This window comes from Rhea pennata, chromosome 12 (assembly GCF_028389875.1).
Source record: "Rhea pennata isolate bPtePen1 chromosome 12, bPtePen1.pri, whole genome shotgun sequence".
NCBI lineage: Eukaryota > Metazoa > Chordata > Aves > Rheiformes > Rheidae > Rhea > Rhea pennata.
Window position 1 is genome coordinate 17,823,215 of NC_084674.1, and position 121,896 is coordinate 17,945,110.

Genomic DNA, 121,896 nt, shown 5'->3' on the forward strand with positions numbered 1-121,896 from the left:
CTCAGCCGCAGGACACTTGAAATCGCGTCATCGGGAGGCAGGGGTGTCCTCAGCCGCCCCGGAGCGAGTCCGCGAGCTGAGCTGCAACGTCCCAGCACTTGAGGTCTGTTTGAAGGTTGGGGAGCTGCAGCCATCTGCTATTCCAGTCAGTCAGATGCAGAAATCGCTTTGTGTTTGTCAGCCCTGTATCTTCAGTTTACACTATTTATCGAAACTCCAAGAATGGCAACGTTTCACTGCAATGCTCCAGGTTTAAGACTATCGGTTCTTTTTCCGCACAGAAAGTACTCCACATACTGTCTTTTCTCCGGTCACTGATGTTAGGGAGACTCTGTCCCCTTCTAAAAGTGAGCTACGGCACATCTGGCTGCAGTGAGAAGTTCTGTAATCACATCGAGTCAGTGTCTTCTGTGGGATGTAGCCTACTACAATCTTAATGTTACCATAAGGCCTACTCATCTACCCAGAGAAAGGCAACTCTACTTCTCCTTTCTCTCAAAGCACTTATTTTTCCTAATTTAAATGGAGCCAATTATTTTGCTAACATGTTTTATAATTACTTTCTAAAAATGGTGGCACAAAGAAGAGTTTTGCACTCTATGCTTTGCCAGTATTCCAAAATGAAATTAGGTTTTAGTTTTTCCCCCTTTTCTTCCCCTAAAGACAACATTCACCTCCTGCTCTTTGGAACGATCTGTTGAAATCTGATCCTTCCAAATGGTCCTTCCCATAACCACTATTTCACTTCTGAAACATGGTGTTTCTCTGCAAGATTTGATTTAATGCTTCATTAGGAAACTTGTTTCTAGCAATAGTCTACATTAGTCCTGGGCAGGATTCATTTCCATCTGCCATCTCATACATCATGTATTGACTTAACGACTTAACTAATCTCTGTATCATTTTTAGTATTTTCATGTTCAAAGTAGTGGTATCGCACCCCAGCCAATTCCTTACCTGGGGTGAGACCTGATTACTTTCCTGTTGGGCTGGCCTCAGGCTATTTGGCCGAACTGTCCTTTTCCTGCAGCACTGGCCCTTCCCTTCCAGCCCACCTTCGTCACTACACCAGTCCTAGCTCCAGTTGGTTAAAGTGTCCTGCTGGGGATTCCTACAGCAGGCACAGTTCTCTGCCACCATGCAGAAGGCTGATGGATGTGCAGAGCACCTTCTCTCATCCTTCCCATTGCAGTGTGCAGGGTCCCACAGGGGCATCCTGCCCCTCTCCAGCCCCAGCTACAAAGAGATTAGTGACAGATGCAGAAACCTTTTTTTAAACCCAGCTGTAATGGGTGCTTCAGTCCATGGGAAGCAAATGTCACCACCTGCACCAAAGCACTTCTTGGGACTAGGTAGGTTCATGCATCAGGGACAGACCCTGCTTTGGGCACCAGCAGAGGAGATGGGAACAGCTCACAGAGCCTTACACAAGGAGCAGCGGCAAGGTGGCCTTGTGCTGCCAGACAGCTCCTCCAGCCGCATGCACCAGGCACGCAAGGCTGGAGCCCTTGGAGGGTGAAGCTCATCAAGTGCTCCCAAGAGCTGAAGTAGCCCCACACAGCTGATGCTATTTGTAGGGCAATGCAAGAGAAACTTGTTTCAGAATACAACAGGCTCAAACATGTTACTTCAGTTTTGCGTCACTGAAACTGGATCTAATTAAACTATGATATTCAACAGCCACTTCAATGTGAACATCTCCAATTCACAGAATGCTGAAAAAAGAAAGAGATTTCTACTTAGTCTCAAAAATTTATTTTTACTCCAGAATTCTAATTCTCCCCAGCTGGGACTTTCTCTTCCTCATGCCACAGGCAGAAGCAATGGAGAAAGGAAAAAAAAAAAAAGAAAAGAAAAAGACAAGGCCTCTCACTCACCTCTACTAGAGAAAAGAAGGAGAGAGATAAAGAACCTGCAATAGGTTACCTGGATATTACATCCTGCAAACATGATGAAAGCAACTGCAACCCTGCAAAGTTCTGAGAAGACACACACTATATTTTTGCCCTTACAGGACACCAGTTTTAATCATGTGCTCAAACCTGCACCCAACACCACACAGAAGCCCAAATTCAGCACTACAACTTTTGCTCATCATACCAGGGAACAGCAAGCCCTCGCTTCACTTTTTTGTGCTCATTACCTTTGCTTTCCCATTGCAGGCACCGGTTTTAGCATTCTCTTGCTTCTAGCTGGACAGAGATGGTTGGAGAAGAGCCACATTTGTGGAGCACAGCAGCCCCCAGAGCAAGCAAGCAGGGTGCAAGCACCAGCACTGAACCGGCAGCAGGGAAAAACAGCCCCAGCAGGACCCAGCTCCGCCCCCAAGCTGCCAGGTGCCCAGCATCACCAGCACCTGCCAGCTGGGAGCTGTGGAGGCAATTTATTAGCTTCACAGTTACCGCTGCTGGCCACAGCTGAGCTGTGTAGACCGAGGCAGAGCCAGTGGTGTCAGAGTTTGCAGCTGACTCTGGAGTGACGAGGAAGAGCAAGGCGCTGGCTGCTCGTGCGCCTCCTCTCTGCACCCAGCTCCCAGAGGAATACCAGCACTGCGTAGTCGGTATCTGTGCTAATTCACACGCGTGGTTTTTTACATACAAGGAAATTGGAAAATACTTCTGTCCTGGTGCAGAAAGAAAACCATCCAGCAAATTAGGTAAAAACATCTTTCTCACCATCTACTGCTATTTATAACATTTCAACTATTTGTTATTTACATTCCAGTCAAAAGAAAAACTCGTGTTTAACCCTATAATTGATCCACTCAAATTTCCATCAAACATGCAGATACTCATTTCTTCTTCCCTGCAGTGACACATTTGAATTTCCTCAGTCTCTGCGCTCACTGGATCTGCCAAGAATCACAATAGCCAAGTACACAGGTCGGGTTACACAGATGCAAGAGTACATAACCTGCAAAATTAAGCAGAATATACTTTGTTCAGACAGGCCACATAAAACTTATCCAATTTTGGGAACATACTAATATTCTGAGGTTTTGCATGCATATAATCTTACGCCCTAAGTCTGCTATGTTTTTTTTTATTATTATTATTAGGATTGCAACCTTTGTCTTCCTCATAATTTTATCGTATTGCATAGTCCTTGGGTAGCTGTTCTTAACTCACCTCAACCAGGGAGGGGGAAAGAAGCCAAGGAGGGGAACTACTTACCTCACTCGCTAGGAAGGTATGACAGGCCATAAAGGCTCAGTCTAAGTCTGATCTCTTTTCCACTAAGCCCTCTTTCATACAGGTCAATGTATACACTCATTTTCTGTCTGTTTTACCTTGCCGATAGAGTGAAAGGGACATTACTGCAGATGGGAATTGGGCCTCCAATGAGCTAGATCAGTAGAAGGAGAATAAAATTCCAGTCCAAAGCCTTTCCAACCCAGGGGAAGTATGTCCTCGTCTGCAGTGGGTTTTTGGTAGACACATCTATTCAAGTTGAATCTTTGGTGCTGTCCTAAGAAAAAGCGAGTGTGCAGTACTAATGCTCCCCACACTGCAGCTACTACTAAAACTAACAGCAAATATGCTTTAAGTTGGCCAAGAGGCAAACCATTCCTCTAGTTATTTGGGGAAAAGATGAATATCAAGTTATCTACCATAAGCCTCCCCTTCCCTTTGACCAGTAGCACAGAGCAACCATTCCTCTCCTCTTTGAATGCCTGCAGGATACAGTGCTGATGAAGGTATGTTTTTTCAGAACATAGCATTTTTCTTGTAACAGTATGCAAAGCCTCTTCTAAAACTTTCTTCATCAGTCACCTGTCCAGAAAATGAAAAGTCAGTGTTACAAACTGCCAGATCCTTAACATGATTGACTATGGTTGTTCTTAGTCAGCAGAAGGTCTCCAAGTAACAAATGGCTTGTCCATTTGTTCTCTGACAAGAAAGACTGTCGAAGCTTGAATATCATTTACGCTCAATCAAATGCTAACGCTGATGGAAAACTCTGGGTTTCAGCGACTCCTGACGTGCCGCGCTGGGGCACGGAGAAGCGTATCCCTGCTGAGCACGTACGCCGCGTATCGAACCTGCGAGGCTCCTCCCCGGCTCACGGCTGCGGTTGCCTCCTCATCTTGCCATGCCTGTAGCTATAAGATAGGCATTTACCGAAATGACAGATTGCATAAACATGTGTTTTTCAGTCAGCACGTCTCTGCTAAATGCTCATGAAACTGCTAACTACGGAAAGCAAAAAAGATGGATGGAAGAGGGTCACTTTTACCAAACGGTTTTTTATAGGAAAACAAAGAAAAGCTTGATGTATGCAAACTTGCAGATATCTCATATTTTACAGCTGGGAAATAGCAATAACTTTTCTCCAGGAATGGGTCTTTATATTGTCAGATTTGTATTTTATTATCAGTAAGAGAGTCCCAATTTTAGAAAGGACTTATTTGAAGTGGTAGAAATTGGCCTTGGGATATAATGAATACAATACATCTCTTCTCTCACCCTATAGGTGGTGTTTACAAGATTTTAAGCTGCAGTACAAATATTTTACAATATAATAAAATTGTTGATTATGGCATGAAAAGCCATAAGATTTGACTTCTCTGTAATTTTATGTACAGTATACACTGGTCAAAATAAGATCTACTATAGAAAAGAACAGATTATTAAAGTGTAGTAAACATCAATATAGTGTAGCTATGTATTTCACTTAAAACATTTTGCAGAATAATTATAGCTGGAACGAAGGAAGCTCAGAAAATATTAATGCTGGAGCTTTTTTTGCTTTTCTTTCTTTCTTTCTTTTTTTTTTTTTTTTTTTTTTTTGTATCAGCTGTAAAGAGGGTCTGATATTCACTTCTAAATTCCAACAAATGCTTCGATTATACTATACATTGTCACAGCCTTGAACTTTGGACCTCATCCAGCTTCTTGTGGAACAGGAGGAAATCCAGTTCAAAACTTAGGTTGTGCTGTTCCTAAATGGCGTAATACAAACTGCCAATTTAATTAGCATTTTCCTCTGCGTCATTTGGTAGCATAGATGAAGTAATCTTCCTGAAGAATAAAAGCAACCTCCCCCCTTTTTTGAATTTAAAATCACAAATGCACACCCTAGGGTCAAAATATGAAATGGTAATTGATTATATCACTATTTCCATGTTTCCTCTTTGACATTCCTTTAAGAACTACAATACAGCTGATCTGCATCTATAGGTACCTAAATAGAATGGGTTTGTATAAGAGGAATTCAAGCACCTACAAAGATGACTACTAAAAATGGCAACGTAATCTTTTACCCTAAAGCACAATATTCTTTTAAAGCCTTAGTCTTGCAAATATTTAATATTAAGCATATGAGTAGTCCTACCAAAGCAAGACTCAATCATAGGCTTCTTCACTGGTGGAGTTTTCTTTTATTTATATATATATATTTATATATATATATGTATATTTTAGGTGACAGATTATAAAAGTTGGAAGGAGGAAAATAAACCTTTAATGTGAAGTGAGCTAACCGTCAGTGTACACACGCAGCCTTCAACACAGCATCTGAACGCAGCAAAACCTCCATGATGTCAGTGGCTGTGCCAAACCATGAGTTTGTGTAATAAAGAGAAATTGCTCAAGCCTTTTTCTCTTAGTCAGTGGCAAAAACCAATGCTCCCAAGTGAACAACTTTCCTTTCTAGTGCAGTACCCTGCAGATGTGACTAAGTCAAAAAATATTTTCTAAGTAAAGGTTCCAGCATATAACACCACACAGGTACTGCCTTTCAAAACCTTCCTTCGCTCATTGTCAAACGATGATGTAAAGAATTATGTAAGAAAACAAACAACCAAAAAAAGATAAAAATTAACTTAATTTACACGACCAATAAAAAAAGTTTGAAGCAATGTTAGAAAAATAATATAAAGGCTAGATACATTAAATGCCAGTTCAATAGTATTAAGCTTTGGTAGAACAGGTAAAGAGCATAGCACCAATAAATTCCAATGTCAATACATGCTTCAGTATGCATGAGCTGTGATGAATATGTAAATTTTGGCAAGAAAAGTAGTGTATGTTCCCTGACGCCACAGTTTCATTTCAACATCTAACAAAAAGTCTTTAGGCTCTTTCACTTGTCGCTGGAGATAGACGATGCCCGTGTAGGAGTTCAGCCTCCGGGTGCTGAAGTAGTTCTCTTCATTTCCCTTGTTGATAGTAAGGATTATGTTGTCTCCAGCGTAGGCAGGTGATGGTCCAATACGGAAAATATGAGCTGGGACCACGATATTGGTTTGGAAGTTCAGCTGATAATAGGTAATGCGCACTGGGGTATTCTGGCAGTCCAGATAATTAAAGCAACTGATGCGTTCACACCTCCTAGGAGAAGAGAAACAAATCGGGTTCAGCGTCCACGCAATACGTATTTCAGCGAATCGCAAAGTCAAGAAAATCTTCAGCATGTGTTAGATAGATAAACAGCAAACTGTCCAGCTTCAGCTGGGTGATTTACAGCTGCTTGTTCTGCTTTTCCAGTGCCCATAAAACACTTGTAAATGGTACAAATGTCAGAGTACAACAGTGTAAGGAAAACAGCGTGGACACGGAGAGCAGCGTTTGGAAGCGCCGCAGGGAGCGTGGGGAAACGGAGAGCCGGAGCCTTGCTGCAAGCAGCAGCTGGGAGCCGGCGCGAGGCCGGGAGGGTGCTCCATGAAAACCAAAACCATCGCACTAAGAGGGAGCTGAAACACGGGAGAGGAAAACCAGCTCCTGAACTCGCAAAACTGCTCGTTTGAGAGGCAGGACAAGGATATTTTAAGTCATAAGCGACTAAGATTTCCTCCTGTGACTAGAGTTTCTTTCCTGAAGAAAGCAGCCCCTCGGCGCTCCTCCACGTCTCCATCTCTCTCGCAGCTGCTCCCAAGCTTCCCGCAGGCTCCCCCGGGGCTGGGCGGACCACGGCCCAGCGAGGGGAACCCCTGTCTGCTCCCGGCACCAAGCACCCCGGGGCCGCTCCGAGCACGGGCGTACGCCCGCAGCCTACCGCCCCGCAAAGCGCCCCAGAGCCCGGGCCCGGCCGCGCTCGCCACCGCAGCGGGACACTCACATGTCAGACACTTTCCGGTAGTTGGCCGGGCACTCAAAGGACAGGCAGCGGAAGCTGCCCTGGATGTTGTAGCAGGACTCCGCGGCGGAGCAGTTGTGGGTCCCTATTGCACACTCGTCGATATCTGGTGAGCAGAAACGCAAGGAAGGAGACACAGTAAGATCAAAAACAAGTAACCACAATTTTATGGGCCATAGCGTGCTTAAAAGATGGAGTCCGTATGAGAAGAAGAGGGGCCTGTGGCTTGGATCTGCAAACAAGGGCTGGTGTTTTGGCGGCTGGGTTGCAGTGTGTTACCCCTTCAGCAGCCGTGCCTGATGCCGGCAGACGGCGCAGGAAGCCGAATAGCAGCGTACGGGACGTGAAACGCACGTGCAGCTGAGCTATGCCAGGCTCGTCTCTGTGCACAAGACCCCCGGGTTTTGGAGCGATGGAGTAAAGCATGTTGATTCCAGTTGTCTTAAAACTCAAATGTCTTCCGAGGAAAAAGCTGATTTTCCTCCTTGGCATTATCTGCCATTGCTAACGGGTATTGCCAATGCCCTTTCATGCAGTGAGCGAGGGAGCCCCGTCTCTCTGCAAGGAGCTCGCAGCCCTTCTCGTGCTTCCTCCCGCCTGGCAGAGGGCCTGGCCGGTCCCAGCCATCCGTGCGTGGCCAGCGCTGGCTTGCTCCCACAGGAGACGTTCGTCTGTTTACCCACACTTTACAAATATTCGCACGCTTTCGTGAGCCTAACCATTCTCATTCCAGGGTTGTTTTAACCGCAGGGAAGAACAAACACTGAGGAGAAAAGTTCTGAAAACCCAGGAGCCCCCTCGCGTTACTTCCCCTTGTGGAAAACATTCGAGGTTGAAATCAAACACAAACATCTAGGCAGGACTGTGATGTGATGTTGTTTTCTCTTTTTTCCTGAGGTGTCAGAGCTGGTGGTGTAAGCAATGTTGTAAACTAGGCTGAAGGGCAACAGAATAAAATAACCGAATAGCCGTTGTCCCGGGCAGTGCAGTCCTGAGCATTTCAGACCCAGCAATGACTGCCGCCCCTGCAGCCATTGCCCCAGGGCCATTCTGCCGCAGGAGAGTTTGTAAATAGTTTCCTAAACAGTGATGGGCCAATTTTTACAGCTTCGCAGATCCCAGGTAGTCCCTGAACCACAACTTCATGCCTAGCACTAGCCTATGTTAGGCAAGGTTTTTCCAAGCAAGCAACAGCGCCTATGTGATAAGCTCAACTCTCCGGGGAGCCTCTAACTTGCTGCAAACAGCAGAGCACACGCGGGGACTCCTGCACGGTGCAGACCACGCGGCGGTGCTGAGGACAGCAGGAGCACACCAGACAGTCCTGGCTGACAGGACAGTGCCCTCACACACTGCAGGACTTGTGTGCGACAGCAACGGCTCATTCTTCATGGAGAAGGTTACAAATCAGCCATATATCCCAGGCAAACAGCATCCTTCTGGGTCACCCAGGCTGAAAAGGGGTGTGTGTGTGTGTGTGTCCCATCTGGAGACCCCCCACCCCCAGAAAACACACACAATCAATAGAGGAAAGCCCTAAGTTCATCTATGTGTTAGTCATTCACAGCCTAGTGTGACAAAAATTACCCTTCAAGAATAAACAAATCTCATCAGAATACAATTAAGTGGGGTTTAGAGCAAGCAGGACCTTCTCACTGGCTTTCTGAGAGCTGAAAAACCTGAACTAAATCAGGAAAAGGATTTATCTAGACATGAAGGTGGCTCTGGATCAGAGCAGGGTGTGCATGCAAAGCCAAGTCACCACCTCTGTACAGCTGCATGATTCAGGAGTCCTACGCTCCACAAGGCTATTATGAATATGGCAACTTAAGAACAACAGTTTAAACAAGACACAGATTGAAAAACTTAAGTTAAACATAAATATCTCCCAATAACAAGAAGTAATGTTGCAGAAGACAACAAAGAACAGTTAAAGCTCAAAGACACTTATTGGCCTAGAGCATGAATGTGGTTACCTAAATAATACATATGCACAAGCCCAAGCCATGGACCTTAAAATGTTGAAAACCAGATGCAATAACAGGGATCCAACTTGAGCAGAAATATTGGCAAAGATCTCACAGTCACATTGTGTACTCCCAAACGTCTAGACAATGCACGGAGGTTTTAAAATGAAATAAATGCTAACAGACAAACCACATGGACTGTGCAGGGCTCTGCAGCTCTGCCAGTTGTCGCAGAGGGGAGAGACTCTTGGAGGAAAACTCTAGCCTCTCTCTCCCTTCATTCTCCTGGGATGAGAACCAGTCTTGCACACTGCACTGAGTGGTTTGAAGTCCAGCAAAGAAAAGTATACATAGGAAGTGAGAGAGAATCAAATTAAATTAAACCCCTTGCTGATTCTCAAAAGTGCCCTCAGGTGAAGAGAAAATTTCTTCCATATTGAGTTCATTGTCATGAAAACACTCAGTTCACCAGTCTGGCTATGCTGCAAAATACCATTCACAGTTTCTCCAAAAAGATCCATATGTTGACACACTATCACAAGAAGTTTAACTCATATGTCTGCAATGAAAAAAAGAAAGGTCCAAAGAATGTACCACTAGTAACTTTTAATTTAAGAACTGGCTGGATGACGAGCCATTGGGGCCAGACCTTGGGCTGGTGAAACCTGATATAATTGCCTTGAATTTAGTCCAACTGACATCAATTCAGGCTGTCTCTCTGACCATGTTTTCAAACAGGCCTCAACACGTGAGCCTGCCCATTACACACACTTGCATAGCTCAGAAGGCTGCACTGCGTGCTCCTCTGTGCAAAAAAACGGGAGGCACCCAGGGTTGCTTCCAGTGCCCAACCAAATGCCGGCTTACTTACCCCTACACAGAGTTGCCTCACACGTGCTAAGCTTTGCAAGTCGACCACCTTCCCCGAGTAAGGAGGCGCTTGTACCAGGTCGCGTAAGTCCTTTGAAAACATGCTCCAAGCGCACCGGTGTAGCGCCCTTAGCAGGACCAGCCTACGGGACGGGGGTCCCCTTCGCAGAGGCTAGCGAGGGCTGTGAAAGTCCCACCCCGGAGACCCCGCTGCCCCAGGGGGTGCACCTTCCCCTCCGCCAGCCCCGGGAGCACGCCGGGCGCCTCCGGCTCTGGAGGGCTACGCTGGCAGCCCAAGCGCAGTGACGCTCGCTGTTAACCCTGGGAAACGTCCCCAGCTCAAATCACAGCGCTGGCAGAGAGGGCAGCCAGTGCACCAGCACTTGGAAAGTCAGCATGCAGCAAAAACACCAGCGGAGAGCTACGGCTACGAGTTTTCTAAAGGTGGCTTTTACACAAGAATTTAAGTTAAAGTCCGTGTAACTGAGAGACTGATTCTAAGGTCCTATATAAAATCACATGCAAAAAGAAAGCTCCCTCCCAAACCTCCACCCGTGGGAAGATTCTTGCTGTCATTGAGTCCACTTCTCTGCTGCAAGTGAAGGATCAGCTATGCTCATGCCATTCGTGATTTATGCAGTGTAAATTCACTGCGGTTACCGCTGAGAAGAGAATTTAAGCATAGAAGATATACAACCAAAAGTTACGTGAAGGGTTCCTGAAACACTAACAGCAGGAAATGCCTGGTAGTTAGTGTAACTGGCTGCAGGAATGTGTGTGGAGGACATAAAGGTAATCAGATCTTCATTCATCATTACACCGTCAGTGCATCCTTTGGAAATGGGAGATTTTTACTTCAAAAACAGACAGCTGCACACCAGATGAAAAACTCCAGACACCCAGCATACATTTCTATGATCCCAGAGAGAATGGGTGGGGGTGAGAGAGTACATGTCATTTCTATTAGCATTTACTATAGCCAACATATTTAAGCTTAGATGGCAAACCTCAGGACATCCAAGTCCCCATTACAGCTCCTAGATTCATTCTCCCAGCTTTCTAGGGCAGGAAACTCATAAGGAAGCTGTGGCTTTATACATCTGGCACCTCTAAAAAATCAGATGACTTACTGATGTGCCAGGGTGCAGATATATAGCCCTTGCAAGCAATCAAATGCCCCAGCTTGCCAGATGAAGTGGTTTCCCCTAGAAACTCATTTAAACAATTAGCTTACATAGCTGAGTTGCTACAGTTACTGCTCTTTTCTAATCCAGGGAAAAGCTCACACTGCAAATATCAATATATGGCAATTTTGTCAAATACTAGCTTTTTAACAATAATAACCAAAATGGAAACTTGGCTGAATTCCTGTAACGTCTTTGATCATTCCAAAGATTAAAGCTTCGTGATATAATCCTTCCAATTCCTTAAGGTCATCATTACCTCGACAGGTTCGTCCGTTTGCTGCCATGGTATATCCCTGCTCGGGACAGGCACACTGATAACTACCAGGAACGTTCACGCAGCGGAAAGTACAAAGGATGCCTGCACTTTGTGTGCACTCATCGATATCTGGGGAAAAAATCACAAACATATGACAAAAAAGAAAATTACCAACTTGGAAAGGGAGGCTGAGGAGCACAAGGAAATTCTCCTATGACACATTCGTAATACATTCTTCTTAAGCAAGAATGCAGCCCTAAAAGTTTGGTGTTGTTCTAGGACAGTTGACGGTGCTTTCTGAAATGCTGAACATAGGGCTTTGCTCCCCAAGATACTGGCTGCAAGATGTATAAGGACTCATGGAAAGTCTAAAACATGTCTGAATTTGAAAAACTCTCTCCTGTACTCTGTAATTCACCCTCTAGAATTGCTTTGGGAGCTTCCTTGAGCTTGGAAGAATGGGGATTTCTTCACCATTTCTTAAAAAAAAAGACTCTTTGGAGTTAGTTTGTAAGGGAAGTTATGTGTCCGTATTGGCAACTTAATGAGAACAGATAAAACCCTTCCCATCTCTCCAGTCTGATTGCTTTGCTTCTCTTTCACCCACTATCAGCAGAAGTTAGAAGCAGCTCAGCCCTGGCTGAGCGGAAGACTTAGTCAATGCAGTCTAACTAAACTGCTCTTCCTCCTCTTTTTTCCAGTGAAAAGTTTTAGTTCCATTAAGAAGTAACCTCACTGGCTCTGTGTCGCCCAGGTGGGCTGCCAGCCCCAAGCAGGAGGCATGACACAGCAAACTGCATTTCCAACAGCTGGAGTTACCTTGTGCAGCTTCTGCAGCAGGGTATGGTTAGAGTCACCCTTAGGCACCACCTGCAGCACTAGGTGCTGCTCAGATTTAGAAAGCACTTACTGTTAAAGAGCGTACACACACTGAATTTGATTTGACAAGGCAGCAGCCTTACCTTTACACGAATGCCCATCTTCTGCTAGCTGGAAACCTTGCCTGCAGTAACACTGATAGGAACCGTAAACATTGGCACACTCCTGGCTGCAGGGACTAGTATCACATTCATTCACATCTGCATCCAAAACAAACCCACAAACATTGCCACGACAGTTCGGAACAGTATTTCCCCCCACCACCTGCCTCTGGGAATGGCTGTTATCAGATCCTTCTGGACAGAGTGGATAAAGATGGACTATTTCATCCCAAGATGTTTGTGCCGTGTAGGCAGCATGCCATGAAGTATGAGGATGTGTTGCACCTAACCTTCATTTCTACGTATGCCCATGTAAACACATGCAAACATGTTATGTCTCTGGTTTCATTTTTAGTAAAGTTTGAGTGAAAAATCCCTGATTTTATTATGTTCTCCTTTCCCTCACCTGGAAGGAAAAGAAAAAGTATGTGAAGGAAAGGAAAAAAGAAAAGAAACAAAAATAAAATAACTTTGTTCTAGTTGAAATATTTCAAATGAAATCCAAGAACTTTTGGAGAAGCTTGAGTTGTCTTTTAAAGTAATGCCACACTGAAGAAAACTCTCCCTGTATCTCCCTGTAACATTTTAAGTGCTATACACCATGTATGTTGTAACTACAACAGTTTACATCAGCTTTAATGTCTCGATAAAATAAAATAAATAGTGATAGATTCAGTGGAAAGAGGTGAATTTGTAAAATAGTGATAGATTCAGTGGAAAGAGGTGAATTTGTAACTGTAACCACTGCAACACATCCCAACCACCTGTATTGCAAGGTTCCTCCACTGGTTCTGCCCTCTAACTCTCGGAGTAGTATATCTGGGTGCATACTAAAACCACACTGCTCCCACTCTCCAGTCTGCAGTCCTTTCCGAGAGTGCAATTACCTAAACTGGTGAAATAGCTCAAGAACATGGATTGTGCTGTGGGAGGCAAAGCTGCCAAACGCCCAGGCAGACCAATAGCAGACGACCACTTTGCTTTTTCTTGGGAAAATATGAAAGACAATATAGCTTTACAACAAGTTGACAGTAAAAAGAGGACAGAGAAAGAGGGAAAAGGCACCCAGAATGAGCCTCGTGTCTTAACAGTTTAGTGCTATCCTGACCCTGAGCCAGTGCAGCGGAACTGGCAGCTTTGCCTGCTGGTCAGGGCACCAGCGTGTGCGTGGAAAGCTGCCCCGTAGCACATTGCTGATTTGGTAAGTACAAGGGACTAGGGTTTGTCAGCTCTCCTCTGACAACGTGGAGCTTTAACTCAGTATCTGCAAATTTGAGCATGCATAAATTATGGGGTCACTGTATTTGCATTTCATCTCAACTCCTTCTCTAACATCTCTCAACTCACACTGTTAGTTCTACTTCATGGAAAACCATCTGGTACCTTCACAGTGTTTCCCATCGTAGGACAAGCGGAAACCAGAAGAACAAGTGCAATGGTAGGAGCCGGGAGTATTCTCACACGTGTGCTGACACAAGCGTCCAGGGTAATTCCAGCACTCGTTTATATCTGCCAGCATAACAAGCAAATATACAGTCAGCTTAAAAACAAAAACATCAAAGGAGATGCAGGAGGAGGATATTTTAAAAGATGTCAGAGACAGATTTGTAGAACACGAAATGCTGCAACCTCGGGTTTTATGCTGTCTACCTTTGTGCTCTGAATGGTGTATAGCAGCAATAAAATCCAAAATGCTGTATCATGGTCTCTTATGGAGAAGGCTGTGAAGATTTCAGGAAGATAAATTTCCACAGCGGGAGAAGCACAACCTATAGAAAAGTGCTTTGCAAATGACTTTAATCGATAACTGCAGCCAAACTAAACCAAGGGCACCTGAGCCATAGCCAGTGCCCTGAGCAGCAGAGCGCTAACTGGCTGGTGGCACTCGGCGGTGGCAGCTCCTGGAGCAATGCCGTTCGTTATCCCTCGAGACACTGCACTGCAGAACTAATTACAGCGTGCTCTACAATAGCACTAAATATTGCCTCGAGGTCCGAGGCTCAATCAATCCATCACGTCCTCTCTTCTTGCGCCTTACATACCAATGCAGGTTCTGCTGAATGCATCGTACTGATAGCCCATCTTGCAGTCACAACGGTAAGCCCCGGGAACATTATGACAAATCTGCCCTTCACCGCAACGGTGTACACCGGTTTGACATTCATCCACATCTATAGAATCAGAGAGCAATTAGTTTAAATATAGTTTGCTGAATGTCACAGTTTATAAAGAGAAAAAAAAAAAAAAGAAAGAAAACAGGAACTCTTAGGGTTGTCCCCTTGACACAGGAGGTAGAATATCAGCTTCTCCCACTCTGCTTTTCTCTGTCAGGTCTACCTATCTCTAAGTTAAACTTTTGAAAAGCAATACATTATTTTAAAAGTGAAAATGCAATGGAGTTTTTCCAGCAAGTTCTGCATTTCAATGTAAATACATTTTCAATCTGATCGAATCATGACATTTAAATACCCTATTCTGATGTTCTGCCATTACATGAGTCATGACAAGCCATTTAAAGCAAAACAAGAACTAGCCAGAAATTCTGCTCATCCCTTGATCTAAATCAATTGCTATTTTCATCTCCTCTTGCCCTTTCAATCTTGCTTCTGCTGACCACCTTTTGCTCTTTTCCAAAGTTGATCTTTTTTATTCTCTCAATCAACACAAATCTTGAAACTCCTCATGGCCTCTCATCCAAAATCCAATACCAACAAGTCACTTGCTTCTCCACTCACGTGTGCCTCTTCTAATCTCAGTTTAAAAAATCTTTAGGGGAAGATGAGAGTTTACAAGACTTAGAACATGACTAAATAGCTCATCAGTATTTAACAAATCCCTGCTACCATCTGTGAAAAGAAGCATCAAAAATCTGATCAACCCTCAGACATTTGTATTTATTACAGTATTCTGAGTTCTGCCACTTTCTAAGCCATCAGATCCTTCTTCTTTCCTGTCATCTCCTCCCACCTCCTTAACTACTTCAACCATCCAAGCCACTGTTCATGCAGTATTACTTAGGATAGCAGCCTAAGTACGGCTGGGAGTTCTCTGTACAGTGGCCCTTTCGGCGACTGCTCTACCCAAACTCATAAATTCTAGCTCCATTTCATTTCAGAGGGTTTCTGGGCAGTTTCTTAACAAACACCAGCCTTTAAGGTTGCTCTGGAAAGCAGTCACCTGCTCAGAAAATGATAGGGAAATGGGAGCAAGTTTCCAAATATATACTTAAATTTGGAAAAGTGGAGATTATATTAACCCTCGTGAGAAGTGCAAGCAAATACTGTTCTTCTGAATTCTGACTTCTTCAGCACATATTCAGTCCCTGCCAGCACTGGTTTAGTGGCAGCAGGGAATTTGCCAAGCAAAGAAGGCTGACAGCTCATAGATTTCTGCTGAAATGCTGCCTTCTTTCTTTCTTTCAGATCAGAGGAAGCATCAAAAAAGGAAGTTTTAAATGCAGATACAAATTTTTGTATTAGCAGTTCTATTTGCAATGAATTCATGCATGCAACCGTTTCATTAGTTTGTGCAAAATTATATATTCTTTTGTATTCAGCCTTTAACTACTACTAGGGAATTATCCCATCAGAAGTGTGCTACTTTTCATGGTAGTTACAGTATTTTTCAATTAAATATATGAGAGAGCTTTTACAAATTGATTTACTGAATGAAAAAGAATGAACTTTTCCAAAGAAAATGAATCTTCTAAACAGAGATGACAGCAGAAGTTTAGCTCTACGCCAGAAACACATCCAGATGATGTATTTTATTTTACTTTAAGTAACTCTGAATCAGGAGTCCAACTAACCATTGTAGTACCTTGAAGAAACTAGTCTTTACCATAGAAATGGGAAATTAGGATGATATGCTTTTCCTTTTTCTTCTCCATATTCTCTTCCTACTTAAAGAAACTCCTACCAAAAAATATCAAAATTCAGGCTGCAAACTGAGACATAGCACCCAGCGACAGAGAGAGCCCCAATCAACACTGAGTATTTGTTTTCCTAGAATCAAACAGAAATGATGCCAAATACCCTGAACAGTTTCCCTACTTCTGCTCTTTAAAAGCAGTCAATCATGTAAATTAGAAACATTAGTAATTACTTTACATCACGTTATCTCATCTGCCTTAAACATATAACTGCTATATGACCCTAAAACCAGTCTCAGGGTCCCCTCACTTCAGGAGGTGTAAACTGCTCTAGCCTCGTTGGCTTTGCTGAAACAGGACTGATGGAAACCAGCTGAAGAGCTGCCCCTACACAACAGCCGTAGCTGCTCTGCAATGAGACAGCAAATGAGACTGCACCTCTTTGCCCTGAGTTTAGGAAACACAACCCACTGGAGCTGTTTTAGGAAGCTTTCTCAATCTCCTCAGCTAATTACGTTCAGTATTGCACTCTTCTGCCTGATGCCAGATCTCACCCATCTTCTCACTGGCCAAGTGTAGTCTGGACAGTCCCATGGGTAAAAGCATGACAGGAGAGAGAGGGTAGTAAAGAGCAAAGAGGAGGAAGTGGAAATTTATTTGACTGGGGCCCTCTAAGCCATACCGCTATTTTTCACTACGGTTCTGTCTCCAATTTCTCACAAGAGGGGTTTTATAAGTTATGAATGCGAGTGGGGACCAGATCAATACACAGCTGTGAGCAAGGCTTCTGCCCACCCGGCCAGTCGCAAAAGCTTTCCCGTCCCTCCTTTTGTTCAAAGGTAACATAAATAGAAATCTTTAGGATACCATCACTAACCGAAATGCTGATTTGTCATTTATTTTTTTGCCCCCTCAGCTGCTGTCTTACCATTTCCTACTGCGTGTAGCACAGAACACATGAAATTCAAAAATACAAACCCAGCCTTTCCCTGGGCACTAAGGCCCAGGCCTCAACTCCTTTGTGCCCCGTGTGCTCACCTACAGAGCAAAGGCAGAAAGGGCAGGAAATCCGAGCCAGGAACACTCTGCGCACACTGGAATAAGTAAGTGCCCACACAAGTCAGCAGTGGGAGGTATCCGAGCCTACATAGGTATTTCCACATTCTTTTCACAAAGAAAAGAATTTATCCTAAGCAATTGTACAACCGAATTTAAATGGAAACACCTTTTATAATGCTGCTTATATGGCTTCAGATTTTATCATTTACAGGGAGATACTGTACAAATTAGCAAAGGATCATGGTTTCGGTTGGCAGCATGCGATGAAGAAGTCGCTAGATCTCATACACTCCAGAACAGAAGTCAGCCACTCGCACGTGCAGTCAACATCACCATCAGGCAGGGTCACCGCAGGAACCCAGCACCGCACTCAGACCTCGCTGCAGCGTCCGACAGTGCACACAAACCACCGGGCTGTTTGGACAGCAAATGTCCACAGCAAATTCCCATCCCTCAGATAAATCTGTGAAACTGGAGGTAACTCAAAAACTCTTTTGGAAGTGAAATGCACTTTTGCCTGTGAGAGGGTGCCTGAGCAGAGACCGGAGTTTGACCTTACCGATGCAGCGGGTCCCATCCTCGCTGGCGTGGTAGCCTCTGCTGCAGGTCAGCATGTTCCTCTGGCAGGTGTAAGAGCCAACAGTGTTGATACAGTTGAATCCTGGTTTACATGGCTCAGGGAGAGATGTGCATTCATTAATATCTGGTGAAGAAAATGAGTTAGAATACTGATAGCAACCCTTTTCTTCCAGCTCTCGCTTCTTTTCATTAATTTTGATTTATTGTACTACAAAGATAAGGCTGATGAGGGTTTGTTATTTTAATCCTTTCAAATTCAGTATGCTCCTACACGTATCTTCAAAAGATCAGCAATGTTTACACTTAATTCACAGCAAGATTTAAGGAAAATTGCACATGGTCAATAAGCACCCAATGGACAGACTAAAAGGAAGAGGAGTTAGCCAGTGCTGCTGCACATATTACAAACATATTGCTGCTGACACTTACCAACACAGTTACCCTCAGGGTCTTGCAGAAATCCATCCATGCACCGTTGCTTTGATTCACAGTAGAATGACCCTTCCGTATTCTGACAAACGAAGTTTACTTTACAACTATGAGTTCCTCTCTTGCATTCATCAATATCTGTTAATCAGATCAAAACACCAGTTTGTGACTAGTTGAGCTGCAGTTTTCAATAGCCTTCACAACTATTTAGAACCTTTTCTCAGGAAGGAAGTTAGGAAGCATCATGTAAACCAGCCACCCAAAAGGGCTTGTGGAGGCTCGGAGCTGCGGGTACGTCTGCCCGCGGACACCCCGGCTCCCGAGCGGGGCAGCTCTGCAACGAGCGCCGTGCCGGCCCCCACTGCAGCATTCACTGCACCGCTTTTAAACCACAAGCAGGAAACACTGGCCATTTTAACATCCCAAAGGCCCAGAATAAAACTAGAAATAAGGGCACACAAAATGCATATCACACTATTTCAAAAGTGGAATGATTCTCTTACTCCTCAGACTTCAGGAATTCTAAAAAATACCTGGCTAGGCTGAACTTGATGCTAAAAGAGCCCCTGACTTAAACAGGCTAGGATTTCATGTTGTGCACAGACCAAGGGTACACACATACGTACGTAAGTACACAAACCGAACACCCAGCACCTCTGAAGAATGTAAGAAGTAATAACATTAGAAGTAATAACATCAGTGACCAATTTTGCTTTTTTCTCTTGCTCTGCAGCCAGAGCAGAACACAGTTTTCTCCTTTTTATTGTCTACATGAAATTACCTCCTAAATGGTCTTCACCAATTTAACGCCTGCTTTCTAGGTACACTTCCCGCAAGTCTCGAGCTCAGAAATTCACAGCCGGCTGCTCTGCGCCGAGCGGCTGCGGAGCTCAGCTGGTTCTGCGGTACTGCTCAGTTGCAGGACAGAGATGCCAGTAAAAATACATTCAAAGCTCAGTTTCTGGGAACCCTTTCTAATACTACATTTTACTAATACTACTCATAATGAGTGCATTTACTAGAAGATGAAGACAAATAGAGCAAACCATGTGGCTCAGGAGTTCTCCACATCTCCAGGCAGACAACTGAAGACCCTTCGGCACTTACCTTTCTACTCTAACACCTCAGTGCCGTGTAAAAGTCACGAAATAACACTACCAGTCTTCCAGAAGGTGCTATATTAATAAATCTTCCAACCACAGATATAGAAGGAGATGCAGAACAATGTGGAATTCAGTATTTCATAAAATGCTACAAAATCAATAGTTATATGTAGACAATTTTACACTGAGTAGTTTTGGAATAACAGCCCTTCTTAAAGTTCATTAATTTAAAAGCTACTTAAAAACAATTTATAAGTTCGATAATCTATTATAGCTACAATCTAACTTCAAGATTAGAAAGTAATATAGATTGCTAATAAATGTTAGAAACGCTATAGAATTGGACACTAGAAGAGGGGCTCAAAATCAGACCCTTCAAGTGATGCCAGGTTTAGTTATGATAGCTGTATATAAAGCGAAAATTCTGATTATTTTCATTTTATAACATTTGTTACACGTCAAGCACTAAGTTCTTTCCTTAGGCATCTCCTACTTCAGCTGTCAGGAAACTCCATAAAAATTTAGGAGTAAATAACTCTGACTTCTGACCTGAGAAGGGATCTCCTGCACACTCACATGCGGCAGCATAGCGTCGGCTGTGCTACCTGTACTGTGCCTGGCCTCTGGAAGACTCTCCCTAAGCAGACCAAGAAGGGGGAGGCGAGGATAACCTCTTCACCCCATGTAAATAAATGCAGGTGTAAACAAACGCAGCGGGTCACCTGAGCACGGGAAGGACTGGACTGCGTCGCCCTGACCCGTGCAGGCTGGGATTCAGCCCGCAGCCGGGAGCAGCATCGGCTCCACCGGAGTAAAGCCGAGCTCCCCGAGGAGGTAACAGCAGCTCCTCCGGCAGCGACATCTCACCCCAGCCCCTTACGGCAGGACAAGTCCTAAATCATAAGGTTTCACGTACTTCCCAAATTATTTATCGTTACTGTCGGAAACTATTTCAAAGAAAGGAACATACAGAAGGGGCTTGTGAAGCCAAACGTTTCCATGATGACCAGTTGTGCCTAGCTCAATTCTGATATCATGGGCTAGCAATAATAATGTGCCTCACAGTCCCCTTCCTTTCCTTCTCAGAAACACCATTTGCATCAACTGAGAAATGCTCGCCTTACCAACACATTCTCCATCCTTCAGCTCATATCCCAGCTGACAGCTCAGTTCCTGGAGACATTTAAACGATCCCACGGTGTTGACACAGTGCTCCCGCCGCTGGCAGGTGTGTGTATCCGTTACGCATTCGTTTATGTCTACAAGAAGCAATCAGACAATTCAGTGCCTCATATTTATCAATAAATCTGCCTCTTCCTGCTCTCTTTTGGAAGGAGCCAAAAGCTCATGTGAAACCATTTCTTCCAAAAGAAGGTCAATATAGACAGTGGTCTGATATAAGGATGTGCTATTTCAGCATCTTTTGTTACTCTAAAGTAGCTTGAGAGACCCAAACCTCATGGAGATACCCTCTGCCTCCCGCTCCAAACAGCAAATGCTGTGTTCACCGAGGACGGGGGATGGACAGAACTGATTAAAGGCAGAGTCAGGAGAGGGCTGATAACCAGCTTCCCATTTACTGCGTAGAAACCTCCTGGCTAAGTGAGGGAGAAAGTGATTCACGCTTATTGCTCATTAACAGTTTTTCACAGCTCCAGCTATATATCAGTGCTGCTGCTTTATGCCAGATAGACAGGAGCTACTGGTGTGGGATTGCTGCAAGAGATGGGTATGGAAATGTCTTGCCTTGCCGCAGCTGGAGTCACATAAGATATTTATTTCCTGAGGAATATAACATTAGATTAGGTTAGATTCACAAGAAAATGTGGAGAGAGGCTTCCTGAAGGCTCAAAGAAATGTGTAAAATTTTATTTCAATCTTTAAAGCGATTTGATTTCAGCAGGTGGAGTTATAAAAATTTTTTTTCACTTAAATACCAGTTCACAGAATAGAAGACACAATTTGGGAAGAAATATGCCCCACTTTTAAAATTACCCATTTGATAGGCTAGGGATGAAAGCATTTCAAAATCACGTTTTGCTCATTTCAGTAATGAAAGCTAGAAACAGCATGATGAACAAATATTTCTAAGCCATGACGGGTGGAGATAGGAAGGAGCAGGGTTTTTTTTTTTTTTTTTGTTTTTTTAATCATTCTCCCCAAAATCTTACAAAAATCTCTGCACACAAAGCTGGTTTCATACTATGCAATAGAATAAATATGATTTAAGTAAGGTTTTCATTTTGGCTGTGGAATGTCATTCCCAGGTAGGTACAATATCAGACAAATTATTTCCCCTTGCAGAGCACAAAACCAAGAAAAGTCATTTTAAAATCTTTTGTCTTATAAAACGCATCGGCTTGTTTTCTGCTGAACAGATGAGGAGGAGTATTGAGAAAGTTCAGCAGCTGCTGAATTCAGCTGACTAGAGACGTGCACTGAGTTCTGGAGGACCAGCCTGCTAGATGGGGACCATTTCACTTTCCATTTACTTATGTTTTATTTTCCTTTGCTATTGCTTTTCTTCATCCTCTGTGCATTTGTTTTCCAGAGCCAGCAGGTCCCTCCCCAGCCAGGTCACCGCTCCGGGCTGGATCCTTCTGCCAGTCCCACATGGTCATGGGGTACCTCCTCTGAGGGGCTGCTACCTGCCTACCCCAAAGCTTTTACAGGGTTATGTCCTAATGCCTGTACAGCCAGTTTTGCAATTGCAGCACATTAGCACAAAGTGTAGGCAGCAACGTTTTCATAAGCTGTCTTGGAAAAGAAGAGAAAAGAAAAGCCTTCACATGGTGGGAGAAGAATATGAGCTGCTTTGCTAGATTTCTCCCACCTAATTAGACTTATTTCTTAAATAAATACGAGATTTAAAAAAAAATTTATAGGAAACTGGCTATGAATAGGCACTTAACAGCATTCAAACTACTGCAAGTCTTTCTACTGATTGAAACAGGCTCTACAGCAGATCTGAGAAAAAGAGGGTTAAGATTTCATAGAGGAAAATAAATTAACATGATTTCATGTTTTGTCTATATTCTTGTTTCAACTTTCAGCTTTCCAAAGTCTTGGGAAAACAAGAAGAGCTGGCCAGAACACATCTGAAGAAATTAAAACTATGTCATCCAGAAAATTAGCTGCAGAATTTTGGGTTCAGTGAAAATCTTGTGCACAAGAGAATCTCTCAAACCTCATGGTTATGACCTGGGCTGAGATGCAAGATTTGAACTGTGAGCCAGTGCTCCTCGGTACGAGCGTGAGGGTGGGAAAAGCATCTTTAGAGACCCCGGTTCAGCGACGAGCTTGTCCAGGGGCAGCACGTAGGCTCGTGTGGGAGCTCTGCTCAGGCTGCGTTGCACCTACCACCCTTGCTTTGCTCTGCCATAAGGCACAAGGCAGGGAGGGTTGAATATTTGGCTCAAAAGAGTTTTATAAAACCAGACAACCTCTCTTTCTCTCCTTTCCCCCTGCTATTGATTATCCACAAAATCAAGAGTGCCAATACCCTGCCTCACTTGAGGACTGCAAACCAGCTCAACAAGCCAGTGACATTCTTGACAGAGCAGCGCTAGAACAAACGGAGTTAGGGTTTCAGCACGAAACGGAGCTAATGCCCAGCGCCGCAGCACCTTTTGTCTTCACCCGACACAGTCAAGACGACTGTGGGGTAGGGAAGAGGATATTTACAAAAATGGAATTAAGAGGAAAAACTAATTCAGTAATATACTGAAATGACAGTCATAGTCAATTTTTGACAAATTGACTAGGCCTCTGTGTGTGGTGGCAACATTCCTCACTCTATGTCAGTAAAAAGAGAGTGAAATATAGCCCCATAACACTTTTTTTCCTGGAACTATTGCTGAAAACAGGAACATTTACATGATCTATGAGTATATCTGTTGCATCTAAGAAGCTGACATTTTTGCAAAGGAATACTGTCGTTTACCTACTACTATTTTTTCAGTATACACTTCTTCTACATTAAATTCAGATTTTTGAACATTCTTCAAAAACATGAAATGCAGACTTTTTTGTCCTGCATCTGTACTCATGAATTCTTTTCTCTTCAAATTGCTTCAGCTCAATTTGCCGTATGGAATACATCCGTTTTTTTAGAACCGCTGTTCGTTTGAGACCACCCATCCCCTTCTTTAGTGGCTGTGCTCACGTACAGTCCCTATGGTTTAGCAATAAAGTGGCCACTTACTGGACTCTCTAACAGGAGGGAAAAGTTTAGATGGGTGTAGGAAAGAAAATAAAACAGTGGTCTTCTGTCAGCACATACGTGGGAGGTTGTAATGACTTTGCCTGAAAGTTACCAACAAAAGCGATCCACATTAAAAACATCCAGCCTGGCTCTTATCTCTGGAGAACACGGAGCTTTCAGGCCTAAAGACATTTTAATATCTACTCAAAAAGTTACACAAAGGTGGTGTGTGCATGCTATTTAAACAGCTGGTGGCTCTTCACTGTTGCCTTTCAGGAATTGTGCATATCTGCTCTTAAAGGTACCTGGAATTATAATCTCCCACAGTCTGACCAAAGGAAATTCAAGATATAAAAGGTTATCAGCTGTTTGCTGCTCTGCAAGGATTGTTCCTCCCCTCCCTGAAATATGCACGTAGTGACGTCATTAAAACAACAACAATTTGCAAACAAATTACCAAAGCTTTCCACATGGGGTTTGAGAGAGCTCAAGACGGAGCATACAAGCAGTTAAGCTAGGCAAGAATATCTTAGGCAAACACGGCTGCAGCAAGGCAGTTCAACAAATCAGAAACCACAGTCCGCTTGTGGCTTTTCCCTTTGACTAGAAAAGTAGCAAAAACATTAAATACAGCAAACGCTCTGCAAGCACCAGGCGCACAGCAGAGCTGCATACAAGCAGGGAGAACACCAGCGGTATCTGTTCGAAGGGAAGAGAAACGCCGTTTTCCAGATTGTTTAACAAGGATATCTGCAAAATGTGAACTGCCTCAGAGAAATACCAAGTGTGTTATTTAGTGAAGGATAAGAGGATCTTTTAGCTTTACAAGCAAGTGTTGCGTATTTCATTCTCGCTAGCAAGGTCTGAGATGTGTCTTCTATCAGTCACAGTAAAACTTTGCCATAATGTCAGAGGGAAGAGACCAGGAGAGGAAGAAAGTGAATAACAGGATCATCTTGGCATCTTCTACAGCACCTTCTGCCAAAGCTGCTGACAAGCATGCATTAATTTAGCCTCAAAGCACTGCTGGGAGATGTAGAAAAGGGAACAGGACAGATATATCCTCACCACACAGTCCAAGAAAAAAAAAATCAAGGGATTAAAGGGCAAGATTTTCAGGAGCAGAAAACACAGTGAGGCAGCTCCTTCAGCTGCTCACTTAACAGACCTTATTTTCAGAAGTGTGGTGTATGCACCAGGCTCCATTAAAGCTATGAAATGCACCATGCAGAATGTGGCCAACTGCACATGCTTCCACCTTCCAGTCTGATATCTTAACTGTAAAGGCATTTTCCTTTCCAGCAGTGTTCTGATACAAATTTAATGTAACGATATAGTTTAAATTAAATGTCTATGCTTAGCAGTATCTGATTTTTTTTAAAAAAATCTAGTTTTGGCAATTTAAAGAAAATCCACAAGATATTAAATCACATTCCTGCTCGAAACTACAACACTGTGTAAACTTTCCTGCTCTTGCCCTCATGCCATATGATGCTCATTAATCAAATGAGATCATAGAGCTTTCAAACTCAGGAACAAAAACAAATGCTGTGACACTGCAAGGTTGGGATGGTGAGAAATGCAATGCTCTAGGCATAGAAGAAGGACCATAGGAGAAGGACATAGGAGAAGGACAGGAGTAGGAGAAGACTACGTGTTCACACATGACATTATAGTCATAGGCAGCCCTGATTTCTGTCGCGAGCAGAGCCGTCCGTGGACATGGAGAGCAGAGCAGAGCCGTGCTCCGCTTTTCACAGCGTTACCACACAACACTCCCTCAACCCAGGTGCCTGACTGGCTTCTGGACAAGCATCTCGCACAGAAGCTCTTTCGTAAGTGCAGGACATTGTTGTCTGAAGCAAATGAAATCCTTATAAATATACCAAATGCTGGTAAAAGTAGATTGGTTTCTTAAATTAAATAGCAGCGGTGATATTGCAACACTATGATGCATCTTTGACTTTTATATTGAGATATCTGTTCCAGAATCATCAAAGAGATGATCTGAATTTTAAAACTTCACCATTTGGGGATGGATCTTTTCTGCCTGGAGCTGTGCAGATTTCTGGAGTAATACTTACGAAGTTTTGCTGCTGCTTTATGCCTGGGGATTTGGCAGCACTGACGCTGAGCAGAGAGATCAACTGTTATGTTGTCTTAGTCCAGTTTAACAGTCATCAGTACTGCTGTGGTCATCATACCTATGAACTTTTATGACTTTCGAGCAAAATTATATGTAGCCTGAGAATGTATTGCTAGTGAAAAAGCCAAATAGCATACAAATCATGATGTTAAATGGCTGAGCAAATGGTGCACATGTGTTTTTACTAACTCATACTGAAATGTCATATGCGAAGATGGCCAGAGAGCCTTTTAGCACAAATGGTTTAAATGCATTGCATAGCATGAAGAATTATGATGCTGTGGTGAACGGCTTATACCTATCATCTTACCAACACATTCTCTATGCCTGTTGAGTATAAAGCCCTCTGCACAGATCACTCTGTGGTTGACACAGGAGAATGATCCCAATGTGTTCACACATAATTGTCTTCTGGAACAAGCGTGAGCACCTGTGAGGCACTCATCCAAATCTATATCAACATATTGCAACCAAAAGGGAAAAACAGAATTCTATTAGAATGATTTCTGAAATGAGACAACATTTCTTTCACACTGGAGCTCTCTAAATGAAGTGTGTTGGAGCTGCTACAACAGCACCACGCCACAATATTTACAGTGTTACACTGAAAACAGGGCTGGAGCAAACCTTCAGCGACCGTCCAGTCCTCGCTCTTGTCCCTACACCTTTGTCACTGCAGAAGGAGTTGTTCTTAAAAACCAGGCAGCAGCGCAGATTCCCCGCAAGGCCTTCCTAGGGAACCGACTGCGGTGCATCACCGCTCATACCTTCACAAAGACGTCTAATAGAGAATACAAACATCCTCTTCCTGAAATTTAAACTCACTGCTTCTAGTGACATTTCTGAATTTCTTCATCTCCTGTAGGAAGGAGACTGCCTTGAAATGCCCATTTTGATTCTGACAATAATTAATCAAATTAGCTCCCACCACACTTGAGTAAGCAGTGCAGAGTGAACATTTATCTTGTGATATTAAATTCCCATTTTCTTCACAGACTATCTGGAATTTCATCAAAATGATTTGTTATTCAATAAGACGTGAGATTAAGAGTGATGTGAATCACTTGTGAACAGTTCTGAGCATCAAAAGCTTCTATTTGCTGGCTGCTATTGGTCCCATACTTACAGGTTTAAAATTACGGTAAGTCATAGGGCACTGCTCCTGACCTCCAAATCCTTGCTGTGCAAAGATCTCCTTTGTGACTGTCCAAATATGCTCATTTAAAATTATATAATGTGAATGATCGTGATGCAACTTTGAAATTCACTGTTCATCACCGCACAGGTCTGGACTTCTGAGCCATGGGAAAACCATAGAGCTACACCGGCTCGTAAGGGCGGGCTCCTCACCCCAGCGAAACCTCATCGATTCAGGTTTTCCAGGCAAGCAGAAATACAACCAAACAAAACCATCAGCAAGGCAGAGCTCTGGCTCTGAGGGGGCTCCCGGGGACACCGACGTGCCAGCTGCTCCCGTTGTCAGGGAAAGCTGCCTGCGCACAGCTGGACGGACGGGAGCTGGGCAAGGCCTGCGGAGACCAAAGGAGACCATGCTGGGCAGAGGCACCAAGAGGGTGGGAGGTCAGAGGAGAAGAGCAAAGGGTGACTGGACAGCAAATAATCCAGCTTGCCTTCAGTTGAAATTCCCCTGTGAAAGACATACTGGCTAGATGTGCTTCAGGAGTTATCTGCGAAGCAGATCTGCTATTCCTTCTGCCAAACCATTTCAGAGGCAGGAAGGTTTCCTCTGTGCTGCCACTGGCACTTCACAATACTGAAAATCAAGAACCCTTCGGGAAACACCTATGGATCTAAGAGCAGTGGGATCAATACTAAAGTCTTTTAGCCCTGTCTCCAAAGTGTATCTTAACCACTTACTCACCTTCACAAGAAATCCCATCAGCCATTATAGTATATCCAGACAAACAAGAGCAAACAACATTTCCTTCCACAATGTTGCAGATGTGCTTGCAGGGGCCATTATCTATACAAAATAAAATTGCAAAATATATTAAAATTCACAACACAGACCAGCTGAAGTTCCAAAACTCTGGGTCACCCAAATATAATCTCAGCTTTGGAAATGGGAAATAGTTTGTAAACATCTGTTCCGGGAGCGTTGATCACTACTTTCAACCCTCCTATCACATGGAAACACACCTGTGCCCCTCCTACCTGAATTGCTCACATTACACTGCACAGCTGCATTGCTTGCCCCAAACTAAATAGCAAGTGTGTAATAACCCTGAAATCAGAGCATAGCCTCGAATTACTGCCTCGTGGTTCCCCTGACAATTCTTCAGCCTTATGCCAGAGGTAACAAATTAAGGATGTGTGCTGAATTCAGACTGGGGAAGGGAGGATTGAAACTTTATTCCACCCTTCTAGACATTCCTCACGCGTCTGTGTCTGCAGTTTATCCGTCTGACATACCTTTACACTTATCCTGCTCTTCTTGTAAGGACACAATGAGCAGAGGCTGAGCCAGAGAGGCAGCTGGAGGGACAGTGGCTTCTGCTTCCAGCCTCGTCGCTTGTCTTCTGTCAGGATCTGTAAGGCAGAGGTGGATCCTGGATGGACCATCACATCCATCAAACATCCCAAGCCAAGAGCCCCCATCAAACCTTCCATCCCAGTCCACTGTGGTTTGTCACAGAAGGAAACATTTTAGTGACCTTGATAACTGTCTGTGTAAAATGCATGGAGGTGAATAACCAGTTCTTCAAGCTCACTTGTACTTGTTGCAAACAACCATCTGGTAGCACACGCATGGAGAGCTAATGGAGACACTCACAAACACCAGGGGCATAGACGAGGAAGCCAGGCTGGAAATAACTTCTGTAGAATAAAATGTGTCAACATCTAATTAATCAAGCAGCAAGTGTTAAGTTTTAAAATGCTGCTGTATACTGTAAAGACAGTGCCTGTCTTTCATCTGATACTCAAGAAATGAAGCAAAACTCAATAAAAATAGGCTCAAAAAAACTCAAAAAATAGGCTGCCCACCCCATTTCAACATAGGATGAAAAACAGAGGCCCATCTTTACAAGCACAGGATACCCCAGAATGACTTTTTCCACGGCCAAGTAGGAAAAGAAACTGGTATCTGTCATTAAGATTTTCATCAAACATCAAAGATGTCAGAATAGTTACAAAAATCTCTGTTACATCAATATGAATAATCCAATTTCTAAATATCATCAGAATGGAAGCCTGAATCCATAAGGCTAAATTCTTCCTTAAGAGGGATGTGCCCTGTTCCCGTTCGTTTTAGCTCAAGTGACACATGGAGCAAAGCGTGAGCCACCAAGTAATGACAACAGTAAGAGATGCAGTGTAACCGCTATACAGGTCTGGGGGGTGGGAAGAGTGAATTCATTTTAAAATGCAGTCACAGGTGTACAACGGGCCACGACACACCAGAGGAGAAAGCGAGACACCTGCCTGTGGCATATCCCAAATGATTTCCTCAGACAGAGATAAAAGAAGGGAGAAGTAGCTGAAGAGATTCCAATGTAAAGTTTCTTCTTGCCTCACAGAGCCTCTGCAAGAACATCACTTCCTCCAAGTCTCACGAAAATAGTGACACCTTTTAAAAAGCAAATTTGAATATAGAAGCATTCAGAGTCCAGCAAAGAGGAAATGCACTGGGAGATGAATGGAAAGACAGGTACTTATGTAAAAGCACTGCATCTAACCACAGGAGTAAAAATTACTCGAGCTGTGATACTAAAAGCTGCCTGGCGTGGGTCTTGACGCAGAGGCCACGTGGCAGACACACGCATGTGCACAGACAGCACCGTGAGGAGCAGAAGGCCCCCGTGCTGCCCCGGCAGGCAGAGCAGGCACCGTTTCGCCCTGCCAGCAGTGAAGTGCCACTTCCTTCTCCCAGCCTTTAACCTGACCCAGCACTCCACCCCGGGGCACCGAAATTGCCCTCCGTCGCTTTGGCAGCCTCCTGAGATCCTCACTTACTGCATGTCTCCTCTTTCCCTCTCTAAGGAGCCTAACTCTCACCCTGCAGCTATGTCAAGACTCGTGCTCAATACACACCACCACTTCAGGCTATGAACAGCTGGTGGGGAACGCCGGCAGCAGCCCTGCTTCGCCCCACTCCTTCCACACGTCTTGGGTGTCTCCTTCCCAGACCCTGCCCTCACCCGGATCCTGTACCTGAGCTGCGCTTTGCAAACCCGCTGCACCCCAGACAGCTGTCAGCACCGCAGCCTTGCAGAGCTGCCCAGAGTGCTGACCACCCAGACACAAAACGTATTAACCTAAACCCACAGTTTTAACAGAGTTAGCCACGCGAGAAACAAAGCAAAGCAAAACAAAAATATACATACGCTCCAGGTGAGCGAACAAGCCAAATTTTGCAAAACTAAAATAAGAACCATTTTCTTTACTTTTTTTGGATTAGGCTCTTTCCCTAGAATTTCAATATAAACACCAGAGCGGAGACAGCTGCCACAGAAATACTGTCAAATGCGTTATTGATGCAAGTGCTGTAACAGCATGTTGAGAGGAATGACATAATGAATGCTCATTATTTGGCTTGGGCAAAAAGTATTTGAAGTCTAAGGAATTTTGTCATTGGATGGCAACACTTCTTTTGCTTGTTAAATAATTGAAAGCACTTGTAACTAATCTAAGATTTTGACTTTTCAGATTATCTGATTTGAAATCTTGCCATTGGAGAACTCTAGACATCAAAACAGTTACAGTACAATAGATGTTCTTTCGGAGACTTCTACCACTTAGATATTTTTAGATACTATGTCATTGAAAGATGTTAATCATAGAATCATAGAATCAGTAAGGTTGGAAAGGACCTCTGGAGACCATCTAGTCCAACCCCCCTGCTCAGCAGGGTCACCTAGAGCATGGTAGACAGGGTTGCATCCAGGTGGCCTTGAAGATCTCCAGAGAAGGAGACTCCACAACCTCTCTGGGCAACCTGTGCCAGTGCTCCGTCACTCTCACAGGGAAGAAATCCTCCCTCACGTTCAGGCAGAACTTCCTGTGCTTCAGTTTCTGCCCATTGCCTCTTGTCCTGGCACACGGGAGTCGAAATTAAATATATAATAAGAAGGCAAGCAAACAAGGAATAATACACAGAGAAAATCCTGAAATCATAACCAGCAATCAGATTTGAAGAAGAAATTTGTCAGATGCTCAGACTAGGCCTTCCTATGAAGATAGGATTTGGTTCAAACTACTACTTCCCCTAATTTTCCAAAATCTGTGCTTTTCTATCCTGTAATTATCTTGAAGGTTTCTGAGGAGAAAAAGGAATAAGTCCATAAATTCTCGCATGAAAAGTGGACCTTTCTTCTTCTCAGTTCTTAATGGAAGATGCCAATCTAACCCTCATTAAGTTGTTAGAGATCATTGATTAAGGTGAGATTCCTGATTATAAACTTGATATGTCTGAGCAGTTGTCAGAGGAAATTTATAGAGCCTTGCTGTTCTGTATAGAGGAAAGCTTGGTATCTCAGTGAAGGTAGAAAGCCAAAGACATCATCATTCATGGTTTCTTGCCCATTTTCCTCACCTGGAGAACAGCTGGTCCCATCGTCTTGCAAAGTGAATTCTGGGAAACACGAACACTTGTAGGACCCCACAGTGTTTATACACAAATGCTGACAGAGTTCTCCACCGTAGATAAGACATTCATCCAGGTCATCTCCAGGCAAGTTATTTGACAGTTCAGCTTCATTACTGATGGACAAGGCTTCGTTGTGATCATCAGTCTCTGAAACTAACAACACAGCAAAACACAGAGCTTCTCTAACAACTACTTCTGGCATTAGCACCATATAGCATGAAACATCCGGCCATACAAACTCCAGATACAGTGAAATCTACCCGAAACAGTTACTCCAAGGACAAGAGAAAATGTATCCATCCTGAAGAACCGACTATTTTGCTGAAGGTCCACTACCTTCACTCTGTAAGGCTGGAGGCAGGCTGGTGCTTTACAGGAGGCACTGTGAAAAACGGGGACCTTGGCAAGTCACAAGCTCACCTTTCACATTGACTACTAATATCATTGCTATTTCTTGTACCAGGGTATCACATCAAGGCCCCATCTTAAATTGGCCTCACAGTAGACCCACACTGAATTTCTAATTTCAGAAGGAAAAGTTATCCAGTTAGTTGGTAAACTCCTTTCAAAACCATTAACTCCATTGATTTATAGCTACTTTTGTAGCTAGTGTGAGCTGTTTCATCAGATTGTCTGGGACTCACTTAACAACGACATGGTTATCCTGTCTTCCTGTCTACTGCATTTAAACATTGGCAAAAGCACTATCCCACTTTTCATCTACTGACCAAGTTTCTTAAGACCTTCTGTGACACTTCACTGTTCAGTGAGTTCCTCAGTCAGCTTCTTAAACACATACTTGCAAACTTGTGCTCTCCACTGATGCCACGCCAAAGTGCGTTGACAGGGCAATTTGGGGCTGCAATTGCTGCACATCAATTGTACATGAGCAGAAGATGCCAGTCTCTAAGAACTCTTTCACTCTTACCAGCAAGAGTTTTACAAAATAGTCAAAACCCTTGAGAGTGAACAGTTCCTGTAAAGAGGCTCTTGTGTTCTTTTCTGCAGAGATTTCAGAGACCAGAAAGATTTCCATATGAAAACACTGCTAACATTAGGTTGGACTTAAAAAGAAAAAGGAAAAAAAAAAAAAAAGAAAAATCCTCTGAGCATTAGAAAAAAAAAATCAAAGTTGCACTTAGGAGTTTCACAAGCTATGGTTTTCAGGAAAAAAAAGGAAACCAAGAATGCATTAGCTGTTCTTCATCTTTCAACTTTGTCAGTAATCTTTTGCAAACTTTCACATTTTTGCTTAGAAAATTGTTTAAAGTCTTCCTATTTTAAAAAGACTGTCCAAAAAAGAATTTTTGAAAGAATCCCCTGAGATTTCTAAATCTGATCCTTATCAAAGTTTCATAGTCTCTGAACTCTAGAAACGAACTCAGTGAGGTCTGAGCTAGGTCGAAATAAACCCTTGCGTTTGTTAGAGAGATGAGTTCATGCAAAGAGCATGGACAAAATTTTAACCCCAGGATATCTCTGAGGTTATCCATAAAGACTAAAAAAATCTTGCAATTCATAACAGATGCCTAAAGGGTGATGCTCAAAGGAACGTGAGCTCAGGCTGACAGAAGAAGTTTCGCTGCCTAAGCTCCAGATTTGCCACACTCCCTTAGTCGTGCCTCTTTGGCTGCAGGGATTTGACTTCACTCTTCAGGATCACTATCTGCATATGTTGAAAGAGTAAAAAAAAAAAAAAAAAAAAACTCGCAGAACTTGCAATGCTCTGCTGCTCCTCCAGTGCATACAGTGGGAGAGGTGCTATGATGTTCAGTGCTACAGTTGTATTTTTAGCTAAGTGGGTTATGAAATCTGTTCCCAGAAGGTTTCTTCGGTATCATAATCCCTGGCCTACTTTGGAAAAAAAAATCACAATTTGTTTCACGCAGAATCTTTCAGTTTTGCTGCTGCTAAAAGACAATGATCAGCTTCACCTTTGCTTCTTACATGGGTCCGGTGGCTTCCTGCCCACCAGTGCTCTAAAAATGTCTTTAACAAAAAAAGGAAAGAAATAAAAGGAAGGAAGCTGCCAGGCAGGTCTGACCTAGCTGGCCTTCACCCCATGTTCTGCACTGCATGGCTTTCATAAACACTTCTCACCCAGAGAACATTTCTTACCTCTCTTCGATGTGTGACAGGTCTCTGTACTCTGTAACTCTAGGGGAAAAAATCACTAAAAGGCAGGTTATGTTCTGAGAATCAGTAGCACCTACATATTTTTTCTTTTTCAAAACTGTTTTAAGAACAAGCGAGTCTCTACACTTGATCTGAGAGTGCAGCTGGTGCTGTTGCAGCATGACTCCTCCCAACACCTCCCATTACGATCGCCCAAGAGAGAGACCCTGTCTGCAACTTCTTCTCATTAAAAGTGAAGCACTTACCCTTCTCAGGTGTCACCGTCGGCAAAGGCTCAGGATGCTTTTTTATTTCCGGATGAATAAAGTGATCCCCCCCTTTGCAGCAGGACAGCATCACATGACTGCAGGGGTAGCCCAGATTTATGTTGGACTCGCAGGTTTTCCCCTCGCTCTGCAATCGCAGGCCCAGGTTACAGCAATCACAGCATTGCTGCAACAGAAAAAGACCGTCAGTAACAGCCTCTCTCAGCTGTCCTTCCGAGGGGAGCGCACGCACACGCCTGAAGCCAGTCTGCACTTTTATAAAGGAGCATCTGCAAAAGCAGTTAAGGTTTACAGAGCTGCAAACTAGCTGCACTCGTTTGGCCATGCCTACACAAGCGGGTCGATCACAGTCAGGATAAATGCACAGTCTAGCTGTGACATGCATTTCTGCAACAGGGCAAGCAACAGGGGTGCTGCAGGTCACCTCTGCCCAGCTCTTACTCACAGCCATGACTACGCATACAGCGTAAGTAAAATAATATAGATACACACTCGCTTGCTCTATAGTCTAGTTAGCTCTCTGAGGTGACGTAAAAGGAATTTAAAATACCTCGTGTAGACGTTAGGACCATTGGCAGCCTCTGAGCCCCATCAGTGTAACAGTAAAAAGTATTTTCTCCATGCATTACTGCTCTGCAAACCTATTGTAGCCTTTAAATACCTGATTGTCTTGGCCACCATCCCACTGAGACTGTGGCTGCAGAAAGGCTAGGGTGTACTCTAGGGATGATCTGCTTTTTTACTCCTTTCATGAATGCAGCTAAAGCAGCAGCACAAACGGAGCGCAGCAACAGCTTGGTGCACTGGGTTATCCCTGAAACGCACTCTCTCCTGGGGACTCCTCGGGTGCAGGTGGCAGGCAAAAGCAGTCCGTGCTTTACTGAGCCACAAATGAACTCACTGCACAGTTAGGCCAAAAAAGTACATCAGATAAATTATAACAGATCCCAAATAAGATTCAAAAAAGTCCTTATGCAGAGTGGATCCCTAATCAAGCAAGGAAGCAGAGGACCTGCAAGTCTCTGCTACAGAGGCGTACAGAGATCGTATGTGAAGGAAGACGCTTTCCTCGATTTGTACATGATGTCCCTGCAACCCCAATACAGAAACTTCGATGCCTGAGCTCTGGTGGAATAGTTACAAAATGCGGAGAAACGGAGTCTTTTTCCCTCCGTAAATCCTTCGATAGTCAAGATACCGAGGAGGGCAGCACGCGTTTACAATTCGCAGCCACACTGGAACAGCCTCTCTGAACCAGAAGTGATTTCAGACTATTCCAATATTCAATCTGTGACCAGGCGTCAGACACATAAACCAGTCATAATTCCGCCTGGCACCGGTTAGTTATGTCAACACAAAGTCCAAGAACGGAACAGAAGAAAACCAAACTGAGCTCCTGCCTCCCAGGAGAGAAATCTCCAACCTGGGGCGAGCCAACAGCAGAAGCAGCGTTGTGAGAGCAGGACACAGCACGGAAATGGAAAGGATCATGTTTCACGAGTAGCAACCCCAGACTGGCATTAGCATCGGCACCCGCTCTGCCTCCCCCAGGGAGACGTGGGAACCTGTGCGCTGACAGCCCAAACCGCAGGAGCGCCTCTGCTGAGCCACCTTGCTCCAGCTTCAGACCCCGCGGCTTTAGGGATCCTTCATGTTTCATGCACAACTCATAAGCATCCCTTGCATACTCAACCTAGGACCTTTGGATGCAGCTCATATTTATACCCCTTCTTGCTAATCTGAAATGTCCCAAAATGTCATAAGCAATAAAAGTGATTCACGTTTATAAATATGCAAGCCATAAAGAGCTGTCACTTTCTCCAAAGCAGAGACCCATATCGGCTCCCAAATACGTGTTTGTGACAAGTTTCTAGTACAGGTCCCTAAGGTATTGAATTATCTTTAGTACTAGTGGGATTGAAGTCATGTTCACAAAAGAATTCTTAAAAAAAAAAATATCTAGCTATAATGGATTACCATTTTGCTAGAAATGAAAAAAAAAATTTTTTTTCTCATCCTCCCCAAACCCAGAATCCTCAAATTCAAAATTCAGTTTTATAAACTAAAAATTTTTATTTTTTGTAAATATTTTTAGTTTTGGTACAATTTTTCAACTTCAGTATTCAAAACGAAAGAAGTTAAGAGTAATGCATGCTTTTACTGAAGTGCTGTTTAATATTGAAATTGTTGTCATGAAAAATACAGCCTTTTACAGTCATAATTTTGATTCACAATTTATCCCATGTGCAAGCATCACAGTGGGTATTAAATCAGTCACACACTTTTGTGTTCAGATATTTTCCAGATGAGAGCAAGTGCTCATTTTCCAGTGGAAAATGTGTTTACTGAAAAGTTCCTTCTAAAATGCAAAAACTTAAATGGTTTTAACAGTCTGTTTACCATTTTTAGAACTTTACCAGAATTCTATAACTGAATTAATAGCAAATATTACTATTTTTACTTTGACCTTGAGACTACTGTTTGTACACCAACATGGAGAAACATAGCTTGAGAACCGCTGCTCGATTCCCCACTTTTTGTGTTCCTCCCCAAAAGCATTCCTGCAACCCAGCACAACGGGGCTTCCGGCTGTGGCATGTCCAGTAGTGAGAAGTCCCTAAAACCACGTGCTTTTGCCTTAGAGGAAACAACATGGAAAACTGACCTAGCGTGCAACCGTACTGAACATGAGCCCACTAACTAGAAAAAAACCAAGAGAGAGGGAGCAGGAGCAGGAGAGGGAGAAGGGGAGGGGGAAGGGGTGCGGGAGAGAGCCTGCGCCTGCTCCCGGATGCACAAGTTCGGTGCCTTTCGCTCTATATTCTAATGCTAGACTCCAGACCCACGTAAGTAATAGTTTTGAGAGTGAAAAATTGTCACAGTTAATTAAACTTTAGCTCGGCAGTACATGTCCACGTATTTCCCTTACCAGTGAACAGTTATTCACGAGGGTCGCTGATGTATAGGAACAGACAGAACTAATAAGTTCCCTGCTGAGACAACGGAAGCTCCGCTTAAGCCTAGATACAGCTATGTAAATTATTATCAGAGTTAAATGAATTCTGAAATGCACCCTTCTGGCAAAAACAAGAGAGGCAGGCAGGCAAGATGCTGAATCTTCAGATTGGTTTAAATTGGTTTGGATCCATTGACTCTTCTAAAGCAAATCTCATTTATACCAGCTGAGGCAGTGGCTCATGCTTTGTAATTTGAACCATTGGTTAATGGTCTGCCTTTATTTATGAACAAAAGCCTCCATCATCATCTGAAATGCTTGCTCTTCTAGTCCACTGTTTTGTTTAACTGAGAAATGAGACTGCTATTCAAAAATGTAGACAAGCAAACGGTTCAGTAATGGGTTTCCCATTAAATCTTTGATTAAGTTTTGGACTATCATTTTCTGAACTCTGCTATACCATAGAGAGAAAAATTAAAATGTTATTTTCTAAAGTTATTTTCTAAAGTTATTCTAAGTTATTCTATTATTTCTAAAGTGAGGAAGCAAAAGTAATACAGCAGGTTAAATTTTAAAAATGAAGATGGAAATTACTCAAATCACAATTGCTGTGAAGTTCTAAAAGGGGGTGTATCCACCAGACAACCGAAACCTAAATGCAAACAACCCCAAATCCATAACTTTGTGTAATTTTCCTGCCTCATTCCTACAACTTTAAAATTTACTAAGCTGCATAATAATGTATGGAGAACTTCGTGCTAGCTGCCTGAAATGAAGATACCTCTTACTTAGAACAAAATCAGTAGAAGCGTCACAGCAACTTACCTTATACAAGGATCCTGCACAGGTCTCGCTTTCCTCCGGCCCGCACACGTCCCCCTCCTTCGCAGCGATCATGCCAGCCAGGCAGCTGTTCTCCCTTATGGTGGAGATGCAACACTGCTTCTGAGCAATTCTGCAAGGGATCGGGGAGGCCAAGGGTTAAGTGACATTCAGAAGACGTCACGGCGGGACACAAGGAACAACACGCAACGAATACCAGGGCTACCGGATTCACAGTACCTCCGAGTATTTGATCTCTATGACACACGTGTCTTTACTAATAAAATACAGATTGTACCACAGACCTTTGCAGGATATAGCTCTAACTCTCATTTCTAATAAAAACACGCACAGATAAAGGTTCTAGGAGCTCCCTGCTTAGGTCACTACCTCTCAAGCTCTGGTCAGGGACATCCTTTTCAGCTCATCTGTATTTGTGCAAAAGCCCATCGTCCCCATGTTTTGCTTCTCTGAAAGGGTAGGATCCCTCTTCCCTGCAGGCCTGGGGAAGGAAAAAGCACCTGCACACACCAACTCCTTCACCAGCCAGGAGTCTGAAGCTCCTGCCAGGACTTAAGATGAGTTAAATTCCAAATTAGTGTTAAACACATCCCCAAACCCATCTAACCCTTCCTTTCTACACCCTGCAGAGAGATTGTAACCCAGAATTTGATCACTCCTCTGACTCAGGTTATCAAAGAGAAGATTATAGGTGACTTGAGCATTATATACAAAGCACATATGGCATATACATTTACTATAGATGGCTCCTCAAGCCAACATTTTAACAAGATTCACTGAAGGTTGAAATGAAACAGATTCAAAGCATAAATAAATGGCCAATTCCCAAATGCCACTGAACAGCAGTTCATCAGAATAACAGAATACTCTTCTCCACTGACTATTTTTAAATCTATACACGGATTTTTTCCCTCTTCCAAAGACCTACCTCTTTCTTTCATTCATACATACAAATTGGCAAGCAAAATGATCACACAGTCCCTTTGGATTTAATCCAGACCTGTGCGCCGGGCCTGGAGAGGCGCATGCCTGGTCGCGGGGAGGGCAGCAGCCCTCAGAAAGGAGGGCGAGGAAGAGGAGGAAGCTGCTACACCGTGTCCATCAGCTGCAGGTTGGGCACACAGGGCACAGAGGAGTGTGTTAAACCTCAGAGGATAAACTGCTCTATGTTACTAGCAGCAGTAAATCTCTATTTTGGATTGATTTGGTGGCATGAAAGAATTAGACACGATGTTCCTTTTTCCAAGAATAACCTTGATACCTTCTGCTGCTGCGGTGTTACCAGCACACTATCTTTCTGTGCAATGATGAGCAAAAGGTTGATACATTTTACCAGCCAGTGGCTCAGAGCAAATCAAGTCCTGCAAGAAACACCTTTGCACACAAAAAATATTTGTCAGTCGTGTGCCATTATTGCTGCAATAAAATAGGATTGTCCTAGGAAACAACACCCTTTCTCATCTGACAACAATGCATTTCCAAGTCACAGCTTTCATCCAAACGTTTCAATAAAAAATAGAAGAAGATGTTTCTTATTCCAGTAAAAACTAGCCAGTGGGAGCCATTTGCACAATGTCAGTGGCCACTTGTGTCAGCTTTAGGTTAATATTTTTATGCTAGATCATGCAGGACAAATGCAACCAGGAAACAGTGGTTTGAGATCAATTACAGGAAGGGGATCATCATCATCATCACATACTTTGTTCTTAATAAAGTTTGTTTTCTAATCTGGTATTAATCACCAACTAGGAAAATACATTTTTTGAAATATGAATGGCTATTGCCCAAATATATTCAACAGTCAGTAACTTAACTATTATTGCTTTCATAAAACACCCAAACTTCCTAAAGGTTTCTTAGGTTTTTTTCTAAAAAAAACCCCTAAACCAACAGAAAACTATTATAGTTTCTGAAAATGCAAAGTGTTTTTATGTGTGTGTACACTGCTAAAACACCAAAATTTGTACAGATTCATGTTCTTCAGAACTGTGACATTTAGCTATGAGAAATTCTTTTCCAGTGTGAAATACATCATAGAAACACAGTATTATCTGGAATATTTCTAGACTTCTTCTAATTTAGCATTTCTTTAACTGTATCAGTATGGCTCAGTTTTAGGTATTCTGAAAAATGAACTGGGAATGAACGTTCTTAGACAACATAGTGTTGTTTCTTCTTCATAAACCTACTCTTAGCAGGCCAGACAAATAAATGGTTTGTTGGTACAAAGAATATCCAGAACATTTCTGCATTAGAGAAAAATCCCCAAGCTATCACCAGTGCAATGACACCAACGTGTCACCTCTACCTGGGAGCATCGGCAAAAAGCAGGAGTCACACTCGTGCTGCTAATCTACGTGCCACCCAGATAAACATGGCTCGGTGCTGATAAAACACATTCCAGTCATGAGATTAAACCTACTGTGGTGGGTCAGATCAAATTTCGGGTAGCCTGACACACTCCTGCCAATAGGGCCAGCAGCATGTGCTCAGGGGGCACCTTCACATCTCGCAACCGAAGGAGCAGCTACACCAAACTTGCTTCGTTTTAACTTCATTCATCTCGTTACCACAGATGATTTCTTTCTGGTAGGCTCAGCTGTAACAAGTTTCTCTGTTGTAGAAGTCATTCCTAGGAAATTTCTTCCTGCTGTCTCTTTAGAGGACCACTGTGTCCATACCCTCAGCAAAAGCAATCAGATTATATTTTAAAAGACTTCAAACAAGCAATGCTTACTTTACTGCGTAACACTTGAGAGGTCTGGAGGAAAGGGGCAGATGGGAAAATTCATACTGTAGTGTGGTGGGGTTTCGCATACAACCCGCAGGCAGGCAAAAAACACCTCAGCATGTCCCTGGCTGTGCACGACGTTGCGACTGTCTGTTAGCGTGTGGGGGACATTGCATTTCACACATCGCTCACCACCAGCCGCGGGCAGCCAGCTCTGCGCTAACCCTGAATTGTGTATTTTTAAAGCCTCATCCTAAACTTGATCATCTCCGTTAATACATCTGCCATCCCAGCTAGCGGAGTTGGTCACTACACTGAGATAGGCCAAGCCTGCCTGAACAGAAGACATCCAAAGAAATCAAGATGCAGCAACAAGTAGCTTAACATCTAAGTCTGTGTCACTTAGAAACTCCAAAATGGCATTTGGAAGTGACAGCAGTTGAAAACAGCTGAAGAGAAAGCAGAGCTACAAGCTCCACAGACACGCTCCACATCCAGCGGCCTCAGCTGCAGACTGGGCTCTCTGGTGCACAGCTTGTAAAGCCCAGGTATCGACAGTCAACTAATCAGGCAGAACAGTAACTAGCTAATTGTTGCAACTAATATCTACCTTTCGTATTTTTTATTCTTTAGCTAGGGAGTAGAGCTAGTAGCAGGCTCTGAGGAGCTTGCGTTGCTTCCCTCATCTGACACATGGGATGGTGAGCGAAGGTATAGGTACCCGCACGGTGAAAAGCTCTGCATGCTGGCCCACGGCCTAAAGGGAGTAGTAAGTTTCTATCTACACTTTCAAGGCTTTGAGGCCACAAATTCAAATACTTCTCTAAAAGAAACATTTTCTTTACGCAGAATATTCACAAGAGTTTCTTAAAATCTTTAAAACAGGGATGACACAACTGAAATTTTGAAAGTAAAATAAATGAACTGATCTCATATTCTTTTAAATCCTGAGAGATTCTCATGGACTAATGCGTTCTGAATCTGGCTTTTCTATCTAAACTCAACCTCAGATGTGCAGGTGCAACTCATTAATGCATTGGATTTGCACTTACTTAGGCCTAAGCTGGATTTTTTTAATCTGCCTTTACTTCATAGACAGTTGGTATGTGTCAATTATGTCATGCTAAAATTCAGTGGAGAGGATTATACTCTCCCAGTAACTTTGCAAAGGTGCAATGACGCTATAAAATTGATTTTCTAAAACTGATTACATCAAATTACTTTAACGCTAAAATGCTGAGATCAGTCTTAGAAGAATCTACCTGGCTTATGCTGCAGCATTCGGGTTGCAGAAAATTTTGCTTTTGGCCCTCCCAAAGGCTTATTCCAGATTAGGGGGAGGCAAAGCAGGGAGAAGAGAGAGAGAGAGAGGAAGAATTCAGTCAGCATTATGCAATGATCATGTTAGTCCCACCATCTTCCTTCTGATGCTGAGCAGTTTGAATCTGGTACCCCGGCTCAGACCAGATGCTACTGAATCCAGCAGCATTATCAGGACGTCTGGTACCCTCCAGCTGAATAAAGAGAGCAGAACCAGCAGCCATTTATATTGGCCAATAAACATATCATTTAATGATATGGATAATCATTGCATTTAGCACTTGCCAAATGGAAGACAAACACATTAAGCTACTCTGTGCTTCTATTTATCTGCAGTTCCACGGATGTGCATAAATTTGGGAAACAAAAATGTGCTCTGTTCATGTGACAGAGGAAGAAGAAACTGTAGAAGGCTTTTGTTTAGATCAGATATTGCAGAAAGGGAGGGGGAAAACCTTCTTCACGTTGCTAGTCTACCAATATTTTACAAATGAATGAAGCAGATCCCTGTCTCCTGGAGATCACGTGAACTGACCAAACATTTGGCTTATTCTAATGGGTTGCTCACTAAATTAATGAAATGCTCAGTTTTTGACTTACGTACCTGCAAATATCACCGTCCATTCCACTTATAGGAATTTCTGTGCATTCTCCATTGTCTATAGCCCACTGCTGTCCAGCTCCACAGCAGCTTTCAATCAATTCCTTTGTGGAACCTGTATAAAACACACACATGGAATATTTTGTATGGAATGGATTGGTATGGGGGTTTGGATTTGTTTTCTTAATTGAGAAGAGATTTAAAATAACAGTAGTTCAGCATTTTGACACATTTCATTTGGTAATATGCAAAATAATTTGATTTTCCAACATCAAAGAATGCTATAATATTCTGGGGAAAGGGAAGAGAAAGAGTTCTTGCCCAGCCGAACCTCTTGACTCACCACCAGGATCAACAACTATTTTGATACCATCTTCTGAACGGAACAGAACTCGGGCTTAATCAGTCTTCAAGTACCCAAGCTCAGGCAAGGCTGCACTCAAACATGCCTTTTGTGCATGTGCTCCAGGTTATTTGAAATACAAAAGATTAATTCTACATAAAAATATATCTTTACTACTATTCAGAAGCACTGTCTCACATTAAAATTCACTGGGCTGGATTTTAATCTGTCAGTAGTTTTACAACGGTGCAGCACTACTAAGAGTAGGAGAACGACTCCGCCAACAGGTCAGAATCTCTAAGGGCCAGAACCCAGATGTACCTCTTGAAAGGCCGAAATCAAATGTACTCTACTTCAAGAGATATTTTAGTAGTAGAGTCTGTACTTACATATTGCACCCTGCAGTGACAGACCTATGGAGAAGCACCAGCCCTTTAGGTTAAACACACCGGAAAATGGAGGAGTCTCCTGACACCCACAGTATCCTGACGTTACCTGGTAATGTCTTTCAGTGAGGCATGGTATAAGCATATGCGAGTTTTAAATAGAGTAAAAAAAATAGTTTGAAGATGACTCCATCTTTGGAACCTCTGGAAAAAAACACCCATTCTTGAAAAATCCTGTTTAGTCACTTAGTGCAAGTTGATTTCCTAAGCCACTACGCTGGTGTAACAGTGACTTCACTATTGCTAGTTGGGCTAGTGTGAAAGGAGTGTTCAAGTAAAGTTCACAAACCAGCTACAACACCCGAACCGTACGCAAGCTCGACACACTGCACGCACGAGCCTCAGCTGCTCTCCTACGCTGACTTGCAAATACAGAGTTTCACGTACGAATAACAACCAACTTAAATGCATTCCTTGTTACAGTCTCTTAAAGCTCTCAGTATTTAACAGGAGGGGGTTTTGATAAGTGTGACATGTGTAGTGCTAAGAAATAGTCTGATGAAGCAATTTCACTCCTAGGACAAAGCACGTATACCTAGAGGGTCCCAGGGCTGAACTGGATGCTTCAGTTAGTTTAAGCCGTAATCAAAAGGCCTAGAGAGACATAACTATGACTCTGCTGACGAGCTCACGCAAAACACAGGCACTCATACGTAGAAAAAGAAGGAAATGTAGAACACTGCACTACTTCATACATTTTGCCTTGTAGATTTCCATGTAAGCAAATTTTCCGGTTAAAGTGAAATATAAACTAAACTAGTAGATCTGCGGGACATGGGATATCTGCTCTGTAGAACAGACTCAAGTCAGGTCAGACAGGTCACAAACACTGTTTTATGGAGAAATTCACCTTGTGATCGGACATTTGCCATGCTACTGAGATGCAAATACTGAAAAAAATCACTAGCACAAGCCAACTAAATTGACACCAGAGTGCAAGGAGCAGTAGGCAAAGAGTGTCCTACTGCCCCAATAGGCAAACCCTCCTCGTCCGTGCAGCGTGTGGGCTCCACCATGCAAAACAGCAATGGGGCAAGTGGTCTCCCCTCCCACCAGCTAACAAGTATGCAGCTGTGGCCGTGTGCTTCAGCATTAGTTATGCAATTCTCAGTTAGAAAATGATGAACCATAAGAGGAACCAAGAAGACCAAAAGCCCCCAACACTGTGCCTAGGGTTGAATTGTGTCAGGTCGGTGGGTGCCAACGGGCCGTAGGTAGCTCAATACCTGAGGAGCCCCTGACAACCACTCAGCACCCACACACACTGCAGATAGATGCATTTTCAGGATCAAACTTCTTTGCCAATTTCTAGATGAATCTCTCCTGAGCCACCTCAGGGGGAGAGGGGCAAACTTCTTTCTCTAGATGGGTTTTAGGAATGATTGTGCTACTGCAGAATTGCAGGGTGGCTGCTGAAGGTGCCATGCTCTCCAGTTAAAACTCAGGAGGAAAAGTAAAAATTTGGAAAACAGTCTCTGTAGGACTGGCCTTGTGCTCTTCTGATCTATTAGGGAATTATATTCGAGTCCATTAGAGCGCCTCCGGAGCCACTGCAGATCTGCTCCTGTCAGCAACAGAGAACCCTCCCCTCCTGAACATCAACAGCAAGGTTAGATGACAACTTCTCCAATACGCCAAATATGCTAGGGAAAAATAAAATAAAATAAAAAAAAATAAATAAAAAAAGGATCCTTTCTTTTGTCTGCATTTGGTATGCAGTGTCATGCCAAAAAAAAATCTTTACAAAACTGCAATATTTTCTATTAGTGAAACATTTGCAGAAACAGCTACAGTTCAAAACGTGGGTATCGAGGCTGCACCGTACACCGTACAGAAGGCAGGAACAGAGAGGGCAGCGCCTGCGTTACCAGCACAGTTCTGCTGCCTGTCGCAGAGGTATGGCAGCTACCCTGCATCTCAGTCAATAGTCGTGCCTTAAGCTGTACCTTATCTGGTGGAGCTAAGTGATCACAGGATCTCAAGGTTAAGAAGTTCAAATGAAGTGTAGTACTATCTTCAACGTTAAAAAAATTGGCACTTAGAGAAATCATGTCACTTCTACACAAGACTATTCCTTTGTACTTTCTTACAATTAATTTAGGAAATAATACTAGATTTTGGAAACAGGAAGGTTCACTTGCTTTATGAAAATCAACTAGAAAGTTTAAAAACACTTACACAAACACAGATAGCACTTGCTATTGTAAAATGTCTGTTCATGAAAAAAAAGCAATTTAAGAAACTGTATGAATGGTATGTAACAGGAAGAGAAAAGAGATAGAAGAAGAGAGTACTTGTCCCATCTCTGACTGAGAGCTGGAAGAAAAATGACCATATGTCCTTCCCCTCCACATTCACGCACCCTCCGGAGCGGGTCACTTCACACGCGTTACAGAAGTCCCTTAGCAAGTCCCGACCCACGTTTGCTTTGGCTGAGCCCTGTTTGCTGCTCAGGATGCCAGATGAAACATGATCTCGTGGCAGTCTAGCAGTAGGATGAAGTCACGGCACCAGGGACAGAGAGGACGGCTTCGTTTCCCTCGAAGGCCATCTCGGAGCTGAGCCCAAAACTACTGCCGGGGTCGGGGCGGGGGGACGTCTCTGCCGGGACGCCGGGCCGGGATGCCACGTGGGGGCTGCCTTTCTGGTCTCCTCGTGGCCACAGAGCGGCTCCACTGAAAGTCCATCTCAGAGTAGGAGCTCGTCATCGTGGGCAAACAGGGACACTAGGAATTTCAGACTGTGCTTCCCGGGTTTTCAGTTGAAGCATTGCACCTTTTTAATTTTTTCACGGAAAAGGGAAAACGGTCTGGGGAAAAATGCCTTCTTTGTCACTAACTCGGCTGAGCAACGCACGAGATCAGCGGCAGCGACAGACTCGACCCGTCGCAGTAAGCCGGTAGCCCGGGGCATCGAACTTCCCACGACCACCCACCAGCCGGCTGTGGCTCCCCAGCCCCTATTCACATAACCGCTTTTTATGCCGCCAGCGACCAACGACGACCCCAGAACAGTTGCATCCGTTTTTCCAGTCTGCAGTGAGAGGGAGAACTGGGTGTCCGCTGCCGTGTGACGAGCGGGACGCCAAGCAAACTCCTCGGGAAAGCACGGGCCCGGGGAGGGCGGCGGAGCAGCACCCTGGGCACAGACCTCTTCCCTGCTCCTCTCAGCCTTTATTTATATGTTGAAAAAAGTGGAAAAAAATGGGGGGAAAAAAAAAGGCTGTGCTTTAGTCTTGAATTTTTACTTTGTTTTCTCGAAGGCCCGGGGGGGGGCCGCCCAGACCACCCGCACGGGCGCCAGCCTGGAGGCGTCCGCCTCGGCCCCGGCTGCCCCCACGCAGGCGTGCGCGGAGCCCCGACACACCACCCGCAGGCTGCAGAGCCTGCGTAACGCAGCACATCAGCACCGGTGAAAATACACTCGTGTCTTCAAAGCCGTATGAGTCACAAGAGTCGCTGCATGACACGGGAGGGATTATATATGCAGTTAAACTAGGCAGGAAATAAAGCTGGTACCAGATAATTACAAAACATTGCAGTAATACAGCTTTCCAGCCTCGCTTTTCTTCAGTGCCTGGTGGAAACTCCATTCATTTTACCAAATGCAGAAACACATTTTTTGTTACAGTATTGTTAGCTTTAAAGCTTGAGAAAGCAGAACTCACTAATCTATATTAATCTACATGATATATAATTCAAATAAAAATGAGCTACTCATTGCTCACTAAAGATTCAATACCAGATTGCTGTATTGAAGTGCCATAATATTAAGCAGTTATATTTACAAAATATATTCCCTTTCATTATGATCTTATGAATAATTAAATCAAGGATGCAGTTATAATAACTGAACAAAGTATTGCATTTTATCTCAATCAGGAATTAGAAAAACTGAATAATTCATAATAGGACTTGCAGTCATTAGCATGGATTTATGAGAGTTTGATTATACATTAGCAAGCACAAATATATACAGCTAGATGCACGCACATGACTGAAGATAACAGCTTCTAAACTGGATGGGAACTTTAAGCTATAATAGACTTAGAAATACTTACAAATTCAAACAGGGTTTTATTTATTTGGGGCTTTCAAGATATTAGCAGATTTAGAAGTAGATTTGCATCTGCTCAGTGAAAGAAAGTCATTTTATTTGAGAACACCACAGTCGTGAGCGCTCCTTACACCGTGCATCGCCGATACTGCGCGCAGTCACCTAACAAGACACCTGGCAACAGATAAATCGTTACAGGCGAACGGCTTCACCAGAAAAAAGAAAGTAATTTCTCTCAGACTGTACTACAAAACAGCAGCGTGTCTCCTCGCTTGTTTTCAATTTATAAACTTATCTCTCACAATTATCTTCCTACATCACCCTGCAGATACGAACTAAAGTACATTTTGGCCTCATCTCAAAACCGCGTGTGCTGTCTTTCGGACACTCAGAATTTGACTCGAGAATTTAGAGAAACGTTTTTCTCTCCTGAGGATTTTAATTCGCCCTTCGCTGTGCCTTAACTCAGGGTGTCTGCTGGCACCCGCTAGCCGAGGGCCAGGCTCTGGCTAGCGCGGCCCCCCGCACCCATGCGTGCCCACGGGCACCCATTGCTGCTCCCCGCACCCCCCTGGCACCCATCACTGCCCCCCCGCACCCATGCGTGCCCACGGGCACCCATTGCTGCTCCCCGCACCCCCCCGGCACCCATTGCCGCCCCCCGCACCCATGCGTGCCCACGGGCACCCATTCCTGCTCCCTGCACCCATGCGTGCCCACGGGCGTGCATCAAAGGCAGATATTTCAGAAAGCTTAGCTGAAGCTCGAACATTACACTGGGGGCGAAATTTGCAATTAAAAGTAGCTAAGTTGATTTTTTCTTCTCCGCACCGTGACCCGCGGGTTTGTCGGCAGCGGCACGCAGGCAGGAGGCCTTTTCCGAGGAGCCTTCCCCACACGGCTTTTCCAGGGTCCCAAGGTATGTTTCAAGAATAGAAAAAATCAACAAGCTCCGTGGCTGGTCAAGAAGAGAGAGAATATTTCAGGGTCTTTTCCAGAGCTTTTTCCACACCAAATTAAAGTATCACTGACTTCAGCTTCACCTGAACTTTCATTCAGAATATCTAGGCAGTTTAGCACCCCCGGCCCTGCAGCCTTCCTCCATTCTCACTTTAGTTTTCCAGCTCTGCAGAACACTTGCATCAACGGGCTATCTCCTACTTCGCAGATACGCCTTCTTTAAGCAAATGCATAGAGTCACTGTAGAAATGAGAACTGACTACGAGCTATCAGCTTTGTTTTCTCCATCATTGTTTAAAACGTTCTGCTATCCACCAAGGTCGCGGGCACGGCGTAAGGCTGAGGCATTTACTCACACGACGTGAAGAGCAAACACTGATCAGTCACGCTCACAGATTCATCCAAGCTTTAGCTGGCAAGCAACGGGGTAAATTGTGACCATTAACTTTAGCGGTGCCAGAATTTCACTCACTTAAAATGTGTAAAAACTCTCCTTTCTACTAAATACATTATACAACCTTGACACCTTAGAAAGAGTGCTAAAAGGTCACTTTTACCCGTGGAGAGACCCATGCAGGCACAGTGCAGGGCTCGGGTATAACCACGAGGTAGCTGCAGTTCAAAACCAGTATTTTGCCAACCAGCCTGGGCGAGCGCTGGTGCGGAGCGCGCCGCTGCCTGCCCGCCTGGGCGCCCCTCGCTCCAGCCTGGGCCGTTAACTGCTGAATCTCCGCTCGCCTTTGAGAGAGGCAGCCTTCGTACCACCATACCCGAGCCAAACCCTTGCTCTCGCAAGGAAGCGTGCTATTCAGCAGCTATACCGGAGCAAAGCAACTAATCTGCCCCAAAGTTTTTGTGCTTTTGCTTGGCTTTGACACCTTCGCCTTTCAGGGGAAGGCTATCTAGCCCTGCAGGGCCCCGGGCACGTGCCCTTCTCAAGAGTCACTCGCTCACACTGCAGAAGCAAGGTAGTTTATCCTCTCCCTTTCGAATAGCTGCCTGAGAACACAAAACTACGTACCACGGCAAGCAATGAAAAAGAATTACATGGGACAGCAATTAACTTCCCAGAGTCCTCCAAATACGGAAGATATCTGCTTTCAGTTTGTTGGGGGGGTTTTATCTGCTCCATTCTCTTCCTCATTTACAACTTTAAAAAGAAAAAAATTCAAATGCCATAGCATTATCCTTAATTCATTGTCATTTCTTATGAATAGTTTAAGAGATTTTATTAAATTCATTCATAGAATATCATCGTTTTGTTACGCAGTGTAACATGTTCTTAACTTGATTTATTTAAAAAGCCTGGGAAGACATTTTAATGAGCAAAGATAAAGAGGGGAACATTTATCTTGGGAAAGATGGGGAGGGAGGGAAGGGGAAGTGACAACACAGCACCAAAACCAGCTGCTCTCACTTCGGACTGAGCTCTCACTCACGCCATAAGGCCGGGCTGAGCTTTCCTCAGGACCTGCTCCCAGCGAAGTTAGAGCACGGCTTGTTCTGTGCAGGTTCCTGCAGGCTCCTCACAGTGCCCTGCTGCTCAGCGGAGTATGTGACTCTAAATCCCACTGAAATGAGAGCTGCGCTGGCGTGTTTCCGTGAGCAAACGCTCAGTTAGCTCACTGCTGGGGAAGGGGCTTATCCCCACCTGCGCTCGTCAGGCTGTTAGGCTCCTCTCGCTGGAAATAACGAATAACGAGCAGATTGCAAGAGAAATACGTGCTGAGCAGAGAGCTCAGCTCACAGCTCACGGCTTCAGCCCCGTGCCTAATCCTTCTCTCCTCTCTCCACCATCCTCTCTTCCACTCCTAGCGGACTCAGTTTGCTGTGCCATCACCAGAGCAGTGCGAGCAAGGTCTACCACCCTTGCAGCACCATTTTAACATTTGTATAGCAAAGGATTTTTCTGCTCTCTCCTCCTTTCTCCAAAGCCACCTGCATCTCTTCTTAGAAATCCATCCATCCATCCATCCAGAACATGCTCTTGTTATATTGCCTTCACTCCTCGGGAGGCATCTGCTTTCCATTTCAACCTGAAAATGCTCTGTTTCCTACATTACTCTTCGTTTCATAAATTCCTGATGCTGGTTCACTTGGCAAAATATGAAGAGTTGTGTCTGCCCAAAGGCACAATGAAAAACTGGATAAAACAAACCGAATGTTCTCATTTTACTGTGCGCTGTACAATAGAGACATACATCAACATAACCTCAGCCCGGAGTGCTTGGCAGATTTTGTTCAAAGTGTGAATGAATAGCAACCTTATATTCCCTCTGGCTTTAGTTTGGGATAATCCTTCTAAGTCAGAACTTGCATTACCTGTGCCAAGGGTCAGATAATTTAGACTATATTTGGTCTTTAACGTTTCCATGACAGCACCATTTATTAGCTCCAGGTTGGAACGGGGGAGGGGAGGAAAAAAACTACATAAATTCCTTAACCTTTTTTTGCAAACTAAAACCCTAAACAGTTTTTCTGCTGGCTTTTTACAAATTTGGCTCATTTCGATGTTCCCTTCTATCAGTGAGTTTCAAGCGAAGCAGCTCATTCACAAACACCCTTCTGCTCGCTACAGTAATAACTCAAAGCAGGCTTAATGTTTCTTGCCCTTCAGCGTAGTCTTGGCTATATTTACCTCCTCAACTTTCCTTCCCCAGATTTTGCACAGAGTATATTTATGCTGTCTATTAGCTTTAAAAAGAGCTGGGGCTTTCAAAAGCCTGGTTCTGATTACCCTTGTAATTCGTGTCTGAAGAATTATATCTTGGGGGAGAGCATGCTCTGTGCATGTCCTTTTTGTGACTAGGTAGGCTCCCGTCTTCAAAGATGGCATTTCTACCAGCCTTGTTTAATTTTAATTTAAAATTTAAAATTAAGAAGGATACTGTTTATCAGGGGATGTAGTCATGGACTGTCTTACAGAGCACTTCGGAAAATCAGAGTGGATCACTGAATTGGTAGCAACTCGAGCACATAGTAACACAAATGCTTTCAATATGTTCTTACCCAAGGATAAGCTGATCTGAGATTATAGAAGTAAATGAATTACAGAAATAATATTCCAATTAAAAAAAAAAGCCAATAAAAATAAAGGGACAAATGCACGGGTGTAGGTTAAGCTTTGATTTCAGGCGACGTGCTCCCCTCGGCTGGGTGCGTGTACCCACACAAGCAGCAGTGCACGTGTTTCACCAGGTAGCGATTCAAACGCACACATGGCAATATTCGGGACAGCCGTGCATTAAGACGTGTTGCTGCTTGAAAATTCAGGAGCATAGCAGTTAAAAGGGTCTGTGTTTCAGACTAGAAACATTGATCGAAGACGAGCCAAGGTATTGAGCCATTTTAGAGGTCAACTGCTTAACAATACCAGGCACACATCAATCCTGCAACCTGTAGAAAGACATAATTTGATCCAATACAAATCATTGTAGAAATTGCATTTTTTTGTAAAGCCGCAGAGGAGGATTTATGTTTGCACTTGAATAGTATCTTTGCTACTGAGGCACAGAGCAGCGGTTTAGACACTGCACATACATCTAAATCAGCTCTAGCGCAGTCACTGGCACAGCTATGAATATGCACGTGAAACCAACGCCCTGCTCATTAGTCTTTTGGTTGCATTTGTGAGCCTTTAGATATTTGAGTTCTACAACTCTGGTAACTGGAAAAAAACAAACATACAGATGACCATATTTTGATCTGATTTGATCAGCACAACCGCATACAGCTCAGGCTACAAGTACTCACCCTGCTCTGCACTTCAAGGATAATCCACCCAGAAATCATTCACAGAAAAGCTCATGAATCATTTTGGGGGGGAAAAAAAGTCAAGATTTTCTTTCTCTTCATGACCAATTTATGCACAGAAGAAAAAACTGAAATTCATCAAGCCAGTTATTCACTGTGAATTGAACACTCATCTCTATTCAGGACCATTGCTGAAACAAACTGGAAGGCTTTACGAGATGACTCACTCCCCGGCTGCTGGTGGCAGCTTGTTTTCTCTCCTATGTGTTTCAATACAAATCCCAGAGTAACTTAATATGCTGTTAACAACAGAAGCAGCAGCAACAGCCAAGCAGACCATCAACTTAACTTGAACAGGTTAAAAAAAAAAAAAAAGAGAGAGAAAGAAAAAGAAAGAGAGAGAGATCACAAGCGAGCATCCGCCAGCATCCTGACCTCCAGCACATCCCACGAGCCGGCCGCCTTCCAGGTGAGATATTGCCCTCCAGCTCAAGTCAGGTTGAGGACTGGTGACCAGAAGACTTCGAGCATCAGAGGAAGGAAGCCATTTAGTTCCTAATTAGTGCATAGGGATGCATAAATAAAACAGATCATTGTTCCAAGGCCCCAGCCTTCCTTACTTGGATATCATCCTGTACTCCTTGCTAGTCCTTGTCAGGTTTATAATCACAAATTACATTGTTTATTTATTTTATGATATTCTGAAGAGCTCTCTCATTTCCTTTGGCTTTTCTTTATGAAGTTCTGCAATCAGTGTTTGTGCAGGAATTTTAGCAATAATGATTGCAGCCCTGGGCATTTCCTGGATTAATGATAGGCTGGAGAAGTTGATGGCCCACAGTTTTGCCTTGATCCATAAACCCCAAGGAGGTTCAAGCTCTCCAGGAAGTGCCCAGTGCCAGAGCAGTTACTGCGATGAAAATTCCCTGGGATATTTTAATCAAGAACAACAAAACAAACTTCTTTCAATGCTTCACAAATGTTGCAGGAAATAGTAATGTGAATGGGCTGATGATGTTTAGAATGTTTCAGGGAAATTTAGTAGCAGTTAGCAAGAAGCATACGAGGAAATTTCTCTTTTGCAATGCAATATGCATCATAACTACACCTGCTGGAAGACAGGTTTTTTAATTCCCTTACAAATTAATGATTTAGGCTGAAAATTAGGAAAGTTGAATTTTCAGCTTTGAAATGAAGCACCCCATTTGATATCATTGCTGTGGTTTCATATTGGAGTTATTGGGTGGCTCATTTCACTTCTCTCCACTCCAGGCTTTACTTCCAGGTGAGACTATCTGGTCTGCCATGCTGCAGCTCAGTGTATCCCCACCGGAGCCTTTGGCCAGGATATATCAAGAAAGCTACAACAGCACAAAGGGATTAATTCTTTAATTTCTCCCTGTCAGAAAACACTACTCAGATCACCATACAAAACTCATATGTTTTGTTTCACCTTCATGCTGCTAATTAAAAGGAGCAAGTCATGCTTGCATAAATGTACATCAAGATAAAAGACACTATTTTTCACTTGAAAGCACTATGACTGAAGTCACCTTCAAATAAAGGAACTATTTGCACACTAATACAAACTATGGCAGAAGCGAAAGTCTTCACCTGACTTGATGGGTCTGAGCCAGGGCCTGTGGAAGCCTAGAGGACTTGTCCACTCCTTTACTAAAAGCAAAGCACAAAGCCCTTGGAGCTGCACAATAGCTACGAACATGCGTATATTTAAGCAAGTGCTCAGCTCAGCAGCACTGATTAAACGCATCCACGTGCCGAAGCGCTTTGCTGACTCAAGCCCTGTGTGAGAGCCAGTGGGAACGAGCACGGCAGTGCTGCCTACAGGGGATATTCAACCAGTAACATCTGTCTCCTGTAAAGTAGGAAATAATCATAAAGATGTTGTGAATAGTTTAGCATATCATTAGCTGACATCTTGCATTTGCCTCTCCAGAAACTATTTATTTGCAAGCTCAGCATTTTATGTATTTTGTAAGTTACAGAGATATTCACAATACTCTGCCTTCTCAAGATCTTACTTGTACACCACTTGAATAGGCAGAGTCACAGTCCAGCTTACCCAGGCACTAGCTATATTGCTAAGAAGATTTCTCTTTCTGACCCTCAGGAGCCAGAGGCGCAAAACGCTGCCTTCCATTGCCCTGCACGTTGCACCTGAGACAGCTGCAAGTTCAGTATCGGCTTGATTTTGATCTCCCAAAATGGACTCTGGCTACACTTCCCACTTGGAAACTACAGACTGCAGCCAATTTTAAAGGAATTTACATTCCTGTACATACTTGACTTTGGAAACAGAGAGGAAGACAGAAAAAAGGACTGAATCGTGAAAAGCTCCAACTCTGTGATTTAAGTGTGTTTCGGAGGGTTTGGGACAAGGCAACAAATTCTCATGAAGGGTGGAAAAGTCTCTTCATCTCTCCTACAAAGGCTCTTTGCAGTTACTTAATGCAGGAGACAATCAAAACAGAGAAAAAGAAACTACTGAAAGAGGCAGAACTTTATACAGTATTTCAGTAATATTTTGAAAATATAACCGTCATTGCTTGCATGTAAATAAGCAGAGAGTCCTCTGCTGTTATTTTTTCCTTTTTTTAATATTCAACTAAGAGCTTGGAAAACTGTGTGCATGTACACACAGCAACTATTCACACTGAAGAAACAGAAGCTAGATAAGAGAGCAGAGGATGGAAAATAGACGTAAGTGAAAAACAGATGAGGGAAGTGGTTTTAGTGCTCTGTGTTTAAAGATCAATGTATAATTGAATCATCAAAGCGTGGCTCGATTTTAAAATTTCTTATCCAGATTTCTAGTCCTAGTCAGCCAACTAATCGGTGTCTAGTTTCAGTTTTGCACCAGAGGCTGTTCATAATATAATCTGTATAAAGCACTTGGTGGTCACAGAAGCCTCTTGGGGGAGCACATAGGAAAGGAACAAAAAGTGTCTACATACAGAAAGGCAGAAAAATGTGGACATAGCTGCAAAACAAAAAAGAATTGCCGAGTCACCTTCCAAGAATGAGGGATCCAACTCACCAGGCTCTTCGTGGCTGGGAGGATCTAGAGCACCGCTAGATCATACAGGCCTGGGCAGACAAGCACAGCGCTGAAGAAGGCAAAGGGTCTTTACGTTATCCTCTGTATTTTGGTTGCTAGTTTAACAACTCTGTTGCATTAGCTGAGTTAGCCAATAACTTGAAATGGGACAGTGCTTTTAGTCTCAAGCTGCAAATGCTGATGCAGATTCAAGTTTTTTAATGTTTACCTGTGCTTAAAATAAAGTTTTTCTCTCACCCCTCCTGAGTTCTCAGTGGCTAATTAACTGCTAAAGAAAATGAGTGCAGTCCTTGCATCTTCACTCAGAAGGGATCTGCCCTTTTTTTCTAGAAAAGAAAAAATACATTCACAGCCCAATAAAACATAAGTTTCACCCTTGCATAGTCCCAGTAATTACTTCATACAGAGCTTCTTTCATGCTGAGGAGCCACAAACACAAGCATAATTCTGGTAACTGCGGACAGATTGTTAAAACACAGTTTACGTATTTTGCATCAGTCTAAAGTTACCACCTCAGCCGTATTTCAGTAAGCCAGTCACTTACTGAAAGCTCAGAATCAATGGGGATGTATTTATATCCTGCAGAGGAAGAGTACAGCTCACAGATCAAAATCACTGGGTAGATATTTCCTTCTGTGCTTTCTTCTTCCTGCATCAATACATCTCATGAAAAAGAGATTCTTTAAATAAGGTCAGAGAGCACTGAGAAGACCAGTGAAAGAGACTGAGGCCCTCCTAGTTTTTCAATAGATCTAGACCAAGAGGAGAAGCATCTTAGTGCTGGTTTATGTTGTCATATGCTATCTCTACCTATAGTAATTCATTCAACTATTTATACAAATTTACATGTTAAATAGAAGAGATTACAATGTAAATTTTGAATTCTGAAGCTGACAATCTAATGTATTTTGTTACTTATTTACATGAATGTAACCAGTACAAAACAGGTCTTTTGTAAACTATTCCATAGAAGCAGGGCTCTTACTCATAATACCTGATCTCTCCAGTTGTCAGTTTTTAAATGACATCTTCTCTCCGAGGTATAATTTGCTTTTCTTCAGATTTGCCAATTACGTCTTTTATTACACCATACCTGCAATGTCAAATGGTTGTGAAATGGATCTTTAAAAGCCCAATACAACACTAGAGAGTATCCACAGGAAACCCACAGATCTCAGCAGAGTGCCAGAGGCACCCCCTCAACTTCTTACCTCATCTCCCTGAACAGGTGCAACCAGTGAACCCTGCACATACGAAACCAGGGCTTGGAGGCAGAGAAAGGATGCAAATTGGCAGGGCAAGGACGCTTCTCACCTCAGACAGGATCTAAGTCACGTTTAAACCCAGTAACCTCAAACACCTAACTATCGTGAGGGGAAATCATCTCTCCTACTGAGCTGAAACTCAGATGTTTTAAGACTTCACAGATGCAAGCTGCCACACCAGTGCTTTCAGTGTGAGGACACTTCTGAAACAAGAGCTTCCACGTTAGCATCAGCCGTGTTTCTGAAAGGTCCAGAAATTGCAACTTCACTTTCCACCCTGCATTGCATCCATCACTAACAAGCTGATCCAGATCACGGTGGGAAGGAGAAAGGGAGCAAGCCATGGCCCAACGAGGGGCAATAAACAATGTTCTTGGCAGTGGCTGGTACCAGTCAGCAGCCCATGGGCCAGCCAGATCCCTCCCCCATCAGGAATGCATCTTTCTAAACCAAGGGAGAGGTTCAACTTTGAAGGCGCTGCTGCTCTTAGTCAACAAACCCTCTCTGTTAACTGCCAACTATTTCTTAATCACTGCTAGACATCAGCTTTCCCATATTTCAAGGGCCACACAGGGGTTAGAGGTGAAGTTGTTCCCTCTACCATATGCTTGGAAGTGTGGGGTCCAAATCTGACTCGGTGTGGCTTTCCCACGGTGTGTAAACTCGAAATGAAGAGGAAGAGGGATGGAGGGAAGATGGGGTGTATAAGAGAACAGGAAAGTATCGACACATATCTTCATAGCATCTGCAAACTAGAAGAAAATGAAAGGCAGAAATCCCTATCACATCAGATAGTTGAGTCTTTATACTAAGTTGAAGAAAAATGTACCTTTTTCCAACAAAGAAGTGCTCTGGGAGGTGACCAACCCAACTACCCAAGCTGCAAACACCTAACATATATTGTACTTTGAAAGATTTTCCTGTCCTGTCTGCAGATGAGACAAAGTTTTCTGTGGCCTAAAAGTGCCGCAATGGCTCTGAATGAACTACAAGGGCATGGAAGATGTATTTTATGTAAAGGCAGCACTATCTTTTTTAAACTAAGATTAAACCTGTGATGCCAATAGGATCTAAAACTGCTGGAAAAGCACCCGCTTGGAGCTATGCATTAGCTCCCCATCCCTTTAGGAAGGGTCAGGACCACCGACAGAGTTTATTGGCAAGGCTCTTTCTAGGGAGGAGCCGTTGCTTTTAAATTCAAGTTAAATGCACTGCAACTGCATTGTAATGAAAGATTGGCTATCTGGCAAAAGACAACAGGAAACCTCTTGAGATCATGAGCTTTCTAGGCAATTTGTTACAAAAACTTCCATATAAAATGTGAATATTCAGCTTTCAGCAACAGAGAAACATCGTCCATATTTTTCAGATTTGGGACTGCCTTCTCTAATCTTCTTTCTCACTCACATCACTGTGGGCAAAGTCAAAGCTGTGCAAGCATCTGTGAGCACCAGAAGAGTCCACTGTACACGTGGCACCGTGTCACCCTGATACAAGTGTCAGTAACCCAGCTGCAAGAAGCAGACATAAATAACCATAGCAGCAACAACTCCCTACAATACTAAATGACATTTGGGTCCAGCTGGTTTCATGTAGCTCTAACCCTGGAAGGTCTCTCTGTTTCACAGCTAGTTTTCTCCTTTGAGGCCTTCTTAGCCTTATCTGCATATATTCCTCCTATTTTTCTTAACCCTTATTCCTTAACTCTTCCCAAATGCCATCTGTCTTCCCATGACTTTTTACGAAAATCTCCAAAGGGGAAAAAAATACCTTCCCCTATATGCTGGGAAACAAACGCACACCCAACAAACCCGTAATTCCTGATGTTATGCTTACTGAGCAGTGCATTGCTCGTATAGCCTGCTTGTTTCCCCAGCCCTTATCAGTCCTGAACATGCCCTTTTTTGTGCATTCACTCTCTGACTCAGCAAAGCTTCTGATTTCAGACCAGACTTCCTGTGCTCCAAGTATTCAAAGTGTTCTTAAAAGTGCTATAATCTCAGAGCTCATATTGAACAGGTATTAAAGGTCTGAGAAGAGAAGAACATTAAACTGTTGGCAACACCAACAGCATCCTGCGTCTTTGCTGCACCACCCTACTGCACACACCGTCTGCAACCAAGTCAAGCCAAAGGATGAAATCAAAGTAATATACTGAATTCATACATTTTGAAAAGATTTTACTTCTGTGCAGTGGTTCATTGACTTTTATTTGATTTCTACTCTCCAGTGTCTGCCCATGAATTGACTAGCATTATAATTGAATGAATAATATTTCAAGAAGTTGAGAGAACATGGAAACCTAAGTCAACGGTTTCATGAATTCAGAATGATATTAAGACGACTTAAACTTACAGCATATGAAGTATAAAGAAAAAGTGCCTGGGAGGGGATAACAATTTGTTATTTAAGGCTAATTACTTTTCCACACTAACATCTGTTGAAGTAATGATTAGTGCAACTCCGTGCATTTGATCTGTGTATTAAAGATATCTAGTGGAGAAGTAATATTAAACACTAAAAAAAAAAAAAAAAAAAAAAAAAAGAATTTCGCTTTCCACCTTCTCCTCTTCTCTACAAATTTTTTCTTACGATATTTGTTTAATTGCCTCGGAGTGGAGAAATTGTTTTGTCACTTTAAGCTTTCCAAAGCTTTGTGGCAATTTACTTCTTATGACACAAAAGGTTCAATGACATCACTATCACTGAACATCAATGATAAAAAACGAGTTATTTTACAAACATCTGTATATTGGGTTGGCACATAAGAAATAACTACAATGAGGAAAATATATTGGCATTTAAGCACAGAAGATTACATTAGCTTCCAACAGTCAACAACTGGTTTCACACAAAACCAGCCCATGACCAGCAACAGCCCAAATGGCCCTGTTCTCTGCCAACAACCTACAGATCCAACTTGAACAGGAACAGTACCAACAGGTAAGGCTTTCTAAATGCTCTTTCCATGGAATAGCTGCAAAACACTTCATAAATTTAAGAAGTCAATTAAATTTGATATATTTGCTTGACATCCAGTGATATTTGCTAAAAAGAAAGACAGACATTTTTAACTCTTGAGGTAATATTTTCACATTCTAGTCCAGTATAAAGGCAAGAGTTGAACTTATGAACTATACACCCAGCACCATCCATTCAGCTCTGCTGAAGGAATGTAGATGATTTCAAATTTGATAAAGATATGCTAGAAGCTGCAGTCAAAAACCAATTACTGATTATAACTAGACACAGCTCAGCAAGTGCTCAGCCTCTCTCAGGATTTGTTCCTGTTGCAATGTGACCCCCTTCTTGGCAAATATTTTATTATAAACTCCAAGGACTAGCTGACCTGATGCTAATTAGAATGAATTCAAGTTGAGGATACTATTCCTTCAAGTATGGCCATAAATTTGAATCCCAGCAGTCTAACTCTTAATAATCTTTATGCATATTTTGAAACTCTTCTCAATGCCTTCAGATTGGCTTCAGCTGCTAAAATGAGGTACTGTTCCCACCTATGATGCTATATAGAAAGTCACTGAGGTCATCTTCATTTTACACAGATCTCTCACTCACAAGAATTTTATCTTTGTTTGTCACTTCAGATGAAAACTTAGGTCCATCACACATTTTTACAGAGATTTTTCTTTTGTTTTAAGTAGAATCCAAGGTAATGTAAAACAATTTTTTACTTTTCTCTTGATAGTGTTAATCTTCACTTACCAGAACTAAGACAATGTAATTCCTCCCTTCCAATCCAAGTTTATGATATTTTTCATGTTTTATGAAACAAACTTCCCCCCCTCTCTTTTTTTTTTTTTTTTTTTTTTTTTTTTTTTGGGGGGGTGGTGCAACCAGCAGGTTTTGAGGAGTAAATCACGGCCAAAAAGATAACAGTGCGGTAGGGCCGAACAGGGAGAGATGGACTCCTCTCAAGGACGAGGCAAAACATATTTAAATGAAACTCCTGCTCCACATCCCTCTCGAGAGAGAAGGCTGCCAACGCTCATGCTGAAAGCCTCGGCAGGTGCCACGTTGCACCCCTCGTGAATAACCCCCAGCCCCGCCAAAACCGAGGCGTCCGTGCATTCGTTCACGCGATTTGCTGTCGCCGTGTAAGGCTTTCCCGCACCCCCCCGGAGACCTGGGCTAAGCCAGCTCCAGCTCACAGGTATGAGCACTGTGCAAGTTATGATTTATGTCCATACAAACCCCCCCCCCATACATATCTTACAGAGTTAAAAGTTCATTGCAGCAGGAAAAAAGCAAAAATACCCAAAACAAAAAAAAACCCTATTCCGTGTCCATATGTCCTATTAGATCCAAAACACTGCACTTTTCACAACTCAATCTGACATTGTGAAAAAATGAAAAGGGTATATATTTGCCTTTTCTTAATGTATATGGCTTTTGAATCACATTCTCAAGGATTACATTTCTAAATAAGACATAATCGGAGTAAACTAAAGCACACAGAAAAAAAGAAAAAAGAAAAAAAGTGATGCTCTGGAAAAAAGACAACAAAAAGCAAGAACTACATGTACTATTAAGTTCCCTTCAGACATTTTTAGAAATGGAAAAGGATATCCACCAAAAATCCCCCAAACATTGCTTGATAACCTGTGTTTGTTTTAAAACATCCGATAATACACCATGCAGAATATACCAGCGTCTGCAAAAACCAGATGAATAAGCAATCACCTATTTCTGTTACCTTAAAACAAGACTTGTTTTCTTGTTTTCTTCATGAGATTTCAGAGTCTACAATGGCAGGAGCAGGCTCTGCACCCACGGGGAACGATGCTGTTCATCCTAACACAGAACCTAAAGGTGAGTCAAAGTCCTGCCTGCAATAATTGCTCGTCGGAAGACCAGCTTTTAAGGCGCAATGAAGAAGTACCCATGAAAGCTGAAGCGGGGATGTGGAGCACATCTCTGATCACCCCGATCTTTACCCTGTGAGCCTCACGGCAGCCTTACGCCCTGCGTGACGCTGAGGCTTGAAGCTTTGAAGCCATTCGCTTTGCCAGACTGTAAAAAAGGTAGAGTTGGCATGTCCCTTTTCTCTCTTGACCAAGGAGCCTGGATAAATGACTTTGTATTGGACCATACTGAAGTACAAGGAATCCAGGTAACCTTGCGCTGGCCTCCTGGTTATTCATCAGCCCCTCAGCTGCATGTCATCAACAGACTTCACTGGCAGTACGTTTTTCTTTTTTTAATTGGGAGTTAAATTTAAAAAAAAATCTCTCGATGCTGTAATGGGACTCACTACTGGACTCACAAGGAGATTCTCATCTGTTCTTCAGCTTATTCACTTTCAGACCTCACGCCATAACAAAACGCGCTGTGTTACATGACTCCACTCTCTAACAGTCTCCAATCTCATTTTTAAGTTGTTAGCGAAACTTTAGTGGGAGCTGACAGAAAGAGAGTGATACCAAAGGTACGAAGTTCCGATAGGTGCTCCAGGAGAAGAGCACCCAGCTGCGGTGCCCTGGGACGACCAGCCCAACACTCGCCAAAGCCTCACTGCAGCCACCAAAAACCCCCGGAGATGTCCTTGAGAAACCGCCTTCTCCAAGCTCCGTTTGCACAACTGCTGCCTAGGGGGATCTAAAACCATATTTAAGATCAAGATAGGTTCTGATATCTTTTTAAACTGGTAGATCCACATCCTATCTCACGCACAGGCTTCTCAGTTTGGAGAAGGGAAGGGGGAAACCAGCTCTCCCAGCTTTTGAAACTCCCCTCCCACTGCAACGAGGGTTTTGCACAAAACTTCTGGCCTTTCCCGTGCCCCAGCCTGGGGGCGGCCCCGGGCCAGGGGGCCCGTTGCCCAGTCCGGCCGGCCAGCCCCTTCCACCCTTGGGCATGGCGGGCCGCCACCACCAAGCCCCCACTTCTCACCATTCGCCCAGCGGAGCCAAGCTCTTCCCAGCAGGTCCCAGGGACGAACGCATTCAAAATCCTTACAATAACCGTAACTTCAGAAGATAAAGGTATTCCCAAGTTCTCTCACATGACCATTTCTGCCAGGTGGGAAATGCTGACAAAAACAAAGTAGAGATGTTCAAAGAGCTGGGAAGCAATCATGCCTTCGTCCTGCTTGTACCGACTCTATGAAGGCTCAAACACAAAGTAAAAGAGGAAGCACCTTATACTGCCTTCGTTTAGATGGGGGATGTAAATCAAGATACTTCAGAAATGATGGAAACTACCCACAACTGCCTGCTGCATCAGCAAGAGAGAATAAATCCATTACATTTGTAAACAGTCACGAAGCGACAACCCAAAGCTTTGGAGTGACATAGAAACCTCTTTATCTACTCATTAAAAGGCAGTTCAAAAATACATTTTTCTTGCTGTTGAACCAAATGACTAGCAAACAGAAAGTTACTAAATGCCTCCAGATAAATCTTTGCACACCTCACACTCTTAATTTCTTGATTGCATGTGTAATAAATACCAGGAGCTTGAGGTAATACAATAACCAAGAGGACTGAATCATTTTTTGGCCACAGGAAGAGGAGATAATTTTGAAACTTTATATAATCTTGACAGACTGACAGCTGAGGTAACCACCTCAAATGACAGATGTATGTAAAGGAATGTATGAAGCATGGCACCATCCCAAAACTTCTCCCTCTATCATCTCTCGTTAAGTGAAAGCTGTTATCAGTGTGCAGCCTTTAATACTAGAACATGTCTTCAGTATGGAAAAAGCTCTTTACCCAGATATGATCTAAGAAGCTTAAATAACTACCAACAATACTAACAGTGAGAAAGTCAAATAAAAGTAAATTAAGAGCCTCCGTTATGAATCACATACAAATATACCCTAAAAATCACCTTGCAGCCCCAATGACAATGGCTTACTCCAACACGTGAAACAGGAGTGCCAACTCCAAGGGCCCATCCCAAGTACCAAAAGCCCTAGAAAAGCAAAACGGATCGTTTATTCAGTGTAATATACTCTCCTTTAATGCCACATTCGATTCTGGTGGCGGGGGCACGAGGGCGGTTTCGGCAAGGATAGAAAGCACGCTCCGCAGCTCTGTGCTGCCAGCACGCCGCACGGTGAGCGTCCCCTCCGGGGAGGGAGCCACCACCGGGGCAAGGCGCCGGGGAGGAGGAGGACGGCCGCGCTTGCATCGCTACCACCCACAGCTCTCTTGACAAAAATTTTGGTAATATTTCATGATCAAATATTTATTATAGCCTTAAATTAACTGCAGAGGCAAGTCTTAAATGCCTGCATGCAGCCAGGCAATCGTAACAGGAGATTTACCCTTGTGAGACCCGCCAGCTCCCCTGCTTTCGCCCAGCTGCGCAGCGGGAGTTACGAAGCGTCCGGCGGCGCGGCGCGGACGAACCCGGCAGCGTCCGCAGCGCCCGGGCCGCCGAGCTTGCCCGCGGCCCCTCGGCACTCTGACAGCGCCGAACTTAAGTGCCCTACAGCATCCCACAGGAAGGCACGCAGCTCTCCAGAGGGAGAGTGCTCTAATCCTGACGTCCAGCCAGGGTTTCTTTGAATCCTGTGTTTTTGTCACTTAAACTACACCACTCACAAATCAGCTCGCTTAAAACTTTGTATTTACGCATGAACTTTAGTAGCAGAATCCCCAACCTTGCTACAAAGGTGACATGTGCCATGCAGCCCATATCCCATAACCTGTGCACCACCGCTCAGAATAAAGTTTAATGCAAGTTACAGGATGCACAGACCACACTGAGAATTTATAACACAAGCACGCTACTCATAGAAAATCTGAAAGGAGGAAATTTTGTTCCTATTATAGATAGAGATAAGGATTCAAGCAGGCAAACATTTTTGCAATTGGGACTTCTCAGATGCAAGCTTCGAGACAGCCTGAAAACATGGCATGTGAATTTTAAGCCTAAGACTTTCTTAAAACATGAGTTAAATTTAAAATTGTAGCCAGCAGCACCAATCATTTTCACACTGGAAGGAAAATGAAGTCTTTAGCAAGGCATATGTTTTTACAGAACAGTACGAATGAGAGAAGATGCTGACGATAAAGAAGCTGAGTCAGATCAGGAATACAGAGCCCGAGAGCATCTGCAAAGCACAACGGGCGAGATCTCCGCTGCGATGAGTCACCAAAGATATGCAGGAAATGAGGGTTACTCAAAACAGGAACAATTATCACAGCAGCACAATGTTGTTTAATGGGAAATTGATCTTTTATTCAAGTGATGTTTGTTAGCTGTAATTCCTTGTAGCCAAGCAAGGCCAGAGCTCCAGCTCCACCTTTAAGATTTGGAGCTGATTTTCTGTTCAGTTAAACCCTCCAAATTGCACAAGCCTCACAAAGAGCAGAAGGTGCCTTTAGCTTGGCTAGGAAGCTGAATGGTGTCAGCCAGTTTTATCATACCTAATTGGTATGGACGTGGATGAGCTGCTTTGGTCTGGTTTTGTTTTAATAGCTAGAGGTCCTTCAGAAACAAATATTTATCCCAATATACAGTATCAAAGACAAACAAGCACTATAAGGTCCTCCATAAAGTTTGAGAAAGACTGAACCACAAGGAATGTTCAGCTCCAGCCTTATCCAGAAATGTAAACAGTTTAAGGGGGTTGGTTGTTGTCTGTAGCCTGCAAGTAATTAAGCACTAATTCTCTACCACCTACCGAGTAAGAAATTGGAGAGGAAATATGATACCATGCTACGCATGCACTTCACAGGCCAGACTCAACTGATACACTGTGCGGCTCCATCATCTTCCCCAGACCAGCACTGATTTGCCCTCCCCATCTACAAACAGACAGATGAAACTAGAAATCTCTGAAGGCAGAACCACAGATTTTTATCTCAAAGTGAAGGATTTCAAGTGTCAGCTGTAATTGTCCTCATACATCCAATGCCACCCACAAAGCAGGACAGGACAAAACATTTTCAGTTCCCTTAAGTGCGATAACCAAATCCTTGAAAAGGCCTTTGTCTCATTTCACTAAAACATTTTCATGTTTCTACTTTATTTGTAGATTCTTTTACACTGAAAGAAGATGAAAGGCTTCATTGCCTTATCTGTAATTAGACACACATTTGGCCTACATTCCTGGGACAAAATAAACTGAATTTACCTTAACAGGATGCTTTTATCCAGCTGAACTACTTCAAATTTGCTTCTACTTTGTGTCACAGTAACACTTAAAAAATAAAAATCAAATCCATTCCCAGGAAAGCAGCATTCCATGGCATTTTTCCGAGCTCTACAAACCTCCTGGGGCAAAAAAAAGAAGAGGAAAACTTTGAAGCATGAAGGACATTTTCCCTTCCCAGAGTCTCCAGGTCAACGCGGACACTTGCAGTAGCAGCTGGGTGACGTCAAGCACATCCACGTGCTCTGCAGCGCAGCTGAATCACCGGCCGTGGCAAGGCAAGCTTCAGCATGACTCTTCAAACCCACTCAGGTTTCATCACTCGGGTCCAAGTTTTGCTTTGGCGGACAGACTCAACGCTCAGTCCAGACCTCTATTTTCAATTTAGACAGGTTTCCCTGGCAACCGTGATACTATTTTAAACCATTCCAATCCAGCCGCCTTCAGGTTGAAAGGAAAAGAGAAAAACTCCCAAGCCCACGCCACCATCCACGTGTCTAGAGGCTCACAGCGTGCAATAGGGTTGGGCTTATCTGCCCACCCAACTCCTTCCCTTGCTGAAACTTCAGCCAGGCTCTTTTCCCCCTTCACCAATGTCTATCAGGACATCGTTTCTCCCCCGCTCTCTGGATTTGCCCAGTCTCCCGTCAGGTGCCATTTGCCCCCCTCCTACGAGCACAGCTCTCGTCTTAAGGCTAACTGGGGCACTCTCCCAAGCAAAGGGCATCGATGAGGAAGAAATGGGGCTTGAGTAAGCGAGCGGCTGGCTAGACAGCTCTCACCGGCCCCACTGTCCCCATGTCACAGGCCAGGTTCCAAAACTAGCCAAACCATGGACATGTCTGAGTGCTTTTAATTTGCCATCTGTTAACAGGGTGGGTTTTTTAAAGACTTTAAATGTAGCTTTTCTCTTTAAGGAAAAGTTCATGGTTCTCCTTCCCTTTCTTTTTAATCACTCAAATATAAGCTGATATTTTGGGCAGCTAGATGACTACAAGAGATGGAACCTTACAAATCACCTCAAATATCAAATTATTTGAAATAAGGCATAAGATTTGGCAACACTCCTCCCTTAATTCCAAAGATGAAGATCAAGGGATACATTTCCATACTGGGAGTACAGAAAGGGTTTATTAGCCTTCCTTACAAGCCTGCGTGGCAGAACGCTTCAAGAGCAACCTTGACTAGATTTTCACTCTTTCCCAGTTCTGAACAATATTTGCTACAAAAGTCAGAAAATTGTCAAATTAATCACTTTTCATAACAGTTAAGGAAGAAAAAGCCAGGCGAGCCTGAGGTATGAGAAATGTTGCACTGAACATGACGCCAGGTGAAGTCTGCTTACACGTTCACCCTTGTTCTCAAGGCACAGGTAGGAGGGCATCTGCGAACCCCAGGGTGTTGTTGGTTTTGCACACCAGGACCTATGTTGCACTACTCTGAGGATTTTGAGTCTTGAGGATCTGCTCAGTTATCCAAGCATAGGCCTCTTGTCTCTTTGGTGCAACCTTACAGTATAGCTTGGCCTCTAGCAGCCAAACCTCTGGGGATTTCCGCAGCCCTACACACTTAAGGAACACGATTAAATTGCTCATATATCTATAAAAGCTGTCTTTACATTGACTGAAGAACGCTCCTACAGCACCATGCCATCAAATGGAGTGATCCTTCCAGTTATAAACTCCTGCTCACAAAACTTTTCAGTTGCAGAAGCTGTGGCTAGTGGCCATCCCTAGCTCTCCCCTTCTTGCCTGATTCAGTGAACAAATTAGGTAGTATTTTGGTGTCAGACTGAGTATATTTTTTAAATATATACAAGTCATTTGAAGGTGCTCAGCAGTTTACAAAGTCAGCAACTAACCTTTAGTACCTGGGAAGAGGAAAAGAAGAGGGCAAACAAGACAAAGTCAATGTCCACTCTTACCACATGGCTCCACAGCACACAGCTGGCAGCTACACTTTGCGTGCTCGGCAAGGTGTAAGATGCCCAGCAAAGTCACACATAGTTTGTACAGCAGTGCTGGCTGGTCTTAAATGTTCATCCTGCATGCACTGTGTGTGCAAATTTTATAATGAGCACCAACTTTGAATTCAAGATTATAGCTCAGGCTGCACATCTATACGCGTGGGTACAGAAGTCTCCTTATCCCCCCATCAGCTACACACCTAGAGCAGCCCTGGGGCTGGTCCACAAGAGCCTGCATACAGTATCCTGTCATATCCCAATTAGGTCAAGACAGGGAACAGATAAAGCTTGGACTTCACCCTTTTGGTCACCTGCTAGGCATTGCTGAACAAATCTGTGCTGTGCCACAAGCACAGGTAGTTCTACCACAGCAGCAGAGAGGGACAAATCATGGAAGCAGACAGTCTGCTCTCCATTCCTGGGAGAGTGCACAGGTATGGCTAACATCCCCACATGACCGAGGAAGCTTCTGGTTACGACACCAGAGGCAGCAGTCATCTTAATAATTATTGCTAACTTATATTCTCCTTGCACGGGCATCAACACTTGTTCTTTATTACTTGCTGTCAGCTTTGGCAGTTTCCATGTTCTGGAGCAGATTCAAGAAGCAAAAGAAAAATCTCAGCAAGGTGGCAGCAAACAGCTAGCCAAAACGAACAAGCTGGGTTTAAAACAACAATTTTACCTTTGAGAATAGAATCAAGCATCACTTCAGTAGGATGTAGTCCTCTGGCCATCTAGGAAATGAACTAACTCCTTAATCTTGCAGCATGCATTTGTGTGTGTATATCTATCTATCTATAGATAGATATACATATACACACACACGTATATGTATACATACATATATGTTTGTTCTTGGCATTAAAGAATATCAAATATGAAAGCGCTGTGAAGATTTCTTCACTGGTACCAAGCCTAGCTGTGTTGCAATTGCATCAAACTAAGCCAAGAATTGCTCCCGGAACAGCAACATTCTGACCTCGTATGAAGGCAGCACACAAAGAAGATTCGTGGACTAACACATTTATGAGGCATGCAGTTACTCTGGATTTATAGGGTACTGGAATAATTAACTGGTGTATCTTTAATATCTGACAAATAGAGCCATATTCACCAGCAAAAACTGACCACAATCCATATATTATGGTTAGGCACATGATGAACTCCCGGGTGAGTCAGGGCTTTTCTGTGCCAGGCATGAAAGGCACTGGTCTGAACCTCAGTTCGGCTACACCAGCACGGGTGGGGAAGCACACTCCGCGACGAGCCCCTGCCTTTCCCTTTCTAAAGGAAGCTGGGTCACTGTGCTGACCAGCGGGCACAGAGCTTCCCCCGGCCGTCGCTCCACGAGCGGCTCGGTCGCAACGCTCAGCTCCGCGTCCCGCTGCGCGCTCACTCGGTGCTATCGACTGCATCTCCATAAACATCCATTAGCCAGACATCTCATTTGTGGAATTTGCAAATAAAAAGACAAATGGCTATAATAATGTATTTGTATAATGATTCCACATTTTACGAGGTATTTGTTTGCCATAAATTAACTGTAAGATCTGAGAGAAGAGTCTGACAGAAAAATATAACAGAGACAAATCAGATTTTTGTTACTGCGCAGAAAGCCTTGTAAAGTGAGACCAACTGCTTTACGGTCAGCACTACGCAATGTGAAACGTAAGCTGTTCTTCCACAAGGAAGCCATTTAATTTTTAAAATTTCTCATGTTTAACACTTGCCCATTAACATTTTACAGTAAAATCGGAGGAAGTAATAGAGTCAAAATGAGCGTATGCCTTACTGGAACTAATGGGGTTAATATGGCATTGATTGGATAGGATTTAACCTTCAAAGTCTTATTTCAAGAAATGTTACTGTGTCCATTTAAAGCCTGAATAACAATGAACAGTTTCACTGAAGTGTCAGGGTCAGATTGCAAGACTCTGTAAAGCTGCTTCAGTATACCAAACTGGGACTTCTATACCACCCAGTAAAGGCCAGACCCCACGGCTTAAAGGGGCGCAGACGAAGAGCAGCGCTGCCGCGGCGTCCCACCTCTGCAGCCCAGGCTGTTACCCTGCGCACGCGCTGGCAGCGGCACCAGGCTCTGCCAGCGCACTGCACGGCTGCCGCTCGACTCCTGGCCTCAGGACTGCAGGGTGAATCAAGTTCAGTCTCAACTCCAAAGTGTTTAAGTTGTTTGACCCTGATGGGAGTGTAAATAAGAAGCCTGAACTGGCCTCCTCTCTGCCACTAACCAGAATTTTTCAGGATACCAGGTTATTCACGCTGTACTAGTTCTGTGCTTCTGTGGAGCACAGCGAAGAGGACACAAAGAAAAGCAAAGGTTGACTCCAAAAGCTTCTGTTCATTGCAACTGGTTGGCTGAACCTGCCAAGAACGATAAGGCAGGCAACAGTACAACTCTTTTCGATCTCAGCGTGTCAGTATTCCCCATGCCGAAGCCATAGGTGAGAGTCTCCGGGTGGCCCTCAGCAGGTCCTCGGTCAGGCCACACTGCGAACTGGCTGCCGTTGCGCCCAGGGCGAGTAAGATGGGGGAGGCACGCAGGCAGCAGGCAATGAGGACTTCCTGGGGCCAAACTTTCAGCAAGCCCATTTTCCAACACCATTTTAAAAACACATTCACTAGTTAATGTACTAACCCAAACTTCTGAGACCTGTGTACAAGATTTTGGAAACTCTACATACTTGTCTCCAATCTTGTTTAGTTAAGGAAACAAGTAAAACCATAATTTGTTTGCAACTATGGTCAACCCATGCTGATAACTTAAGTTAAACATTTATTTAACCTCCTAATATAAACCTAGCCATAGCTGATGTCTGCTAGGTTTCTCTTTTGATTTCAGTGCCATGAATTAAGATAATTTTTATCAGCTTTGATTCAGAAGCAGTACAATTACAACTTTTATCATTAATACATGAGACATTACTTAAGCGTAAGTTATCTTCAATGAAAAACAGTTCCTCAGAGTACATATCTTAAAAAAGTCTTTTGGCTAGGATATTATGGTTTTGGATCAGGAACGAAGACTATGAGTAGCTTCATGCAAGGCAATTCCAAGACAATGAAAATTAATGCAAATTACAAAGGAAGAAGTCCGGGACAGAGGGAGAACTGTACTAATCTTCAGCTGTTTATAGGCCATAAACAAGATGTTTTATAGAGGTATCTGAAGAATTGCAATAGGATCAACTTAATCATTAGGGAGAAACAGCCATCAACTTGCCAGTTACACAAAGTACTTGGCAGAGTTGTTCACGTGTGTAAGGTTTTCTAGGCTACCAGGGAGATAATGGACTAACCTAATACTTTGCTTTAAAAGTTTTCCTCCTCATGATTTCTCAGAATCATTATTAAAAAGAAAGAGAGAGAGAGAGAGAGAGAGAGGGAGAGAGAGATTCCTTAAACATCATTAGACTACCAGAAAAGTTTCCCATTCTGCTTTTGCAATAGCACTTTAACATTATGGAAATGTTAAAAGAGAAAGAAAGGAGATTATTGTATATAACAAGTTCTATTTTCATTTAAAAGATATTTTTCAGTAATTAACTTGCCTTTTATAATGACAAACCACTAAAGTGTCAACAAGTCTCCAGATACCTTCTTCCCCCACCCCAAAAAACACTGCAGTCCCACAGTTCCATTCATTTTTGCTGCCAAGCAAGCTGCAGAAGATGACATGCTTTTCTGTTGAGGGAAATTCTATTCCCCACCAAAGTAAAGCTTTTGTTGCTTTCTGGACTTTCTTTTGCAGTTGCCATATGCTACAGGCACACAGCAGGCTTGGCATCAAGTACAACAAATGCTACATTACAAAGCACTGGCAACAAAATATAATTTGTTTCCAAAGTCCCTGTAAGATGTCTCAATCAGAATATAAACTCAACAAATACTTTTGATGTTTCACTTTATACAAGATGTGCAACCCTACAATATTAATCATTTTCACACACGCTCAGAAAATGATTCCATTAAGTAGTACATACAAGGTTACGTGTAAGTAATGGAGGGGTGAGGAAAAAGGGAAAATGAAATACAGCCAGATGTTCTTGTTGCAAGTGCTCATTCATTTTCTTCTCAGTTTTATTCCCTGCATATGAGTCAGCTGCAGTCAAACTCCAGCTCCCGTCTACCAAAACTGACTGAAGTTACTTACTGCTCACTGGGAATTTATGGAGAAGGCAACTGCTACTACAGCTCAGCATCAGACCATAGCCCTCAGAAAGTGCTCTTAAGCTGATGACCCTAGCCAATACACTAGAAGCATATTGATGAAATATTAAAACTAGGATATATTGGGGAAAATTGTCTTAAAATTTCTTGGGAGATGTATGATGCCCCTGGAAAACGCTGGTTCTTTTCATCTGGGACCCGTCTCTTCCTTCTCCATGGCACTCACGGACCAGCCTGTACCTGCCTTTCCAGTTTGTTGGAGTTCTGGTGACCTGCTGGAGGCACTTCTCCTCCCTTCCTCATCTGCAGCCCTCCCAGAGCAGTCCCTGCATTGGTCCCCAGTCGCTGGTGTCACACTCTGGGCTGCGGCATCCCTGAGCCGGCCACAGCCACGGACCTGCTGCTATCAGCACGCCCTCAGGTGCCACCTTCAAGCCCAAGGACACGTTTACTTATCCGCCTGCTTTGTCCCAACCCAATGTTGGCTCTTGGAGTGCTACGGAAAAGGAGGAGGAGGCAAATCGAGCATGAGGTCCACTGACAGCCAAAGCAAGCAGGGAGGGCAAGGGTGCAGATGGCCACCAGCACAGGGGAAAAGATGCAAAGTCTTTTGGAAAAACATGCCTAAATAGTAACCTCTTGCAAAGTAAGGCTCATCCTTACACTTCCCTTACTTCTAATTCATACATATTCATGTGCCCAGTTCATATAAGCTTAATGGAAAGGATACAAATAACCCTGTATTCAAACGCACTGTCTCATGCAGTATGGGTCACTGGAGATGCAAGCAATAGCATTCCACCTGAATGGTAACATTGAGGCTGCAAGCTTTCATTTGATGATTTTCTTTTCTTTTTTTTTCTTTTTTAAGATGCATATTATACACAGTAACAGAGCAACAGTTTGCAGGAGCATCAACATTCACAACATCTCAAAAAAGTTACCGATGTAAATCCTTGTCTTTCAAGCAACTATTAATATTGTTAATAGATTTTAATCCCAGAGTTGCTGGAGCTATAAACATTTATTTTAGTACTTGGTAATTCAAAGCTGAGGTCAAACAACTCTGAGCCCTTACGAACACAACCTGCATCCCTATGGCTCAAAACAGCAGCAGAAAAGCAACCAGCACACACAGCAATAAGGGAGAGGGAATTATTGTTCGGTGCATTTTTCTGAATTGCTCCTTGCTTGGCATACGCAGGGGCTCCGCAAGTTGCCCCATCCCACTCTCAGACTTTGACTTAGTGGCAATGATACCAGTGCTTTGGGCTGGTGTTTTAGGATTTTCTGGTGGCTTTGAAAGGGAATCAGTCATTTTAGGCACAGCATGGACAGGCTGGGAATACTCAATAAAACATAAAACCTGCTCACACATAAGGGGATCCTTATAAAATTCCAATTACTGCTGGCTTGTTACCTAAGAATCCCTAAGAGGTAAGAGATATTGCTCTCTGTGAGGCCCCCGGTAATGCAATTACAACTCCTTTTATGAGTAAGCATATGCTAGAAAGTTAAGTTTATTTGGCCTATGTATTTGAAATTGTTCAAAAGGTTATTGTCTCACAGAATCTGGATCATAAATTACTACTTCTGTTTGTCTGTCTAACAGGGAATTATACTCAGGGTCATTTTTAATTCTCAGTGATTGACTATAACACTACAAACACTACAGCAGAGAGATCTCATTTACATTCTGCTTTCCTAAGAAGTATCAGACATGCATACAAGAACATTCTCTCAAATATATACTATAAATAAGCAGCAAATGCAACCACCCTGAGAAACCTAACAAGCTCAACAGCCTAGTCTTCTCAAGTGGTTGATTCATTTCTACAAAAAATCCATCCTCTTATTTCCACAGTTTGTCTCCATCATGTTTTAATTTCAGATTCAAGACCAAACATTCCCCTTGCAAACTATGAATGATGCACACTTTTTGCAAAAGAGGAGGTTTACCTCCACAAAATGAGCACACAAGAATGAATTTCCAAAAGGGTTTCTATGCCTGGGGATTTTTAACAGTGCCACCACAGGTTAGATTCTCAGCTTGGGCTGAATTTGTTCTCTGCAAGTCCCCTTGGTGCCAACACTACCACAACACACTTCGCTGTGGCAAAACTCTCCAGCCAACTGCATGAGTAATACCGCTTGTGGAAAGGGTTTGCTGTATAAAACGCACATCCACCTCAGCAGACGAGAAATCTGTCTGCACTGCACCCTTGCTCCAGAGGCTAAGGAAAAGACCCCGCTCTTGCAGGCGCGTTGGTTGAAGGTAAGTCTGCCAAGAGCTGAAGGAAGCTGCAGCATGTTTGTCCCATCTTGCACTGCACCGGAGCTAGGAGGAGGCAGCTGATTTCTGCCAAGCAATTTGTTTAACTTTCTTCGCGTCTCAGCCTGTTTCATACACCCATTCATGCTATTTCCTCTAACTCCTAACTCATCACAAAACTTTAACTACCAAAGAGGCACTGAAGGGTGTCAGCTGGGACTGCCGCATATTCTGATTCACACCCGCTGGCCCAGACGGCTTCTCTCCCCGCTCCGGTCTCCCATAAGGTTTATTTTTGTTCCTCTGTTCTCCTAGTTTGCAGGCTCAATGCTGATTTCTTCCTGTCGCACAGACAGCTGTGACTCGGTAGACAACAGGAGCAAGCCTGAAGTCATTCAAGTAAATGGGAGAGAGTATTTCATCTAAAAACACAAAATACAAGTAGTGGCAGTAGGACATTTCTGAGGCACTGCCATAACATTTTCTCAACTCTTTCATTTTACAGATGGCCACAGTAGGGGTGAAGGGCTGCACGTCTGGGGAAAGCCTAAGAAACCTCCACTGCACCTTCTCCTTAATGGGACCTCTTTTTGCCTCTCCTACCTCAGTTAGGAAATTCAAGGTCATGTTTCTTTGCCAGTCTTAATATCTCAGCAAATATGCAGCAGACAGGATGGTTGAAATCTCAGCTACACCCCTAAAAGCTATACAGAGACCCTCCTGATCAGGACTCACATGCTGTAACTGCCGTTTCGCCGTCCACTGATCTCACCTCGCAAATACCACCTGCTGCGAGCCCCTTCGGGCGAGGGCAGGTATCCTCATCTCCAAAAAAGACCGTGATAAACTCATTCAGAGTAGGGGTGATTTTTTTAAGTGGAAAAACACCTCCATTCTGTAAGGCAATGGTTCCAGGTAGATGCAAGTTGCTACCCAGTCTGCCAAAATGAGGAAGCAAGTCCTAAACCCTCCGCAAGGCGGCTGCGGGCTACCTGAGGTACGTTTCTCCAGGACAGAGCACAGGGAAATGGAAACAAGTGGGAAAACAGTAATCAAACCTGACGGTAAGATCTTTAAAGATGCTTTATTCATCCCTCTGCTGTTCGAGGCTTTTTAAGATGAAGGAGGAGAAATTAAATCTCCCTCTGTTGCTTGCTCCTGCAGGAAGGGACGGGCCTAGATCAACATTTGGAAGAGGCGCTGTGGTGTCCTGCAGGGGCGCACGGAGAAGGCGCCCGCCGCTGGGGAGCTGCGCCCCTGCCCGGCCCCGCGCGCCAAGGCAGAGCGGGCCTCGGTACGCAAAGTTAACCTCTTCTCAGCACCCAGGCGCCCCGAGTCCTTCCGACCACCAGATTACGTACGAGGCGGCAGGGATTCAGGAGGCAAAAACTAAACTCCGCATAAAACCGAAGTGGAATACATAAAATACCAGCAACGAAGCCAAGTTTTTAACCAAAGGCATTAGGGAACCAACCACAACTGAGTGCTGCTGCCAGGACACAGTTAATAGGAGGAACAAGCGCTTTCCACTGCTGCCGATGGCAAGTCACCTACCTCAGGCTCAGCCCTGAATTTTTAGTGGCAGAAAATGTTTCTGTGAAGCCTCCTATACATTTCTAAATGTATGGGGGGGGGGGAAATAAAAAAAAAAGAAAGGTCAGAAAATAAAATGTGTAGACTGTCTAGAACGTCCCTATACTTGCAGAAATGCACCTCTGACTCAGAAACCTAAATAAATTTGTGTTTCCGTGAGGGGAAAAAAAAGTAATTAAGCTGAAACATTAAGAACTGTATTGATAGTTTCCAGGAAGCAAAACCTAAAACAAACAAAGAAAATCTATCCACTGTACACATACTGATGAGAGCAACAGGAAATTCAGTTAAGTGCAAAAAACCCGAGCGAGCGGCTAGCCCAGCGCCGCTCCCCGAGGCGGCCGCCGCTGGAGGAGGTGGCACCACCGCCACGGCTGCGCCCACCACCGAGCACTCGCAGCGGGACCGAGGCAGCTCACGTAATGCTGCTGATTCTGGAGAGGACACGAGACATTACTCGCTTTGATTATGCCATTCTACAGCTAGAAATACACCTACAAAAGTTACGTTTCCATTCTATACCCGCAGGCAAAATTAATTTTTCTTTCAAGCCTGAGTAATGTCTTCACTATCCCTTCCCTTTATCACTAGCTGAGGAGTCACCAAAGAGACAGAAGATGTGTGTGTTTTATAACTTGAAACATATGGACCTACTCACATGAGTCACAACGACATCAATTAAAATAACAACCGAAAAACAAACAAAAAACCCCAGCAGTCCCCAGGCATTAGCCTTGCCAAAAGAGATTCCTGATTTTTGGAAAGGTTCTGCAGTTCTTTTATGATGTCTGTAAAAATCTGCTAACACCACCTATTACCATGGGGAAATGCGGACCAGACGCAGCTGGCACAGGCCGCCTGGCCTGGCCCCAGCTCCGGGAACGGCCGCGGCGTGATCAGCACAGCGAGAGGACACCAGCTCCACAGACGCGCAACAGCTCCTTGGGCCAGCAGAGCATAGCGACACCAGAGCTGCATCGCCCACAACGAAGCTGTGCTCCCAAGGGCTGCTTATTTTCATTTCTTCTTCTACAGTATTTATAGAGGGCAAAAATACATATATCAGTTAAGGCAAAAATGGCATCCAGTGATTTCCAAGCCTGTTTCTCCAGGCTAGGCAACTGGTGGCTGGCACGATATCCATCACATTTTGCTCTTGTCCAACAGGCACCCAACCTTCTCCAGACCCTCCCTAGTCCTGCATCAGCCAAGCAGTTCCTGAGCAGAGATCACAGACTGAACGTATGCTGAGGAGACTCCAGACGTAGCAGTTAGCTCTACTGCCAAACACTTTCACCCCCATAGGCTTTCTTAGACTTCCAGCAAGAAAATTTCAAGAGGTTGCACACATGTCTTCTTTTTGAGCAAAAAGAAAGGACAATTTTAATTAAAGAGATTTTTTTTAAAGTTATATCAGAAAAAAAGATTATTGCTTATTAACCTAACTCAGCTCCAAGCATAACACATAGCCTTGATGCACAGCTCAGATCAGATTTTTTGGTAGGCTGAAGCAAAGCAGAAGAAAGTGCTTTAAACTTAAACCATATAGTAAAATTGAGTAGCGTAAAATCTGACTACAGGTGAAGTCAGTGCCCCATGTAGGCAGATGCTTTTTGCCATTTCCATTTACACAAAGAAAATGAGGATGTTATTCATATGTACAGATCATATTCAGGCTACACAAATTAAAACAGTAGACAATCTGTTTACTCCTGCCCCTGCATTCACTTCCATTGAATTCGTCCTTCATGTGACAAAAAGAGCTAGAAATAAAACAAAACAGCAGGGAGGAAACACTTGGAGCCCATATACTATCAGTCAGATCACTTCTGAAAGTCTGCATCTGCTGATGGCATCCCTCTGCGACTGGTATGCATGCTCACCTAATGTTTTCTCATTTCAATGTGTTAACACCACTTTCCAGGAGCAGCCTGGCACTCTAATGCAACGACATTCTTTGGGTAAAATGGTTTTCAGAACACTGTTTCAGTGACTTCAGAAATCAAGGTCTGACTCAGATTATGGCTGCTATCACTACCTGCAAAGCCAATATTTACAATAAAAACATACAGAAGTTTGCAGGAAAAATAAAAAGGCTGCAATTTCTCTATTCATGAATTTTGTATGCCCTTTATCTGGGAAACAGTCACAAAATGCTCTTCACGTCAGCCCTCAGCTCCCTTTCTCCCAATCTACCTTCTTCCTATCTCCCTTGATTTTCTTGAGTAGATGGGCTAGGTAGCTCAACTTGCATAAAGGCTACCTGGATAACACAGGAAGAAATGTCACTGTCTAGAGAGCAATCAGTATTTTCTACTCATTCTGCAAGTACGATACTTTCCTTCATCTGAGTCTCATGCAAACATCTTGTGCCACATTTTGAAAAGGGAGATATTACTCTTGATTTGATGAAGGACGAATTGGAAATATGATCTGTATATGTGCTAATTTATAGCGATGAAGTCTGCATTCATTACAGTAATGAGCACTGCATAAAGCTTGTAATCAACATTACTGCATGTCAAGAAGAATCCAGAGGCAGAGAAGAAATATGTACACTTGCCATACTTGTTCATAAAGACCAAGCAATACGAAGCAAGAATCAGCACTTTTTCTCTTACAAGTCTCCAGTGGTATTTCAATATATCTATCAAGCTATTGAACTAGTGGGCTTAGGCAGCATCTCAGCCATAGGACAAATATTTTTGCAGAATCCACATTGTCTATTAGAAGCACAATGTCTTCACCTCCTCATGCAATAAAGGCAAAAGTTACAACTACAATTACATTTAGTTGGTAACTGGAGGATCCAAGCAGATAACTAATTAAATCAAATTCCTTCTCTGTATAGTAAGATGAAGAGGGGGAATCAAAGGAAGGAAAAGATCAGATTTTAACAATTCATCATCTGAAACAAAGTTAAAACACTAGAAAACACTGACCACAGTCTAAGAAATCAAAGAAAGATATGCAATAGTTAAATGGTATCTTGTCAAATGAAATACAAAGCAAAAAGTGTCTGCTGCTGAAAAAGGAGAAAGAAGGTAACTGGAGGTTTGTTTGATTTCAAGCCCATGCGTAGTAGTAAGAAGAGAAGAGCCATGGATTTGTAACAACGTTATTACGAATGAATGTTATCAAGACATCTACACTGGAAATAGGCCTTACCTTCTGGTAACCTGGGAGCAGCATGGATGGAGTTGGGGTCCCCATCTTCCTCAGGATGGTAACGAAAAAGCGTCTGTGACTGCTTTTGGGATGATGGACTATGGTCTTCCTTTAGAGCAACAGGGGGAGAGGTTGTCGCACTGAACTTTACCTTAGGGAAAGCATTTCCTTCTTGTGTTTCAGGGGCAGATTTTGACCAACTCGGCTCTGTTAAATTCACCTCTTTCAAGCCTACGTGCATGCTGTTCCCAGGGTCTTCTTTCCGTGCATGCTTTTTTGTTTTGGAGTGGGGAGCTCGTTCTTGTTCGTTCCTCTCTTTGTCCACTTGCTTCCCTTTTGGTCTCCTCTCCAGCTCTCCCAAGTGCTTGGGTGTCCCGGAGGGAGGTGTGGTATGCTCCTGAGGAGCACTGGTAGTTACTGGGGTTTCCTTATTTGTCACTTGCTCAGGGGATGCTGCAGTGGTGCGGGGCACCCTCTTTCGCTCGCTTCTTTCTGTGGTACTACTAACTTCGGAGAGGAGCTTAGGTGTTGGCGTGGTGAGCATTGCCACAGTTTCCTCAGTGTGTGGATCAGTGTGAGCCACAGATGAAGGAGCAACGCTGACTGGCAGGTAGTCATAATCCTCGCTTTGCTCTTGGCTGATGCTCTCTTGCTCTAGATGGGATGAATAGCTCCTGTACTTTTTTGGAGAGTCCACCTGGGTGTTGTCTCCTTCTGGTGCCTCCTGGTCATAGCTGTACGGGTCATCGTAGTGCCTCTCTGGTTCATTCTCTTCAGCATCTAAGGGACTCGCAGTGTTTAAGGCAAAGGTATTGCAGTCTGGAAGCTGGTAACACATCAGTTCCCCACCAGCGTTTGGACAGTGGCAAACCTTACATGGAGGCATGTGGAATGTGTGACCTGCTACGTACTTCTGGCCTTCATGGAGGCAACCTATCCTTCCACACTGCGGGCACCCATCAGCTGGCACCACGGCATCTATGCAGTTTGGGGGCAACTCCGGGCACAGCATGAACTGGCAGCTGATCTTGCCTCCTCCCTTGGGGCATGAACACTCGGTGCTTCCAAAGTCCACAAAGTAAGACTGCCCTTCAGGTACTTTGCCATTGATAAAGCCCACGTTGACACAGTCATAGTACTGGTAGCCCTCACACGTACAGCCGTGCTGCAGACACGTGGCACAGCACGCCCCCGGCTCCAGCACTTCTTCAATGCAGTTCTCCAGGGGCTGACACTCTGCACCAGTGCAGTCTTTCTGGGCGCAGGAACTGCCAGTCCAGAGCAGCACAAGGAGGACAGCACTCAAGCAGTTCAGCTGAGAGAGCTGGTGCTCATCCATAGTCTTCCTGAACAGATATGGCTTCAATCCAAACTTGCACACCTAAGGGCTTTTGTTCCTAGAAGGCTGTAGATTCAGCTTCAAATGCGAATTACTTTTTTTCATAGATCCTAGAGTTATGAAAGAAAACTCTGTTAAAGACTATACTCAGCACATATCCTGTTAAACATTAGAGGTCTTTAAGAATTGGGAAGAAATCCAACATCTGGAAACCCAAGTACAAAATTAATCATAATGTCTTCCAAGCACTGTAGGCACTAAGTTTGGAGCTGCGTGCTTCCCCCCGCCCCAACACCTATTTTTAAAAAGGAAAAAGAGAGACAGACTGTGACTGTTCTTTTTTTAAAAAAATCTCTTCACTATATATAATATATATGTGTGTGTGTGTGTGTGTGTAGGCCTTTATACTTCAATGCTTTTTTTGTTCATCATTCTTTCTTGCTAACAAAAGAAAGATTTTTGATAGATAATATGCAAATAGACAGCTCTTCTCTGATGATGTAAGTTTAAGACATTTAATCTTTATTTATAGATATTTATTTATTTAAGATACTTAATCTTTACTGAGATCTTTAATTACAAAGAGGCAAACACCGAAGATCAGTGGGACGGTGCCACAGCAACTGGCACGGTTCCACGGACGGCTCCTAACTCAGCGGAGGATCAATCTCAAATACACCGGAGCTACGACCATTCACACAAAGGACATTCACGCCAGCCGAGGGCCTGCCACCACTGCCAACTACATACTTTGACAGTACTGATGTTACTTTATAGTGAATTACTCTACTGTGAACAGGATATATTATATATATAAAGATGGCATAATTAATCTTTGTTAAAAAGCGTTGAGGAAAAGTTGTTTGCTTTTTAATTACTAAACTGTCTGATCATAGAAAAGTTTAAGAGCTAAAGCAAATCAGCTGTTCCTGTATAAAAGCAGGCTCAAACAACTACACAACTAACGTGGAAAACGAGATAAAGCAGAATAAAGCCTGCCTTTAGCTTTACAGAATTAGCAGTCTGATTATTTTTCCAGACCCCTCCCATCACCGAAATATAAAGACCTTAACGCATTTATCTAGGGGCCAAGATGTGCTCACATCACCGGGAACAATGCGGCACACGTGAAGCAGGAATCCTGCCAGAGCGCCCATTCACAAGGATTACCTCTCCCATTCAAGCCGGGCTTCCAGCGAGCCTGCCCAGGCGCTGCTGGAAGCGGGCCAGGGCGTGGGGAAAGCGTGCCTGTTCTGATAAGATATGAACACGCTGTACTAAGTATTTCCACAGTTCGGCACTGGAATTTGAATTACTTCAGTACGTTATACAGTAAGACGGAATTCTTACTAAAATTAGTAGTAAAAAACAACATTTGTGTACAAGTTCAGTATGCTAAAGGATACCAACTGAATGAAAGGTAAAAGTGTCAGAAAGTACACCGATGACTTACTTAGAAGAATCTCAATTTTTCATAACTACTCTCAGAACTAGGACATAATACAAAGAAGAATTTGCAATATGTGGTGCTGAAATTAACTCTTAAGAATCCAGCCTGGGAATTAATAACTCATCCTGCTGTCAGCGGCTTTCCCAGGTGATCCAAATTTGTAATTTATCACATAACTGAAGCTGGAGAATAATGAACAGAAGGACAACTAAGAACAAGCCGCTGCTGCAGGGCTCTCCTCGCAGCCGGGGTACGTGCCCACCGAGCCCTCCCACTGGCACCTCCTGGCTACACCGCTGCAGCACACTGACGTCCCTTTGCACCGACACGGTGGTAGCCTGGCAGCTCCCTCCCCGCGGCTCGGCCCTCCCCGCGGTCCGGGGCCAGGCCGCGCGCAGCCGGGGCCGCGCAGCCCCTCTCCCCTCCGCGAGCCCTCCTCCCGCTCGCCACCGTTCACGCCTTCCGTTGAGTGCCTTACGCAGCCCCTCCGCACCCCTCCTCTTTCAATCATTTCCACATCTCTGAACATTCAGGTTCTCGAGCCTTACCTTAAACCGATAAGGCCAAAATCCATATCATTTTTCACTTAATAACCCCACAATCTTCCATATCAGCAGGTTCACTTTCTTTCATTAGACGCTCCTTGTTTCTGGTGTATAATTCCAATGAAAGTAGCTCTTTTTACTCCTTTAAAACATCATCTTTTCCCTGTGCTTTCTCCATCTGTCCCCACATCCATTGCTCCCCTCCAGCCTGGCCCACACAGCTGATGTCCAAGTGCCTCCAGCCATAAGCCCTTCCCGGATGCTGAAATGATGCCATGAAGATAAGAGCTAATTTGTATGTTAACAGCATCAAAAGCTGTCAAATAAAGATGTCCATACCAACAGGGAAAAATGCACCATCTCTGAAGGACAGGGGGTTGACAGCAGTAAGTATTACTGCAATAATTTGTTTTCATTAACTCTCTTAATACTTTCTTTACTGTCTTTTTACATAACGGGGACAATAATCAAGGGCTTCACCTAAATAAGAATCAGCAACTCTGTCCTTCAGCAAGTCTTATTAATTTCATTGACTTTTGCTACACAGTTGGGTGGGATGTCACAACAGATTAAGCCTTGCACATCTAAAATAAAGATCTTTCAAAGGCTCTGTTGAGAGTTTTTTGGAACTCTGCAGCAAGGTAACCCATGTCTCACCCCAAGCCTCATGCATTGCTTCATGACCCAGAAGGCTTCAATTTATGTCTTTTGTGGAATTTGCTAACCTGCTCTGCTGCATATCCTGCTCTGGTTTGTATTAAGTGCTAACACCATTGGTTTCAGTGGGGTTGCATGCAGCCAAAGTAGCTGCTGAGAGCCACATGCACACAGAGTGCCCTCAGGAGGCAGAGGTACCCAGGCAAGTGAAAGCCAGTGCTCCCAATCAGGACTAAGCCCTCCAGGTCAACAGAAGTAAACCTGTGAATTAAATCAGCAATAAAAGAGAATGATCAAACCACAAGGAAGTTCCTTGTTTCTCAGTTCCTTCTTTTACAAAGGATTCCTAGGAAAGGAAAAACCAAAGATCTTACGGCAGACCAGCTCCAAAAAACAAGAGTCCAAAGGAAGATGAAGTACAGGCACACATCTTCACAGAAAAGGAAACAAGAATGCAAAAATTCCATTGCAAATGCAACTAGTTTCTCCATGACAGGAGATCAAAAGCTAACAACAGCAACCATCAAAACTATAATCAGCACTGGCTGGGAAAAAAAAAATATATATATATATATATATATATATATATTCCTGTCTTCTGGTGGGGGACATGGGTGGGTAGAACAAAACAAGATTCTAAAATGCTTACTTAGATTCAATTTGGGATGAAAAAGTTATAAATTCTGACATTTCTGAAAAACAATATACTCAGAAACTGATTTATTTCAATCAAAGCCATAACATAAAGTCAAGAGGAAGAATGTTGACTTGACTAAAACAGTTCAGCTGTACTACTTGAAAATGCTGATGAAACCAGTGTGTTCCCACACAACATTAGACATTAGAAATGTGCAACTTCTTTAAACTAAGAAGAGTATTTTATTGGGATATTTCTTTCCAGATGGTTTCACTTCAGTCCGGAACTGGAAAGCCTATTCTAGGCAACCAGAGGTGACGAGGCACTTTCCCTCAAAGTTTTCATGGGAGCATAGTCTTCCCTTGTGAAAGTTGTCCCAGGGTCCACAGAACAACTACAGAAGGTGTGCATATGTGAAAAAGAGACTGCAGGATCAAGAGCATTCCTTCAAATGTTCACTGAAGAAAGAGACGGTCATTTATAAACAAACAGCAACAAACAGAACAAATTAATCCCAGCACGGAGGACAACACCTGCATGAGATTCCACTGAAGCCCAGCTTTGAAGATGTATCAGCTGCTTAACCAGCTGCAGATCTGTGCAAACAGGTTTAGCCAAAACTATTATTTTCTCTGTTCTGCCTCAGCTCCTCACTAAATTGCCCTTTGCTAGGATGATAAAGATAGAAGTGCTGTTTTGACATACACCTTTTTTTGAAGGGTGTGCAGGGCCAGATGCAAGCCTGATGCAAAAGGAGAAGGTGGCAGACAGCTGCACGATCACTCCCGCGCCAGGGACAGGAGCACGTGCTGTGCCGGTGGAGCCGAGGGCCTCAGCCACTTACGTCCTTCCATTAACCTATGCTCATGTTTCCTGAACGCAAAGAAACGAGGATGTCGCTGCAATCAGCTGCCGGAGGGGAAACGAGGCATGCCGCAGCGGCCCTCGCCACCTGCACAAAGCAGGCTCGCCAGCCCACGGGGATCCCACCAGCCCCGTTCCTGGCCCCCGCAGCGTTGCACCGCCCAGGCCTGCTGCCAGGGCTCGGGCTGCACATCGCAGCCCTCATCCGTGACACCGCAACTCTCCTCTACCGCATCGGTGAAGCGCTCCGAAAAGCGGAGCGGTAGGCTGACGCGCGTGTGCACGCCCACACTGCATAACACCGCTAATGTATTTTGCCAGTCTGTGTATTTTAGCACCTCTCCCCAGCCAGACCTTTCTGGTCCGCTGCAGCTGCCAGCAGCTCTTAAATGGCTGCGGTCACAGTTTCAAACTAAGGCAGGAAGAAGGGAGGGGACGGAAGGAAATATCAGTTTAAGAACAATCCCTTTTAAATGCAAGAGAAAATGGAAATTTGTGAGAGATTTTTCTTGTATGAAAAACAGAAGAAGCCCTCAGCCCGGTAAGCCCCGCCTGGGCTGCGCCAGCCAGGGGATTAGCTCTTCCCTTCACACCCGCACAACCTGGAAACTTGTGATCTCACCAAACGCTGGAAGGGAGAATTCCTGGCTATCCCCAGCCCGTCCCACCGGCAGAGGTAATTCAAGTGCTGCTCACCAGAAGAATGAATGAAAAGCTGGAGAAATGTTTCCTTTAGCACTCCTCTGAGATACGCAGCGCACAGAGTTCGTCCTTTCTGCCCGCTAAGTAACAAGACTTGAGACAGCCTGAAACCAGACTTTGCATCTAGAGCACCCGCGTTGGGGGGGAAGAGGAGAGGGGTAGGATAAACCACAAAGCAAATCCAAATCCAGTCAGCTGCTCTTCCTTTCTCGTATCGAAAGTAAAGCACAAGATGCTTAGTCACTTCAGTGTCGCCAATGCTCCGGTCCTTGGCAAAAATCAGCCAGTTTTCAGAAGTCACAGCTCTTGCGGGCAGCTTTCGTCTGCTTTATTTTTAATAAGAAATGAGTTACTGCTCCCCTCCCCCCTTTTCAGAGAAAAGATTAGAAAATACACAGTTGGGAACCTAGAGACTTGTTAACTCAATGGAGACCTCAGGAGTGGCAAAAACAAGGAGCAAGCGGCGCGGTACCCGAGCTGTGCCCAAGGAGCGGGGCGGCTGGGAGAGCTCCTTCCCCGCAGAGCGCCCCGAGGACAGCTCCAAGGAGGTTCTCCAAGGGGTGCTCCATGCCCGCATCCAAACAGCAACCCAATACACTGCAGCAACGGAAAAGCATCACCCAAGGTACTTAGGAGGAAGTAGCCAAGCATTAGCAGTAGCGGCCAGCCAGCTCTGCCTCATTCTTCCAGAACACGCAGCTCTTGAAGCCACCACTGAAGTCCTGAAGGGTGAAGGCAGCCCAGCTCCAAGGGAATGACAGGGCAGCGCCTGGTCAGGAGAGTCTGCAAATAACATCTTGGGTCTGGTGGGTCAGTGCTCGCCCTCTGCCCAGACCTGCCCAAAACAGCAGGGCAGGTATTTGGCTCACTGGCGACGTTCTTTGTCACCGGGAGCTGCCGCTGCAACAAATTCAGAGCGAGTCAGTGGGAGGATGGCAGCTGCGAGGGGAGCGAGAGAGAAGCGCCCCACACGGCGGGGAGGAGGCGAGCAGGAGCCCAGCCGGCCCCGTGCGCGCGGAGCGGCTGGTCTTTGCCCAGCTCCAGCACGCTGGCAATGGAGAGCTCGGGAACGGGGCTGGGCGCAGATAGAGAGGACCAAGGCAGCTGGAAGACCCCAAGCCTGCTGCCCCCGCTGCGAAGAGCCCGCGCCGCGAGGGAGAGGGGGGCGCGCACCTGGGAGAGCCATAAAAGCAGAGACCTTGGCGACATCCTTGCCCGTCACTGTGTTTAACTCTATTTTCCCAGAGCAGGGCCGCCAGGGCCCTCATCCATCAAGCCAAGGAAGATTCAGGCTCCCTCGGCATGCCGTGAACGCAGTGTCAGTGGATACGATACTCTAGCAGCCCTTGCACACAGCCACGGCCGGGTCACTCACTCGCTGCAGAAGGAGCCTAACTTTTTTCAGTGAAAATAAGTATGTTTGTTATTGATAGACATATTTCTTACATCACCAAGCTTCAGATGACTGTATATGTACCTCAAAAACACAATTACATAATCCAGCTATTTTCATGACAGTCAAAAAATCTGAGTTAAAAAAAAAAAAAGTGAAGCAAACTGAGCGAAGGCCATTCAAGAACATTTCCCAGGACACAGCCAACAAAACCTTGTCAAAGCTCACAAGTTATGAACTAATAAGAGAGCTCTTTTGGCAGCATGTGGGCAAGGCACGTCCCTCCACTCGGCAGCCCCTCGCACGCAGGGTGAGCCCCAGGACATGCAGAGCTCCCTCAGCTCCCTCAAACGTTCTCCAGGATATTCCGTTCCTCTGCTCATTCCCACTGCTGCTCAGAGCTCACATACGCGCACGGCTGCTACTCATCGTCCCCAAGGCAAAAAACCATTGCAGGCTCAAGGACCGTGGCATGCAAAGTCTGAAAGTCTCATTCCCTTTCCCTCCCTCGATCTCCTCTCTGCATTTCTTCCTTCTTCAATTACATGACGACAGTGCTACTTTAAACTTAGTTCAAGTAACGCAGAGATTCAGCATTTGGGTTTCTTAGTTTTCTTACTGCAATGTTCTATTTCCCACTAGTCCTGCCAGCATGTTGACCCCCTCAGCCCTAAGCAGTGAGAGAATCAATAACCCGATTTTTTGGTGGGACTTTAGAGCGTACAGGCACTAAACAGAAGCACATCTGCTTATTTTCAGGTAGCCCTCTGGAACAGTTGAAAATGAAAGTTTCCCCCACCACACCATAAAATACAAACCAGGCAAAAGAAATCCTGCTATTTAATTGACAGTTTAGCAAGTGATGTTTCCTACCCTGTGGCAGTGTTTGGAAGTAATTAACAACCGTTTTCACTGGGGGAGGACTGAAAGGACCAGCATTACCATTTAGCACTGTCGCCCTGCCAGGCAGAGCCACCACAGCTCTCCCATTACCCGGGGCCTGAACTTCAGCGTTAGCATTGGGGAACTTGATTTGAGACCCTCCAAAATACATCACAGGGGTTTGCCTCAGTCTGACAACTCACTTCAAAGGAGCGTCAAAACGAAATTTCAATACTATAATTTTGTAGTAAATAATTTTTCTGTAAAAGTGCCCTGACATTGTCATGATTAATAGTGAAATTTTACCCACCGATAAGGAGAAAAATAACACTTATTTTACAGCTAGCATTTTACAGTGCCTTACTTTTTTCTTTGCTTCACAGTTTCTCCACAACTTTACACACAGCTGTCAGCAGAACTCTTTTGATCCATAATACACGTAGTTGCCCTCTACAGTCAGGATTACCCTAGGAATAGGCTGCAAATTGTGACATTTTCCCCTCCAAATGCACAACGATCTTTACAATGTAGCAAAATACCCAGAAGGACTTAAGATCAAACCCTTTTCTTTTATGACTCAACAGGATCCACATCCAGCTCTCAGGAGAGAGAATGTGCTCTCAGGAACCAACTGTAGCAACAAACCAGCTCCTTTCATTAGCTGTACTCTGCTGCACAGCTGAGAAAATACATCTTCTGCTCCCCCAGCTGCCAGAACGCACCTAGCTGCGAATCTCACAACAGTAGGTGAACTTATGTACGTGCACTGTCCTCCTGCCGGCGTTCTGGCTCTTAAGCAAACACTACGCAGAGACAGCGGACGAGGCCGTCGTGTTCTTTGTCCCAGGCAGACAGGGTGCTCCTGGCCCTGTTCCTCTGCATAAACGCTGGTGGGAAAGAACGGGAGAAGGAAGACCCCACAGCGTATTCTGTCGCCTGGATTAAATGTCAGCGCAAATTTTCCCACCGTAGCTTGCAATTCTGTTCAGGTTTTGGAGGCATCACTCTCACAGCTCACTGTCTTTTTCACCTCCTCCCCATGCTTGAAGGAAATACCGTTGCCTCAGGTTGCTGGGATTACATTTTCTTTCTTAAAGTAATCTTTCACAGAATCTTTCATTTGCAAAATCTTCAGTCCTATACCTACCCCAAGTGCATTCTTACTGGTGGAATCATCCCAGATTAGACGATTTCGAACTCAATAGCAATCCTGGGGGGGGGGGGGGGAAGAATAAGCAGCACAAGTAGAAGCAGCTGCCTCAACCACCACTTCTAGCTCCAAAACTCATCTGGATATCTCATCTGGCACGAACCAGAAGCTTCAGGCTTTATTGAGAGACAGGTTGTGCAGGACCTTTACTGCCAGGGACCAGTCTGCACCTGAAACTGCACACAAGAACCTTGGGCACAGGAGGAAATGGAGGTGCAAAAGATACATGGTGGATGCATCTCTAAACAAACTGGTACCAGCACCACTGTATTTAAATTGTCACCTCCTCATTTCTCTATTTCCTATTATATGGGTTTCTACAAGCCATGGAGGAAATGGGGTTCAGATACCAATTCCATAAAGAAAGGCTGGGTAAGGATCCAGCCTTGTTACTCTGCATTGAAAACAGTTCAGCTAATGAATCTGGTTGAGTATTTGCCCAAATATTCTTTGGTATGAAGGGCAGAGACTCAGGTTTATTTCAGCACTCACATACATGCCTTCTCTCCACGTGCTTCGTGAAACTGTGGACTGTTGGCTAAGTGTAGTTAGTGAACTACATGTAAGAGCTGTTCTCAACTATAAATTAATGAAGTCCAGGATGCCACAATATGCATCAATGATGATATATTCTTAAGGAATGGTTTCCTTTCATATGGTTACAAAAAAAAGAAGCCCAAATCAGGGTTATTATACATACCGATTAAATGCTTTAGCTATAGAATAAAATTATTATTTTAAAGGAGAAAAAACTAGAACATTTGGTTAAAATGTTCTCACAGAAATGTTAATTACTACAGACGTTAAACAAATGGAAATCAAAGCCTACTATTTGTCGAGCACTTTGAAAAGTTTTAATGCAAAAACATGCTGGAAAGAAACCTGCAATTTTTCCCCATGAATGAAAACAAAATCCCTGTAGCTGAAGCCTACATCTATCATGCTGCTAATCAGTCAGCAGTCACAGATGTAACCGTCAATCAAAACTACTCCTGCATATACTTTCCATAAAAGATAATGGAATTAATTTGGTTCATCGGATACTGAAACGTGAAAAGATGCACATTCTGCTCGTTCATCTTAGAGCCTATCATTCAGAAACTATCATATTGCCAGATGTAACTAACAGAAGTTACTGTTGCAATACCTCCCATTTCCACCCTGTGTTCATTCCTCAGTGGCCTGCAGGGATTGTGAAGAGTTGCGTTATAAATGTTGGGAGTTGCTGCATGACTCCTGGTTTTGGAAAGTAAACTCTCCTATACTTTGCAGGCTGAACACGAGCCTAGAGAAAGTTTTGCTCCTTGGTGGCCATCAAACCTGTGGGTGATGAGAGAGGCAGGTCACATAGCCGCATGAATTCAACTTGACTAGGACAACTTCTACCTCCTACGGACAGATAAAGTTCATGCCTCACCAGAGAGAATCTGGTTGGACTGCCCTCCGATCCCCATTTATCCTCCAAGAGATGCACAGGCCAGTGATGCTACCTCTGTTTTTAAATATAAAAATCTAGAGAAGCATTTCAGATGAGACAGCTTCATCCAAATTCATTTATAACTAACCTGAAGTAGATTTAATGCTATTTAGAAGCCATCATAAATGAAAGAATTGACTAGTACTTTGAACCTGATGAAAGTGAGACATCTAGTACTACTCCATGTTGAAAGATCGCAGCGTATACGAAAACACATATGTACATCTATATGTACCTAAAACACACATATAAATACTCACATTTCTTGTAATCCCCTGGCATGTTTCTACCCTCTAAAGAAGGTCAAGGTAATGCACAACCCCTTTGGCAGCCCGCGTACAAAGCACTCGGTTTCTGGACTCTTTCCATGGACTTCAGTAGCTTTGGATCAGACCCAAGCTGTCTGAGATGTAGCCTTAATATGGAGGATAATTTTCTGGAGATACGAGCAGATTTTATTCCCATATACAGTACAGAATCTCAGGCTGACATACTCAGAGATCACAAAAAGTCTGCTTTAGGTCTAAATGCACCTAGTTAAATTCTGCCCTCAGATGCCCATATGCACTTCTTGTACCCATAATGTACCATATTTACCCTACAAAACAGAATGATGTTAGAAGAACAAATCTTGTAAGCTATCTTTGCAAGCTATACATTACATTTTCTATCACCACAAGAAGCTATTATGGACCACTATGTAAATGTGTGGTCTATATGCCTAAATATTTTAAATTATTGATCATCAACAAATACAAGTAAACCCATGTTAACTTGCAGATAAGGGCAGAATATTCAAAACTAGAAATTTCTACACCCTGGAGTTGTTAATGCTGCAAAATCTAGCTTTTTCTAGTGGGTGACATAACATGTTTTCTTAAGATATCTAACAAAATGGAAATTTCACCTTTTTTTTCTCCTTTTTTTGCATAAAACTGAAAGCCTTCAGCAGCTTTTGACTGAAGTTAAGACAATTCTTGTCACTTTAACTGTTGCTCAGCAGAGAACAAGTTTATCAAGGAAACTAACCTGAGTTTCTCCAACATTTATTAGAAAAAGTCAGATCCTTTCAAATACAATTAAAAATAAGTTAGCCCCACTTAATTGCATAGACTTTTAGTGAGGGAGAAAAGTGATACAATCCAAACTTTGCTTTTCATGCCAGGCCACATCTAGGTATTCCTGCTATGTTGGAGAGAGACTCCAGAGCAAGCAAATGCTTAGAGTTCTATTCTTGTTTAAATTATATACAAGCAGCTATTCCCACTAACATAAAATGCTGATAGTTTTTTTTTTTTTTTAACATGTTAGCTTAGAGGTGTATATAATTTAAATAATAAGATTACTTCTTTTCCTTTTACATCTTGTTTTTGTTGAATATGCTAATCAAACAATAAATTGAATCTGATTTTCATTAAAATGAACAATATTCAAAGCAGGCGGTATGGAGAAAGGAGCACAGCCTATTTGCTCTTGGGAGCCTATATTTAAAAAAAACTAAATTATATTTTGACCAATATTTCTCCCGTAAGGGGAAGAAGCTTGTATTTTATTTTCCAGCTGAATAAAACCTAGAATTGTAAGAGCATTTAAGCAAGAGGAAATAAATCATTAATTCAGTGGAAGAAGAATGAGCTGATACTCCCTCCCTTCATGCTCCTTAGGTACAGTCCAGCACAAGATTAGCAAGAAAAAATTAAGATGACAAAGTCACTAGTATGTAAAAGATAAAAATAAGGTCTCCCTAAAACATTGAACATTTGGTGTAAAAAGAAACTACGAAAAGTAAACCCACACGATTAGGAAGACAACATACCCTCCACAGCGAGAGCAGAGGTATCCCAGCTGTCCTGGCTGCCCTCAGCTCCTTCCACCAGCGCTTCCACGGAGGCGGCCTCCGAGCCCGGGGCCTCCAGCAGAAAGAGCCGCCTGCCGCGGCCGTCCCGCGGCGTGACCTCGCCTCCCCCCGGATGATTTTAAACACTTTGGCAGCCCGGTCAGACGTTCACACCCAGCTGACTGCTCTCAGAGCCTGGGAGGGGGAAGATCTGCACCAATTTTCCAATCAATATAAAGTCACTGTAACTTTTGCAGAATCATTTCTGCAAGAAAGTAGCCGATCCTGTGATCTTGAGAATTCAAAGTACAAAGAACAAAACAAAGCAGATCGCAAACCTAAATTCTCTGACAATCACAGATTTACTTTAGCTTCAGTTTTCTAGGAATTATGTAATTGATGGAATCTCCTGTAACATTTGTGGAGAGATGGGTGAACCTTCAGAAGGCAACTAATACCCCTGATGCTCACTTCAGGATGGAGGGATTGCCCCTAGACATGAGCTTGTTTTTACACATTGTACTGGGAGCTACACCTTGCTTTCAGGTGGATAAAGCTGAAGAGCCTGTGACTTCTCAGTTTGCAAAGGAGAAGTTCAAAGGGAATATGATCTCAGCTCACAGAATTGTGAGAGGGACAGAAAAACTGAATGGGAAACTTCTGTTCACCAAACCACGTAACATTAGGACGAGCGGGTACCTGATAAAACTAGATTGGCTTAAAACACGAGCATTGCCCTGAATGAAGAATGGACTGGTGAAGAGGCTGAACAGCACTCCCAAAGGTGCATGGTCCACACACCTACCATGGACCTGGGATCAAATCCTAACTACCTCTAAAGCTGTATAACTTGAGGAAACGTGATGGGACTCTGGCCGTAACCATTCCACACGATAAACACCTCTCTGGAAGAAGCTCAGGTTAAAGTTATGAAGAATATTGGTTTTAAAGCTGGAGGTTTTACGAGGCTTCCAGGCATAAGGACTCTGTACCACACTAAATAAAGCAGCATACCACCAACCATCAACACAGAGGTGGTACGAAACAGCAGGAGTCTCATACCTGCCTATACATTCAGTACAAATTTGCTGCTCATCCTAAGTTTCTACCTGCTGCATAAAGTCACAGACAGATTGGTGACAACCTTAAACTGAATGCAGAGAAACAGTACAGCACAGATGTGTCAACGTAGACCGTAGCTGTTAGCAATTATCCTCAGAAGTAGATCTACTGTCCAGGTCTGCAGGTCTGCCCCTAGCCTCACAGACAGATTTGTGAAGGCAAAGAGATACTGGAAGTGCTCCGTGCTATCCTAAGTCCAGGCAGTTCTGTTTCTATGAAGAGTGGAGACAAAAAATCTCCAAGGCAATTATCCTCTCAGCTTTTCTAACCATTTTTAGCAATTAAATCTACTTGAAATTCCCCAAAAATAATATAAAAATACATCATTCATTCCTGTTCTTCTCTAATACAGATCAGATTATTTTCATTGCATTTGCAGAGAGCTCTCTACCTCCAGCAGCTGCACCAGAAAATTTGCAAGGGCTATTGGGTCCTGTTTTCCTCTACTACTTCTCGGCAGATCTGCTTGACTTCGTAATGAGAATGAATGACAAGCTGCTGTTCAAAGATCACCTAAGCGAGCACGGAGAAAGAAGATTTCAAAAGTAGCTATGTTTCTCCACATGGAGAAGAGAAAGGAGAGGAGAAAGCAATCACTGGCCAACAGGCAGGCTAGGAGAATCACAACAAGGCTCTGAAAAATGATGGAGGTCCAACATTCAGACAAGGCTTCTGGTCACTTAGAAGCATGGAGAAGGAAACTGGTGCAACTCTTTGCAATTCTCCCACTCCTGTGTTTAACTTCTAGGACTATTTTCCATGGAGGACGAAAGATGTTCTGCTGCATTCTGTGGGGTTAGCTACATTATACATGAATGTAATAGGGACTGTCAGGATTCTGGTTTTCATTGCTACACACAATTCTCCCAGAGCCTGAACTCTACAAATCAAATAAGACAGAGCTTTATTGCATGGAGACAAAAAATGAAGACACAGCCTATCTATTTAATTACAAATGTAACATGCTCCTCCTGTACACAGACTACTGTCAGTATATATTGACCATGTTATATGCTGACCACTGTCTTCCGAATCCTAATATGCAAGATTTCCCATTTGGGATATGTAACCAAAATAAATATTCACAAATGTTAAATGATAGCTTTCCACATTACCTGCCAAAGCACACTACCACCTCAGCCTACAAACATTGTTTTTCTTTCAGCAGAGGATTTCAAGTTGTTTGACTCTACCCTGTTTATTTTACACAAATGCTATTTCTTTCTTACAGATGGATATGATCTGTTGAAGACCTGGAACATTTTATCCCATTGCAAAACTCATTCAAAGTACCATCTGTTCTTCCTGCAGGGGCACAGTAATGCCAGAAATTGTTTAACATTCCATAAATTAAGACCATATAATGGATAGCTCATTGTTAAAGCGAAGTAAGAAATCATTTGGAACCTGATGACAGACCTTTTTTCTGGGATTCTGTCTTAAAAATAGTATTTGGTCTATTATTTTTGGTTTGCCTCTTTAAAAATTTCACATGTAATGCTAAGCAGCAATCTAGACCATCTAATGTTTGACTTTAGTATTGTTTCCATCAGTGTCACTGGGGTCCTTTTAACAACTTCAGCAGAGTTTTGACTGGGCCAATGCGTTGGAACAGATTCACTTGAAAACCAAGTTCTGTTCTCATTTACTCCACTATTTATCTATTGTGTCTGCATGATATACTTACACCAGCTAAGAGAACAGACTTCAATCCTGAATTTAAGAGCCTTTAAAGTATGTCTTAAGTTACAGATGTTACACTAACATGTTGCACTTACATACATACACATACCACACACACGCTTCCACATACCTGGAAAAAGCTCCAACTAGAACTGAAATGCTACCTGTCACTGCTTCCTACCTCCAAACGCTAAGACACGCTATAACTGCTGTTAACATGTATCATTTAACACTAAACAGCCTTCATTTGCCATCCGTACAGAGAAGCTGCAGATAAAAAGGAAGTGTGTAACAAAAAACAAAACACAGACAGAAAAGAAATCAGGAGTACTTAATTGGAAAAAAATGGCTCTATAAAGTCCTCCACCCAAGAGGAGGCCTGGCGATGGCACTCTGCCCAGCGAGACGGGGATCTCGCGGACAAGCATTTTTCTTGTAACATGCAACTCGTTACACGCGTAGCGCCGCTCATGGCAGCTACGCTCCACATGTCCAACCCAAACGCAATTCGTCTTAAATCAGAGGACTATTATCTACCAGCACGTGCCAACAACAGTTAATGAAAAAGGTAAATGACTCCTACTCTTTTTAAGTGATAAGAACTAGCATCCAGAGCCTAAGCTGCTCAAGTCCCTGATGTTGTAACCCAAGGCTATAAATTAAGTCTGTGCAGTTATTATAGCGTCTTTGTGAAGCTCCCACATTCCTATAATAAAACTCAGAGGAGCACAGCGCTTTTCCCCCGACCGCTGCTATTCCCGGAGACAATGCAGATATTTTTCCATCACATCAGAGCCTTGGCTGCGGGGGCTGGGCAAGGCAGCCGGGAGGGGGAAATGCAACTCGAGAAGTGGTAAGTGTGTCAAAATCTGAATTACTTGGAGATATTTCGCAGCACAATCATCCTTTATGCTCGCGTTGCTCGGCTCATATGGCTCACATTCAGCCTGTCACACTGAATCATTGCTACTTCTTGACTTACATTAACAAAAACAAACCTCACTTTTGCTTCAGTACGTGAGGTAAAAGGCTGTCGCGATCGCAGTCCAAAGGCCAGAGGCAGCACTGGAAATCACTGTTTTTGCAAGAAGCCCGCTCCTGAGGGGAGGGTGAAGCAGCCGGCGGAGACCCGGCCAGGAGCGCGAGCACGCGCGTCCCGCTGCGGAGCGCCCTGCAGAAAGCCCTGCGGCGAACAGCTTTGTCCGCGGGCAGAGCGGTCGCCGCTCCGGCAGGTTGGCTAGCAAAGCAAATCCTCCCCTCTCTGCTTAAGCCTTTAAACCGCATCAAACGGAAGATATTCAGCGCGGGCTTCAGATTTTGATTAACGGTTAGCAAGGAAGGCTGGAAAAGAAAGTCCGCGCAAAACCAAAGGGTAAACGCGGCAAGATACGATCTCTGCAACCAGCAGAGCACGGGCAGAAAGCAAAAGCAGCGCTCACAGCCGCCCCGCGCGCCTCACAACAAAGCCGCGGCAGACGCCCCGCTAGGGAGGACTCCCGCCGCCCCGCCGCCGCGCCGCCCCGCGATGCCGCTTGCTCTCCTGTCACCTTTTGTCTCCAGGCACGTTAGCTGCGCTCTGCTCCACGCGCTGCTCGCGCTCCCGAATTCCCTCTTCCAGCTCGAGCCGAGGAACTGCCCAGATTTTGTAGTGTAATCTGAGCAGGGAAGTACCGCGCGCCTATGATATGGTTAATTCGCTTTTTACCCCCCGCGACGCCTCAGGAAGCGGCTCGGCGCTGCGGAGCGGCGCTCGCCCCCCGGCCCGGCCCGGGCAGGGCTGCGGCAGCGCCGGGCACCGCGGCAGCGCCGGCTCCCACCTCCCCACCCCCGCGGGCCGGCGCGCAGGGGGACACGGCGCCCGCGGTGGTGGCCCCTCAGCCAGGCATCGTGGGACCAAGGGGTCCCCGGCAGGGCGCTCGCCGGGCACCCGCGGCCCCGGGTGCCGGCAGGGCTCGGCCCACCGAGGCTCCCTGTGGAGCCCGCCAAGGCTCGCTCCACGGACGCTCGTTCAGCCCACAGACCTTCGGCCAGCCAAGGCTTGGTCGACGGGCGCTCGGCCCAAGGACGCTCACTCGGCCCGCAGCAGCTCGGCCCACAAACCCCCGGCTGGTCGATGGGCGCTCGGCCCGCGGCAGCTCGCTCGGCCCGCGGCAGCTCGCTCGGCCCACCAAGGCTTGGCCCACTGCTTGGTCCCAAGCACCACGCACCCAAACCTGGGCAATCACCAGATGAGCATCAATTTGGTGCAGGTTTTTACCGAACGTTTTAAGTCTTGAAAAGGTCTTGAAAAGTGCAACCTGTCAACGGCCGCGTCATTCCCCTGCGTTCGTGAGAGCAGATGCTCTGCAATCCCACTGCCGATGCGGTCAGCGTTTCCTACGCTCCTAAATCAAGTTACACAGGGAAGGAGGAGGCGCATCCAGCCCCACCTGGCAGGGGCTTCCCAAGTGAACCGGAGTTTTCTATTCACCCTCTCAGCCAAGTGTAGACAGATGGAGGGAGCAGCTATATCTGGTTTTAAATAACTAGAAGAAATTAAAGGGGAGCACCACCGAGGGATCCCGGGGAACGGAGGCCCTGGAGGCCCAAAGACGGCAGAAACGAGAAAAGCTTTGGGGAAACTTTCACTCACGGCCAGAAGGCGGCAAAACAGTTTCATTTAAGGACCCTGCTTTTTTAAATACTTGACCACATGAGAAGCACCACCAATTAACTTACGTGTGATTCCCAGTGGTCCGTACCGCATTTCCACAGTTATCCATTCTCCAAACTCTAGACCTTTGGATAAACTAGATTATTCTACAGGAAAGGCCCCTGTCCCACCTTCTCAGTCGAATACTCGACTAAAATTACTTGTTCGAAATCAGCATGAGTGTAATGTAAGACTGGAAATAGCATAATATATAAGAGCATAGTCAGAGGGGAAATATACAGTCTTTCATAATGGATTCAAGACCTCAATTAGCCGGGAAAATTATCTTGCTCGGTTACAACGAGGCGTCCACAGTCTGCAGGCTGGCACGAGCACCACCGGCAGTCCGTCCGCGTGCCCATCACCACTGCTCAGGCCTGCCTGACGCGCGGGGGCTCGGGAGCCCTCGCAGGCGCCTGCCCGCCGGGCAGCCCGGGCGCCCGCACGCTCGGCAGCGCCGCCGCCGCCGCCGTCCCCCCTGCGGTTCAGCTCCCGTCTTCTCTGCACGCACACAGACCCGCAACAGCTTAATTTTGATCCTACACGCCAGGATAAGAATAACATACACAACCATGTCTTAGTACAGTACCCAAAAAGCAAGGAATGACATTTTTAAAAGAATTCATAATCTTGGGAGTTTTTTGAAGTATTTCTTCAGTGGGAATTGTGCTAGAGCAAAGAATGCAAAACTCTGAAGCTTCCAAGAGGGGGTCATGTGAAATTACTCGGTTTCAAGATTTTTCCAAATCGTTAACATTTTGATTCTGAATACATTTGTAAGAATCTGCCAACAAACAACTTTTCATCATCAAAACAGGCATCTTTTGCACAGATTTTCACTGTCTTTCTTTGTCACAGTTTCAAACATAGGTCTTCTAGCAAACATGCCATTTCTGTAGAAACTTCAGCAATCCACAATGACATAGCAGATTTTTTGGAGGAAAAAAAAAACACTAAAAAGAACAAAGAACGTCCTTTGTTTCAGACAAAGAATTTCAGGAGAAACCACAAAATGTTCAAGCAAAACATTAAACATTTGATTTTCCACCGATTTTGCCAGCAGTGTAAGTTTTCCCATAGTTCTAGTATCAGTGTCCCTAAGAAGGGGAGGGGAGGTAGGTCAGATAGGCTACCGTCACTCCGCAACTTCAAATCTGTGGTAATTAAAGGGGGATAAAAACAGGATGCGATTTGCAGAAAGCATTTTTCTCCTTTAACTTAGGTCTCATTTCCTCATCAAAAGAAAAACTTCATACTTAATTTAACCATCAGGAAAAATGTCATAGAAAAACAACCAGAAGAAGTTACTAGTGTTATTACACAACGTCCTGGGCCCTAATTCTGCCCAAGTGCTCACTTGGGACCACCTAACCCTGCACACAACCCCAGCGACCCGTATGAAGGTCAACACACTTTGTACTTTCGAGGCTAGAGCCCAAGCATGTGGCAGATTTTATTTAGTTTCTCTAAACAAGTTTTAGAAAAACAGATTTAAGAAGAAATGGAAATATTTCAGTTTAAACCCACTGGAGGCTATCTTATTTAACACAACACCTGCTTGCCTGACACGCTTTGCAGCCTGTTATAGTGTTTTTTTGTTTTTCCTCCAGTGTAAAGAGATGTCACAACTGTGGCAGCACCTGACACTTTACTTCCACATTAGGGAATCAGAGTCCAGCACTGTACAAGCATGGAAACAAAAAATTTGCAGCCTCAGAGATAGGTAACCAAGAACTAAAGCAATGTAATCAGGAACTACAATTAAATATGTGAAACCTCTAGTCCAGAGTATGCTTCAGCTTTACGATAAATAGCATAAAGTACTAATTTAGTTTTTTGCCTTTTAAAGGAGGAGACATTTTAGTAGAGCAAAATATACTTAAATGAATTTCTTTTTTTGATTACCAGCACCTTAGTTGATTTTTATTTAAGTACAGGAACAAAAGTGAAGTGCTCAAGTTAACCAGTTTTCCAAGATTCAAGAGACACTATTACACGATATAGATATCCTAGATTCAGATGCTTGCAACACCCTAGGGTATACTCCACTACATCAACACTTCAAGAAAAACGCAAAAATCTTAAAACAGAAAAAGAAGGGAGATTGCTTATCGTGCGCTCCTGCTAATAACAACTGTTTTACAAAAGCCCACGAGCGATTCCACTGCTTTTCACAGGGCCCGTCCTGGCCCCGAGCAAGCGGCCGTGCCAGGAACCAGCAGCCCATCGGAAAGCAGGTTCCCTTTTGGGCTTCGCTCCCCATCTTGAGAGGCTGGCTTTATTTCATAGCGTGCTGCAGTTCGTCTCCGTGAGGGGATGCGTTCGCACTATTTGTCAGTTCAGGACTGAGAGGTAATCCCCCAAATCAGTTTGCTCTTTATGGTACCACATTACACCCTTTCCAAGCTGCCATCCAAGTTTTAAACATTAATCGCACTGACTCCTGAAAAGATCATTAGATGGTATATTATATTCACTGTACAACAGAGCCTCGCACACGAGGCAGATTAGTTCAGGACTTGAAAACCTCACCTGCTCGCTGAATACAAGCATTCTGGTTACAAAAGCTGATCAAGGGAAAAATAAGCCTCAACAGACCTGGAAGAGCCACTGAGCAAGTCCCAGCAGCTCAGCGAGAGAGATGTTGTCCTCTGATGACTGACTTCGTTAAGGTCATTAGGGAGGCCCCAGCGACACCCCCTGCCCCAGCGCGGCTGTGCGGGAAGGAGCCCTCCAGCTGCTCGTCCTTAACCAGCCCCGCTGACTCACCTCAGCAAGGTGAGAGACAAAACCCACAGCCAGCAGGATCGCCTTCAACAGTCTAATCAGGGGCTTGAGATAATCCACTTGATTTTGCCTACGGCAAATTAGGAAGCGCTCGGGCAAGCTATGCAGCCTGCAGGTAGGAGGGCTGCTACCTCCTGCCCGGGGCAGGGATGGCAGCGGCACAGCGCCTTCCGGGGGGCAGGTCCAGCCGCGGTCTTCCCTGGAGGGCACCGATATCACCCTCCCCATCCCAGCATCAAGGGGGTTCATAAAGCTCCAGCCAGGCCCAGCAACCCTGCCTAGCAGAGTCGCTAGCATCTTCTCTGCCAGCTGCATTAGAAGCCAGCAATACATTCTGCAAAGGACAGCTATATTAGAAACAAAACAAAATTGGGCTTTGGAGTCAAAATTCAAATCTGGCAGTCTGTTCCCGTGCAAAATCCATCACGAGTGACACATTCAGGGAGGACAGCTGGAATAAATCCATGACATTTAATGACATGGTAAAAGCAAATCTTGCACAAACAACTTCAAATCATTTGAAATACTAGTGTGAGTGGATGAAGCATTGCAGTGCTCACAAGTTACTGTAATCAATCACTTCTAAGCAGTTGTTTTTAATTCTTTTTAAAAATCATGATTTGCAAAAATGATTTTTTTTGCCATTCCAGTCATGTATTTAAAGGTTTCAGGCTACACAGCACTGCAGAGTTTTGTGTGTGTTGTGTCTCCCTCTTATCTAAAGCATTTATGATACCAGCAAAACGAAACGATGCTTTTTCAGCTACCAGCTTTTCTTTATGTGTAACGTGGCCTCCAAAGTCCAGCACATAGTACAGAAAAGCAAAAATCATGGAAGTTGTTTCTATAAAACATTTTGAATGGGATGGTCACAAAAACATGAGTGCTAAATTGCAGTTTAATTTAAATGGGAATTCAAATCTCATAGGCAGCCTTTAAATCTCTGTCTATGCATGCATATCCAGTCTCTTCCTAAATACTTCACAAATACTCAGGTAGCTGAACAGGACTGTCTGTCAAGGGGTAAAATAGTGACTTAAACACTAAATTGTTCAGTCTGAACCACATAGACACCCTTAAGGAATTCGACTGGCCCCAGTCCTTACGGCTACCACAGTGCACTGGCGACCTGCAAAATTTCCCAGAAAAAACTGTTAATGGGATCTGAGCTAAGAAATGGGGGGAGAGGTGCCAAACTGGAACAATTTAGGACATCACTAACATGAGTGTAAGGGGCACATCTTAAGCTGATTCTGTCTGACAAACGCGGTTAAACTGATACTGGACAAATGGCTCAGCTGTCATTTAAGCAAAGCCTAGAGGGGCCACAGCAATCTTTGCTGGGTCTGGCGAGAGCAGAAGTTGGCCGAGGACCAGCAGCTGGCTGGTAGTCCCCCCGCACATCTGGCAGGAGGGACAGAGAGAACATTCACTGCCTTACTGCAAAGTCAGCTAATTTAAGTCAAAAACAAAGGTGGTTTGAGCTAACCTGGCTGACTTTACAGTGAGGTGGATTAGGAATACCCATAAGGGCTTCTGCCAGCACTGTTGGGGAGATCACCTTTGCTGCTCGTATTTTCTACTTCCAAAAAAAATCATGTATCCATGGCTCAGGAATTGCTTCCACTATCTCCTTCCATCACAAATCTAGACAAAACTAGGTTAAGACCCTTCTTTGACTAGCCATGCATGGGTGTAAAGAGTTACTGGTTATTAAGTGTTTTGCTGATTCAGGAAAAAAGGCTAGAAGCCAACTCCTTGTCTCCAAAGTGTGTTCCCTGAACAGTCAACCAGAATGAAAAACAAAACTGAACTAAAAGAAGTTCCATGTTAAGGATCAAAGAAAAAACAAATTCCAGCAAAATAGACAGGAAGGAGGCCTCTGAAGTGAGAAGAGACAATTTTTACACCTTCTCTTTGCAAAAAAAAAAAAAAGGAGCATGAGACTTGTACTTCTTCACCATATCTTCCCTCCAAGGTCCCCGTAGCACAGGCCGCCTCCTGATGGAGGAGCCCGACATCACATCAGGGTTTGACCCACAGCTGTTGCATCGTGGGACCGCCCTGCACTTCTCATGCTCTCATCTCCACCCACATCTCTCCAGTACCAAATTCCTGGCACCAGTCGGGACAGCACAGCAGTCATTGCCTGCCTTCATTCATAAAAACGGAGACCACACTGATGAAAGCCACAGGCTGTAGCACACCCAGCAATAAATGTCAGTGACATCTCTCAGTCAAACATTTACTTCCATAATCGCCTCTACTTGGGGAAGCCTGGAGGTCACATCTGGACCAGGAAGTCAGTGAGAGTTGCATGCATGCATGGATCAGTGACAGTACTTTAACATCTCTCTGATTTTGGATTGAATCCATAGAGTTCATTAGCAAGCAAGTCAGACAGTAATGTATGGCTTTCTTCAAGCAGATCAGGAGATTTAATTAGCACAGCTTGATTTTAGTGAATAATATCTTAGGTTTGTAACACACAAGAATAAAAAGTTAACTCAAAGGGTCTGATCTTGCTCTAATCATCTTCTGCGGAGGAAGGAGCAGATCCAGGCCATAATGCAATTTCTTCATAACCTGAATGGGCTTTATCTTTCCTTCAATAATTTGATTTCTTCCAAGAACGCCACACCACCATAAGCAGGAGGAAACAAACCATTCTTTGGAAAGCCTCCTTCGGAAATCTCCTTCTTTTAGCTCCTGATCTATATGAACATGGAATTAGAAAGGAACTCCTCAGATATTAAAACCAGGCCCTTGTTATTAAAGGCAACCATGTCACATCCAGTGGGAAAAAAAAAAGTTAATATTATGCCAATATGCTGGCAGGAAATCCAAATTTCCGCTAGTGCAGGAGAATAAGGGGAAGAGCGAAACAAAAGTGAATGCATGAGACCGTATCGCCATATCAGGGTCTCATGCTAAACACATGGATTGTTGGTACCTCTAAGAGGTGATAAGAGTTAGAATAAATAAGAGTCAAAGTTCTTTCTGCCACTTGGGATCTGCTTAGGGCTTAGAAAAGAAACACCTCCACACAGCTCACCTCCTGGGAGAGGAAGGTAGGGGAGCTCTCAGAAGCAGGGGGGTTCCAGACCACCAAAAACAGTGGCCACCTCTAGAGGAGACAAGACATCCCCTGAGGGCAATGGCCACTAAAACTCATCAAGGAAGCAAGCAGACCCCTGCATGGCAGGGGTTTCAGTTAGCAGCACTCCAGTTTCTTCAGAGCATGGCACTCAAAAGCCAGAAGGCAGCTGTAAGAAAGCTTGTGCCCACAGTAAGTCCTTCAACAACCACCGAACTCTTCTGGTTTTGCCAGAAGAAGTTAAATCTCAGCTCTTACTCATAGACCAGAGGAAGAAACTCTAAGGCATCGGAAAACTCCTCAAGAGCAGCTTGACAGAGACCAACATTTCAAACGTCTGTCATCGCCTAGTGTAAAGGAAAGCAGCAGCCATGAAAGGGCAAGGCTGGCGGTGGGCTTTGCTTGGTTAGCACAGGATATAAAATCTAAGGACGCAAGGATTCTAGCAGGGACACCAAGCTATGCTTCATTCCCAAAGCCTGCTGTAGTAACTTTTAGAACTGAGAGCAGATATCAGATAGTACAGCAGTAAGAGCCATAGGAGCCTTTAGAGATATAAAAAAAGATCCCCAAAAGCATGAATTTTGATGTGAAAAAGGTCTTTCACTTTTGTAAGCGTTCTGCAGAAGGAAATTGAAAGAGAAAGCAGGCCAGTGCCTGGATCTGGGATGTAACTACTCTCCACTTCCACAAATCCTGAGGAACAGACCACCATGGAGCACAGATGTTCTGACAGCACAGATGTGTCCCAGCTCTGTCCTGCCGATCATTGAGGAACTGTCCAGCAAAACACAAAAATTCAGAAAAGTATAATAGCAGAGCTAAATGCCATCCAGAATGACAGTGAAAGAGAAGAGGTGATCTTCTCACTGCATTGCTGCTCTACAACAATCTATTCCCAGAGCCAAAAGCCATCAGTGGATGTCTAGTGGGCTTCACCTTGCCATACACAGGAAAAGCTACTTTCATGAGTACTCACGAGTACATGAGCATGGTCACAGGTCTTTTCTAGTGTATCCAAAGGACATGACAGACACAGTCTTCCCTCAGCTACACTCACCCAACCACCCTTCTGGTCCATGGGTTGCTAGTCCTCCACTGCTGCACACGTGAGCAGGACAGAAGGTGCTGATGGTGCTGGAACATCACCCTGGGTGCCATCAGATAGGATGGGACAGGCTGCCCAACACTGACTGCACACAAAATAGAACAGGAAAGTGTTTTATCGAGCTTATGTTGGATCAGATCAGTTTAACTCAGAAGAAGTCTATGATACAACACGACCACCAAATGCAGCTGAGGTGTTATGTTGAACGGAGTAGATGGATGAATAGATAATAGTGGGGGAATCTCTCTAATCATGGAAATGGAAAGCATTTTTCCTACCACCTAAATATTCTGCAAGGCTCACTTTTACCTGTTCTTTATCCCAGCATAGTTTGCAAGGCTATCCCCTGCAGCAGACCCAGTCCTGCAGAGCCATGAAAGTGGAATCACTGAGGAGTTACCAGGATGAGGGAGGGACTGCAGGCTCCAGCAGCTTTGGCATCAGGTTCTGGTCTTTACTGGAGCAGGTGAAGCTCCAGCCACCACAATGAATTCATCAAATCTTGGTCAGAGCCTTTGTCCATGAGACAGAATATATGGATACAGTTAAAATAATACGATTGTTGAAGAATAAGGCAGCACTGGAAAAGTTTTGCCAACACAGTAATGTCAATTAAGGGTGTGATTTTTGGATGCTATTTTTATGCCAACAGCAGCCCTATTAATGCTGGTGTAGCTATGTCTTCAAAGTGATTTTGCAGGCCCAGATGATTCCATTTGGGAAAAGAAGCAGTTAAAAAAAGGGCCTTTTTTGGCCTCTGTAGGTCCCATTCTGCCATTAGGGAAAAATCTTTCATAGTAAAAATAATTTCATCCGTCCAGCAATAAGGATGTTTCATGTCTATAAAGCTGTATGTTTCTCAGGTAATTCTATACCCACTAACCGTATACCACGAACTATAATGATTTTTTTCCCCTTTGTTAAATCACGCTGTAATCAAGTCAGTAGTAAACCAGTGTCTCATCTGTACATGAACGGTGCCCACAGCCTCCCTCTGCCACAGGAGGGACAAAGATGCTCCACAAAACGCCTTCCCTTAGGAGATGTGGGAAAGCAGAGGCTTTCGGTGCTGACGATCCCGTCAGGAGCTGTAGGGGCAGAGACACTCTCAAGCACCTGCCTCGTCACCTCTGCACGCCAAGCAAGAGCCAAAGAAAGGCAGCACTACCACAGCTCTGTAACGATAACGGCTCTTCCTTCTGCACCGAGCGGTTAGAGAAAAGCCCACCCAAGGACCTTCCAGCAGGTGGTAGGGACCACGCGCCCGGCGCTGCCTCTCGGGCCGCAGGCCCGGGGGCCGCTTGGCGCTGCACGGGACGGCCAGGCTCCAGCATAAGCCTTTGAGTGACAGGAGGCCGAGATAAGGCGAGAGGAGAAGTGGGGGCAGAGCCCAGACTGGCTCCGGTTCCAGCGCTGAACATGCCATGAGTGGCTCTGCTGCGGGGAGCTGGACTTCTCTGTTCCTCCAAGCCTGCTCCCCACGGCACCGCGGCCCAGCTCCGTGCAGCAGGCTCACCGGGAGCGCGAGCGCCCGCAGCGCTCGCCCGCGCACGCCACCACCGCCAGGCAGCACACGCTTTTCCTAGTTATCCCGCATATTTTTTCCTCTTCGTTTCAAACCTCCCACTGGTTTTCGTTAAGCTCAGACGAGGCGAGCAGCTCCGTGCAACTTGGAGAACACATTTATGGAACGATTTGGCCAGATCTCCCCACCTCCAAATGACATTTCATTCAGAAGCGTGTCCCCCTCCCCTGAACCGCAGGCTGCTCGCGCCTCCGCCCAGGGAGTTGTTTTCAGTAAAGCAACAGTTCTGAAACATCTTCAGCAACTTTTGTGCTTTGACAATTTGCCACTTTCAGAGAAAAAAAAAATTACAAGATTAAGGAAATATTTGCATATTTGTCCCGGTAGCCAGGAAACGGCTTTGGATCGCCTGCCCCGTGCCGGGGGCTGGAGCCCGCCCCGGCCCCGGCGCCGCCGCGGGGGCCGCGCCCGGGGCTCCGCGCCGCGCTCGCCGCTTACCGCCGCTTACCGCCGCTCCGCGCCGCGCTCCGCCGCTCCGCGGGGCCGGGGCCCCCCGGGAGCCGGGGGGAGGGACCGGAAAGCCGCGGCGGGGCTGCCCGGCGGCGCGGCGCGTTTCCCAGCCGGCCGGCGGGGCTGCCCCGCGCGGGAGGCGCGTCCCCCCCGCCGCCCCCGGCCGCAGCCCGCGGAGCGCGGGCGCTGCTCGGGATCCTGCTCTCTGCGTGCAGGCCGTCCGGTTAGCACGGTTACACGGCAGCAGAGACTGTTCATGGAAACCCACCCTGGTATAAACGAGAGAGAAGCCCTTGGGAAGAGCGAAGTCTCCGCCGCGCTATGTCGTCGAGAAGCCATCCCTGAGAGGGTCCTAGGCGCAACCCCGGCGCCTTCTCCCTTGCGCGGGAGCCGCGAGCCGCCCCGGGGCGACGCCGGCTGCCCGCGGCCGGGGTGCGGGGAGCTCGCGGCAGGCGCGCGCCCCCGCCGTTCCCACCGCTCCGCTCCAGGTACGGGGCAGGCGCTGCAGGAAAACCCACCCGGGGGGGTGTTCCCGCTGCGGAGCTTCCCCAGGCCCAGTTCTGGGAGGACGGGAAAGAGCAAACGCGCCCTGGGCACCCAGGCCCCGCCGCTTGCCTCTGCTCGGGCCCCGCCGAAGGATGCGCAGGGGACAGCTCGGGTCACCCACGCGGGCACGGGAAGGGCCAGGGAAGCCTGGCGCTCCGCGCTGGCAGCTCGGCCCCGGCTGGCGCGAGGAGGACGCGGCTCTGCTCCGGTGGTTGAGCGGGTGAAAACATGACGTTACCTGGGGACCGGGGAGAGGGGGCTGCCCCCGGCCCCGCGCAGTCCCTGCTCACAGGCCTGTCTGCCGTCTGCACAGACAGCGTGTGCATGCGGTTATGGAAAAGCAGCGGCGTAAGAATTTCCATTTCTGAGTAATGTGGTATCCTGCCTCTGACATGGGCCAAAGCTTGGGAAAGTGGAACCGTCGCATTGTGCAACGCGGCAGCACGCGTGGGGCTGGGGTTCACGGCCCATCGCTGCCGGACACCCTCAGGCTACTGCAACTGCACAAAATCTTTGTGTCACTTCAGCCAGAAAGAAGAATGCTATTTATTTTGTGAGGAAACAATCAACCCTCCAAAAATGGTCTTACGCAGTCTTGAATTTCCTCAGCAGGAAAAAGGAAAGCTTAGAAAGACATGGGGAATTACTGGCTGGAGGAGTCAGGTTTCTCTCTACCTCGGCGAAGACGAGATCTGGGCACTGCTGCTCTGAGGGAGGCATTAGCGGCCTCCTTCAGTCGTCCGGTCAGCGCACGCCTGTCGTGAGCCATCACCGAGCTCCGCCGCAGCGGTGCCCAGTGGTAACGCTTCCTCTGGGCTCTGCACGATAGGCTGTGGCTGAGCTGGGAAGGAGCCACATCAGCTGACTGCGAGCCCCGGGGCTGAGTCACCCTGGCTGGGGCAGACCTGGAGAGTCCACCCATGACCCTGGTAAATTGAAAACAGGAATCCCAGAAGACTCCTGAAATCACTCTGGCAGTAGACCTGTTAAAGCCACGGTGGCTTCAGTGAAGCGAAGATGGCTTTAATCAGACCAACAGATGGGAAAATATTGAACAAGCCAAATCCTTCCTCAGGTCTGAGGGGGCTGCAAGCTGAATCTGCCTCTGTGAGAGCTTTGTCTCCCTAAAATACTCTCCAATTGTTATCACCACTTTTGCTCCATCAATAGCCAACACAGGCAGAGGCCTGCAGCCGGAGATGCTGACACCGAGACCCGCTGAAGATGGAAATTAAAACATCCTTTTCATCACTCACCACTGCTGTATTGTTATTACAGTAGCATTCCCGAAGCCCTTACTATACCCCAAGCTGAACCCACGGCGATGGGTGATTTGAGGTGGGAACGCGGGTTTGTGGGTGCACCTGCAGCAGGCGGGTGCTGGGCAGTGGGTGTGCAGGGTGCCAGTCTCATGTCTCGCAGGACACAGCTAAGGATGGAGCTGAAGAGCAACATCGCTGTCAGGGCGTGTATCTGTGATGCAGGGGCCGGACTCTTCCTCGCTCTACCAATCTTCTCCTGACATACCACTAGGTCAGATCATTTCATCCATGTATATATCAGTGTAAAACAGCAATAACAGATAAATCGCAGCTTCAGAGGACCTTACCATAAGGCATATAAACTCCTCAGCATAGCAGAGCAAAATGTTTGTCGTGAAAATGCCAGCTCATCTCCACTGCAGAGCACCATGACAGTGTTAACCTACATGAACCACGGGAGTCTTAGGCCTACATTGAAAGATGGAGTCCTAGTCTGGTGGCCTTTCCTCAGGCAGTGCTTTCACACACTTTTGCCTGAGTAAAAATTTGCCTGAGAAAGCGGGGGAGGGAGGTTAATATGATAAGAACACTTAAAATATTTTGCTTTGACTTCAAGTGACATTGAAGAACTAATGCATACAGAAGTTTATAAGTGAAGCTAAAAGGAAATAGCCATCATTTCTGAATGAAATAAACTGACAAAAAACATCATCCGAGGACAGAAAGGGTAAGGCAGGCCGTGTGAATCTGCGCAGAATAAAGAATGGTCCTACTCATTGGTGGGATTAGCACGTACCCACTCAGGGACTGGTTTTGGAAAACAAAACTAACTCTTGGGAAGTCTGACTTAAGGAAAAACGTTCTTCTCGACTTTCATTAAGCCTTTTTTTGCATCTCCAACACTCCTGAAACTGAGCTCTCCACTGGGCATCGAAGAACCGCTGTGTCTGGGCTCAGAGCACCCTCCCTCCTCACGGGCAGCAGGCAAAACTGACCCTGAAGCTCATGCCATGGAGGGGACTTCTGAAGGTATTAAGGACCGTTTTGACAGGTTGAGAGCAAAGTTTGGGCTAAACACTGAAAGGACAACATGAATGTCCCAGCCAAGGGCAGAGGGGTGGGCGTGCGGCCGTCGCTCCTCCCAAGGCACAGACAGTAAATCAAGACACACAGAAAGGCCTCCATACATGGTAGAGTTCAGTCTAGAGAACTTCAAGCAACTGGAGCTTTTCCAAACAAAAGCCAAACAAAAGAGAAGTGGGAAAAATCAGGGGAGAGGAGATGTGACATTTTAGAATTCCTGAGATTATGCCAAAAAAGTCTTTTGTATTTCCTAAGCAATGATTTCCTAATTGCAGACCAGTGGGAACTGCAGCACCAGTGTCCTCTACCCCTTTTTTCTGGCCACTGCAAATCGAAGGAGCTATTTTGCCACGTCTGTTCAGTGACTATCTTTTCCATATGGCCACAGCATTCCCACTTTAAAGTAGTGCTGGTCTTATTGAATAGCCACTGAGCAGAGCCGAACAACTGTCAAGCGTGGGCAGAAGCAGACTGAAATATTTTCACATGTCCTTATCCAACCGTGGCTTTGAGGAATTTGGGAAGCTGTCACAAAGTACCAGCAAACAATGCCTGCTTGGCCAACGCGAGGCCGTTCAACAGCCTGCCTGCTCTTGCAATGCCAGAGTGCTGGGAAATAAAAGAAATGTATAGCTCACATCATAGTAAAAGTTATTAGCAGATGTAGCTACTTTGAAATACCAGAGAGTCAATATTCTAATGCATTTCAAGCAAGAAAAATTGCACAATTCAAAGATTAGCCTAATCCAAACAAATCAATTATAGTATATGTCTGCTCTGAACATCCCAGCTCGTACTGCTCCGGAGGTGTTCTGGAGCTTGCTGGCAGCCAGGGCTTGCGGAGACTGCTGTGACCTGCGTGGCTGGCCTCCAACAAGCAGGAAGTTGAGAGAGACGGTTCCTGCTCTGCTGGGTGAACATGGCATGAGAATTACCTGTTTGGACGGTTTAGGAGGAAAACAGCATCAGCTGTTCTTTATTATCAGCCTGTTTTTCTGCAGGTAGCTGGCCAAATTCAGCACTGTTATACCTATTCAGTGCCCTTGGAGGAATTAAGCTTGCACATGTGAAACAGTAAAGCATAATTCACTGAGTGAGGAGCAAGCATGTCCTGCAGTGACCGGCTATTAATTTAATGCACTGACAAAGCAAGAGCAATTATAAGCAATATTTGATAAGCTGTTCTTTCAGATTCTTGTATTTTACTGAAAGTGTCTGGGAAATGTACTCAAAGCTAAGAACAAAGCGCTCTTTGGGACAAATAGCAGGAAAATGATCTTTATCTTGGAAACAGGCTGGAAACCATTCCTTGTTCCCAGGCTTTTTCGCAGTTGCCAAGCATGCGGCCGAAAGCGTGGCTCTCGCTGCAGAGCGCTTGCTCGCCCCGTTCGCGCCCCGCGGAGGAAGGCGGCTGCGGCGCAGCGTGCCGAACCCGCCGAGAGCAGCGCTGCGCTGCCCGCCAGGGCCGCTGAGCCGACGGCCCGCTGAGCCGCCCGGGCATCGCCTCCGCCCGGGCCGGGCGCTGCCTCTACCCGCCGCGGCCGAACAGCCTGCAGCAACGTGCCCCGCTCCAAGGTTGGTAACCTTCATTTTCGTCAATGATGCGTGCAATGAAACCCCACAGCAGCCCAAGTCCAAACCCTCACTTTGGGTGAACTTCTGACGAGGCAGCAATGGCTTGACCCCGACATCCGTACGAAGGTGCAGCAGCAGCCAGAGCTGCCTTTCTGCCGGTCATCCACTGCCAGCCTGTCCTGTTCCCTCCCTGCAATCACAGCCCCTCTCCCAGGATCCTGAAAACTTGACAGTGAGGAACGATTCAGACGTCATCTAAGCAACCAGCTCCTTTTTCCTGCTTTCTTTTTTAGGAAGGCTTCTGCATTGACCTTAGGAATTTGCAGAAAACAGATGCAGCGTTCCCTCTTTGGTGGTGGATGAGCTGACTAACACCGACTGTCAAAATCCACTTCAGGTTTGCTGCAGCAAATTACATGCAGGTTGTAACCAAAACAAAACTAATACTCAAAGTAAGAATGACCACTGACGTGTTTCACCACATGAAGTTATCTACCGAGTAGTGCTTTGCATTAAGATTCTGGAACATGCTCTTAATTTAGGAAGGATAATAGCATCAGAAATGTCAGCAGAACATTGCAAATATTGAGGGTTGCCAAGTAGGGGACCCAGAGCCCACGGGCTCTTTCTGTGTGGGCTCTTTTTATGTGGGTTTCTGCACCCACGTACAGCTCTGCTCACGTCAGCAGAGCTCCCTGTGGGTGCAGAGCTCTGTCAGCACTATGTGCCTTGCTGGATAAGGCAATAGGTAGGATACCAAAGAATAGCCAGTGTGAAACCCAGGATGGTCACAGGTTGCAAGAAAAAAAGTAAATGGAGCAGAAGTCAAGCAGTCAGACTCATGAGCGTGGCTTAAATGCCATGTGCAGCTGCTGCACACTCTACGTAGCTCTCCTTGTTAAGGATCACTTCAGTTTTGGACATCTGGAGTCCCCTTATGACTTTGCCCCGTGCACATGCATGGGACAGATTAATGCCACAAGACTAGTTTACCTCGAGAGCACTTACTGACAGGGTAAATAGGTGTCCCTGCAGCCCGGAGGAATTCGGAGTCCGGGAATATTTTGCATGCAACAGAGAGCAAGCAAGAAGCATTTCTGTGCAGAGAGTTGATAGCACACGAAGATGGAAAAACGAAAGGAAAGCTTTTGGCTAGGCAGAGGGGTGAACAAGGAGGAAAGTGCCGCGCACCTATTCGCCTGCGGAGCGAGGCGGCACGGCTGCGCGGCGCGGCTGGCACGGCGCGCCGAGCCGGGGGCAGGGGCTTGCCAGTGCAAGCAGCAACTTGGCATCAGGCATCTTCCAGAGGGCACCGACTGAGCAACTGGCAGGCAGGAAAACGAGCCAAGCGACTGACAGCAAAGGAAAAACAGGCAGGAAAGGGCCCCTGTCTGGCAACGCTGGACCACTGCCTCCCAGGAGCAGCCGGGATTTCAGTGCGGGGCAGGGATCCAAGGCGGCGTCCCGCCAGCCTGGCGGCTGCCGCCCCAGGAGCAGAGGCAGCGCGGCGACGCTCGGCCGCGGAGCCGCACGTTGCACCGCAGACGAGACGGGAGCGGGCTGCGTCCCCCCGCCAAGGGGACGGGCGTATCTTCAAGCCCTCCCTCAGTTTGTATGCGCTTTTTTTAATCCCCCGCTCTTCTAGTGCGAGCAAGGGCTTGCCAGGCTTTTAACCCCAAGTACGCTGCACCTTGGCGTCCCTTTTCTCGACCCCTGAATTTTATCTGCTCATCTTCTACTGCCGGTGGCTTTCTTTTTTGTGCCAATATTTCTGTTCCCAGCAGCGTGGTGCTCATATTTGTACAGCTACCCTAAAATTAACAGTTCCTACGCTTGCTTCCAAGAAGAGCGCGTGCCCGTGGCCCGGAGCGATACGCGGCCGCCGAGGAGCCGGGGCCGGCAGGCTGCCCCTGCGCCCCGCGGCGCGGCGTGCTGCCCCGCGCCGCGCCCCGGCACAGGGCTGCGCCGGCTGGCTTTTGCACTCTCGTGTCCCCGCTCTTGTAGAACATGGAGCTCGCTGCCGTGGGTCCCCGGTGCATGTTTCGCACATGCCAGCCGATGCTGCGTCTCCTCCTTTCCTTTTCTCCAAGCCCAAAATGCTTTGCCGAGGTTTAATTTTGGGACTTCTGAGACACGCTTCCTGAATATTTCCGTATAGGTCCTGTCACATGCTCCCGATCCCCTTCACACACCCCATTAACAACCAGAAATGGAAAGATGGTGTCTTCATCCCTGAAGCAAGTCACAGCTTTCATCCGGTGTTTACACGCTTCCCTGCAAGCGACGTTCAGCAGTTCCTGCTCCGTGAGTCTCCGGGAGACGCACGGCACTTCAAAACCGGCACCATCAGAAATAAGCCTGCTGCTATTTTTATCTCGTCTAATTGCTGGCAAATACAGACTGAAATGCCGTTTGAGCCTTCTGGGGTTCTCCACCCTCGGGCAGGATCTCACAGCCCGGGGAGCCCTCGCACCGCTTCACCGCGTTTGCTGCGGGTGCGGGGCGCTGCTCACTCGACACGCACGCGTCGCGCGCCGGGGCCGCCTGCCCGAGGCTCTCCGCAGCTGATGCGACGTGGAGCCAATAAAGCAGCACAGAGACCCAATGACCAAGCCTTGGAAGGCTGAAGGGCACATTGAGCGGGTTACTGCTGGCCTCGGCTTGTGAGGGGTCTCCACCAGCCACGTGGAAGTCACGTCCGCAGCGGCAAAGCCACCCCGTTGCTGGCGACCCGCCCCTGCAGCTCTCAGCACAACCACCTCGCGAGCCGCGGAGACTGTGCAGCGAGGTCCTCCCGCGCAAACGTGCCGCCTTCGCACGAAGCCTCTCAGTTCAGAGTGAAGAAGTATCCCTGAAGCCACCTCCCTTGCAGAAATCAAACTCAACTGTTTCCTTTATTTTTTTCCAGCTCAGCTGGGACTGCAGCTTCGGAGCCGAACCGTTTAATAGGATCCCTTTTAAAGTGCGTGCTCGCTCTCTGGATTTATGAACACTGGGGCCTAGATGAGTAGGCAGAGTGAAACTACTCTGTGCCCTTGGTTAGCTCGTACTGCGGCCACCAAGCGTGCTGAAACGTGCGGCCGCCGCGGCGCCCCCCGCTCCTGCTCCTGCTCCTGCTCCTGCTCCTGCAGCAGGGAATAGATGACCCTACGCAGCAGAGCAACGGCCCTTCCACAGCTGCCTGCACTTTCTCTGCTGAAACTGGGCTGGGTGTTTTCCATAAGATTCAGAGAGCAGATGTAAACAGTTTAGGGACATCCCCGTTTCTTCTTAATAATGCCCGAGAAAATTTATAGGCAACAGAAAAAAAAGAAGGAACAACCAGCATCAGCCCTGCTGTGAAGGTCTGAGCTGCTGCAGCCTGGTCCCTGCTCTCGGCACGCTCGGGTCTCCGGGGAGATGCTGAGCTCATCAGGAAGGCCATGCTTACGCCACGCTACCTGCTGGCCCGCCGGGCTTTCGGGAACGGCCGCAGCGGGCACACGCTTTGCCCTCGCCCAGGGGAGGAGGAGAAGGAACAAAGCAGCGCCCACACTTGGAGTTCAGCCTGCACAAATTCCTGCTACCAGGGCAAGGGAAGATCCGCCCTTGCCCCAGGCTCAGCACAAGGTGGAGGGGACATGGCCGTGCGGGCTGGCACGGCACCTTGCACGGGAGGCAAGCGGAGCCCTTCCCCGGCGAGACGGGGCTGCCTTTGCTCCTGCAGTGCTTGCAGCTTTGCTTTGTGGCCACACAGGCCTGGGACTGTTTATCGCACCCTGACCAGGGGACAAACCACCCCCAGGGGTGCAAACCACCCTGGGAAAAGCTGGAAAGACCTGCCAGCAGCTGGAGTAAGTGCCACAAAGAGACCTACAGGAGGACAAATCTGAACTGAAAATGGCAAACTCAGAAATGCAAGGACATGCCGCTTAGGAGAACCCCCTCCTTTCAGAAAAAGAAAAAACTCTGAGGCTGAACCTCACTGGTGAAAGGAGCCCATGAGAAATCAGAGGAGACAAGTAAGACATGTTTTCTGGGTTGCTTTGGGCTACCTGTGAAGAGATGGCTCCACCACCAAACCCTGCAAACAGGCCTCTGCCAGGGCTGGTAGAGAAAGCCGTGTTTGCTCTGGCAGAAAGGATCCATTCCACATGCAGAAAGATTAGGAGAGATTTAAGTAAGATCAGCTCTGAAAACATGGTATAAAAGGAGCAGGGGTTCCCAGTATGATTTGCGTAGCTGAGATTAAGAGAACAAGGAATTAATGAAGAGAAAGACAAAAATATTGAGTTTAAAACTATCTGAAGAGAAGTAACGTATATCATAGAATCATAGAATCAGTAAGGCTGGCAGGGACCTCTGGAGATCATCTAGTGCACCCCCCCTGCTCAGCAGGGTCACCTCGAGCATGTTAGACAGGGTTGCATCCAGGCGGGCCTTGAAGATCTCCAGAGAAGGAGACTCCACAACCTCTCTGGGCAACCTGTGCCAGTGCTCCGTCACACTCACAGGGAAGAAATTCCCCCTCACGGTCAGGCGGAACTTCCTGTGCTTCAGTTTCTGCCCATTGCCTCTCGTCCTGTCACATGGGACAACTGAAAAGAGTTTGTCCCCATTCCCCCTGACACTCTCCCTTCAGGTACTTATACACATTGATAAGATCCCCCCTCAGCCTTCTCCTTCCCAGGCTGAAGAGGCCCAGCTCTCACAGCCGTTCCTCACAGGGCAGATGCTCCAGCCCTCTGATCATCCTTGTAGCCCTACGCTGGACTCTCTCCAGTAGCTCCATGTCTCTCTTGTACTGGGGAGCCCAGAACTGGACACAGGACTCGAGATGAGGTCTCACCAGGGCTGAGGAGAGCGGCAGGAAAACCTCCCTCTACCTGCTGGCAACACTCTGCCTAATGCAGCCCAGGAGACCATTGGCCTTCTTGGCCACAAGGTCACCTTGCTGGCTCATGGTCAGCTTCTCATCCACCAGTACTCCTGGGTCCTTCTCTGCAGAGCTGCTCTCCAGCTGTTCAGCCCCCAGCTTGTACTGGTGCCTAGGGTTATTTCTCCCTAGGTGCAGGACTCTGCCCTTGCCCTTGTTGAACCTCCGGAGGTTCCTCTCTGCCCAGCTCTCCAGCCTGTCCAAGTCTCTCTGAATGGCAGCACGGCCCTCAGGTGCATAGTGAGCCTAGGTTGCTTGCTAGAAGCTCGTAAGCCTCAATACAGGGGAAAGTTTCAGACTAGGAAAAAGAGTAAGTAACAGGACTGTCTCCCAAGAGAAGAAAATTGCAGTTAAAACTCCAGCTCTATAAAGTAACAAGAACAAAATGGGGGAGTAATCCTGCTTGGGGGGGGGGGCTTGGAAGGGGTAGCAGACGGCTGGGGAGCACCGGCAGCTGCTCTGCCGTGCTTCTAGGCACGTTCCTGTTGAATTCCTCCTGGAGGTGATGCATTTTAGGTGTGGGCAGTCCCTTATTTACCTTACAGGGGAGCTGTGATGTTTATTTAGAGCTTGGGAACAGCTTGAGGATCCTGCAGGGAACAACCCTGGGACAGAGAACACCCTATTTCCACGCCGGGACCGGGCACTTGCCTCGCACTTAGTTTTCCTGTGGAACTTCAGTAGTCTCCGCATGCAGTTTTGAGGTGCTAAATTTAAGCTTGCAAGCTGTTATTTACCAAATGATTTTTCATGAGCCATATCTGTGCGCAAAGCACTTTGAACAACCAACGTGTGGGTTTGAGGAGTGGGAGAAGGCTGTGAATAGATTCGAGTTCTTCCGTAGTTACCGAAAGTCTTGACATGTAAATTTGTGTTTTTCCCTCAGTACTGAGATCTTGAGACCTGAGTTAATGTTGTCTTTCTTAGCTTGTGGAGACCTTTATCTTCAAATAACAAACCAACGCTGTGGTTTATGCAAGGCCATTCCCTGGTCTGCGAAGAGAGAATGTCTTTTATCTCCAGGGTTCCTGTTACGTGGCATCAACACAGCACTGAATAAAAAGCAGCTTGATACAATAGTTTAAAGTTTGTTTTCTAAACAGACCTGTTGTTTGCCCACAGTAATGTAAATTTGCAGTTCTCTTTTACACTTCACATATGACAAAAGAGAGATTTTCAGATCTCCCTGAAGGGGAGATTTAATTATAAAATGAAGCAGTATGACATTTATTGGAGATTGTAAAGGCTACACTAATTAAAAAACACTAAAACATATTGTGCACCTCATGGGAATAGGTAATGTGATCCTCCAAAATGAACCTTTTTGGTTACTGAGAAGAAACAGGAAAATACAGATATTCTCTCTAAGGCTGAATCATAAAATGAACCTTTACTTTAGTCCTGGTGAATCAAGAACAGGATTCCAATTTTAATTCAGTTTTTGGAGGCGAAAGATTTCCTTTCACCTGGTAAGCCAGGAATGAACCGTAGTTGTGCTCCATTAATGCCTTTACAACGTGACACGAGGGAAGCAGATGGGCATTGGTGGTTTGTAACAGTCAGTCGTCCGCCGCGCCGCGATGGAGCCCCGCTCCAGCCAGCAAACGAGTGCCACGTAATCCGCATTTATGTGATGCTCGGGATACCCTCTCTGATCACGAACGTCAAGGCTATTTTTCAGTGCTGTTACCAATGTAACATGGAGCTCATATTGCTCCACAGGAAAAGCTTTGGCCACAAACCCTTTGGCAGACTTTTAGCTGAAGATGTTGCAATGTGGTCAAAATATATAGCAGGAGGTTTGCAGTTTAAAACCTTCTGTAATTAAATAATACATTGAAGCTGAAAGCCAAGTCCTTATCTGATGTTAACTAGCATAGTTCTGGTAGATCTACATTCATTTTCTCCATTATGTGCTTAATTTTCATTATTTCATAATGCAGAAATACTGCATTACTGCAGAAAAAATACTACAAGCTTTGAACTGTAAGTGTGAAACTGTGTTGTGAAAAATCCTTGGTTCAAACCCTTAAGAGTCTTTTCAAAAACACGCATCTTTTGTTGCTATGCACTGGTCGGGTACAGACAGCTTAAACTGGTGAAGTGACCATTTCTGAAGGGAGGATAGCTGCCAGCTATTTAAACCTTCCATCTAAGAGGCCACAACTAATTAAACTAAGTGTGATGAATATTCAAAGCTTTTTGACTTTAAGGAAGGCTCAAAGGAAGCTACACTGGTGACAATTACCCTGGCAGTGATAAGGGAAGTGAAGTTCTGGATTACAGTGCATTTTCCAGAGCATTTCAGGGGCCCTGTAAGGACCAAATTTCAGCATATTGACTCAGTGCTGCAGGTTGATGCATTACTGCAGCGAGGTGAAGGAATATTTGCATTTAATCCAGATGGAGGTTCAAAGCAGTGCACTTACATGAACGAATTTTTGCAATTTGCCCTACTCATGGAGAGGCAGAACAGGGAAGCCAGTTAAATGGTATATTTATTTCTGCTCACTAAAAAGGAGATCAGAAAAATAAGAATAACAAAAAACCCCAATCCCCTAAAAAATACATATAAAAAGAAAGGCAGAGAAGAAAATACGTCCTACAGCCATTCAGCCAAGCATTGGTGTGCATCACCTGCCTGCACGTGTGACCAAGGCGCATGATACACACCTTGTACATTAGGTAACATCACGATACATAAACTGCATCGCAGAAAGACAACCTGACTCTAGGTGCACGCTAGGGCCCCATCTCAGCTCCAGCATCACTGGCAGAGACGGCATCTATTGCACAGCGCGTGAACCGAGCATCTCCCATCTCCCTCTGACAGCCCGAGCAACCACCAGCACAGAGAGCCTCTTCCCTGCTCCTGAGGTCAGAAATTACCGTCTCCTTTGGGGCTGGCCCCAAATCGCAGTTTGGTCCCTTAGCTTTTAGTCGCAAACAGGAGCGCCGCAGGGTGCGCAGCCACCGTCCGCCCAGCCGCGCGCCTGCGCCCCGGCCCGCACAGGCAGCCGGCGCCGGCGGCAGTCTGCTCCGAGGCACCGCCGCCCGGGGCAGGGAGGCCGCCCGCCTCGCCCAGACTGAGTTGGTAGCTCCATCACTTCAAAGTGCCACTGAGAACGAGGGAAATTCTGGCATGCTTTTTTCTGGCAGGAAGCCTGAAACTCAAGCCCTCAGCTAGCAGTATTTACAAGACGTAGTTTGCCCAATTAAATGACATCACTGGCAGAGAAAGATGGGCTAATCGGCCAGACCTGCAAAGCAGCCAAGGGCGCTAGCAGCAGCCGCTCCGAGAGCAGGTGCACAGCAACGAGCAGCCCAAACCTTTTAGCAAAGGAAGGAAAATTCTTCCCCTAAATATAGCTTTGCCATAAACATGGCATCAAGCTCATAAAGGCTTTTATTTTTCCTCCTTTCCTTTTTTTAATTCTTCCTCTATGTAAGGAACGAGAAAACAAAAGAGAAGGAAGAGGATTTCTCTGGTATTAGAAGTGCTTTCTGACTGCAACTATTTCTGGATTCCCCAAACCCTAGATTTGTAATTTCAGCCCAGGAAAAAATTCTATTGCTTGCATTTTTAGGAAAAGCTTAGCTTATCAGCTGAACTTGTGCAGATTTGGATATAAATTGCTTTCCAACTCAGCTTCCATCACAATGACAAGTGTCATTTTTGACTCCTCAGTTCTCTGCAATCTCAAGTAATTGCAGCAGCCAACAGGTACCTCTCACGTTAGGCTTGCTTCATTCATTTGAATGACCTCAAAGGCAAAATTATGTTCTCTTCTACCAAATGCCTTATTTAGGCGTGATTTACAGAAGGGGAGAAATGGGAAAAATATCAATATTCACATTTCAGACATTACTTCAGGATATCTGGAGCCATTCGTTCATCTGCTTCTTTAGCTTTTCAATAAATTTAATTCATTTTTATTATTATGTATTGTAAATACAAGCATATGGGTTTCATTAGTTTAACAGTGCACTTATTTACTCTTCACCCCCTTGCTGGCCCTTTTTAATAAACCTTTTTTTGCAGCAGGCATTTAGGTAACCTAAGTTTATATTCAAAATTGTCCCTATCATGGTTAACCATCCCTTCACAGCGGTTTCCCGGGAGGGATTCCCCACTCACTCAGCATGGCAAAGACTAGAAAACTGTTGAAAAAATATTGCATTTGAAATTCCTATCCTGCTAGGATGTTGAATAGCCACACGACCAGCAAATTTCACATGGAGGTCCCTCACTTTCTCTGTTCCATCAGCATTGACGAGTCAGAAATGTGAGAGCTGTTGTGGTGATGGAAGGTTTGTCTCAAAGCTCCCTGGAGCCCGCTGCCACTCTGGCTTGCTGGCATGGGCACTGAAAAATAGCCAGGGTTTGACTCACTTGCCCTCATTGCACTTCCCAAAACAAATTCTCTCGAGCCAACCTACTCAATTTCCGGCTGGTGGCCTATCAAAAGTATCCATGTCCTATCCGAAGTCTGCGTTTTACATTTTCCGTGTAGTCCTTTGCAGGAGTCCAGGGGAAACGCAGGAGACGCGTGCCGCGGAGGTCCTCTCGGCAGCCTGGGGAGCTCGCTATTTACCCTTACCTGACTTCTGACCCTAGCTGGATAATAGCCCTTGCCGGTTTTTGTTGCCTTCCACTTCCATCTTGGGCTATAATTTCAAAAGGTGTCTACAAATAGACCATCTAATTAAGGGTCGTTAATGCAGAAAGCCATCAACCACTCATAAATGAAGTCCTTAGCGATCTACTAATTCTGTATTCCCTCCAAAAAGACTGTCATAAAACACAGGGGACAGCAATATCCACTCAGTAAAATAACTTCATAAAACAGCTTTTTGCTGATCTGCAGCTGACACGCTCCCGGCTTCTTTGCGGTTATTAAGTACTGCGCACAGCAATCAGTTTCACAGGAGCCGTGACATGCGCAGTGAAGCAGCAGGCAAAAGAGTCACGTACCGAGGTATACCAGTGGGAAAACTAGGCTTGCTTAAAGCTCTACTTGCATTTGTGGCATCGCAGTAACGAACGCAGAGAAAACGACAAGGCAGCACGAAGCCTGGAAAAGCGGAGAGCCTGCACAGAACTCAGGAACCAATGAGAAAAAAACCAAGGAGAGCAGCTGTAGTCCTAAGATCATTACTAATAAATCCACATTCTCTTCAAACTCAAACTTGCAGGTAAAGTTTTAGTGGTTTAGCCATACAAGAGATGCTGAGTAGAGCTTAGATTAGTATTCTGTGACAACCGAAAGCCCTACATAAGAGTTAAGTAACATGAGCAACAACAAGATGTTGCAGTTCTGGACCAACAAAACATGCATATGCCAGAGTGTAAAAGAAACTTGTGCTGCAAGTCCAGCATGTCTTTTCTACCTGAGCAGCCCAGTCGAGTATCCTGCCTGCCCTTGCGCTGCACAACTGCTGAGCCTACAGTGCGAGTGGTACACTGTAGTTTAAACCAAGCAAGCTGTTTTGTATCTCTTTAACGGAATAGGCTCAATATTAAGAAATGTTCCCTTAATATTTTGAGAATTAATGATGCATGAGTAATGCAGGAGTCTGATCCAAGAAATGTTCCAGTATACTTCACATTATCAAGTTTTTCCAAGCACCTAATTTTATTAACTACCCACAGGACATTGGAAGTGACTGGTGCCCATCCGAGGAAGCAGCGAGGGGGTTTTGGAAGCCCAGGCAGCAGCAGCCTCCCAGGCCTCGCCAGCGTCGGGCGAGACGCACAGAGGCGATTCTGAGCAGCCACCTTGAACCCGTGGGCTCGCTCGCGCCCCGGAGCTGGGGTGGCTCCTGCAGCTCCCTCGAACAAGTCAGGTACTGTTGATTCAGCTTTTGCAAAGCTTTCCCAGCACAGGCGTATTGAAAGATGCACACCAGCCTGTTCACAGCATTTCTGCAACAGCGTCTCCAGCCTCCAGCTAGCTGTGCAGCACAGCTTTTCCTGTGCTGCCAAAGGAAGTTACAGTCCTGTTTTCTTCTGGTGTTGTTAACCACAGGATTTCTTTTAGCTACAAGCCTCCTCCTAATCAGCATTTTTTTGAGCTGAAGAGTTTTTGGAACTCAAAAGATCATATGGGGTTACTTAATGAATTGCATGTTTTGTCTTGCTTATGCTAGCTGATTTTTTAAAGATAATTCTCATTAGTCTGCCTCACTTAGAAGCATTTATCAGCTGTGCAAAGCTTCTTACCAAAATGTTAATTTGATTGTATTGGAATATAAATTCCACAACATCTGAATTTTCTTACTAGGAGAATGACAGGAGATACTTGACTTTAAAGTGTCAGTCAGATGTGCTTGCTGTGTTGTGGTAACCAGAAAGAAGATCGATTACTTACCAGAAGTTGCAGCAGAGACAGGCAATGAGTGATCATCCTCCAGTTTAACTTCGATTCTCTTTCCCAATACAGCCATTACTGACATGCTGAATACCGTGGTGAGGACAGTAGCAGCATCTGTATGAGCCTCTGTGCATATTTCAAAATGATGAACAGATCTGGGCCTTTTTAAAGGTACCAGCAATTTTCCAACAAGTTTTTCATGCTTTTTAACGTAAT

At 45.1% G+C, this 121,896-nt stretch overlaps 1 protein-coding gene across 5 annotated transcripts; it reads right to left on the minus strand.

Moving 5' to 3' along the window:
* Window positions 1–4,345: 4,345 nt before the first annotated feature.
* Window positions 4,346–121,688, minus strand: FBLN2 (fibulin 2). 5 transcript variants are annotated; one of them, XM_062585379.1, is made up of 18 exons: window positions 121,678–121,688; window positions 78,409–79,857; window positions 42,193–42,304; window positions 37,520–37,649; window positions 33,718–33,904; window positions 31,283–31,489; window positions 28,162–28,278; window positions 27,611–27,712; window positions 26,039–26,179; window positions 20,503–20,637; window positions 18,276–18,413; window positions 17,827–17,970; window positions 14,380–14,508; window positions 13,721–13,846; window positions 12,320–12,436; window positions 11,358–11,486; window positions 7,060–7,183; window positions 4,346–6,332 (listed from the first exon to the last, which is right to left on the minus strand). In XM_062585379.1, the coding sequence occupies exons 2-18, from the start codon at window positions 79,745–79,747 to the stop codon at window positions 5,975–5,977; spliced, it is 3,735 nt and encodes a 1,244-aa protein (XP_062441363.1). In that variant the 5' UTR covers window positions 79,748–79,857; window positions 121,678–121,688; the 3' UTR covers window positions 4,346–5,974. The 5 variants fall into 5 exon arrangements, with proteins under 5 accessions (XP_062441363.1, XP_062441365.1, XP_062441362.1 ...); XM_062585381.1 differs by lacking the exon at window positions 121,678–121,688 and adding an exon at window positions 105,924–105,942; XM_062585378.1 differs by lacking the exon at window positions 121,678–121,688 and adding an exon at window positions 95,754–95,840.
* Window positions 121,689–121,896: the final 208 nt, after the last annotated feature.

What these genes read in the sequence shown, in the direction of transcription:
- FBLN2 (XM_062585379.1), bottom strand. Translation starts at nt 79,747, where the DNA reads ATGGATGAGCACCAGCTCTCTCAGCTGAACTGCTTGAGTGCTGTCCTC. An exon ending in AGATGGGCATTCGTGTAAAG is followed by an intron (nt 11,487 to 12,319) that starts GTAAGGCTGCTG and finishes TTTTTTCCCCAG; the next exon opens with ATATCGATGAGTGCACACAA. An exon ending in TACCGGAAAGTGTCTGACAT is followed by an intron (nt 6,333 to 7,059) that starts GTGAGTGTCCCG and finishes CTCTTCTCCTAG; the next exon opens with GAGGTGTGAACGCATCAGTT.